Source organism: Populus trichocarpa, chromosome 18 (assembly GCF_000002775.5).
Source record: "Populus trichocarpa isolate Nisqually-1 chromosome 18, P.trichocarpa_v4.1, whole genome shotgun sequence".
Taxonomy (NCBI): domain Eukaryota; kingdom Viridiplantae; phylum Streptophyta; class Magnoliopsida; order Malpighiales; family Salicaceae; genus Populus; species Populus trichocarpa.
Window position 1 is genome coordinate 10,334,415 of NC_037302.2, and position 143,270 is coordinate 10,477,684.

Genomic DNA, 143,270 nt, shown 5'->3' on the forward strand with positions numbered 1-143,270 from the left:
TTTTTTTTTTTGTCTTTGTTAAATTTAGCTTTTTTTAAAAGGATTATGTTTTAAAATTAAATTAAATTAATTGACTTCATCCTCCAACTTTTGATACTTTGGGTGTTGAGATTTTGGGTTGAGCCTGGGTCGAGAATTTAACAGATTGCAAATTTGAGAGTTTAGCTCGGGTTTACAAGGTTCAATCGGGCTTGCTTGATTTTTTCTTTTTTCTACGGTTTTTTTTTTTTTTTGCAATTTCATTCTCCAACATTCTTTTTATTTACTTTCTATGAGATTTATCTTTCTTTTTGAAATAACAAGGGTTGTCTCAATTTTTCTTTTCTAGTCTTTATTAAATTTAGCTTTTCTTTAAAAAAAAAATTTTAATTAAATTTATTAATTTTATCCTCGAGCATTTAATTTGGTCCAAACAACTTTAAAACTCGTGTACTTGAAAAAAAAATGCTAAATATTCTATTTATTTGGGAAAAAAAAAAGCAATTTTAAAAGTGATAGCAAATTCATGTATTGGAATTTGAGTGAAAGTCAATGAGTTTCTTCATCAAAGCACAGCAATAATAAAATTCTAATTTTAATGAATGCATGTATCAAGTTAGGAAATGCAATAGCTACATTTTAGCAAATATTTTAAAAAATAAAACTCCTTAAATGAATGTGATTTTAGAAATTTCATGTTAATGATTTTATTTATGATGATGAATTCTTTAATTTAAACAGTATTGATAGTTGAAAAACTCTTACAAAACCCTTTGTCGAGATAGGTATGAACATGAAATACCAATTAATAATATTTCATAAAATTTTTTTTATTTCATGTTATGTTTGTTTCTCGGAATTTACTTTTCGGGAAACTACTTTTTAAACTTTCCTGTGTTTGTTTGCCATTAGAAAAGTTGGTCAACGGAAAACATTTTCCAGTCAAAGGAAAATTTGGCTTAGTTTCCAGGAAAGTGTTTTCCTATAAAATTTGGACGGAAAACACTTTCCGAAAGTTGTGAAAAATTTAAAAATATCATATTATTTGCTGATTATATCAAATTTGGTCCTCAAACTTTTGATTGCTACATATATTTTGTTTTGAATATTTATTTTTCAATATCATCTCTTAAAATTTAATTTTTATATTAACTTTGGTCCTCATTTTTATAATTATTATTTGCTTTTTCCTTATCATTTTTTTATTGAAATTTTTTATCTATCAAATTTGGTCCTCATTCTTTTGATTGTTACTTATTTTATTTGAAATAATTTATGAAATGTTAATTATTATTATTTTAATTTCTTCATCTTTTTTTTTTTAAATTTGATCTCTATTATTTTGATTATTATTTATTTTATTTGAGATAATTTATGAAATTATATTTTTTTTTCAATTTCATTCTCATTCAACTTTTTAATTTGTAAGATTTGTTCCTCATTATTTTAATAAACTTGAGAAAAATAAAATATCAGTAATTTTTTTTCCAGCTCATTTTCCATGAGATAACCAAACACTAGAAAATATTTTTCAATTTATTTTCCATTACACTACCAACACATCAAAAAATAATTAACTTTTCTGGAATTTACTTTTTCAAAATTCACTTTTTTAAAAAAAATACTTTTCAGCAAATAAATAGATCTGAATCTTAAATGATTTGGTATGGCAGGAAGACAATATATTAGCCTAAGTTCTTCAATACAATACGCAATGGTAGCGCAAAAAAAAAAAAAAACATGAAATACCATTTGGTTAATACAAGAGATTAAATGATTTGGTATGGTAGGAAGACAATAATATACTAGCACTGATACTTGATGCTTGAGCGTCTTTTCTATTTTTTTTATTTAATTATATAATAATAAATATTTATTAAAAGGATAATAAATAAAATTATGAAGAAATTTTTTTTTTCAACGGATGAATGATATGCTATATGCCTCCTAGTTTTTTTTAATATATAACAAATGAAATATCATCTGTTTTAGATGGATGATGTGTTGTTTTCTGGTTAATTTTTGAAAATAATTAGAAATTTAGGGTTTATATTTTCTTACTCCAAAAACCTAATTTTGACTTATATTTCATCTAAAAACATTCAAAAAAATATTCTAGTAACCTCAACAAATCCATTTGAACAATGACTCTACAAAACCAAAATGCAACTAAATAATAATAAAAAAAAATACAAATCCTAATCTAAGTTTTATGACATCTTCATAAGGAAACACCATCTTTGTTAAATCATTCTCTCCAAGACAAACTTATTAACATTAAAATTAGTTTTTTTGATAGCTAAAATATTGTTCATCGACCACTTTTCCTCTTTTATTTTTAGCGACCTTGTTTTCTCTCAGATTCTAAGAATTAAAATGTAAAACAAATAAAATTTAGTATTGAAACATGAAACCTTAAAACAATATGATTAAAAATAAAAAGATAGAGATTTTAGATACGAAACAATAGTTTTTCACACCCCATGAATCGTAAAAATAAAAGTAAAAAATGTATTTTTTTGTTTCTATGTTAAATCCAATCTCCTTTTTTCAATTTCTTAACTAATAAAATAAAAAAAATCAAATTTTGCAAAAGTAAGTATTAATTTAATACCGAGATATTTTTTGAAAGCATGTAATTTAAAAAAAAAATATTAGATTTTAAACCATGGGAGGATGAATTTAAAGAAAATAAAAGGGCAATATCAAAAGAAAAAAGAGGAGGGGGATAGAAAAAAAAATGGTTGAATTAAAAACTGTACACAGCCTCACATTCCCAAGTTTTGTAGTATAGTATGACAATATAATATAGTATATATAGTATAGTATAAAGGGTCCTTTTTTTTCTTCTTCTCTTTTTTCTTTTGAACATCATGTACATCAGTGTATGAGGAACGGAGGAAGAGGTCACTTGGCTCAGTATTAATATTGACCCACACTAAACTATAGTTTTCCCAGTTTGGCCATGGCATATTGTATTATTGGCACTAGATGTGACAGGTTATATATACTCTAGGCCAAAAAAAAAAAACAAATAAATTCTCCAGCTACACATGCTTCTTACCCCAAGAAAAAGAATCAAAGAAAATAATTTTCTGAACCAATTAGATATTTTTTTTTTCCACTTGATAATACAAGTCTATTCTATTGTTTGTTAGATGGGATTCCTGTGACAATTGCCTTCCAACCACCATATTTGTATGGGTCATGGTGTCCTTGTTACGTGGATCATTTACGCTTAAAATTCTCTGCGTGTATGTTTCAATTTTCATCAATTATTTTATCCATTTAATTTAATGAGAAATTGTGGATTTCAGCTCGACAGACGACTATGTATAACTGGAAATCTTCTACAATAATAGAATCTTAAGAGTCGTCGTGGTTGTTAGTATTTCATTCGTCACTGTGTGGTAGGCCTCCATTGATGTTCTTATAACGAGCACTGTTTCTGACCTTAAAGGCTTGCGAAAAAAATTTAAATAATTACGGCACTATACATTTGATTTGTTTACGGACATTTTCTATGGCGAATCAAGACATTTTATGAACTTTTATTTGTTTATTTATCGAAAAGTATTAATTTGGAGCCTTGGGAAATAAAGGCAGAGGCGGCAGCCCCTCTTCCTTGACATAAATAAACTCAGGCTCGAATCTAGCACTTCACTGAAGACACTTTCCAAATTCATAATCGCTAAACTCTCTCTACTTATGTATATGGAGTTTATAATTAAGTTGGGTTCTAATGTCGTAAAAAACCATTTGTTTGTTCTTGCTTGTTTTCGAAAAAATATTAAAAGTGTTTTCATATACCGCGTGATATTTTAGATTAAAAAATAATAAAAATTATATCGTCGGAATTTAACTAATAATTTAAGTTATTGGATTAAGATAATTATTTAAAATTTTAAAAATAAAAAATATTATTTTAATATATTTTCAATAAAAAAAACCCTGAAAAATGTTAATTCAACTTAAAATCCAGCTGGAATTTTTGGCAATAATCCTGGGCAAGAATCAGAGGGATTCCTTACAAGAAGTAGATGTAGCTTTGGACAAGACGTAACAATCGCCAATAATTGAGCAGTTATCGGTTCATCTGGTCGGTTAATTGTGTTTCTTTTTCAGTTCCAAATGTTGATGAATGGAACTGAACCATTTCCTAACACAGGTTAGTAATTTGTTACCTTCATGGTAGCTTCTTGTGCAAAAAGGAGCTGCCATCTTCATTTCAAACTACCATGACATCATTTTTGTTGAGCCATTTCCGGAGATCTGGTTGGCCTGTCAAACCATTTCTGGAAAGCTTGTTGAAAGTTCCGGGCAATATATATATATATATATATATTGAGTGAAAACACGCTCACGCACACTATAGTTATAAATATTACAGTACACTCACAAAATGAACTAGAGGACATGGAATTAAAAGAACTAACGTGTTGTGTCCTCTTATCGGGGGGGGGGGGGGGGGGGGGGGGAATTGTGCACCGTGGATTGTTTCTCTAGCCCTAGATCCATTATTCACTGCAGTGCAATCTCATCCTTTGAACTTATACTAGCATGGTTTTATGTGTCGAAATCCTTGCATATCGTTCTGTGTACTCTTGCATATATGAAATTTTGCAAAATAAAATCTTGGGATGTGGTTAAAAAAAATTAAAATAACAACAACCAATCTTAATAAAAAAACAAAATAGATCCCATATTAATTTTGACTTGGTCTCTCAGTTTTAATTTTGTTGTTTTAGCATTTAACTGCTCGGTTTTAAACTTTATTTCTTCTTACATCTCAATTCCTCAATGTTGAGAGAGAGAGAGAGGAGAGGAAAAATAACTAAATAATATTGAAAAGAAAAAAAGTGTTCGAATGATCATATTTCGACACCAAAAATATAAATTTTAGTGTTAATAAGTTTGTTTTTTCAAGAAAAGTTTAATTAAAATATCATTGTTTTTTAACCAGATTGGAAAAGGAGATCATGGTTTATAAAGTGTTTGTTGTTTTATTTTTTTAATTTTTATTTTTAGAGTGATTAGAAAGTGTTTTTGACTTAACAATAGGTTTATAAATATTCCTATTATATTTATATTTTTGAGGTGAAAACAAGTTAAAATATTTTTTTTTTTAGTACTAAAATTTTAACCACAGGAGAAAAGACTTAGAATAAAAAATGTTGGATGGTTGAATTCTCATCTATCTTCCGTTCCTTTTATTATTTTATAACTTTTTATCGGAATGAATAAAAAAATAAAACCCCACAGCAATTCTTGTACTTATAACATAATTAAAGCATCCCTACATGCTCAAAATCTAGCTCACAAAATCTTGATGGGGTTGATGACTTTTGTTTCTTTCTCAGTTCCGACCCAAGATTATGTGGAAACTGACCTAGGGTTTGGTAGGCAATAGTTCGATAGAACAAACACAAAAACCCTAAACTTAACATTAGGATTGCAATGTTTGATTTCCCAAAACCCATTGGCTTCGTCATCTTCTCGATTCGATTCGAGTCCTGTGATTGTTAATATAATAGTTAATGGAGATTTATATGATCGTTAATTTTATAATTTTAGAATCTATGAGATTAGTCGAGATGCGCGTAAGCTAACTCAAACACTCATATTAATAATAATTAAAAAAATATTATATATATAATACTTGAAATTTTTTTTTTTTTTTTGAAATGGAAGTCAAACAATGGTGACCCATTGCACAGCTGTGTAAGGATGTGGAACATAGAAAACCGAGGGACCCCGTTTCTGTGCTTACCTCATTTGTATTCTTATTTAGATACTTTAATATATAAAAAAATATTTGTATTCCTATATAATACTAGCTATTTATGTGGTTGGAAATTGGGATACCTTGAATCAAGCAATAATTTTTATTTTTATTTTTATTTCTGAGATTAAGTAGGAAAAAAAAAAGGTCTGTCATCTAGAAATTTAATCACTCACACGTGCACCTTTAATTAGAAAGTCGACCCTTAATTGTAAATAGAATTTACTCGAAAATTACAGCTTAAGCGTTTGGCATCTATCTGCTTTCCTGAGTTTGCCACTTTCTCCGAGTAGTAATGTCGAGATGGTATGTCACGCGCTACTGTAAATTTTCGAAATAAATATGTTTGATGTTGTTATAATTATAAATTAATATCAGATAAATAATAAAAATTAAAGATGTAATAAAACTAATATATATTTTATGAGAAAAAACAATTATATGTATAAAGTTGATTGTATTTAATATTAAATAAATTTTCAAGTACCTGAGCATGAATTTGTATTTTGTTTTTGTTTGTTTAGTCAAATGATGTGAATGGAAGAAATGAATATTTTGCTTCGTAAAGTAATTTTGTATCCAAAAACATGTATATATCTAAGTTAAATATGAATGATATATCTAATGCAGTTTTTTTAAAGCATGTCTATAATTATATTGTACTCCTTTTTAGATTTACTTTTACTTAAAATGAACTTGTGTCTTGATTTATGTTGTAATTAATTTAATTGTCTTATTATTCAATTTATTTGAGTGAATATTGAAGAAAAAGAATAAGTTGTTCTTATGGTTGGGTTTAAATGTTTAATATAAATAAAGAAGTCTCGGATGGTGAGACGATGTTGAATTTATTTTTTGTAAGTTGTAAAAATTATTGAGTTTATAACTTAGTAATGAAAATTTAGAGAAAATTCTGCCGGATTTCTTTGTAAAATATACACACACATGTATATATCGGATTTGCATCTTATTAGCCCAATAGTACAAGTATTGAAAAAAAGAGTAAGTTCTCTTTCAAGTATTAGGGTTAGCATTTGAGAAAAAATATTATTTTTTTCTTAAATACATTAAACAGATTTAAATAATGAGTCTTTAATAATATCATTTGGAGGAAGAATTAAGTCTTGATTAACATGAGATTAATATTAATTATTTAATAATACCTCTTTACTTTAGAATAAAAATATAATATTAGTTGTCATGATATACAGCTTTCGGATCAAAGGTTGTTGGGATATGATTATAATTTCCAGACCCCAGCGGCCTCGGCACCATATCTTTCAAGAGAGGGCAATGGTTGATTCTCTGAGCCGAAAGAGATGAGAACCTCCATGCCCTTTAGGGCACGTACAGCTTATATTGCAAAAACCCTACATCATCTTGGGCCATGACTGACAAAATGCTCACAATAACAGTTACTTCTCCCTTCCCCTCCAGGCTCCAGCATCAAAACGGTGCATATAATTGATTTAATTTTCTAGAGAAAAAGACGATAACAGGAACAGTTTTCGTATTGTATTAAATGGATCTAAGGGAAGAAACGACAGTTGTAAGAATATTTTCGCGGAATTGCATTTATAGGTCGATTTTCTTTGAAACAAGGAGCATGTTAGAAGTAATTGAGCTACAAAGCTCATTTGACTTTGCGATAAGTACTTAGAGGTGGGCTCGTGATGATAGTAAATTGAACACTTTAGAAACGAAAAAGCAATCACGATAACTTAGGAAAAATAATCTTTTTTCAAAAAGAGTAAAAATAATACAGCTTAATTTTTAATCAATTAAAATGAAAGGATAAAATTGAGCAAAAACAAATAAAAAAAAATATGATCCAAATCAAATCAAGTTAGCATGATAAACTTATAACACGAGCAATAAGAAGAAATCATACTTGATTTAACCCTCCAAACCCGCAACCCAGGTCATGAGATTTAAATATCCCGATAAAAAAAAATAAAGGATCTCTTTTCTAAAATAAAAAAAATATTTAATGATGAAATAAAAAAAAATGTTATATTTAAAAAAAAGATGTCAATCATGGTCAACCCTTGACTAGAGTTATTAGGTTAGAAGCATCATACCTTGAAAAACTACGAAGTTCCATCCCTAACTAAACAAATGTGAAGGATGAAATTGAAAAAAAAATAATTATACAAAAGAATCCAAAACAAAAAATAAGGATAAAAAAATAAGAATAAAAAATAAAATAAAAAAATAAATTAGAGCATAACTACAAATTTTTTATTGAACGGTGAAAATGAAAAAAAGAATCAATTTAACAAAAGGAAAAAAAAACAATCAGAAGAGTAAGGACTAAATTGAAAAAATAATAAATCACAAATTCAGAATTGGAGATAAATAAAAATTTTACAAAAGAGCAAAGAAAAAAAATTATAAATAAAAAGAGTAAGGATCAAATTGAAAAAAAAAAGTATACAATTAATTTGGATTGAATGATGAAATTGAAGACAAATAAATTTTTTATAAAAGAGCAAATAAAAAAATTATAAATAAGAAAAATAAGGATCAAATTGAAAAATAAATATACCATTAATTTGGATTGAATGATGAAATTGAAGACAAATAAAAATTGCTTAAAGGGTAAAAAAAAACAAAAAAAAAATCAAAAGAATAAGAACCAAATCAAAAAAAATAATGCATAACATATTGTATGAGAATGGAATAGCTCGATAGAAAAGAAAACAAAGGAAATCACACATCCTATTTTTTAAAAAAAGAAAATAATGTTGACTAATGAAATTAAAAAAATAAAATAAGTTTTTTTAAAAATAAAAAATACAATTCGCGTCAACTTTTCAAATCCATAACCTGGATTATTAGATTAAAAGCACCAAACTTGAAAAACTATAAAGTATAATTTCTACCAAATCAAATATTAAATAATTAAAATTAAAATATCAATATGACAACTCTAAAATTTAAAATTGACAATGTAAATTTCAAAGGAAGCGGAGAGAAAAGATAGATAGGAAGCGATACCAGCAACAAATTGTATCACCTTCCCTGCCAAACTTCACCCCAAACAGGAAAAGAATGCTATGAAGATTCCAATAACATAACTAAAGAGAGTTTATTTGTTCACACTAGCAAAAGTTTCTATTTTAATTTAAAACTTAAGAAAAATATTAATTTTTTTTTGTTACAAACTAATTAACAAATAGTATAGTGATTATTTGGATCTTGTAAATCTAAAGATAGTGCAATAATAATGAAGGGGGAAATTATGTATTTATAGATGAAATGTATTTAATGGAGTAAATGTTTATTATTTATATATGCATGGATTTTTAATTTAATATTTCGTAAAAGTTTTGATGAATGCATAGAATATTAGCAACCACAGCATAAGTGAATAAAACATTAACAGCAACTTTTTAATCATTTTTTGGCTTTGTAAAATAAAGTAATAAAGATTTAAATGTAAATAAAAAAATGAGAAAATATTTTCCAAATCAAGATATATATATATATATATATATATATATATAAGAAACAGAAAATTGAGTTCATAATTTATTTTATATTATTTTAATTATTATTCTAATTTTCAATCAATTTTTCTTTTTTCTGAAATTGAAACTAAGAAAAAATCTATCACATATTCTTCTATGTTTTTTAAAGTAAAAATTAACAAAAACTTAGGTTGACTATGATGCGACTTATGAGATCTAAATGATCAACTCTAGTAACAAAATTATTCAATTTAAAATCACAATGATGTTTTTATTAAAAACGGATTCCACGATGACCCATGAAGTTATAAACATGGAGAAGTGTGAGACTGTGGTGGTCGATAGATCCAGCAAAGCCGGTGATGTCACTGGAAACACTGACCAGTGAGCAGAGCTGCTGGTATACTCGGGTCACTGCACGTGCAGTTGAACCGCCATTTACCAGAGTCAACGCTTCTTCGCAATACATGCTAGGAGTTCTTTGGGATTCCATCCTAGGAAAAAAAAATTGATAAAATAATAAAGTATAAAAAATATTTAGAGAGTTAGATTATAAGATTATTGTACACAGTATTCAAAAAAAAAAAAACAATCATGTAAACATATCAAAGGAAAAGAAAAAGAAAACGATGTTGTAATTATATCAAAAAATCATTAACGATGATCGGAGTGAGCTACACGAGTGACACAAACGCAAGTGAGTCCAAACATTTTTGGACGGCTCATGTGATCCCCTCCATTAAGCGTTTGTGATATTTTTTGGTGTCGTTAAATTCGTCTTGTCGATATCTTTTCAACAGTATTGACAGTATCATCATCGAAACTTTGATGTGCCTCCGAGTTTATTTTATTTTATTTTTATTTTTTCCTCTCTTCTATCTCTTCACAAATTACAAGAAGAGAGAAGATAGAAAAAACAAAGAAAAAAAGAAAAAATGACATTGGAGGCACACCGAAGTTCTGATGATGACACCTTCGATATTGTTAGAAAGATCTGAACAAGATGAATTCAACGACATCAAAAAATATCACAAACAAGGAATGGAGTGGGCCACATGAGTCGTCCAAAACTATCGAGGCTCACTTACCTTGAGCCGTTCATGTGACGTCTTCCGATCATCGATGATGACTTTACTTAGTATCTTTGGACTTGTCTATTTGAAATTTTTCCAATAATATCAATGGTATAGTCATTGGAGTTTTAATGTGTCTTCATTTTTTTTTTTTTTTTTTTTTAAAATTTTGTGTCAAATAATTTTATAATTTGAGAAAGTCAATTATGACACTTGTGCACCTTTCAAAACTATTCTATTTTTCCTAACTATTTTTTATACTCTATTATTTTATTAATTTGTTACCATGTTGGAATCCCTAAACTCTAAATAGTTGTCTATGGCCCAAAGCCAGAAAGCGGGAATCAAAAAGACTTTTGGGTTAGTTTACGCTTTTCATTTTTCAAGGTTTGCGGCTGTCAATGAATTATTTTTTATTCGGAAATCAAATGCCTTTGGAGTGGAGCTTAAGCCATTTGACTAATTTTGACCCCTTTTTTCTGTCGATTTTGATTTTAACTTTTTGCGATTATAGTGTCTCCTCATCATTTAGATTAAATAATTAAACAGATTATCTGAAAGTAATGGAGAACGAAAAGGATGTAATTATATATGCTATTATGATGTAATAATTAAACAGATCAAAACTTGACCAAAAGCAAGCACACACTCGCTTTATTTTATATTAAATAATAAATATATTGATGTAATAAAAATTTAAATGAATATTAAAACCGATAGATCATAGTTTTAACTTGATAATCAATAAATATGATATAAATATTGATTTTCAATATAAACCTGAATATGAATATACTAGAAACTTAATCTATCCACTAGGGTAAATTTCAATTTATCCTATGAGATTTGGGGAGAATCTATTTTATTTCCTTGAGTTTTGAAGTTTCAATAGTGTCGATATCCCCTCCAACTTACTAAATTTTTAGTACCTCAACTTTTGAAATCTGATCAAATAAAAATTTTTAAAATAATTTGATGTGATCAAATCTTTTATTCGAATTAAGAAGTTCAAGTAATATCATATACATTATTTTTAGTTTATAATATAAAATATAAATTAAAATTTATTGATTTCTTAATAAGTTTTATATTGAAGAAAAATAAAAAATTATAAAAAAATTTAAAATTTGTAAAAATAATATTGAATGAGAAAGATTGAAAAAAACTAAAACCTTAAAATTGAAAAGTATAATATCCTAAATAAAATAACTTTAAATCTTTTGTATTGTTATGTGAAAGTGTTATGATCTATGAGCTAATATATAGTAGTTTTTGGGTGTAAACATGATACAATTACTTGATAAAATTACAAAGATATTTTTTTATCTTTTAAGTTTATTTTAATTACATTATGTACTCTATTATTTGATAAAAGTCTATGTAATGAAACCTATATGATATGTGATATGAGATACATCTCATATACCATGAAGAACATATTAAATATCCCTTATCATAAGTTTGTTGATGCACTAGATCTTTATCATATGATGATAATGGAGATTCTTATTTTTTTAGTATGATTATACTAAGAATAATATGTAGATATTTGTTACAATCTAATTCATTGAAAGTGGTTTGTATAAAAACCCATTTGGTTTTTATCTAATGTCCATGAGAATCTCATAAAGATAGGTGTAATTAATCTTTTAATTTGAAATACTTTGAAAAGTAACCGCAATCACACTACCAAACAGGCCCTTAATCATAGCTTGAATTAATTTTTAAATTAATATATATACATTCTACAATTTTTTATAATTTTTGTATTTATATTTCTAAATATAAGTGATGTATTTGACATTATTTAGACGCTTTGATTGAAAGTACATGATTTTATTTCTTCAAATTATTTATAAAAAAATATTATTTGATCAAATTTAAAAAGTGTCAAGACTGAAAATAGTTTTTATTAGTTGATTCAGGAGACTTTGACACAATCGAATTAAACTTTAAAAAGAAAAACTAAATTCACTTCAGGCGATAAATTAAAATTAACTTTATCCATATTATCATCCCCATTTCATACTCGTTAGCTATAATCATAAACCATAGCTTTAATTTTCAAAATATTATTAAATGACTTCAGACTAAACATATCAAAGGTAGTTCGTTTGTAGTAACATGAATATTCCTACTATATTAATAGGAAACAAAGTTTATTCAATTTCCTTCTGGCTCAGCAGATGCATGCGTGATTTTATTTCAATTTCTGTAGTTATATATTTATATATTTAGATTTCCAAACATAGCTACGCGGTGTTATCAAATAAACACAAGTGCGTGTGTGTGTCTATACATATATCTTGAATTTTTTTATTTTATTTTATTTTAGGAAGACCTGTGGAGCATTAGACAATCCGGGTGAAAAGTGTAGTTTTTGTCCGATAGGAGGAGGAAAAAACAAAAAAATTTCATGACCGTTAATAATCTTTGATATTTTTAGAGCATGTTTGTTTTTACGTTTTAAAAATATTTTTTTAATAAAATAAAAAATTTTTATTTCAAATTAATAAATTTTAGTGTTTTTAGATTGTTCGTTTTGATATGTCGATATCAAAAATAAAATTTAAAAAATAAAATAAAATATTTTAATTATTTCCAAACAAAAAGAAATGTTTAGCTTTTAGCTTTAGTCGTCGGCTAATCGACGAGGAATGCTTTTCAATGTTTACAACACAGCTTTTGTCTCTCTATAAATGTATGTCTTAACTGAGGAGAAATGAAATGATGTGGCGTGTGGACCTTAAGAGATTACATGCAGGTCTCGAAGGAAGATTCTGATTGTCGAGTGCCGACTCGTGTAATAATGTTTCTTCAATGAGATAATTGCATGGTGTGGTCGTCATTGTGTGGATCAGATTGCTCTCTGTTTTTCCAAGCTTTTCTTTCTACTGCTTTCAGAGTGCTAGCTGCTGCTGCTGCTGTTGTTATTGATGTTGTTTTCCTTGGAATTACGTTGCAACCATGTGTTTGATCCTTGGAATTCCTGCTTTTATGTTCTGAAAAAAGGTCTTTCTCTTGGTACAACAGTACTTCCAAGACTTTTTCTATATATCACGTGCCAGTTGAAGAATTCTACTGTTGATCTCACATGTAATAATAGTTATCTTTTAATTTTTTATTTAAAAATATATTAAAATAATATTTTTTTTATTTTATTTTTAATACTATCACATCAAAATAATCTAAATATATATATAAAAAAAATAAATGTTAACCGCCCTCTGTTTTGGCATTACTGTCAAATGAGGGCTTACATTCTCGTACAAATGAAAACTACGTAAATCTTGATCAATCTATTTTCACCTTCTTAATATAACGATCTATTAATTTTTCTAGATATAATGATCTGATGCGAGGAATGTATTTTTAAAATTAATTTTTTAAAAATCAAATCTCAATCCGACACAATGGGTTGATCCTAAATATTTTATTACAATTCTTATAAATTAATAACTCCTTCATTGAAAGTCTTTGGGTAAAATAAATGGACCAAAGTAAAATTCTCTAGAAATTTTAGGGACCAAAATATAAATCAACAAAAAAATCTTATGATATGAATACGTGACAAATCTCAGTTTTTTAACCTTGAGTGTAATGTGAGAATATCTTAAAGGGCCATGTTGAGGAAAATATTTAAATCTTACTCAGTTTTAGCCCTAAAATTTTAAATTATTTAAGGAGGAGTCAACAAGATTTATTTATTTTTTTTTTGTTTCAAGAGCTCGAGCCCCTCGTAAACTCTTCTAGTGGTGAGTAAAAAAACCAAAAAACTAATTAAACCGAGAAAACCAAAACAAAAATAACCAAAAAAACTGAACCATAAAAAAAAACTGATTAAAATTTTAAAAAAACCGACCGGTTTGGTTCGGTTTCGGTTTTATAAGCCTGAAACCGAAAAAACCGAACCGAACCCAAACTGAAAAAAACCCAAAAAAACCGAGCCAAACCGGAAAAACTGAGTCAAACCGGTTTGAACCGGTTTTTGTTCTAAAAAACCGAACTGAAACCTGTCGGTTTGAACCGGTTTTAGTTTTTTTTTAAAAAAAATTCAGTTTGATTGTTTTTTTTTTAATAAAAACCGAATCGAATCGAAAATGATTACCTCTAGCCTCTCCTAGCTCTGCTTAATTTTATATAGAATGTTGGTATTAAAAAAAATAAATAATCTAAAGACTATATCGTGGTGTTTATGGTCACACAAATAATATATTTATTTTTGAATAAATAAGAAACAAGTGTTTCCTGATTTCCAAGTACAAATTATTCCAGTAATGAAAAACAAATAAAGGTATATTTCACGTGGAAATTTCGATAGCACAATGCTACCAACCAACCAAGGATGTCTATGGAATATTATGGACCCCATTCAATATTCCTTCTTCAATTTGGCACTGAAATTAACATCTTTGAAGATATGGAACAGACCTGTGTAGGTCCAAATAAAATTGCACCTATAGCAACGTGCCGCCCTCAATTATATGTGCAAATAAATAAAAATCATGCTATATTGTACATATTATATATAATGCATTTATTATATGTTTATTATTACTTTTTATGCATTATGAAGATGAGGAACAAGTATTCAAGGTGCATGAACCATCAGATCATCATGTCAAAGATGGTGGAAGAAACAGGGTGGCTCTGTAAAGGACGGTGCGACCCATGCAATGGCCTCCTCCACATCTATGCCCTCACTTGTAAAGCATAGTTGCTAAATTTGGTTTCACTAACACGAAAGATTTTTACTAGAAATTCACAGTTTTAAATTAAATAAAAAATAATTGATTTGGGTAGGTTTATTTTAGTCTTTTTAAAAATAATTAACCTAAGTTAACTCAACTACCTATTAATTAACTCAACGATTCAATAATATAGTGTTAAATTAATTTAGATTAAAACAAAAAAAATACGAACATAAAAAGAAAGGAGATTGAAATTTTTATTAATCTATTTATTATAAAGTGCTCAAATTAATATAAATATAAAAAGATTATATATATTTTAAATTAAAAATACTATTCTATCTTTCATAAATAAAATAAATATAAATATATTATACTTTTCGAGTTTTTTTCTGGTTAAAACAATGGTGCCGACTGCCGAGTACAAGCCGTGGACAACTTTTCTCTTTAGATTGCGGTGGGTTTTCCTGCAAGCACATGCATAGCATCACATAAACCACACGTGCGCTGAATATTTCACACTCCTTTTTCTTTTTTCCGGTTTCCTTCTTGGCTGGCTGGTGGTGGGAGACGCGTTGCGGCTTTGTCTGGTTTTTGTTGGTGGCAATGGAGAAGAGGAAGGTGATAGTGTAACATGAAATCTTAAGGTGGAGCCTGCCTGACTTCAAAAGGGAAATTATGTTCTTTCTCGAGGTTGCTACATATAATTTGATTTTGGATGCTCGTTGGTGTAAATGTAAATGATAAAAGTTTGATTTTTATGTTCCTTCATGTTGCAAGGATATATATATATTTGAAAATTTATTGTAGCACTAGAGAAAGTTTCTTCTGGATTGTAACGGTATATCGATATTTTTAGACTTATCAAATCAGCCAAGATCTATACTTAGATTAAGAGTAAAATGATTTTTTCCATGTAATTCATTTGTCATTTTTGTTTTGTTTCGGTACAAGGATCTTTTTCTCCTTTTCAGACTGCTCTTAAAAGCAAAAAAAATCATATTATTAGTTTTGATGGGCCTTTTTGAGATTTTATATTTTTTAGCACAATAAATTTACTAAAATAACCTTAGTTCACAATTAATTTAAGCTTCATTTGAGGGAATTTTTGTATTTTTCAAGTAGGTTTTTTTTTTTTTGTTATAATAAGGTTGGTTGAGGGGTAAATTAATCTTTTACAATAATTTAAAAAAAAAAAGTTAGGCGGGTTGGAGACACTGCGATGCTTCAGTGGCGCTTGCGCTATCGTACTGTGGCTAAGAATTTTCTCCCGTCATGTCATTGGATTTCTCACGGCGTCCTCTTCCTCCCCAAACAGCGCGTGTTGGATTTTGATTGACAAATTATCATTGAACCAATCTTCTTCTTCTTTTCTTTCTTTTCTCTCTCCTCCCTCAAGATTTGTGCCTGCCATTTAAAATTTTAGGACAATCCCCTTTGATTGGGTATATTTGAGTATCAATTCTCATTCTTTTGATTTTGTAATTTTTTCCCTGGACTCTTTTGTTAGTGTTTTTTTTTCTTACCTATTTTTTGTAAACTTTCAATTATTTTCAATTTTATCCTTTAATCAAAAATTTTAATTTGTGTATATTTTTTAGATTTGCTCCTCATTCTCTTGGTGGTTTTTTCTTTAATTCTTTTGTGAAATTGATTTTTTTTTTTTAATTTAGCCTTTAAATCCAAAATTATCCATCCTCTAATTTGTTTTTTTTTTAATTTGTTCCTTATTCTTTAATTTCCTTTTTTTTTTCTTTTGAACCCTTTTGTTTGTGATTGATTTTTTTTTTTAATTTCATCCTTTAACATTTGATTTATTAAAATTTGAGTTTCGTGCTTTTTTCAGTTTTGGTACTTGGATCACGCATTCCCATCATTTTTAAAAAAACTTATTTTCCTTTTCAATCAAATTACTCGACATTGAGTTTTTTTTTTTAAATAGGCTTCATGGTTTTCTTTGTTTTTCTTTTTATAGAATTATCCCGATCTCATGATCCGACTCATGGGTTTGACGGTTAACCTTGATGGACTCGCACCTTTTTTTTATCTTTTAATAATTGTTTTTTTTTTTTATCCTTTTATGTTGTTGATTTTTTTATTTTTTTATCTTTCAATATTTAATTTGTTGAGAATTGAGTTTTAAGGTTTTTCTAAAATGTTTTCTGATAAAATAACTCGAGTCATGAGCTTAATAGCTTAACATGGATTGATATATATTTTTTTTGTTTTTATTTTTTTCATCATTCGGCATTGGTTTTTCTCGTTCAACTTTAGGTTTTTTTTTTTATTTCTTTAAAACACACTTGAATCGATTGAATATAATATTTTTCTTAATTTTTTTATCCGATTCGGGACAAAGCACGAGTCATATAACTAAATATATATATAAATTTATTGCCCTGTTTTTTTTTTCTTTTTGATCGGCTATACCGTAGAAAACTATATTGAGTATAATCTTGATAACCACTTTCAAAGTTGCCAAGAGGGTTAATTTAACTTGATATATGCCCAAGTTAACTGCGAAGTTTGATATTGAATAATTTCTGGAATCATAAAATAAAGTGTTAGTATTTAAAAAAAAAAAAAAAAACAAGGATATACACTTTGGAACAGAAGTGGAGTTTTTCTAGCATACAACTACTTTTTATCTTGTATAATATGAACTATGAGTTAATGTCCTATGAATGGCTTTCTTGTTTAAAGCTTACTCTATGTCAGTTATTTTATTTTATTTTTTTTATAAGACAAGAATTAGAACTGAAGATGAGGAGTATTTAAGGTACATGTCTCTTTATAATTCTTCAACCTACCTTGATACATAATCTTAATACAATTTTCTTTCAAGCTTTTCAACAATTAATTATCTTTCTTGTAATTTACTTTGTCAGTTATCTACAACTTAATTTATGCTTTGTTTTTTTATACAATTTCTATTTTATTTATCTTTTTTTATTTATATATTATATTTACATACTTTTAATTTATTTATTACCCATACTTTCAAACTGATCTTAATACAATTATATTTCTACTTTTACTTTGTGAGTTAGCTGACAAATATGACCGATCCATCAATCGATAGTATTTAAAAAGGTATTATCCTTACATTTATGTCACCATTGATAATAAAGAATTTGAGGGATACACGAAAACATATAGAGGTTATAAGTGATTGTTTGTAAGAAGCTTAGTGACCATTATTGTATTTTAGTACTTCTCAAGGAGACTTTGTAACTATAATTGGTTTTTTTTTTTTTTGATAACCTGGGGTGTCTGGGCCAGCTTACGTGCACCACGACTAATTTCCGGATCCACTGAACACCCTGCAAGCCCAGTAGACAGGTAAGGCACCGCTGGGGTGACAGGCGTGCACAGAAAGAGTTAAACCTGGGTGCTGAGGAAGGAAACAAGTCCCTGCCATTACCGCAAGGCCACGAACTCAAGTTGGTTCTTTATGAGGACAAGCTTTATCGATGTGCACCTTGATCTTAATTTTAGAGTAAAGATGGTAAATCTTGACAAAAATAATTGTTTTAGAGTGTGTTTGGTATTGTGGTAGCTGTTGTGGTTGTGGTTTGAAAAAAGTTGTTTTATAAAAATTTCTTTTGGTAGAGGTTGATTTGGTATTTATATATGTTTGGTTAAAACTGTGGTTGAAATTGAGGTTGAATAAAAAGTAGTTTAATGTATTTGGTTAAATATGCTTTTCAAATTAAGGTTACAAAATAACTAAAAAAGATATATATTAATATTGATGGTTTTTTATTTAAATATTGTAAATTTAATTACCATTATTACATCATTAAATAAATAATATTTTATATCAAATACTTTTTATTATTCCATTAACTTATCTATAATTTCATCACATATGAAATTCATCTGATAAGGACTATAGGTTCCATGGTTTTTTGAGCGTGCAACAAAATCAGGTAAAATATCATCAGAAATAAAATTGGAATTGCGATCAAATTCTATAAATACTACGTCATCATGCGATATTCTTTTAATTTATGTAGTGTTATTAAATAATATTAAACATTAGTTTTTTGAATGAAACATAATTTTAAAAAAATTAATTTTTTTTTACCGGGTCGGACGCGGTTCAAAGAATTCTGCTCACGTGAATAGTGCAAAAAAAATTCACCTGGCACTGTTCACGTGAAGAGTGCCAGGTGAATGCTTCTCGCATTGCAGGTGAATTATAATTCACCTGGCATCACCTGGCATGGGCACTGTTATGAACAGTGCCTAGGTAAATAAAGAGAAGCAACTAGAGAGAAGCAGTTCCCAGCTACTTGTGCAAAACCCTGGTTTGATGGAAAAAATTATGGGGCCACCAAACAAAAAACTATTTTTTTTATGTTATCAAACGTTAGTTTACACGGTTTACTTTAAAAGCTAAAGTTAAAACAAACACCATCTTAATCTTTATGTTTTGGGGCTTGTAGTTCGTTGTTTGGACTTGTTGACAATTGATCATTAGTTTGGTCAATCAATACGTGCTGAAAAGGTAAAATAAAGAGGAAAGGTTTAAATTGGATGTTAATATCTTTTTACCATAATCAAGATCAAACATGGCTGTGTATCTTGGTCACAGACCATAAGCCTTCATAGATTAAATCATGACTAGGTGGAGACATGTTGGAATTTTCTTTTTAACTTTGACAGAAAGTAGAGTTTTTCAAGTGTTGGGTTACTTATTTCTTCGTATAAGATGGATTAATAGTTAATGCCCTAATGAATGATTAATTTCTTGTTTAAGGTTGACACTAGGTTGGTTGCTTTTCCTAATTCAGAGGACAAGAATTAGGGTTGAAGAGTATTATTTAAAGGAGACACCTCTTTGTAATTCTTTACAGTTTCATTTATATGTTTATATTCACAAGCTTTTTATTTATTTATTTCTCTTACTGTCAAAGCAATCTAATAATTTCTCTTAGTCTTAGATATCAACATGCTCGATATTAACTTATATAATTCCTCGTAATAAATCTTCATTACTATGTGAACTAATAAATATTTTCTAGCCAACATGTCCATTTGGCCTATAACTAGAAGAGTTGACATTAGTTTTATCATATGATCAATTTGCATGATATTCATCAAACCTCTTGGTTTCCTTATTAGTACTAAAGTAAACAATATTTGTTTCTAGATTGGAGTAACATTTAAAGGATTGTTGATTGATTGAAAATAATTGTTTAAGATTTAATGAAACCTTGTGATACAAAATTGGTATAGGGTTCATGACTATTTACTTGGTTAACATAATTATTTCATGCACGGTATGAATAATGCTTGTTTGAAATTATAATAATTGATAAATCCATACTTATTTGAAGGTTTGTGTTAAATCTACATCTTGTTTAGTTACTTTTTACTGGTTAAATCCTAAATATTGATTCTAACTTTTAATTGATAATATAAAAAGCATATAAAAAAATTCAAAGATGAAAATATGCTTTTCGTTGAATTTTCTAGTTTTCAGTGTGTGTGTGTAAAGCGCTTAAAACTTAAAAAAAAAAAAAAAGTAGAGATAAATTTTTGGAGACGTTAATAATTAAGCAGACCATCCATAGGGCCAATAATAGAGGCAAAGTGCATTTCGTTCGGCAACTCCATCACAATCCAAAGTAAAAGCCTATGGTTACTGTCTTAAGGTAGACAAGAAAGAAAAAGCATCCGGGTGAGTCTAGCCCGTGTTCAAGGGAAACTAGACTTGTGAGTTGTGACAGATCAACAATTACTCTCACTTGGATTCCATCGACATCAAATACACATGGGCGGTCTTCCATGCCATGTCTTCTCGAAATAACTCTAGAGAATGGCTACCTTATTTGTTTTTTCTCTGTTTTTTTTCTATTTTAAAGAAGAGGTACAGATACCATCTCTTTAATATATGTTTTCTCCTCCTGTTCATCCTCCAATCAGAGGTTTGCCGTTCCCAGTATGAGGTAGACGCATCCACAAATAAAAAGACGGGTGTTGATGTAAATGAGTGTGTGCTAGCTAATACCTAGGAGCGATATTTATGATTTTGGGTCCCTTTAGGTGTCGTCAATGCCCAACTCCAAAGATTTCTATGTAGCTGGAATGAACTTGTAGCAATCCAAACGCCAAAATATTTGGTTTTGTCAAAGTTTAGCAGTTGATTCTATTCTGATGGTAGAATGGCTTGAAAGGTAGACGAAATTGGCAAAATAAATTGTCCTCTTTGGAGTCAGCTCACGCAAAATCAAAAGTACTAAACTAGCAGAATTTAGAGCAAGGAAGTGGTCCACTTAGGAAACTGGATTTTTGGAGGAAACAACACACACAAAAAAATTTAATCATCTACTTAAAAGTTTAATATCTATAAGCTTATTTCTGTTGAGATTAATGAATTTGTAGACTCTACCCTCTACTCTATAGAATTCTGTCTTTTCTTTTTCGGTGAGATACCGGTGCATTGAAAAGATGCACCAAACTTTGGAAAGTGAATTTATTAGCTACCGTTATAGCTCCATTCATCTTGTTCATGGACACAATGTATGTTGTTCAAAACACTAATCTGCAATTAATAAGAGGCCCATGATTGAAGCGGGAAATGAAGACCCTGTGACAAACGCAACCATCTTCTGGTGATGAATACCATGGAGTCCAAAACGAAGACACAACAGCTATGGAGGCTTCTGAGTTTTGGGTTCTACTTCAGTAGGTTGTTAGAGGGTGTAAGCTCATATGGTCATGTTAATAAGAGGTCCATGAGTTTGATATCGAGGGGAGAATTTTATTTTGAACAAGCCCACTAAGTCATGAACCTAGGCATGCAGATTGCTGCGCTGGCTGAAAATAAAATTCTACACTCGACACATTCTGATATGAAAATGACACTGCAGTGTATATGCATGCATAAGCCCAGGAATTAGTGGGGTTTTCATGTTAACCACATTTCATAAGCAAAATACCTAAACGGAATATGGTTAAGACACCCTTTTCATTAGCATTAGCCCTGAGGATCATCATTATAATGCGTAGAGGGGCAATCAATCAAGAAGATTACCTAGCTAGCTCCAGAGGCCCGAAGACATCTACATTGCGGAACAATAGCTGAAAGTATTCCAGAGAAAATGTTGCTGTAGACCTTAGTTACTGCGGGAGTGAAAAATGACCTCTCACTGATCAATACTCAGTCGTGTAGGCTTGTATCACCTCACCATGCGAGTAGCATCTCGTATTTGTGATTGGTGGTGATTGTATGGACACTATCACGTTCAGAATTATTCAGCTCCTTACATACAAATTGCTACTGTAAAATCCCACTTTCAGCTCTTCACATTCCTTACATTGAGCCTTGTTCCATCAGCTTTCTAACTGTATCCCTGAGTAAAAGCGTTGTCCCTGTCACAGCACAAAAGCCCATCAAAAACCCTCTTCTGCCTTCAGCGTCCTAGAGGCTTTTCAGTTTTCACTGCATAACACTTAGAGGAAGAAAGCTCTCAAATATCCTAGTCTTCCCTTGATCTCCACTGGCAATCTTAGAAGAATTAACATTCAGGTCATTTCATCCATTACAAGACTTTACATTACCAGTAGTCCTTGCAGGAGCATTTCCCCTCGACAAAATGATGGAATCTGTTTGAATCTCTCAAGATGACAGGTCTTCTGGTGATGTTAGATACAAATTTCATAAATATATGGCAGTCTGCACAAGTGCGAATGTTCTTTATAATCCTTATAGGTGTTACTCCATGAGGCTTTTTGATTAAACCATATGCAAGAGCAAGTTTTTCACTGTGGTAATTGATGGATTCAAGTTTCTCATCCTCCCCAAAATCATGTAGAACCAAGTTTGTATTAGGACTAAAACCTGCTTCCTGCAGTTTCCTTATCAATCTGTTAAGTTGCACATGAATTATTTTTGCATCTGGATGAGTTCGATCATCTGCTACAAACTTATGGACTTCATTGTCAATCTCAATCCAACTGTAAGCAGAAAACTTTTTAACATGCTTGGACTTCATTAGAGATCTAATAGAAGCAACATCTTTCCATCTTCCACGAGCAGCATACATGTTAGACAACATGATGTAAGGCACAGCATTGAATGGATTCAATTCAATGAGGCACCTAGCCGCCATCTCCCCATGTTTAATGTCACCCTTCATTACACAAACTGATAAAACCGTAGTCCAAATTAAGGAATTTGGTTCCTGCGACATACTACTAATCAAGTCAACTGCTTTATCCATGTGCCCTGAACGTCCAAAGAGATTGACCATGCACGCATAATGATCCGGAGTAGGTTCTAACCCATGTTGATCACTCATTGAACAAAAATATTCCTTCCCTTCTTCAACCAAACCAGCATGGACACAAGCAGATAGAACACCCACAAACGTTACACTATCTGGTTTCAAATTTTCTTCCAACATATTCTCATAAAGGGACAAGGCCTCCAAATCCTGTCCATTTAATGCATAACCCCCAATCATGGAATTCCAAGAAACCACATTCCGAGTTTGCATCGTACTAAATATAGTCCAAGCATCCCTAGTGACTCCACATTTGCAATACATATCAACAAGAGCGCTAGCCACAAGCAAATCATCATTAACTCCCATAAGAAATGCTTTTCCATGAACAACCTGACCGTGATACAAAGAAGCTAATTTGGCACACGATCTAACCACACTCGAGATAGTATAACCATCTGGCCTGGCATTCTCTAACAACATCTCACTAAACAACAGCAACGCATCCTCTTCCTTTCCATTTTGCGCACAACCCACAATCATTATTGTCCAACAAACTTCATCCTTCTCTCTAATCTCACCAAACAAATTCCTTGCTTCATCAATATACCCACCTTGAATATATGCACCAAGAACACTTGAAACTGTAACCTGATCGGGCTTCAAATTTGACACCTGCATTTCATGAAACAAATCAATGCATTTCTCAGGCTGCCTGTTTTTCAAGTACCCAGAAATCATCAAATTCCATGTTACCACATTCCTAATCACCATTCTATCAAACAACCTCCTTGCCTGATCAATCTCCCCGCACCTCGCATACAAATCAGTTAAAGCATTACAAACAAACACATTGCCACCTAAATTACAAATAATAATCCTTCCATGAATCTGCTTTCCTCTCCTTAAATCCAACAATTGCGTACACGCATTTAAAACACTGACATGGGTATACTCTGTGGGCTTAAGCCCTTCCTTCTGCATCCTAAAAAAAACACCCAGTGCCGGGCCTCCACGCCCATTTCCTGCAAAACCTGAAATCACCGTATTATACGATACTGAGTCACGAGAAGGCATGTTATCAAAGATAACCCTTAAATCCTCGACTAACCCGGATTTCGCATACAAAGAAAGCATGGCATTCCACGAGAAATTATCTCTTTGGGTCATTTCATCAAACAGTTTCCGAGCATGAGAGATTTCTCCTGATTTTGCGTACAAGTTGAGAAGACGATTGTGAATGAAAGTGTCATTGGGTTTAAACAAATGAAGGTCCATGTGGGATTTCAATCTCTTGGCTTGATCAACATCACTGGCTCGAAAGCATTCGAGTGCAAGGCGAGTGTAGCATTCATGACTTGCTGGTCCGTTAGTGTACAGTGTGTCTATTGCTTGGCGAAGCTTGAGTTTGGAATTCATACTTTCCGGTGGGGCTTCGAATTTGAATTTCTGTTTCTTCTGTTACGTGGGTCATGTTCTACGTGCCTAGCTACTACATGGACGCTAGATGGGCAGCTCAAGTTCTAAAATTAGGGTGCAGTCCTACTTGATGTTATACTCACCTGTGTTCTTAAACCCAATTCGGTATGCTGGGTTGACCTAGAATCTCGCCAGTCAAAGCCCAAACAATAATCTTTGTTGCCATGATGTTGTTTAGGTATTGGCTCAAACAACAATACCCATGCTACTTGGCCCAAACCCAAATGATCATACCTGGTACCATAAAATATTCTCAACTCTTAGCACTTCACATTTTTTTTAGTCTCGAAAACTCAGGACACAGTGAATTTTTCTATGTTTTCAATGACAAATTCCTTACATATGCAAATTTAGGGTTGGCACCACAATTTTAATCAATGTTGATAGTGTACACAACGCAACACTTTTTATCCATGATTAGCAGTAATGCCCGCGCGTTGTTGCTGGCTTGTGGTATGTTTATACGTTGTCATGAACTTTTTTTAAAATATATATATATATATATATATATATATATATAATCATATGGTGAAAGACTGTTACAATCTACAATATTTTCAAGAAAAAAACTACAAAGATAATTTTAGAAAAAAAAACATAAAAAAAAAACATATAGGGAAACACTGTACCAATTTATAGTGTTTTGTGAGAAAATATACAGTTGTAATTCTCAAACAGCTCAATATTAAAACAATAAAAGTGACAAAGATAATTTTGAAAAAAATCATAATAAAAAACCATGTGGGGAATGACTGTAGCAATCCATAATGTTTTTTTTTTAAGTACAAAGTTAAATTCTCAACTAGCTTAATATTAAAAAAATAAAAGCAACAAAGATAATTTTGAAAAAAATCATATAAAAAAAAAATCATAAAACAAAACAAAAGAAAAAAGACCCATGTAGGAAAACACTATAGCAATTCACAATGTTTTGTGAGGAAAGCTACAGTTGTAATTCTCAACCAGCTCAATATTAAAAAAATAAAATCGACAAAGATAATTTTGGAAAAAAATCATAAAAAAAACATAAAAACCATGTGGGGAAACACTATAACAATTCACAATGTTTTAAAGAAAAACGCTACAAAGTTAAATTCTTAACCATCTCAATATTAAAAAAATAAATTCGACAAAGATAATTTTAGAAAAAAAAACATGTGAAAAAATATTGTAGCAAAACAAAAACCATATGGGAAAACACTATAGCAATCGACCATCTTTCAAAGAAAAAAACTATAAAGCTAAATTCTTAACCAGTTCAATAATAAAAAAAATGAAATCAACAAAGATAATTTTAAAAAACAAAAACAAAAAAAAAGAAGATAATTTTGGCAAAAAAACAAAAAAAAAAACGAAAGAAAAGGAAAATACATGTGGGGAATGGAAAAAAAATGAAAAAAAAAACATGTGGGGAATGGAAAAAAAAATGAAAAAACAAAAAAAAAAAGTAAGGAAAGCTACAATACTTTCCCCACGCATTTTAGAGTATAAGTTAATAGGCGCCTCTTTTTCTACCATTTGTTATTTCTAGCCAACATGTCACTAATGTTAATCAACCTTCCCACCGATGATAGTGCAAGGCATTACAACCAATAAGCATCAATATTTCCATCAATTAATTGTTGTGCAATTCCTCACGTATCAAGATGAGTTGATGTAACCTGAGTTTATAAATATTTTAGGTCACCAGATAAACAAAAAAAGGTCTTTAGACTTAAAATTCTCGCTACAACAATTCAATCTATATATTTTCTCTCAATATATTTACTGATTTAAGTATCAGAGAGTCTTTCGTCCCACGAGGGGCTTGTGTTTTCTATGTGAATTTTCACCATCAGTCAAGCCCAACAACGAAGCACATATATGTTTCAAACTCACTCCTAAGATCATGACCAATGAAAAGACCTAATTTTTATGTGATTTTTTTCCTGACTTCATCAATGGCACCGTTTGTGGTGACGTGGACAGAAGTTAATTCATTCTTATTTCACATATTTGCACCAAAAATGCTTTTTATGGTTGACAAAACACCAGGACAAGGGACAATAACTTATGTCCCTACTGTAGGAACTTCAACTCCCCCAAGTCTCCAAAAACTCTCCCATGAGGTGTAGATGCTCAATAATGTTATTGTGGCGATGCACATGCATCTTTGTGCTCTTTCTCCTGCACAACAAAAAGGTACCATTAAGGGTTCATTTGTTTTGTGTTAAATATTTTATAGGAAAATGTTTATATTTTCCTGTGTTTGTTTTTGAAAAATATCCTCCAAAAAATGTTTTCCTGTGTTTGTTTCCAATAAATATTTTACAAAAACAACTGGTGAATAAAAAATATTTTATAGTCAATCTTCAAACTTGATTCATTTATTAGAAAATATTTTCAACTCATGAACTAATGCTCTCACTCAAAAGGAGTTACACATATCGTTATCACACAAGATGCTCCAAACAATTCATTCTTCATCTATCTCCATTTTAGTCTCACTCATGCACCCAAAAAAATCTAGGTATGAGATAAGCTCAATAACTCTACGAGTTCACGATCAAGAACATAGCTCCCACTAAATGTAAGAATCACATAATATTGCACACTCAAGTCTTCAAAAGCTATGTCTCTACAAATGTTGGCCTAAACAAATATGAATGACTTACAAACTTATGAGAGCATATACAAAATATGATAAGCATCCTAGAGCTAATCATATAAGATAGTGATATTATGTGCAAAGTTCATCTAATAACACTTCGTGGATCTGTATAAGCATGATATCATATTCTGAAGCCTAAACATATTCTTAACTTTCATGATCTTAGCTTTAAACTCATATCTCACTTTAGCATAAGCATTCTAGCAATACAAAAAAGCACAATAAAGCTCTTTGTCGTCACATAACGAGAAGATAAAAGCATCAGGGCTTATCTTTAAAGGTTCAATGAAGAAATGCTCAATATGAAAACACTCATTTAGCCTATTTCCATAGAAACCTTGATTAATGAAGTTTATAAATATTCTTTATGGGAAAGTTGGTCCAACCAAAATAACATTTTTTGTTTGAACAATATAATGGATGATTATCTTTAGAAATATTTTTTAACATTTTATATATCTCAAATTCTTTGATTAAAAAAGATAAATTTCTCATGAACAATGTATCACGTGTGCAAAATTTTAATGTTAAGATTGGGTATAAATAATGAAAGTATGAAATTCAATTTTCAACCTTATACCTACAACAATTAAACAAGTTTTGTTTCCAATGTTTTTTATATGTTATTCAATTATTTTGTGATGTTGTTAGTTTTAATTTTTTTTAGGATATTCAATTTATTTATTTATTTGTTCAATTTCATCTATTTTCTGGACTTTTTAAGTTTCTGGAAATTAATTTTCACTTTCAAGTTTTTTTTTTGTTGTTTTTAAAGGTATTTTTATATATATAAAAATGACTAAAAGTCGTGTGGAAGAAAATAGAAGAATGCCATTATTATACAAGGATATTTTGATACATTATTTCTTTTATCTTTTCTCTAAACACATTGAAATCAGTTGCTAAAGTTAGTAAAAAGTTAAAGCGATTGTAGTAAAACCATTGCTAAGATGTTTGGGAGGATAGTAGCGATTGTTTTTTAAAGTGATTTTTACTCGGAAATATATTAAAATAATATATTTTTTATTTTTTTAAAATTATTTTTAGCATCAATATATCAAAACGGTAAAAAAAAAAAAAAAACATTAAAAACAAATAATTCAAATTTTAGCCCACCCCGTGTAAAATACATACCAAACAGGGCTTTAAACTTTCATGTACATGGTCAAAACCGCTAACTTAAAGTGGGACTTTCTAGCAAGTTCATTCTCCATTGAGACACACTTCTCTCTATATCATCATCTGTGTATGGCAATGAATAATCATCGATAATAGCAAGTAGCTACTGCTAATTTTTATTTTTATTTTTATTTTATTATTATTATTATAGTATTGAGTGTGACATTACTGATATTTTATCTGTAAAGTCAAATTTGTCATGGCTAGATTTGGAACTTGAGAGTTTTACTCACTCTCCGGGCTGTCCACACACACTTTGCTGATAATCTTGTGTTTGACATTTTCTTATTCCTCACTCGCTCTTCTGTCGATGATTATCTGCTTATGGTATAAAAAGAGACAAAGTCTTCTGCTAATTATTTGGCGGATAACATTTGGAATTGGAGCCAAATGTCAACGCCCGTGGTCGTCAACAACCTAACAATTTTGAATTATATTATAATATATAAACAACTAATTGGCATCAATCAAACAAGGCGGAGCAAGACTCATTCCGTTGTTAATGATGTTTTTGTTCACGACAATACAAGCCAATGAATTAAATTTAGGGAACTACATAGTCTTTTCAAGAGATTGAATTGGCATCACCGATTATTAAAAACACCAGAAGCCATCAGTAAAACATAATTATAAGACTTATTGCACTGTAAATTGTTTTACCCTCCAAAATACAAGCTAATAAAGCATAAATTAGATGGTAGAATAGTCTTTTCATGATGTTTAATTAGCATTACCAAATTGAATGAGATAAATATATTTCTTCACTTTTTGGTTATACGGTGAAATTATTAATTTATTTTTAAAATAAATAATAAAATTAAATAGAGGCAAATGGCTTTTTTTTTTTTCATAGTATAAGTACTTGACTACCCTTGAAAAATTATTTTCTTAAAACTTGTGTCCAGTTGTGTTTTAGTGATTTCATTATGGCTTTTTTATAATTATCAAATAGACTTAGAGGCAATTGGGTATTTTAACATATATAAAATATATTTTAAAGAAAAAAATGATTGGTATGTGCAACGCATACATCAACGAGTGGGAAGAGCTGGTACCTTTCAAACGGCACTTGCAAGCTCCTCTAGCAATCAAACACTATCTTCTACGGCACGGTTAGGATTGATACATCAAGATCTTACCTCTGGCAGGGCACGTGTTGGCGGCAGACCGATGGTGTCGCTTTGGTGGATTTTTTTCTTCTCCTCTTCTTTTTCTCTCACTTCTCTGTGATAAAAGACAAAAGTTTTCTTTTATTTATTTTTTATATCAAATTTAGTTATTATTTTTTTAATTACTATTTATTTTTATTTTTATCTTTTTTCTAATTGATTGTTTTTCAATGTCATCCCTTTCTTTTTTATCCTTTTTTTATTGAATTTTATTTTCAATTTCATCTCTCAATATTTAATTTCGATTTATTCTTACGCCAAATTTGGTCTTTTTTTTTATTGCTATTTGTTTTGTTTTAATTCTTTTTTTTATTACCTTTTTTTCCTAATATCATCTCTTATTATTTTATGATTGAGAATTTTACTTTGTTATTTTTTAGAGTTTATCTTCTATAAAATTTATCTCGAGTTCATATTTTCCAAAGATATCCTTAAAACTAAGGATGAAAGTTGGGGTCAGTTTTGCATATGCTTTCTTGGATCCAGTTGTAACTATTTAGGTTTATTTCTATAGAAATAAAGTCTTGGAAGAAGTCATAGTTTTTTGAGGCTATATAACTCTACGTCAAGGGTTTGGACCAGTATGGACTTAGCTTCCACCTTGTTCCCTTTTCTATTAGGATTGTGATGACTAGGGCGTCTACACTTTGTCTCTTTGTTCTTGTGGCCAACAAATCAAGTTCGACCACAGGGTTATATGTTCGGGTGTACAAGAATTCGTCAAGGACTTGTTGAGTTAGGGTTGTTGACATGTTCGGTTGCCAAAGCACCTTAAAACCCAAGCCAAGAATAGCAGATTAGAGCTGAGTAAAAAAAAAAAAAAAACCAATTAAATTAAGAAAACTAGAAAAAAATAATTAAAAAACAAAACCATAAAAAATTAAGTAAACCAATTAAAATATAAAATAATTAAACCGAACTTAATGAAAATTAATCAGTTAAAAACAATTTTGATTTGATTTTAATTTTATTTTTTATATTTTATAAAATTTAATTTAATTATTTTTATACATGAAAACTAAAAATATGTTTGGGAACGCCGTGCAAACCGTATTCTCAAAAAAATTTAAATTTTTTTTGCTAAAATTTAATATGGTTTGTACGTTTTAAATCATTTTGATGTGCTGATATCAAAAATATTTTTTAAAAAATAAAAAAAAAATCATTGGCATGCATTTCAATACAAAAAGTTATTTTAAAAACAACCGCTACCACACTACCGAGTAACCTCTAAATCTAATAAAAAAAATAATTACCCCTCAGCGTATCTTAAAGGTGTTGGGATTAAACATCCTAGAAGATTAAACATCCTAGAAATCAAACCCTTGAACTATAAACATCCTTAAAAAACTAATCTTTACACTCTTAAGATTTATTTTTGTAATAATTAAATCCAAGTTTGATAACCTCGTACCAAACGCCACAAAACATGGATCACGATCTACTCTGACTAGAAGAAGCCTGTAAATACAGTTCAGTCAATCTAACTCAATCCATGAGCAACAAGTGTTAAAAAGAAGTACCATTTTCTGTCCCTTCCTAAGCACAGTCGCGTGTCACTGCCAAAAACTAAAAAGTGAGATTCTCCGGCTCTGCCCCCCTCCTCCCTCTTGGTGATATTTACAACATCATTACTTCCTTTAAAGGCAAGCAAAGCAAGGGAGAATCAGAAGAAGAGGGCACTTGTCGAAAGTTGAGAGGTCAGTTAGCCCCACCACCACCTTTAGATTCTTCTTTTACCTTTTTCTTTTTTTTTTCCTCAACTTCATCAACACTCTAAACCATTTTTATTACTGTTACTGTTATTATTATTAAAGAGAAGCAAACAAGCAGAGTTTTGTGCTGCCACGAAAACAAGAGTCATGCCTCTTTCTTACCCTATTCAAGACTTTGATTCTCCTTTTGGGCATTTTGATTCTGAATTGTCGGATTCGGACCTCCGACATACTGCTTACGAGATCCTCATCGGAGCATGCCGGACATCTGGAACTAGGCCTTTGACTTATATTCCTCAGTCCGACAGGACTATTTCTCAATATAAGGTTTCGGCTGCTGCTGCTGCTGCTCCATCCCCGCCCCCGTCTTTGCAGAGGTCGCTCACGTCTTCAGCGGCGAGTAAGGTGAAAAAGTCGTTGGGGATGAGGTCTGGTTCTAAAAGGAGACTTGGTGGTGGTGAATCGGTGGGGAATCAAGGGAGAGCGACGGTTGGGGAATTGATTAGGGTTCAAATGAGGGTCACGGAGCAGACTGATTCAAGAACTAGGCGAGCTATTTTGAGGATTGCTGCTGGTCAGGTATGTTTGGTTACTCGGAAAATTGAGAGGAATGGGAATTTGATTTCTTTCTTTTTTCTTTTTTCTAAAAATAAAGATAGATAACTTGTTATGAATTTTTAATAGAGTAATTAGTGAGAGTTTGACCTTGGTTGGTGATTCTAAATGAAATTCAACATTTTTTTATAAAAAAAATTGAAATTGTTTGATTTAAGCTTTGTTTGATGGAATCTTTTATCTTCTCTTGGGAGAATCTAAAACAATTGTTTTTTTTATGTACCATGTTATAAGCTGACAAATGGAGTCTTTTGTGATTAATTATGGTTTTTTTTTTTTGTGGTGATTTCATCTGCAGGAGGGAGATGATTAGTAAATTAAATACTTTTATGAATTTCTGGATGCATTTTAGCTCTGTCTGCTTGCTTAAATAACAGAAAAAATGGAAAATCAATAAGTAGTTTCATTTTTGTTCTTTATTGCCAAAGGTTGCAGAAATCATCAGTTAAGAGTAGACAGTTTAATTGAAAATAAAAGAAAGGTTCCACTTGGATAATGCCATAATTTAATTCGTGTGAATGCTGGTGAAATTTCTGGTTTTTAAGCTGTGGTTTTCTGCTCGGTTAGATTTTCTAGTTCAGTGTGAAGCAATTATTAAACCTTCTGTTTCTTGTGCACTGTATCAGCTTGGAAGGCGTGTAGAGTCGATGGTTCTGCCACTTGAACTATTGCAGCAGCTCAAGCCTGCAGATTTTCCTAATCAGAAAGAATACGAAGCATGGAAGAGGAGAAATTTGAAGCTTCTAGAAGCGGGGCTGCTTTTGCATCCTCACCTGCCACTGAACAAGGCAGACGCTGCTCCACAGCGCCTCCACCAGATTATTCGTGGGGCATTAGATAAACCAATTGATTCCAGAAAGAACAGTGAATCGATGCAAGTTCTCCGCAGTGCTGTTATGTCTCTTGCATGTAGATCATTTGATGGGTCTGTTTCTGAAACTTGTCACTGGGCAGATGGGTTTCCGTTGAATCTCAGACTCTACCAATTGCTCTTAGATGCTTGCTTTGATGTTAATGATGAATCAATTGTTATTGAAGAGCTTGATGAGGTTTTAGAACTCATAAAGAAGACTTGGGGAATCCTTGGAATGAACCAAATGTTGCACAATCTCTGTTTCCTGTGGGTTTTATTTTACCATTATGTTGCGACTGGCCAAGTTGAGGATGACCTGTTGTTTGCTGCCAATAATCTGTTGATGGAAGTCGAAAAGGATGCAAAGGCAAGCAAGGATCCAGAGTATTCCAAGATTTTGAGTTCGACATTGAGTTCAATATTGGGATGGGCAGAGAAAAGGCTTCTTGCTTACCATGATAGTTTCCATAGTGACAATACTGAATCAATGCAAAGCATTGTTTCTTTGGCAGTTATAGCAGCAAAAATACTGGAAGAAGATATCTCTCATGAGAATCGTAGGAAAAGGAAAGAAGTCAATGTTGCTCATGATAGGATTGACACTTTCATCAGATCATCATTGCGCTCTGCTTTTGCTCAGGCAAGTTCATTCAAGCATGATTTCCCTATCTGTGATGATAGAATCTGCTAAATGAATATTCAATCTGACAATGGACTTAATAAGATGGAAGAACTTCCCACAAGCTTTACCAGTAAATATTTATCTCAAGTGTTTTTGGTATCCACTTTAGGACTTTACCTTTCTGATAAAAGAAGTTAAATCATCATGAATATTTCATGTATACTCAAAAGAAGCTTCTTATTTAAAACAACTTCTGCAAGACATGCATCTATCACAGGTTTTTTTTTTCATATAATTCATGATGCCTTCCTTGCTCATTCTCGATTTAACGGATATTTTCTATTTCATTTATACTTTTTCAGTTAATATATGTCTCAAATTTGGTGACTTACAGTCTGTATCTTCTTAGAACAGAAAATGGAGAAAGTTAAGGCTAGCAAACAGTTATCTAGTCAAAGGAAAAATCTCCCTCGCCTGTCTATTCTTGCACAAGAAATCAGTGAACTGGCTTTTAATGAGAAGGCAATTTTTAGTCCCATACTGAAGAGATGGCACCCCCTTGCAGCAGGCGTAGCTGTAGCCACGCTTCATTCTTGCTATTGGAATGAGCTGAGGAAATTCATTTCGAGTATCAGTGAATTGACACCTGATGCTATTGAGGTGCTGAGGGCTGCTGACAAATTGGAGAAAGATATTGTGCAGATCGCAGTTGAAGATGCAGTAGACAGTGATGATGGTGGGAAGTCAATAATCCAAGAGATGCCTCCTTATGAGGCTGAAGCTGTAATTGCCAACCTTGTGAAGTCATGGATAAAGACGAGAGCTGACAGACTGAATGAGTGGGTTGATAGAAATCTACAACAAGAGGTATGTAATACATGGAAACTAGCAGAGAAATTAATTTATGTTTTCTGATTAGCGGTAGTTATCCCTTTTGCATTATCCACGAAACGACCTGCCACCTTTCTGATGCAGGTATGGAATCCACGGGCAAATAAAGAGCAGTTTGCTCCTTCTGCTGTTGAAGTTCTACGCAGTGTAGATGAAACTTTGGAGGCATTCTTCTTGTTGCCAATACCTATGCATGCAGTCTTGCTTCCTGATTTGGTCACTGGCCTTGACAGATGTTTGCAGAATTACATATTGAAGGCAAAATCTGGCTGTGGTATGTGCAATGCATAACCTGCAAACATGCATTGATTTTTATATGCAAACCCCAAAATAACTGAAAGTTTCTTTTCTATAATGTTCAGGGACACGAGATACTTTCATTCCTACTATGCCTGCGTTAACTAGATGTACAACAGGATCCAAATTTCGTGTATTTAAGAAGGAGAAGTCACAAATAACCCAGAGGAGGAAATGTCAGGTTGGGACTGTGAATGGCGATAGCTCCCATGGGATACCACAGCTATGTGTACGTATGAATACTTTGCAGTATATTCGCACACAGTTGGAGGTTTTGGAGAAGAGGACTGTTATCCAGCTTAGGAATTCTAACGCTACCAATGCAAATCATTTTGCTGATGGAACAGGGAAAAAGTTTGAGTTGTCAAGATCTGCTTTTGTTGAATGTATCCAGCTTCTCTGTGAGGCAACAGCATACAAGGTTGTCTTTCATGAGCTGAGTCATGTTCTGTGGGATGGCCTTTATGTTGGAGAAGTTTCATCTTCTAGGATTGAGCCTTTCCTTCAGGAGCTTGAGCAATATTTGGAAATTATTTCATCTACAGTACATGACAGAGTGAGAACACGTGTCATCACAGATGTTATGAAAGCTTCTTTTGATGGATTCCTGATGGTGTTGCTTGCTGGAGGCCCTGCTCGCGCTTTCACTCTTCAAGATTCTGAGATAATCGAGGAAGATTTCAAATTTCTCACAGATATGTTCTGGTCCAACGGAGATGGTTTGCCAACAGATTTAATTGATAAGTATTCAACCACAGTTAAAGATGTACTCTCCTTGTTTCGTATAGATTCTGTGAGCCTTGTTGAGCAATTCAGAAGTCTGTCATTCGAGAGTCATGGCTCTTCTGCTAAATCCAGATTGCCAATGCCTCCAACTTCAGGTCAATGGAATTCTACTGAACCAAACACAGTCTTGCGAGTTTTGTGTTATCGGAGTGATGAGACAGCTGCGAAGTTCCTAAAGAAGGCTTACAACCTGCCTAAGAAACTATAACAGCCTTAGAATAGTGGGATGACAAGATGGTGCAATTCTTCGGCAAAAAATCTGCTGTGCGATGATTATTGTAGCTTCATCGGTATTTATGTCAACCAGACACCAAAAGCTCCGACAACATGGTTTTGACAGGAGCTTTTGCAGGAGGGGCTGTGACCACTGCATTAGAGAATAAAATCCTTGTATTTATCGGTTTGATTCTTTCAGTTTGTACACTTCACCAGTCAGCTACAGAGAACTTCACAGGACTACGGACCTACGCCTTTGCATGGAGAACTAACAACCTAGCAATTTATAAACCTCAAGCAAAGGGTGCAGGCATAGAATAACCAGCAAATTATTTTTTACTTCACGATGACAGCTATTGTATAATCAGAAACATTAATTCCGCCTTCGTTTTCTTTTTTCCTCTCTTTATTCCCCCATTTATCTTAAAACACAGGAAGTGCAAAAACATTTTGGGCTCTCCAAGGTATCTTTGTTTGTTGGTTAAGGAAGTGGGAAATGATTATAGGCAAGAGCATATCGAAGGCTTGAGAGTTTATTGTGAGAATTTGAGAGAAGCTGTTGAGCTTGTAAATTGAGAATTTCTATCATGTAGTTTGAAGTTTCAGAAAATTGAGTTAATCCCTTAGCATGGAGCCTAAGCTTTCAAACTAAGGAATACGATTGCTAAGTTTGCGTTTCTTGGTGGATTATATGCAGGATGCTTTTCTGATTTGCTACTGTAAATGAAGTTTCTCTTCGGAGATGCAGGCAGCTGGTAAACAGTGGTTTTCATTTCCAGATGGCATCTGTAATGACTCGAGTAGGAGTGTTGAGAAGGGAAGTTGAATTTCATAAATGCAGAGATTCAATCCACTGTAGAAGACCAAAAGCTCTGCTAGAAGCCTGAACCTTCAGGGTTGGTTGCAGTCTAGTGTTGATGGTGATTAAGTGGACGAAGGGAATGGCAATTAAATCTCAGGTAAAATATAAAGAGTATTACCAGAACGAAAGAAAAGTCTTGACTGAGACCTCTATAGCCGTGTGGCTTGGTTGGAGGATATAAGCAGAAGAATTGACTTCATGAATACCTCATATATCCTGTTCTCCATCTCGGGCTGCACTAAGCCAACCAGGCATGTTAACAAAAAAAACCCGCAAGCTGGAAAGTTTCGCTGATAAAGAAAACTGGTAAATGTATTATCTCACGTATATGAGAGATGCCATTCATCGTATAGCATCAACATGCTCAGTACAGATCTAATGGTATTAATTCAAAATTGATTGGTCCTGTTAAGACATCACAAGATCATACGTGGAGACTGCAAAATCCTTCTACTGGTTTGCCTTTTACTGGGGTAATGATCAAATATGCCTGCAAGATCCCTCTCAAAAGCTTCTTGATTATAATTATATGAATTACAGACATATGAGCACATTAGCCTATAATTTATTTCACTAGTGCCATGGGTTTCTCTTTCCTGCTGCGCTTCTTTTTGAGCTAGAAGTTGAGCTTGCTTTCTGCAGTGAGAACAAGTAAAACGCAGTTAGAGTAGGAACCTAGGTTTCAATCTCAAGAGACGTACTTGCAAACATCAACCCTTCATGCTCACCAATTTCGATTTTTTGGTCTTCCCTCGAATCCTGTTCTTTGGAGGTTTCAATTTGTAAATGCGAACCATCCAATGGTGAGTTGTGAATACCTAAATTGACAAGAACACAAATTCTGATCAAGAAAAACAGACAAAGTTTAAAGGAATACTTGTCATCATCTACTACTAGTCATTTTCCCAAAAATAACTTCAGCATTTTCTCGTGCAAAGCCTTAGGTAGCCGCACAGCATAGGAAATTGCGTTGTTCGCATGCATTATTTCACTCCAGTTTTAGGAGACCTGCCTAATGGTTGCCTAAGTTGTCCACATTTCTATCATGTGCAAATCAATATTACTGTACCTCCTCAAAATGGGTAAGTTTGAAGTACTTCTTCCCAATTTCTGTCTGCCTAACTCTGTCGAAGGCTTTACCATCAGTTTCCACAAACCTGTAACAAAACACAAATAAATGTCTTAACTTCAGAAACAAATATATACTTCACATTTAAATAGGTAGGGTGAGAGCAAAATCAGACCTGTAATATGATAGCTTGTACATGAGACAATTTAGCATGGTTGGAGTGGCCTGAGAATCGATCCGGTATTGACCATCTCTCTTTGGACAGAAGGAAAGGAAAGAAAAGTCATTAAGATTAAGCATCTACCAGTTTTAACCATGATGCACAAATATCTATTATTTATTAAACAAGTAACATTTTACTACTAGGAAGAATCCAAAGGAACAGAATGTCAGTCATATGCAACTGGTATAAGTACTCACTAAATAATCAGGTTCTTTGATATGAGGGAACACCCCCCCTCCTATACGAACCATCCACAGGAACTTATTAATGTCATCACTGGGGTAGCCAACAAGACCTGATCAGTTAAGCAATCCATCAGAACAATATATTTATTTCAAGTGAAGACTGATCTGGACACGTACAGATCTAAGCATGTAAAGAAGGAAGGAAACAAACCTCCAAAGACAACTAGAACATATTTTACATCCAAGGAGTTAAAGATTTCCCAGGCTGCCTTCTCAGGAGAAGACATAGCAGTACCAACGGTTGCAATGTGCGTGTTATTCCAGGTGTTATTGTCAACAATAACAGTGCGGTTAGCCATTGCAGTTGTTTGATAACCATAGTCCCACCATGATGCAACCTGCATAAATTAAAAGTCAATTCATCTTTCATTTGGTGAAAGCAACCAAATTAGGAGGTTAAAAGTAAACAAAAGGAAACAGCTCCTAAATAGGCTACAAACTGTTCAATAACATTTCATGCTACAAAAGTACAAGTACAAATGCAACTAATTAAGGGGAAATTGAGCCAATATATCACAGATAAAGCTTCTTCCACCAAGCAGCAGCACTATGACATGCTGTTGTATATTCATTTTCAAGCTTATTATGGTATCATCTCGATGAGATTTTATGCACCAGTTTAATTGTCAAGCAAATTATACTCATTTTCCTTTTTACATTTTTATGTTTTCTAAATAAAGGCATGATAGTTCTACTTGCTCAATCCAAACATTAACACAATACTGATCGTCAAATTCTGTAATCTGTTTGAGCCTTTCATGGTTAAACTTCTAGAGGTGGGTTTGGCACATAAAGTCAATACCACTGTACATAGAGCTTTGGTTTTACCTTTCCAGTTGACTAGAGGTCAAAGATTATAACATTACTATAACGAGGATACCTGAAGCCTGATTTCTAATAGACTGCTATCATTTTATAAGACCTGGAGAATATAAATAGTCAGTCTATCCACTTAACACAGTTAAGCCTCTATAAACTGATACCCTTGGGACCATGGAAATTTCTTATTTAATGCAGATATTATTTACACTTCAAATTTAAGTCAAGACTGAACAAAAATATTATTTTATCAAAGTTATTGATTTATTGAGGTTATCCTGTGGTTTCTCTTACAAGCCCATAAATATGATTTCCAGGGATTTCAAATAAAATATTTCAATATTTTGATATAAAACAAAAACATAATGCTAGGAAGCTTTTAGATGCCCTACCGCTTACCATAAACTTGGAACATGATTATTAAACATGTTGCAGAATCCATGATCATCAAATGGGCACAAGAAGATGGTAGCATGGTAAAAACTTACTTTATCATCCACCTCAGTATTGTGGCTTAGCCATGCATAAGCCTCTCTGAAATCATCAAAAACATGAAGACCGCCATCTCGTGAATAAGTTGTTAAAACAATAGAAGGTGCCGAATAAGCTTCAGCTGCTGCCCAGACACAATGAACCTACAAAGATGAAGGTAAGTTGTAATCAGATATAATCCTTCGAAATTTAAGCAATAATGGGTAATAAATAAGAGGAAACAAATTTGTCTCCACCAGTTAAAACAAAATGATAATTACAGGCATAACCTTTGAGTTGCAAATTCCTATGGAATGTCATTATGCTTAGTTCATATGATCAGATCAAAACCTCAGACTGTCACTTGAAGAGGAACGAGAACAGGGTTGGAGAGAGGATTCAGTTCATTATTTTGAGCATTAGGTTCCACTTTGTCTAAGTTATTTCCAAAATACAACTTCTAATTAATTCAAAACACATCCTCCTCCATCCAGAAAGGATTACAAAATAATTACTTACATTACAAGTTTCCACCTTCCTACTTGTGAACTTTTTTCCAAGGTGCTAGTAACCTAGTGGTTGCAAGCTAAGCATGAACATTAAGAGCAGCTTCCACCTTGCAAGCACTAACCTTCTTCACCATGAAAGTATGAAGTAGTTTATGGTGAAGTGAGTTCATTCTAAGCAACTTTATTTTGCTATAGCCAATGCAATTTCTCAAGGCAGCATTTACATTACTAAGCTCCAAATTAACTAACCAAATCCTATACCTGTGTGCCATGCTAAATGTGAATTTTTTTTTTTTCATTTGTATCAACATTTCAACCATGGCTGCCAGTTCAGTTTTAAGAGCCTGCAAGAAATGGTTGAAAAGGCTACTGCAGACAGTTTATTCAGCTACATCAGACCTTTGTCTTCCTCTCTATGGGTTTGTATAAGAGGAAATCTTGTGTTTATAACCATATCAGCTGCTCATCCCAAACAGCAACTGTTATGGTCAGAAGGACGTAGGGGGAAAAAAAAACTACAATGCACAACATAAATGGAGAAGTGGCATAGAAAATACCAAAACATGAGCAAGCATGTGAAATCTCACAATATAGGGAAAAAGAAAACGAGAGTCTATGTACCACATAGAAAGCGCCAAGCAACACGAGCAAGATAATAGCAATGACAGATGCCTCCAAAGGTAAAACAAGAAGTCTCCTTTCAATCCGGGACCTTATAGAGGCCTTCTCCACAGGCTCTTTTTCTTTCTTCCTGTTCTTTTTTGATGGTCGTTCTTTTACTGTCTCGTCCATTTTCTCAGTCTTGGCTATGTCATTGTGTTCTCCATCGGTATTCAGACTGGTATCCCTTGACTTAATCATCGAAAGAATCAACAAAACCTTAGTCAGGAAGTTGACTTCACAAATAATAGAGCGAGCATAAGCCAACAATAGAGGAAAGCAAGCATGCTTAAATCAACCTGGGAAGTCCCTGATGATCCAGGTAGCTGAAACTTGATTGATCGTGTTAAGACATTAAAAGCTTCAGAAAGGGCGATCCCAGACATGATGCATGCTGCTGGAGCAAGCACGAGCATAAGACGCACCTATGGTATGAGGAAAACACAATGAGCACGGGAACTAATGAGCAGAGGCAAAAAGAAAATCCAAGAAATTAATTGTCCCAAGATTCTTCTCACCATGACACCAGAAAAATATACAGATGTTACAATATAAAGCACAACAAAGGAGCTTGCATCTGATAAAGGCAAAAAGCATGCCTGCCAAAAAAGAAAGACCAAGATGAGACACATCTGTGAAGTGATAGGTTAAAGAAAAGCTAAGTTGCATTTAAAACATGTAACTTACAATAATCCCAGCTGGAACCAAGAAAGCCAAAACATTAATGTCCATGAAGTAAGATGGCCAAGTAGGGGGTTGATGTTCACTGACACTAGCAATGATTGGTATATACTTGCTTGCATAAGTTCTGTCATAATGCAATGGAAATAAAAATGGGTCAGAATGAGTGTCACAAAAAACTTTTGGGAATATCAGTCACTAAAACAAACAGCTGAATAAATGTCTTCATGTAAGGGCATGAACATGGACTAATTAATAAATACAACTGAGATAGCATGTCAAAGGGATTGCTTATGTGTCACAGGAAGAGGATGACCGGGGGAGATATGGAGGTCTGTTCATTTGAAACAGGCTACATGAAGCCCACTAAAAGACCAAAGAACTCAAACCTAAAAGTTCAGGTAGGTTCAGATCAGATTGCACCAACCCAAGTTCTATCTTTGAATAAAACCTTTAGATTCCATAGGATTGCATCGATTCAGAGGTACTACAGTAAAGGCTTATATGAATTACAAAACTAGATACTTACGGATCAAGCAAGCTCAAACTTCGTCCGCTCCATCCCTTTGTTGGGCTAGAAGCTACCAGTGCTATTAGAACAGCTATCATAGCACAGCACACTACCCTGTTGAATACACGATATTGAAGTATGGAAATTAGTCTCATGTTCAATCATAACACATACAATATTAGGAAATATTGATTCAATATGTATCCAGACATCCATGAACTATATTCTTCTTCATTTTGGTACACCAACTTTCCAATCGAATACTGCTACAAAAAATCTATTAATTTTTCCTATTTATTTTTCAATCATATGATTTTCCATTTTTTTATTAAAATGATAAATATTTTAAATTGTATTAATAATTTATTTATTACTTCTGATTAATCATAAAATAGTTTTTAACCTTAGTGTAGAGCTTAGATAGATTACCATCAATCAAAAGTCTGTTCTTCTTAAAAGGATCTATTTAAATTCAAAATATTTCATTCATTAAACATAATATCAATTTGGAGGCTACTTTTACCGAGGAAAAAAAAACATATCAGAAAATGAGAAATTGACGAAAGTACATAAATGGCACAATCAAAAAAGTTTATGCACAAAAATGAAGAGGATTAAAGTCTATGTATTTGATTGAAATAAAGTGAATGTTTGTGTACCAAGATGGGCTGTGGTCAAAGAAAACATCATCAAATTGCAGAACAATGGACATTAGATAGACAAAAGTGCTTAATCAGAAGTTTTCAAAGAGTTGGAGTGCTCAAACCAAAAAACATTAAAGTCTATGCACTTGAATGAGAAAAGTTGTGAAGTTTTTGCACTACTAGTGTAATTATCCCCTGCATTCAATTAAAAATGATGATGAGGGAAGCTCACAGGCCCACAGATACAACAAGCGTAACAGCCACTTTAAACATTCTTGGAGAGAGATTCCCTTTGACATGGTACACAAGAGCCACCACATGGATGATAATGAAAACCTGGAGAAGTAAAATTAGTACCAAGACAATGAATCAAGAAAGAAACACAGATACAACTGCCCTATTGCTCATGTATAGGGACCTTTCTGGAAATCTAAAGTAGGCATCAATAAGGGCTCTATTGCTCATCTATAAAAATGACTCAATCTTAATACATTTATTTATTTCCTGTTCTTACTGATAAAACCCTAAAAGCATGCTAGACCTCTCCATACTAATAGCATATAATAAAATCTTGCACTATTACATAGTAGTCTCACACAGAAAAGTAACAGAACCCACTTGATCTCTAACTTGAAAGAGACAGCATGGCACAGCCATCCAGAAAGATTATTGCCTGCAACATTTTTTTCATTTTTCACAATAGATAACATTTCTAAGGCAAGTACAATGGCTGCTTTCCCCCTTCAAGATGAACAAATAACCAAATTCATGAACTTTAAAAAAACATTGTGTCTGAATGGATTATGTGTCAAAACAACTCACCAAAAATGAAGCAAAATGTTCTGATGTCATAACTGCATTAAAACCAACAACAGGCACCAAAGCTGCTAAAAGCGTTCCTAAAACCACCTGCATTGAAATGTCCAATTCAATTAAAACCAAGAAATTTCATTTGTGTAGAGATGACCATTGCAAGTCTTCAATGTCTAACCAAGGAAAATTTCTTTACAAAAATGCATCAGTTAAACTAGTCATCCGTTGATAGATAATAGACATCGAAAACAAATATGCATTCTTTGAATATTGTTCCCAAGCCCATGACTTGTAGCTAATACGTCAAAATAAGAAAAACAAGTGGAAAAAAGAAAAACTGCTCACCCATTGACAGGTACCAAACATAAAAAGAAAAGGTTTGTTTTTTAGGGTTATGTTTGGTTAGTGTCCTAGGAAAAAAGGGACATAAACATGTTTGGTTGGAGGGACAAAGACAGAGATATAAAATAAATTTGTCACTGAGACAATTTTGAAGTGAATTTATGTCCTTCCAAAATGAAGGTGCAAGTCCCCTCTATCTCCATTGTACATCTCTTCTATCTCGAGACAATAACCAAACACTCCTTAATTATTGTCTCTAAGCCCATGGCTTGTAACTAATACCTTAAAGCAAAAGCAAATTGCATGTGTTAACAATGTGCTTCAAAAGAGCTGAGAAAATTTCACATACATAGTGCCCTATGAGTAAAACAAGAGACAAGTATTGAAACGTGCCCCCACAAAAGCACACCCCAAGTTGCATGGGAAGAGGAAATCAATAAAATATGTCATTGCATTACAGTGATATATGTAAGTTAAAATAGTTATCATTTAATCATTGCTAATGAAAAGGTTCAGATTAGTTATCAAGAGTATGTAAACACCAAAAAGCAAGGTGAGGCTGACAGCCAACATCTACTCTCACCCATATGTATCCTAATATGCACCCTTGAGTCTTAACTCCATCGTAAGTATTCTTCATTAATGATCACAGAAAAAAAATGTAAACAGTTCCTTGTCTTGTCCAAAGACTAGCAATATTAGCATGCAATCTTCAATTATGGTGATAAAATATTAATTTTTTTTTATTTTTCCCTTCACGGTGATACAAACTTAATGAGCATTAAAGGTACTTACAAGAGGAGCATATGCAATGTACAGTCGGGAAGAATAGCGACCAGTCACAATGCACAATAGCACATGCATTGGAATTAGATTAATAATAAAGGTGTACCCTCCCCATGAGCAGACCTGAAAGACAATAATATAACAATGAACATAAATATCATAAGGAATAATAAGATGCCAAAAAACATTATCAGAAAGCCTACCATGTAAAAGTATGCCAAGGCATTTAAAGTAGCGTAAAAGAGGGATCCTGTATTCAATGTCTGCACATGATATAAAATCTATATCAGCAACAAATGAAATGTGAAAAGCAAAAAAACACAGAACCAACAAGCAATCTATGGGAAACACGTTAATGAAGTAAATCTATTAAAACCAGTGCATTAGATATCATTGCTCCTTAAAATAACAGTTTTGAGAAGAAGAATAAGGTGGAATTTTGCTTTCTCTAATTGACATCAAAGTTCTCACCTTTATATAAAGATAGAAAGTGAAGATAAGAGCAAATATGGCGACAGCTTCATTGTCATAGCTACCAGCCACAGATCGAGATATATATGATGGAACCTGTGAACAAGAGCAAATAATCTAGCAGATAAGATTTTGAGTTTCACATGTTTAAACATTCTGAAGGACAACAAAATGATACAGAAGTCTTACAAAGAGAATATCTCATAAAGAAGGCCACCCCAACTATACAGATTTTGAAATATATGTCTAGAGTTTGAACATTGTTCTTTCAAATTTGTCAAACATTGCATCATCCAAATAACAAATAATAACATCTATTTCACAGTAATCTTCATTCATCTACTAACCAGAATACTACCAAAAAAGACAAAAGAACACTGTTCAATTGAAAGACATACAGAATATTAGAAACTAGGGGAGATAGTTTTTTTAACATTGTGATGAAGAACTTGTGTTAACAAGTAATGCCTTATTGCTGCTGTTCAAAAAAATAAATACAATTACAAGGCAACACATAAGTTATGAATACCCGTTATATAATTTACCATGGCCAAAAGAACAGCTGCTGTCAGTCCAGCACCAGTACCCTTAACTTCCTATTGAACAACAAGACAATTTAATGTCATCAGCAAAACGAACTCCAATGTACATAAGAAGAGACGTGAATTGGGTTACAATATAAACCTTGGTCAAAAGGTAAGTTGCCCATGAGGCAAATGCAGAGAAAATTGGTGCAGTGAATACACAAACAGTCTCGACAGACAATGGAATGTTCAAAGAATTCAATAACCTGAAACCACATAGTAATGACTCAAAAAAATTAGAATATATAGGACTCAGTAATACATGACATTTCAAATGTTTACAATTCAAGGAAACTGCATCCAGCAACAAGCACAGAAAACTAACTTGGCAAATTTATGCCAGAAACTAATGAATACGTTTCTTATGGTTACCTAAGAGGTACTCACCACCATAGTGTGCCTGCTGTCAAGGTCAACCCAGGGTAAACAGTTCCACCAATCACACGGCCGAGAGGATACCTTAATGAAATATACAAAAAACAATCAATTTAAGTTCTCATATAAGAACCTAGCAAAACGAACAGCTAACCAACAACAACTTTTCACCATGAGAATTATCTGCGCTTACCAGGTTCGATCATCAAACCAATTCCAAAAGTCATAAATCCCATTCTTTGTCAAAAACTGAAGCCAACAAAAATTAAATTTCTCATTCTCTATACATATTCGTGTGTGTGTGTGTGTAAAGAAAGAACATTAAGCATTATATTTATGAAAGAAATCAAACCTGAGTAACTCTGTAATTGAAATAAGGATCGAATTCGTGAATAACACTCTCATACTTTATTACCTGAAAATCAATCCACAAGTTTACAAAAATGCAACTACTAACAAAACACACGAATCAAACCTGATTCCAATAGTAACAGATTCGGATGCTTAAAAATCACAAACATTTACCTGCCTAAGCCAAGCCAACCTTCTCAGTTTAGTTCCAGGAAAAAAAAAATTAAGGCAAACAAAAAACTCTTATTTTTTTTCCTTCGCTTTTCATCTGCTTTCTCATTAATCAAATGGAAAAGACAGAATTTGCATCCATTCAAAACAATTCCAATTTTAAAATTTAAAACAATAACAATCAATTTTATTTTATTTTATTTTATTATATCCCCATTTACGCAGCAACGAAACGGCTAAAACACATAATAAACAGAAATCATAAAAAGAGAAGACAATTACAAAGATCAGATCTAGAGAGAGGTTTTTAGGGAGAGAGTGAACTGACAGAGAAAAGGCGGATCGAGAAGGCGAGAACTCCAATCAAGAGGAGGATGAAGAAAGAGAGCACATTGCCAAACGCGTTCCGCAGCGTTCTTGCAGTTGCCTCTTTCGAGCTCTCTCCGTCCGCCATTGATAATATTCGTGTGTCTTCGTAACAGAGGGGTTTTTTGGTTTTGTAGGTCGTCCAGTAGAAAGAGAAGACGACTTTGAGAGGAGCAGGGTAGTGAGTGAGGAAAGACTCGAGTGAGAAGGGTTTTTTTTGACGTTTTAAAAATGTTTTAAAAAACAATTAATTTTTTTCAAATTAATTTTTTTTATTTTCACATCGTTCTAGCATATTAAAATTAAAAATATTTTTTAATAATAAAAAAATATTATTAAAATATATTTTCAAATAAATAATAATTATCAAACAAGCTCCAACCGAGCAGCTGCTTTGCGCCTACTACACGAAACGGTCCCTCTACAAAATTCTTAAATTACAAATACAAGTCCAATCTGTTCATCCAATTGACATGTTTGTCCTCGTAATAAATAAGTGGTAAGTCCTTATTGGTCAGCCATTCTCATTGGTCACGAGCTACGTGTTCTTCCACGTGGTTTTTATTGATTAGCCGGCTTTCAGAATCCGAGTCCTCACTATTCTGGAGCCCTGACCCGAGAAATATAGTACCGCCCAGCCCAATAACAACGACCCATTAGATTTCTGATTTTTCCCCGTCAGACATCAATTATCAGATGGTGTTTTTATCACCAGCCGCCTCTCTCTCTCTCGTCCAGATCGCAGAAACTTTGTTGTCGAATCCCCAAATCCTCTTTTCTTTTTCGATTTAGGGTTAGGGTTTAAATCTACGGCTCCAATTATCATGGCGGCTTTAAAGGAATTACTGCCTCCGGCGAAATCAACCAGCGCAACTTATTATGATCATTCAAATGATCCGTGGTTCAAGCAGAGGTTTAGTTCATCTGAGGTTGAACAATCTGCTGGTGGTGGTGGGATCAATTATAAACCTGTACCTCTTTACTTGCAGCGGAAGGGTTTTGTTCCCAGGAAAGTTGAAGATTTTGGAGATGGGGGTGCGTTTCCAGAGATTCATGTTGCGCAGTACCCTCTTGATATGGGTAGGAATAAGTCTGCGAAACCTGGGTCCAAGATTTTGGCTTTGACTGTTGATGCTCATGGGAATGTTGCGTATGACGCTATTGTGAGACAGAATGAGAATGCTAAGAAGATTGTGTATTCTCAGCATAAGGATTTGATTCCGAAGATTTTGAGGAGTGAGGAAGAGGGAGATGAGGATGGGGATGGGGATGGGGATGAGGAATTGCAGAAAGAGATCGAGGACACTACGCTGGAAACTAAAGCTGCGCTTGAAAAGATTGTGAATGTCAGATTGAGTGCAGCGCAGCCGAAGAATGTGCCCAAACAGTCTTCGGATTCCAAGTATATAAAGTACAAGCCTTCGCAACAGTCGGCAGCGTTTAACTCGGGTGCAAAAGAGAGGATTATTAGAATGGTGGAGATGCCGGTGGACCCGCTTGAGCCACCTAAGTTCAAGCATAAGAGGGTTCCAAAGGCATCGGGATCACCACCTGTGCCAGTTATGCACTCGCCACCTCGACCTGTGACCGTGAAGGATCAGCAGGATTGGAAAATCCCACCTTGTATCTCAAATTGGAAGAACCCTAAGGGCTACACGATTCCTCTTGATAAGCGTCTGGCTGCTGATGGAAGAGGTTTGCAGGATGTTCAAATTAATGATAATTTTGCTAAGCTGTCAGAAGCCCTTTATGTTGCTGAGCAAAAGGCTAGAGAAGCTGTTGCTATGAGATCCAAGGTTCAAAAGGAGATGATGATGAAGGAGAAGGAAAGGAAAGAGCAGGAGTTGCGGGCATTAGCTCAGAAAGCTCGTTCTGAGAGAACTGGTGCTGCACCCCCACCGTCTGCTCCAGTCCCATCAGAGAGGGGTGCAATGGATGATGTTGACATGAGAGGGGATTATGAGCATGTGAAGGACAGGGAGAGGGATGCCCCAAAGGAGACAAGGGAAGAGAGGGAAGAGAGGCTGCGGCGCGAGAAAATTCGAGAGGAGCGCCGTCGAGAAAGGGAGAGAGAAAGAAGATTGGAAGCAAAAGATGCTGCAATGGGTAAGAAGAGCAAGATCACTAGAGATAGAGATCGTGACATCAGCGAGAAGGTTGCTCTTGGTATGGCCTCTACTGGAGCTGGAAAAGGGGGAGAAGTTGCATATGATCAAAGGTTGTTCAACCAAGAGAAAGGAATGGATTCTGGTTTTGCTGCTGATGATCAATACAGTGTGTATGATAAAGGCCTTTTCACGGCTCAGCCCACACTTTCAACTCTATACCGGCCGAAGAAAGATGTTGATGCTGAAATGTATGGAGGCGCAGATGAGCAATTAGATAAGATAATGAAGACAGAACGATTCAAACCTGACAAGGAATTTGCTGGTACTTCACAGAGGACCGGTCCACGTGACAGGCCAGTTGAGTTTGAGAAGGATGAAGAAGAAGCTGATCCATTTGGTCTGGATCAGTTCTTGACTGAAGTAAAGAAGGGTAAGAAACCGACAGACAAAGTTGGTACTGGTGGCACAATGAGAGCTAGTGCAGGATCTTCAATGCGAGATGGCCATGATGGAGGCTCTGGTAGAACTCGTATTGGATTTGAGAGAGGGCGTTAGGTATCCTGCTTTAAAAGTTTTATTTATGGCAAACTTGTGTAGTATGAACAAATGGTTTGTCGCGCCACCCTCCACCCCTGGCTTTTTTGTTTTCCGCTGCTGTAATGTTTTAACTTGAAGCTTGATTTTGGTTGATGCTAAACTACAAACCCCTGAGCTTGATTATTCATTTATTTAGCTGGGATTGAACTGTCAGGGTGTTGATTAATCAACAGCAATTGACAAGGTGATAGCCAGAACAGGCGCATATCTCTTGTGAAACTGCTTGATATTCTGATGGAGAGTATGGTTCATAACATCTTCCTGGATATAAACTTTGCTGGTCTAGTTTCATATTTGAATTTTCGAAACCACGCAACTGTTGAAACAACAAAGTTTTATATGATGCTCCATGCTTATCTCTCCTGCATTTGGATTTGCGATGTACTGAAAGAGAAGTAGTATTATCCATCACTTTAAACAGGCTTTGTGTAAGCATCCCTTAGGCCTTTACCTTGTGGCTGGATATGAGAAGCAGTGTATGGTAGTTATGGTAGTTTAAGATTTTGTTGTTTTTCATCTAGTGTTTAGAGTTTGTAGCCAAGTGCACCGTTTTATTTTATGTTGGTGGTAGATTCTGTGCTACCAGCTTCGTGTTTAAATTGAGAATTATTCTCTCTAGTTAACCAGTAGTTTTTTCTTCATCGTGTTAGCATTTTTTCCTAATGTTCAAGGTGCTGGTGAAGCGGCTGGTCTTTGCATTCAAATCAGGACGTGAATCATGCACTGGATCCCAGAACTTGCACGTCAGTACAAGGAGGATCCTAATATAGTTTTCAGAATTTTGCCTTGGCAGATAGATGAGAGTGAATTTCTATTTGTGTTCAAAAAGTATTTTTAAAATTTTTTGAATTTTTTTAAATTAATTTTTTTATAATTTTGTATTATTTTAATTTGCTATGTTAAAAATAAATTTTTAAAAACCAAAAAAATATTTGCCTTATTATTTTTACCTGGCACCCGGCCTTTCAAATGGGAGCCCAAACTTGTGGCTTTATTGTTGTTACTGTTTAATGCTGAGAACTTACGGGTTAGCTGATTCTTTATTTGCCTTTTCCAATTCAATAAAGTACCATATTGGGGTGTATTCAGTAATGGTGTGTTATTATTCCACAAAAATGAACATGGAAAATGAAGTCTCTGTTTAAATGCAATATTTTTACAAATTAAAAAAGAAAAGGGTGTTTTTCAGTTTTCCATGGACAAAGCTAAAGTTGAAAACACGTAAAAAAATGCTCTCCAAATTTTTCCACCCATTGAAGTGTGTGATTGGTATGGTATTTTAGTGTGAGGTGTTTTTTAAAATAAATTTTCATTGGAAAATATATTAAAATAAATTTTTTAAAATTTTTTTTATTTTTAATATCAGTATATTAAAATTATCAAAAAATACTAAAATAATATTAATTTAATATTTTGTATGCAAACATATTTTTAAAAACAATTTCAAAAGTACAATACCATAAAAGACCGAAGGTGTTTATTTAGGCGGTAGTTTCTGCTTTTAAAGCCCACCACGTAAACATCATGTTTAGTAACATTAAAATGTAATGGATCGTTTGTGTGGGACCCATATATTTTTTTATTGAAACGCTAGTTCCTACAAAGCAGCTGAGAGCTGCTTCTCATGTCTGCCAGGTGAATTTCACCCGACACTGTTCACGTGAACAGTGCTATGATTATAACTACTTGGCACTGTTCACGTGAACAGTGTCTCCACTGTTCATTGGACCGCGTTCGATCTGATAAAAAAAATTATTTTTTAAAATTATATTTTACTCGAAAAACTAATGTTTAATATTATTTAATAACACTATATAAATTAGAAGAACATCGCATGATGATGTAGCATTTGTGGAATTTGATCGCAATTCCAATTTTGTTTCTGATGATATTTTACATGATTTTGTTGCACGCTCAAAAAACCATGGAAACTATAGTCTTTATCAAATGAATTTCATACATGATGAAATTGTTGATAAGTTAATGAAATAATAAAAAATATTTGATATAAAGTATTATTTATTTAATAATATAATAATGGTAGTTAAAACTACAATATTTAAATTAAAAACCATCAATATTAATATATATCTTTTTTAATTATTTTATAACCTCAATTTGAAAAGCATGTTTAACCAAACACATTAAACTACTTTTTATTCAACCTCAATTTTAATCACAGTTTTAACCAAATATATATAAATATCAAACCAACCTCAACCAAAAGTACTTTTTATAAAATAACTTTTTTCAAACCACAACTACAAAAGCTACCACAGTACCAAACACACTAAGGTGTTTCTCCCCTTTTCTTTCAACTAATAAGCTTTTTTTAGACAAAATTGACCTTGTTCTTTTCTTCCGATGACAATTGTACCTCTGGTCCTTTTTCTTTGCCCTAATTATAGTTGCCCCTTCTATTTTTTCTTCTTCTTTTTTACCATAATTCTCTTGTTATTGGTATTAGAATATCAAGGAAAGGGATAAGATATGATCTTGCCCTTTTTTAAAAAAAAAGAAAAATATCCAACCTTTTGGATGCTAATATGGCCTGCTTCCAAAATTAAATGCAAATTACTTTTTTATTATTGTTGAAATGAACAAAAGCATTTAGTTGTATGAATTAGATAATACAAGAAGATATTCAAAACATGAATTTTTTTCTTGCTTTCCTAACAATCCCATAAAATGATTCATGAAATATTCCACATTTTGTTGTATTTAGTTTTATGTACAAATCCTCAGGAACCTCGCATGGTTGTGTTGGAAAAAAATATCAATTATGTATGATTCTATATCTTATAAATCAACTATACTAACATTCTCTACATAAAGTATAGTACCTTCAACATAAACTTTTTGATGGTATTCATGAATTTTGAGTACAAATAATAATTTGAAATTACAGGAATGAATTGCAGTGAAGGTTGTTTGATGCTAAGTTGTTGATGCAATATAATGTCTGGTGATTTTCGTGGCTATATTGAAGCCATTATTATTTATTTTTTATTAACATGGGTGTCCGCACCAGTTTACGTGTGCCTTGACTAATCTCACGGGCCCCGAAGTTAACGACCATGTAAGCCTTCAGTGGCCCTGAGGTTTGTGAGACTCGAATTGATAATTTTTAGAGAGCAAACTCAGAGCCTGACCAATTGAGCTGCACCAATTAAAATTATATTGAAGCCATTATGTAGATGCTTGAAAGCTTACTCTTCTGACAAGCTTGCTTTAAAGCACTATTATTAGGTTGAGAAATTATCTCAAAACAATGATAAACAAATTAAAAATGGACAATTTAATTAGTGATTTTTAATCCAGATTGTTCCCTTTTTTTTTAGTGATTTTTAAAAATATTTTTTATCAATTTTTGTTTTATTTTTGGGTGTTTTTTTAATAATCTTAATAAGATGAAAAGTATTTAAAAAATAATAATTTGATAATTCTTTAAATAAAAAAAGAAAATACATTACATTGTAAACACGATATATTAAGAGAGAGAGAGAGAAACAATAATTGATGGAAAAGGAAGGGGAAACTACAAGCAAACCACGGTAACAATACTACCTCGGTAAAGGAGAAGATATTCTTTATTCTTTTCGAAATATTCGTTCAAACTATAATTATCATATTATAATTATAAAAAATAAAAATAAAAGACGTGGAGATTTTACTATCTCTCCCGATACAGAATCATTGGAGCGTTTTAGTGTTTTCATGTTATCTTTTCTATTTTTTATTCGAAAATCTGTTAACGTATTTGTCACACGCGCCAACAAGTGGGCGATGCCCGTGCCATTAAGGAGGCATGTGAGACATCTTCCGGCGGCTAAATCAGGTCATACATCGTCTAGATAGATGCGCAGACGTGCTCTCTTCCACATGATGCGGTATGTGTAGACAGATCATGGTTGGATTGCCACCGATGATCGGTTGTTTGTATTTTTTCTTTCTTTTCTCTCTCATGACAACTAAAGTACACAATTATTCTCTATTTGTTTTATTGTTTGCATGGGTCTAGCAAGGGTTGTTGGACCCAAGTATCTTGGGTTTGGTAAACATGTCAGACCCAATCTACTTGAGTTTGGGTACCATGCTAGATCTAAGGTCCTTGGGTCTGACAACAATATACTAATCCGGTTCAAAACTTGAAAGAAGACAAGTTAAGATTAATGTTGTTAAAAGATGGAATTCTATTATTTTTATATTAATAAAAGCTAATTAGAGAGATAAAACATTGTTTATCATTGGAGGATTCATTGTTTATTATAATAATATGATGATTATTTTACTATTTATATATAAAAAAAATTGACTATTAAAAGTAATATGATTTTTTTTGCAGGATCCATTATTCATTACTAGATTGATCGAGAATAACTTAGTCTTTTCATATTTATAAAACACAGTGAAAACTAAATTACTCTTAAAAATAAAAACTTATTTAACTAGTATCTATGGTTTTTGTTTTATATATATATTTCCACTTGGTTTTTCAGTTATATTCAAATTGACTTATACGCAATTTTATATTTTAATAAATATAAAATATAATTTAAAACTAAAATTGGTTGCGTGTGTAATGAGAGTTGTCCGCGGTCTTTTAGTGGCGTGTGTGGTGTTTCCTAGCATCCAAATGACAACTTCCACAATGACGTTGAAAGTGTCGAGACATCTTATTTTGAGTGGAGTGGTGGTGTGTCACCCGTGATCTCTTCTTTCTTATTTTTGTCTTTTTGCTCTCCTCCTTTTGAAATTTGCTTTAACAATTCAAAATTTTAGAATTGTCCTCTCATTTACTGATATTTCAGTTTTGATCTTTATTTTTTTTTAATTTTTGTTCTTGGTTCTTTTATCAAATTTTAATTTATCTTCAATTTGATCATTGAATCCATAATTATGATTTGTTATTTTTTTTCAATTTTGATCTTGGTTTTTTGTTTTGGTTCCTTGTGTGAATTTAACTTTTCTTTTCAGTTTTCCCCTCCAATTCAAAATTTTAAGTTGATTCGGATAATCCGCAACTGTGTAAAAGATATTATCAAATAATCTTTTCTCAATATGCATGACATCGAGATTATGACGAATTAAATTTGTATGCCAATATGAAAGCTCCCAAAAAATGCTCTTCTTTACCTAATTATGTTTAACACCAATGCTAGAAATTTTATCATTATGTGAGGAACTTCCAATATATCCCTAAGTAAACTTATATACTTTGTATAACATTTCCAAACCAAATCGATGAGGTAAATGAGGGAGCCTTTCAATTACTCATTTAAAAATCTTATTTGATTGATATCTATATAGGTGATTCAAAGGTAGGAATCGTCGATGACAAAAAAAATTCCTTCTATGTTTTAATTTAAAGGTCTTGTTATGCTCCATACAATAAGAACAAGACAACTTGTTATGAATACTCAAACCCGATAACATGCCATATGTTGAAAAATCACTAATAGTTAATATCAAAGTTGGCTTTAATTGAACATTTTCCTTCCTATATACACCATAGGTTTTAACACCAATGGACCACAACTTATTCAACTCATCAATAAAAAGTCTTAGAAAAATATCAAGCTTTTTCCTCATATTCTTTGGCCCAAGAATCATCATTACCGAAAACATGAATGATCTAGTCATGCACTTTCAATGAGGCAAGTTATAGACAATCACAATTATTGGCCAACAAGAGTATAAATTTGAAGACATGTCAAATGGACTAAACCTATAAGTGCATAATCCTAACCGAATATTTTTCGGATTTGAAGCAAAGTTTGAGTGGACATGATTAAACTCCTTTCATGCCTCCTTATCAGATTGATGCACTATATCCCTATCATCTAACTTAAGAAAATGATGTCATGTTATATCTTTGGCATGATGTGAAGACATGAGTAGTCTCTAAAGTTTTAGTGTCAAGAAAAAGCATTAGAATTGCTTTTTCACCTTATTAGAACATTTATTAGTGGGATTTCTAGGTTTGTATCATGAACTTCCATAAAAATCATAATTTATTTTCATTGCATCTACCCTATTGTATAAAATACAATAATTAGGACACATATCATATTTCTCATAACCAAGTCCAAATGGTTGCATAAATTTCTTGGCATCATAAAAACTTGATACCAAATTTTTATCATGAGACATGTAATTTTTTGTAAAATCAATAAATTTGTTGAAGATAATTTATGTCACATTTAAAGTTGATTTTATATTAAGCAAATGTATACAAACAAATAATTTGGATTGTTTGTCACACTTATCCCACAAAGGCTCATACAACTTTCAACAATTTATAAAAATTTGTTGCTTCCGGATTTGGAAGCTCATATGCTACCACGAGACTAGAAACCCTATCATTAGAGTTTTCATCACCAACCCTCATTGCATCAAGAACCAAATTCCTATATGGATTTTCTAGTCAAACATCATTAACAACATGACTGATCCCAACCAATGAAGGTCCAACCAACATTGGTTCTATGACACAAGGCTCCCAGTGTACAATCCAATTTTCATAACAAAGTAAAAAAGCTTATTTCAATTGGTGCTTACAGATATCATCTTCCTTTAAGAACTTTTTATTTTTGCACCTCATATAAGAACATTTATTTTTCCCCTGATACATTTTTTATCAATTAGAAATGCAAAATTGATAAATCTTCTAACATCCACTATCAGGATGAAAACGATCATCCATAAGACGACGATACATCCATCATAAATCGTCCATATTAATCTAATTAACATGACAACACTAGTAATCATTTTAGAATGTTATGTAATTTAATATTTTTCTTAATCTAAATTTAAGATGTTATATAATAAATCATCAAAACAACTTTGTTAATTACTAGTTCATATTTTTTAAAAAAGTTATTACACACTTATATTAACCCCAACTATATATCATATATACATAAGTCTTTTTTCCATCAACAATACACAATACTCCATAGTAACCAGGTAGATTTAATAGCAAAAACTCATGAATTAACAATACTCCAAAGCTTAGTTCCAAACTTACCTAGAAAAGAATTGTATTGAATAGAACAAATAGTCATGCTAGGAAATGCTAAATGAATTCAGAAGCTTGGAAATGAAAAAAAATAATAACAATTCAATTTACTCAAGGAAGTTTTAGTGGGATCTGCTTCAAATAAGACAAGTGGAAAAAAAACATGTTAAGTAAAAAAAAGATGGTTCTCAATCCCATATTCATTAGTTTGGTGATAGAGAGAAGACAAATTGCAATTATTCTTGTCCATCTTTGGTTGTTGGCATATTCAAAATCTCCAGCCAAGAAAATGCAATCGATGTCAAATAATCTATTGAAGTAAGAATGTGCAGTATTGACTACTTGAAAAAAATTGCTTGAAAATAACAGATAAACATCTTTTAAAATCACATTTGAGCATTCTTAATAAAATAATATTTCCAAAAGGCATGGAAATCTATTTCTCTATAATTCTTTTATATATTTAGTGCTAAATTAGTAAGCCTAATAACTCAGACAAAACCAACAACAACAAAAATAAGAAATCCTAACATTACTTGGATTATCGAAGAGAAAAATACAAAACCCAACCCATGTACAGTTTGATTATTTGGATAAAAAAAAGAGTTAACTTAGAACATCGAATTATGAAAAAAGATAAAAATAAGGAAAAAATAGTGAGAGAAATAAACCTTAAAGTTATAAAGAGTGGCAGCAAAAGTAGATCGATTGGTGGTGTAAAATTAGTCAGGTTTTGAACTTCTAAAATGATCTATATTAAGGAGAAGAGAAAGTGGACTGAGGATGTTCGATGGTGGTAATGATGGATCTAATGGGTTGTTGTTGTAGGTCTTTGGTGTTTGTGCTTTACAAAGAAATATTGAATATCAATGCTGACTGGATGAGGTTAAGATGAAGAAGAGGAAGATGAAGAGTTAGGTTAATTTCTTTTATTTAGGTAACTAAGAGAGAGCGTGTTTAGCTCACCCACGATTCAAATTCTTAGAATTCCAGAGCTATATCAACGATGTATAGCTTTAGTTTTAGGTTGAGACAACAAACTAAAAAAATATTTTTTTTTGGAATTAGCAATAAATAATCCATAGCAAATTTAGCAATGGAAAATCCATTGTTGTTTCCTTATATAATTTATTTATTTAGATAATTTAGTATTTTTTAGTAACAAATTTTTCATTGATAAATCTTTTACTGATATTAAAAAAAAAATTATATATACACAACCCGTTTCTAAATTAGTAACTGAATTATTTCATTGCTAAAATCTAATGATAATAGCCACACTTTTTTTTAGTAGTGTCCATTTTTTATGATGCTTTATAAGAATATTACATTGTGAAAAGACTACAGTGTTTGATTTTTCCAAGAGCCCATTACATGATGGAAAAACTAGAGCGTTTAATGTTTCCCTTACACAGCGAGAGAGGTTTGAAGTGTAAGAGTTATTGCCACACTCACTTCACTCTTCACAAAACTATAAACTTTATTTTGTTTGGTAGTACGATACAAAATGATATTACAAAAATATTTTTTGATTAAAAATATATTAAAATAATATTTTATTTATTTTATTTTTTACATTAATATATTAAAATCACCACACCTAAAAATATATCAATTTAATACCTTTCCATAGCAAAAGGTAATTTGACTTTTCAGAAATTATGTTTATTAGCTGATCAACATATAAAAAACATTACTAAACAAAGCTTACCTTAACATATAAAAAAACTTATATTTTTTAAATTTCATATTTTAAAAAGTGAGAGATTATGTTTATTAGCTTATTGATAGATTTCCTAGACTGGGTTAATGACATTAAAAGAGAGCTTAGAGTGTTATTATAAAAACGTGTGGTCTAACATATGAAAAAACCAAGTAGGTGAAATGAAAATACTCAAGCTTACAACCTGGAGAGTGAACTAGATGGTTAGGTCAAACAATTGCAAAAATTAAGGTATTTAATTTCTCTTTCATAGTCTCTTTTATATTCCTAAAAACTTAATTTATGGTTGTGTTTATGTTTGTTTGGTATTGTTGCCTAAAATAATTATGGCAATCTAGAATTGTGTAAAAAAATAAAATTTTTAAATGTTACCTAATTCATCATCCCTCACGTGTTAGGCTTTCATTTTTTTTTAGTTTAATGTGGGTGTCCGGATCAGCTTGCGCGCACCTCGACTAATCTCACGGGCCCTGAAGTTAACGACCATGTAAACCTCTAGTGGCCATCATATGGCTTTCATTACTTACTAAGGGCTTAGCTTTAATTTGTCTTTCAATCACAGCAAAACAATAAAAAAATTATATCAACTTACTTTTTAGATTTTTTTTTATTTTTAGGTAGGATTTAGATTGATATTTAATAAATTAATTGCTACAATCTGGATTAGTTCTCTTGCACAGGAAACTACTGTCATTTTTTTTTTTTGTAAAGGTGAGGCAAATCTGAATAGGAAATGTATTTAAAAGGAATTTTTAAACAAAAAAATCCTTCAATTGTCAGGGGGGGCTAAGGGGGAAATCGAACGTTTGATTCCTTCAGCTTTTTGTTCATTTTTTTTTATATTTTGTCAAATGTAATTAAATTTCAAAAGGAAATTTTTTTCTATTATTAAATGACAAATACAAAATTAAATTTGAATGAAAATCATAAATGTGTACCTTCTACTTTTTTCAGAGATTAGATGTTTAAAGTTCAGCATTTAATTTCAAGTGCCTTTTCATTTTTTTTTATAAGACAATATGCGCTGTATTGAACCAGTGTGAATCTCTGGTTGAACCAGCGAATTCATAATCTCGCTTTTCAATGATTCGCTGTCTGGTTCGGTTATAACACCACTGAATTTATCCATATCTTAAAAAAAATAAAAATTATACATATATTAAAAGAAAATGATCTTTTATAATAGAAGAAGCACAATTGAAATTTTCTCTTTTTTTATTTTTTTATAAAAAATAAGTTTTTCTTATATTTTTTTATATTTGATATTTTTATTATTTTTACTTGGCTTATTTATCATATTTTTTCCTTTTTTTAATATTTTTTTATTTTTCCTTTCATTTTTTTTAAAATATTATTATTTATTTTTTAGACTTAAAATATTTATTACTTCACACTAAACCTATTTATACCATTTTTTTTATTCTCATCATCATTCTTTTATAATTTGTTTTATTTTTATTTTTATTTTTTTCTCTTTACACTTTTTTTTAAAAAATTATTATATAAATACTAAGAAAATTGTATTTCAATATAGCAATTGCATCATTGTTCCATTTTTCTATTACGTTAAAAATGAGCTTCAGATCTTACATGTCTTTATTAACATATATAATTTTCATTATATTTTATTATATATAAATATTGACTTTTTTATTTACAATTATATTTTTTATTCATTGTGAAAAAAAAACACGTTAATAAAAACTATATATTAATTCTTTTTCATTAGAAAAAAATATTCAACATGTAGCAAGATGAGTTGAATAGACACGTGAATAATTTTTTTTTATTATTATCATAGATAATTTTTAATTTATTTAATTAAAATTTTATTATAAAAAATATATTAAAAAACCTGCATATTTATTTCTTATAAAAAAAACTTGCATTACCCACCCACAAAAAAAAAAAAAAAAAAAAAAAACCTGAAACAAGAAAGAGTGGGATTCTTTTCAGCGCTCCAATCAAGAAAGCATCCGAAACAAATGGACGGCGCGCAACCACCAAACGGCTCAAACCCGGAGGCGGACGATCAAACGGTCGAAATCGATCCATCAAGCACCATCCTGGACCTAACCAGCTTTCAGCTTCATGATCTCAGCTCAGTGGATTTATCTTCGAGTCTCGCCGAGTTAGACCTGACCGCTAATCGGCTATCGAGCTTGGACCCTAGAATCGCTCATCTCTCGAACCTGAAAAAGCTCTCTCTCCGTCAAAACCTCATCGACGATGCTGCTGTTGAGCCTTTCTCTCGCTGGGACTCGTTATCCGCTCTCCAGGTAACTCATTTTTCAATTTTATTTATCTATTTTTGGCTCTCTAATTATTATAAAATAAAAAAGGTTAGTTCAAGATAACTGAGTGATTATTATGTTTTAATCATTATTTTTTTAATTGTTATTATGTATTCGCAGGAGCTGGTGTTAAGGGATAATAAGCTAAAGAAAATACCGGATAGCGGCATATTCAAGAATCTTTTGGTTTTTGATGTTTCTTTCAATGAAATTACTTCGTTGCATGGATTGTCTAAAGTCTCAAATACCCTCAAGGAACTTTATGTATCTAAAAATGAAGTTACTAAGATAGAGGAGATTGATCACCTTTATCAGTTGCAAATTCTCGAACTTGGTTCCAACAGATTACGGGTTAGTTCTCCTTTTCTTTTGAACCATATTATAATTTATCCAAGCTTAAGAATTGTTGAGTTTACGATACACAATGTATCGATGTGAAAGGAAAACTTTTAGAGATGTAATGGGAAGATTGTGGATGTTATGTTTTAGGAGTTTCTGGAGCGTGGGATGTTCTAAATCTTGAGCTACTTGCTTTGGTTGTTTGCAGGTGATGGAGAGCATGCAAAATTTTACAAGTTTACAGGAGCTGTGGCTGGGAAGAAATCGTATCAAAGTAGTTAATCTATGTGGGCTGAAATGCATCAAGAAGCTTAGCTTGCAAAGCAACCGTGTAACTTCTATGAAAGGGTTTGAGGTACTTTATAGAAACTGCATTTTTAATAGCGAGACGAACTCATGGCATTCTTCTTTATATGTACGCGCGCGCGCACATATATAAAACTCATGGTATTCTGTCACATTGAAATTGCTGTCTAAATGTGGTCCCCTTTATATTATTTCTTTCCATTTTGTCGTTATTTTAGGAATGTGTTGCTTTAGAAGAACTGTACTTGAGCCATAATGGTATTGCCAAAATGGAAGGCTTGTCAACCTTGGTCAACCTCCGTGTACTCGATGTATCATCTAACAAGCTAACTTCAGTGAATGATATTCAGAACCTTACCCAGTATGTGTAGTCTTCCTTGCTCAGGATTATGTTGTCTCTTATCCGGTTCATTTCACTGCTTGACTCACGCCATGCTTACAGGTTAGAGGATCTGTGGCTCAATGACAACCAAATAGAATCACTTGAAGGCGTTTCTGAGGCAGTCGTCAGTTCAAGAGAGAAACTAACAACTATCTACCTTGAAAACAATCCATGTGTAAGATATTCTTTAACTTGGAAAACCTGACATTTTCAGGACCCACTGCCTGCATTCTAATCTATAGCTGATTGGATGACATTGCTGATGATTCAATGCGTAGAGATATTTCTATCTTGCTTTTTGTCTAGTTTTACTGGTGGTCACAAGTACATAGAGAAAGCATTAGATCCGGACCTTTCCTGCTCACAAAGGTATATCCAGAATCATAGGTCTGCCCCCTCATTCGTAGCTTTGTATCAGTAGTTCTCCTCCCACGCCTTCACCTTTTATTGGATCAACTAGATTTCCCACGTCACCTTAAAAGCATGTTGTTAGATTTCCGACACTTTTATCCCACTTTTTTTTTTCCAGATCCTTGACTCTTTGCAACAAGTTTCAAATAGTTGTTGCAAGAAAGGCTTGTACTTGTGAAGATAGAGAACTCACATACTAAAATTTTTAGTGATAGTGGGCATCTCTTTCCCTGGATATTTTTTATGGAAAGTTTAAACCCTTTTTTTCTGATATACTATAACATGTCAATCATATGGATTCTTGATATGCTGGTTGATCACTGTTAATAGATTTTTTTTGAAAGCTCTCTAGGAGCGCTAATTGCTGTGTGCTCACAGGTTTTATTGTTCCACGACCATGGACATGTTTGAGGAATAAAAATGTTGATACTTTTTTTAGCAGTTAATCACTCATATTTTCTCATATCCTTAAAAGCAATTAGAATATGTCAACATTATTTATCACCATTCTATGATCATATTGAAGTTTAATCCATAAATAGTGCTTTGCTATTCACACAGACAATTTTATTTAGCATGTTCATTAGATAGAAAATTTTATCATTGTTTATCTTTCTTATATTTGAACCTATTCCTCACAAAGATGTTTTGAGACCAATGAGGTACCACAATCATGTCTCTTCAGTCAAATTGTATCCATGAATTTATGTGTTACAAGTTCTGGAGCCATAAAAAGAAAAGAATAGAAAACACTGAAATTGAATCCTCTTTGTAGCTTTGTTTCCAGACAGGACCCGGTTTTGCTTGGGTATCTCCTTTTCCCTCCTTGCTGTTTCCTTTGTTATTGTGGAGCTTTTTCACGTATAGTTTTGCTTCTTCTATTGCAGGCAAAGTCTACAAGCTACTCTGCCTTTTTGAGACAGATTTTTCCAAATATTCAGCAAATTGACTCCAGTGTGTTTGCTTAGAAGTTTGCTGAGTCCTGAGTTTTTCTTGGTTGGACAGCTCTCTCTTCAAGGTCAAATCCTCTTTGGGTAACACTCCTTAATCACATAGCATTCCTATTTTTAGCTGCACTCATTGGGCATTGCTTTTAACAAGTTATCATGAATTTGAATTGCAGGTGCCATTATGCTACAAGTTTTTCTTTCAGGAGAGAGAACTGCTTTTGCAAGGACATTACGGATGCAAATTTTAGGCATTACTCTGGTATCATATTATCACAAATACCAGAAATTTTCAAAGGAGTCGTATTTTGTTGTTTGTTTTGATTTCTCAGGCATGCTTATTTACCTTTTTTTTCTCCTCCAACATCACATTTAAAGTGACTATATTGTTGTTTCCCATTTAATCTTCTGTTAGTTTTATGTATTGTAAAAGTTTTGCTTATTTTTGGGAATGTAGGAAGAACTCTTCTTACAACGAATATCGTAATGGGAAATGAATTGTGGAAGTTTGTTCATTTTGTGTGTGTTTGGTATTGTGGTAGTTTCTGTGGTTGTGGTTTGAAAAATATTGTTTTATAAAAAACACTTTTGGTTGAGGTTGATTGGTATTTATATATGTTTGGTTAAAACTATGTTTGAAATTGAGGTTGAACAAAAAGTAGTTTACTAGTTTAATGTGTTTGGTTAAGAATGTTTTTCAAATTGAGGTTATAAAATAACTAAAAAAGATATATATTAATATTGATGGTTTTTAATTTAAATATTGTAAATTTAACTACTGTTATTACATCATTAAATAAATAATACTTTGTATAAAATATTTTTTATTGTTCCATTAAACTATCTGTAATTTCATCACGTACGAAACCTATTTGACAAGGACTATAGTTTTTATGGTTTCATGAGCGTGCAACATCAAGTAAAATATCATCAGGAACAAAATTAGAATTGCTATAAAATTTTGAAAATGCTATGTCATCATGCGATCTTTTTTTAATTTATGCAGTGACTTTGAATAATATTAAACATTAGTTTTTTTAAATAAAACACAATTAAAAAAAATTAAATTTTTATTTTATTTTACTGGGTTGGATCTGGTCTAATGCATTTAGGTCTGGGCCAGATCCGGCCCAGCCATGAACAGTAAAGAATAAATTAATTCACTTTTCACTGATTAAATGGAGACGGTAGAGGTAGAAGAAAGAGAAGCAGCTTGAAGTTGTACAAGATTTTCCACCTTGCTTTTTGATATAAAAAATTAATAATCATAGACCGAAATACTTATACATACATCTAATTAAATAAATTGTTATTTAATCAAGAGATAACTAAGATTAAAATATTTGATCTAGCAACATGGATCTTGGATCCAACTATCAAATAATCTAATATTAAATGACGAAACTGAAAAAAAAATAAAAATAAACAATGAAAAAACAAAGATTTGTGTTAACTTGGGTTATCTCGCTAACACAAATACCATGGGCAAAAAACTAAGATAGATCCCTAGAGAGGAAAGTGAAAGAAAAAAGCACGAAGATCAATTCTCAAAAAAATTATATGCTGAATGATGAAATTAAAAAAAAAATCAATTTTAAAAAAGAACCCAAAAAGATTCTAAAGTCAACCTGTGTAAACTTTTAAAACTCATGACCATAGTCATGAGATTAAGACTGACCGCATAGAAGGCAAACCTGAAAAACAAACAAGTAAAATTATCAATAAAAAAATGCTTAGTGATGAAACAAAAAAATAATTTAAAAAAAACAATGAAATTTTTTTTGAGCCAACCCGAGATTGGGATAACCCTACATAAAAGGAAAGTAAAAATAGAAAAGTGTAGAGACCAATTTTAAAACAAAAATATTGAAGGATAAAACTGAAAATTAATTAATTTTATAAAATAATCTAAAACATATCAAAATTAACCTGTGTTAACTTTTGAAAATCGTGACCTTGGCAACGAGGTTAAGATTAACTCTATAGAAGAGGAAAAAATAATAAAGAAAAATTCTAAATTAAAAAAAATATTAAGGAATTAAATTGAAAAATAATATAATAAAAAACTAAACAAAAACAATGAAAAGAATGGAATTAAATTGGATATAAAAAATTAAAATTAAATATTTATGATTTAAATAGATACTAAGTAACTATCTAGTAAGAACTAGGTAAGTGGATTTGAAGATAGTTCACAAAGGGTGGTCGTGGTTTGATGGTGGCAAAAGTGGTGTCTTTAATGATGTAGGGTGCTGTGGGAGTGGCTTTTATAATGGTAGAGATGGTGCATTTAACATTAGTGGCGATGAAAATCATGGGTTTGATGGTGGCAAAGAGTAGTGGGCTTGAAAGTGATTCATTTGAATAGTTTTTAGGATTAAAATGGTTGAAATTGTATTTTTTTTTAAAAAATTAAATTTATTTATTTTATATTTTCAGATTATTTTGATGTGCTGATATTAAAAATAATTTTTTTAAAATAAAAAATATTATTTAAATATATTTTTAAACAAAAAACAATTTTAACCGCAATTGCTACCACATTCACAAATATCCCTTTCATTACTAGAAATCAATGGTGTCGATGGTACATTTAAAAACAAAAACAAAATCTTGAAAAAACAAACAATAGTTATGTGATACATCTAGCATAAAAAAAATTTGAGTTATTTTTTAAAGTATTTTTTTGGAAGTATATTAAAATAATTTTTTTTTATTTTTTTAAATTTATTTTTAATATCAGCACATTAAAATAATTTAAAAAGATAAAAAAATTAATTTTAAATAAAAAAATAAATTTCAAATTTTCGCCAAACCACAGTCCGCGTTCCCAGACGCCAGCACACAAAAGAAATGGAAAAATAATTTGTGCTACTCTAATGCTTCTTGACTGTTTGAAGATGATATTTCTTGTCAATTTTTGCTATAAAGATTAATGAGATGCCAAATGATTTGTGCTTCTATTACCATTGTTGTTTATAAGTATTATAAAACGCAGTGTTTCGAGAGAAATTCTGCAACGTGGTTATTAAAATCAATTCAATTAGGGAGTTTAAAAAATGATTTGTGCTTATATTTTGAATGAAACAATAGTTGCTTTTCATCAATTTATTACATGTTTCAAATAATATATTTTTTTATTTTTTAAAATTTATTTTTAATATAAGTACATCAAAACAATGTAAAAATATATATATAAAAAATTAATTTAAAAAAAAAATCATTTTTTTTAAATGTGATGCTTCCACAAAAGCAAACACTCCCAATGGGATGTGGAAAAACACTATTTCCTCACACCTACGAACATTGTTGATTTATTGTAATCTATAATGTTTTGTAATTTTTTTTTGTATTTTGATCCTTTTTTTTTGCCCAGGTTATTAAATCTTCATTATTATTAATTTTAGTCCATATATTAAGTGTTTAAAGAGATTTTGAGTTAATAATTTATTTTAATTTACCTTTTAAATATTTATTGTGGTATTGAAAAAATATTATAGCATTGGGTTGATACTCGATTTTGTAATATTATTCAATTATATATATTTATAATAAATATTTGATTTAAGTTAAAAAGTTATCTTCAATTATATACATTTATGGTTTTTCTACGAGTCAAGAATTAAAAAATAACTTAAATAAAATTTTAAAATCCACACCAAACAAAATCAAAGTAAAAATAAAATAAAATGAAAGTTAATAACATTATAGGGTTGGAGGATGAACACCAAAAAATAAAAAAAAGAATAGGGATCACATTAAGAAATATCAAAAGAAGGGTGACAAAATAGACGACTAACCCAGACAGAGAGAATCAACTATGAATTATATGGACAATCTCTCGTACGTGAGGCATTATTTGAAACAAAAGCTAACACGTGCCATCCCATTTTGAACCTCAAGAAACCCCCAAAAACCAGAAAACCCCTCTTTTTTATTTTCTCGTTTTTTCTCTCTTTCAATCGAAGAAGAAGAAGAGATGGAAGCGATACTAGTAGACTGTGTAAACCACAGTCTTCGCCATTTCATGCATCGAAACGCCATATTCATGTGCGAACGGCTCTGCGCCGAGTTCCCTTCCGAGGTATCCCAAAAAGCGCCGATTTTTTTTTAACTTCGACCCATTTTGTTTGGTCTCTGAGAAATCGCAAGAAAATTGAAGGGATAATCTTTTACAGGTTGCAAACACAGTGTCTGTAATTTTTATTGGTTTCTCAAGAACAGTTAGGGGTCTTACTATTTACTGGCAAGATCGGTTATTTTTCTTTTTGATAATTTTATGGCGATTCGGGACTGATTGGAGCTCCACGTGGCTTTAGTTTTTCCTATTATTTTTCTGGGAAACACTGGGACAAAAACGTCCGAAATTCTGATGTGTTATGTGAATTTGACATTTTAAAATAACTAAATATGTAGAATTTATCTAAAAAAGGGCTAAGGTTTTGATACCTGTCAGTTATGGAATTTTGGGCTAATCGAAGGAGGATTTTTATTGGATTTGTTTATTCACTGCTTGCTTCAATGCTGCTGTAGAATCAAACTACGAAGATAGCTAGATGAAACCTGGAGTCTTTGTTTACGAAATATCTTAACTAGTTGCATGTTCATTTTGACAATGTTTCCTCAAAATTTGAGGATATGCTTTCTCACTCATCCCTTAACAGTTCCTCTATCTTCATAATCTATTTTGATACAAATGTTATATGTTTATTTATTTTTCTTTTTGTTGTACTAAATTTTACCTGACTTCAAAATAATTGCATTTGTTTATGCAGACAAATTTGCAATTGTTAGCAGGATGTTATCTGCAAAATAATCAAGCATACTCTGCGTATCATATTCTAAAAGGTAGTATGCTTCTTCTTGTTTTCAGCTTTCAGATAGTTGTTAACTTAGGATGATCTTAATTTTTTTAGTCATTGTTTTCTTTCTTGTCGTGGATTTTTTTCCCTCTCCCATTGATCCATTAAAAGCATTGTGTATTCATGTATCTTTCAGCTTTTTTCTTTTCGTTATTATCTGTAGGAACACAAATGGCTCAATCCCGCTACTTGTTTGCGATATCATGCTTTCAAATGGATCTTCTAAATGAAGCTGAAGCTGCATTATGTCCTACAAATGAGCCTGGTTTAGAGGTGCCTATTGAAACTCTTAACTAAAAATTGTTTGCCTTTTCTATAGTACCTTTCATCCATGAAACAGACTGTTTTTATCAGCATTTTCTGCAGTAGTAGATATGAGATTGAAGTCCTAAAATTCATCATTGTTGAATGCTGGGTGTAGTTGTGTACTTTTTGACTCACATTTCTTGGCATTGATGATTTGCTCATGTTGTTTCTCCCCTATCAGGTTCCAAATGGTGCACCTGGGCACTACCTTCTTGGGCTTATCTACAGGTTGCGTACCTCTTTCCCAAATATTTAATGATTAACTATCACAAGAACTTTGTTTTCATTTGCTTTAGTTATGTGTAAAGTGCAAGTTACAGACAAACTTTGGCTGTTTTCCTTGTTAGAATTAAGAGAATAGTTTATGAAAAGATCCTTAAACTTTTGTTTCAAGTGCAAGCCTATATTCTCATTTATTACTGTAAAATAGCAAGAAAGGAAGAATAATTGATATAAAAGTATTTTTTTCTTGACTTTCTAGATTCTTTCTACTGTCTGTGTTCTCTGCAAAATGCTAACAGAAGAGAGAATGATGACCTCTATTTAATTTTTCCATCGATTCTTTGAAAATCTGAAATTCTTAATTTCATAAAATTTTATAAAGCCAGTGATTCGAATCATAAAGTTTTTATGAAATGATTTTAAAATATTAATTTCCCTTTCAAAAGGCTGTAGAACTGCACATGTATCATGCAAAGCTTCTTGATATTCTAAAAGCATTCTCCTTAGTTGTTTATAGCACCTTACTATAAAGAAGTATCCTGGTTTTAGTTCCATATTTGAATTTCTGAACCTGCATAATTATTAAATTTTGTTTGGCGATATTTATTCGCTTCTCTGTTTACATCCTGGTTTAATATATCAATTTCTTATTCTTTTAAGTTTATTTGGATTCAGGTATACTGATAGAAGGAAAAGTGCCATCCATCACTTTAAGCAAGCTTTATCTATAGATCCTTTATTCTGGGCTGCCTACGAGGAGCTTTGTATATTAGGTATGGCCATTGAACATCTGTGCAAATCTGTGTCATTGGCAATTCTGGCCCACCAGCCTCTGGTTCAAATCAAAAGATGGTCATCTACTTGAGCATTAATGTTTTCCCTGATGGTATGCTGGCCTTTTTTTATCAATGTTTTAGGTGCTGCTGAAGAAGCAGCTGCAGTTTTTGATGAAGCAGCTGCTCTTTGTATTCAAAAGCAGCACATGAATCATGCATCAGCATCCCAGAACTTGAGCATATCCAATGAGGATCGTAATTTAGTTTCTGCTCGAAACTTTGGCTTGGAAGATGGAAGTCCAAGGCAGTCAAAACACCCACAAGGGAATAACCTAAGAGATATTCCTGGAAATTATCATGGAGCCACTACGTTAGGAGGATCTGCTAGTCAGCCTTCAAATGGTGGCCTTCCAAACCTGTCATTTTATAACACTCCTTCACCAATGGCCACACAGGTATGATGACCTAAATTATGCTTAGGTACGAGTATACAGAAAGTCTAGCTCGATACCTCAAACTCTAACACTAGTGAATCTCTTTTTTTTTTTGAAATAATGACTAACTTCTGATTTTGTATTTTTGTTTTGTTTGGGGCAAACTTTCTACCTATTGTCAATCAGATTTCTGGGTAACAATATGTGATTTTCTTTATTGATTCGACTTACACGGTCTTATCTACTCCTCTTTGTTTTATGCACTCAAAGATATGCTCAATTATTGTTACTGTTTAATTTTAGGAATGTCTATCTTGCTGATTCTTCATTTGCCTTACCAATTTGAGGGTCTGTCATATTTTGAATTCTGTGTTTTCTCTCTATGGATTCATGTTTTCTCCACCTAATTGGAAGCTAGCCTTTTGTGTTTAGGGCTTGTGAAGCAGAATTGATTCTTTAATTAATCTGTCCCCTGTTCCAACATTTGTTTTGTAGAGTTTCTGAGAATGACACGTAGCTTGTTCTTCTTTATTGCTCTTGGGTTGTTACACAGATGGTAAGGGTGGGGTAGGTCTTAGGTTCAATCTTAGTACCATGTCTTGCTAATTTTTCCTATTGAAGGGTCATTTTTGTTTTATCTCCTCAAATGTTCAATCTTTGAATTTTATCCTCATTTTTCTGCTTACCAAGCATGGTTTATTCTGTGACTTGAACTGCATTTCTGCATTTTTTCATCCTATTCCTTCGATTTCTTTGTTAAATTTTGTTCCCTAGACATTTGATCTTTATCTCGAAATAACGTTTTCTCGCAAAGCAAAGTTCTCTGCTCACCAACTTTTATCTTATTCCTGTCAGTTCTTTCTCTTTCTTTACTATGCTGGTCAAAATACTTTGATGTGCTCTTATGTCTATGTATAGAAACATGCACCTATTCTTTCATTTCATGTTCACATGTAACTTCATCTCACACTTTTCTGCTTCATCTGACTTCTTTCTGGTGTATTCTTTGTTACTCATCCTGGTGACCCTGCAAATATGCTATTATCTCTTCCCATATGAACTATAGAATATATTACACGGATAGAATGTAATTAATAATAGTAGTTTATAACTCTAAAAACCAACACTACTAGTATTTCTTTCTTTCTTTTATTTTTTATTTTTAAGTTACACTGCTTTACCAATTTTTTTTTTAAATACAATTTGAAATATTGCACTCACAGTAAGGTTAGGATGTAGTTTACTTCCAAACATTGTTTACCTAAATTTGGTGTTCTTTTCCATAGCATGTTTCTTTGTTTTGTATTTTTTGCTCATGAGACTATATTTTGCAGTTGTCGAGTGTTGCCCCACCACCACTGTGTAGAAACATGCAGCCAAATGGTTCCAATCCTAGCATGCCTGGTTTTGATAACAGTGCAAGGTCAACTTTGAATTCTAATATGCAGGCCCCTCGAAGAAAGTTTGTTGATGAAGGGAAATTGCGGAAGGTTAAGAGCTCTAATACAGCCTTTCTTTTCTTAATTGTGTCTCCAATATCTCTTTCAAGCTAAACTTTGAAACTCTATGCCTTTTGTTTTAAAAGAAATGATCTAGTATTTCAGGTCTCAGTTGTGAAGCACTTATTATACTGCACTTGAAATAAGGAAGATCTGTGGGTTTGTTTTCCTTGTATGAGGAGACATTTCATAATGCAAATTTCTATATTTGGAGCTGAGTATAGCACCTTTGAGATCTTTTGTTTCTGTTTTTCCCTGTGCTTTATCCAATTAAGTTTATCTGTGCCGTGATTTTCCGTCGTTCCTTGTCTTCATGGTCCAGACTTAGTTTATCCTGTAAGCATTTCTTGTGGGTGATTTTTTAACCTTCCTGTTCACTAACTTAATTGTTTTATGGAATTTAAGTTTGTTAATTGACCTTGTTGACACGTCTTCAAGTATTTTCATCTTGATTACACCATGGGGCATGCATGATTGATTTTTATCTGTGTATGGAAGGCTTCCTTTCCATTTTGCTAGTTGTTTGGGCATGTTATATTGACATTAACTCTTATTAAGGTTTTTATATCTTGTGTGACGTTGTCAACATGCCTTGGTCGAACCTGCTATTGCTCTGTCCATCTTTTCTTTGCTTAATGAATCGTTCAGTAGTTTCCAGAACATCAATGCCCCTCATTTCTTTTCAGATTTCTGGGAGGTTATTTTCTGATTCTGGCCCTCGGCGAAGTACAAGGCTTGCCGCAGAAGCAGGATCCAACCAAAATACTAGTTCTACACTGGTTGCAGGGAATGGAACTAACAACTCTCCTAAATATCTTGGGGGTTCCAAGTTTAGTTCCATGGCAATACGTTCAGTGACAGTTCGCAAGGGACAGTCATGGGTCAATGAAAATTATGATGAAGGTGATTGTTCTTCTTGTGTTTGACTAATTTGTAGACATGTACATCCGTATTAACATTGGAGTTGGCTGAAATGTTGCTTGTGTTAGTGCGGTGGACTTAAGTTGAAATATCAAGTTATCTTCTTTTTGTTGCTATTTTTTATTGTTTTGCAGTACGAATTCTTTTGGTCTTCTGTCTGCTTATTGACTATCTAACCAGTTGCTTGAAAATTTTGATTTTAATCTTATTAAGGGATACGGAATGAGGCTTTTGATGATTCACGTGCAAATAATACATCATCAAATTGTAGTCTATCACTCACCGGGGATTCTAGATCTCTTGAAACAGAAGTAGCAACCATGCCCGTTGGTGGGGTTATCGCAAGTCCTTCATGTATCTTAAGTGGTGCTTTAGAAATATTAGGCCTCCTGAGAACTCTTGGGGAAGGTTATAGACTTTCTTGCATGTACAGATGTCAGGTATTAACTGGTGTTTGCTAAAAGATCAAAGTTACTAATATTTTCAGGAATGTTTTTCACCGTCTAGTTTCTTGGTAGTACAGGATGCACTGGATGTCTACATGAAACTACCACACAAGCATTATAATACAGGCTGGGTGCTTTGCCAGGTAAAAATCGGTAGTTGAATATGAAACACCTTGTTTTCTTGATTTCTTTTCTTGCTGCTTAGGATGCACTTGTCTCACTGATAGATACACAGAAAACTAGTGATGAGATTGATGATGAATATTTTAGATACTATTGCATATTTACTTAATTAATTATTGATAGTTATTGAAATTTCAGAACTGAGTGTGTGCTATTTTGAGTTGAAATGTAACAACTGTCATGGAAATACAATTTTCATAAAAAATTTCCTTCTTGAGTTTTCATGCTTGTAATCTAATTCTATGCATTCCGGAACTGTTTAAAACTTACCTTTTGAAACTCTGCCATCATCAGTTTTTGATAATATCAGTGATAATTTTTTTTAATACTGGCTTAAAGTTAGAAGCAGTCAATTTTATTAACTTTGTGTATTTAAAGAGATTCCACTTTATTTTTCCCTCCCGTTAATTTTGGTTTGTTTAGAACTGGAATGTATCCATTGTGGATCCCATGCTTCTTTTTTTTTTTTTGCTTTCTCATGCGTGCTTCTCTCAAAATGACTGTTTGCTCTGATTTTATACCATCTGCATGCTATGCATTACTGGACATGCTTGTATTTTGAATGCAGGTTGGAAAAGCATATGTTGAATTAGTGGATTATTTGGAAGCTGATAGAGCCTTCAGTCTTGCCCGGCGAGCATCACCTTACAGTTTAGAAGGATTGGATGTATATTCTACGGTTCTTTATGTGAGTCTATCTATATAGGAGGTTCTGGTAACACATTCCATGCTTCTGGTTTATTCTGCTTAGCTTATAGTCCATACTCCTAAAATGTAAAGGATACTTGACTTCTGGTCTCTGCCTTTGGAAATCAGGATAATATAGGGTTTTATTCCTAGAAACTAGTCATTATATTCCAATTGTAATGCTTGATGCACTCATGCATTTCTGGTATATCTATTTACTTTAGATGAAGTTTTATTCTTGCATTTGTTGCAGCATTTGAAGGAAGACATGAAGTTAAGTTACCTGGCTCAAGAACTGATATCAACTGATCGTTTAGCTCCTCAATCTTGGTAGTGCTCTTATACCTTTTAACATATAGTGCTTTCATTGCCTTTTGTTTTTCATTTACCTGTTCACAATCTAGCTTTCACTTGTTACATGGTGGTTATCACCTTAAATTGTCTATGCTGTTATACATATTTTTCCTCTGAAATTGTGAATGAATACAAAAGGACCCTTCCCTCATAAACATCCACAAAGCTATAAACAGGTATCCAGATTTCAAGATATCAGCTTCATTATGGAACAATTTTAGTAATTATTCAACAAAGCATTCCTGCATCTGAGGGTATACGCTTTACTCTTTGAGGCCCACAAGGACGAGAGAAAAACAAAGGCCAAAAAATAATGAGCAGCATAGACAACTTTACTGCTGCTTTTGTGAAGAAAAATATGTATAACAGCTCAGAGGAACAGTAACAAGTGGTTGCTTTTAGGATGGTTGACAGGTGATGTTCGATGTTATAGAGACATTATGATCCTTCTTTGAATGTGCTTGAAATAAGTTTGGGCATAGCACAAGGCTGGGTGATTTCAGTTTGTTAAAACATCAAGTGTGCTTAATTTACTTTTCTGCAGCTGTATTCATTATTACCTGTTCTTATCATCATCATCATCCTCATTTGTCACTCATTCAGGTTAAATGGGCATGCAGGTGTGCTATTGGAAATTGCTATAGTCTGCAGAAAGACCATGAAACTGCCTTGAAAAATTTTCAGCGAGCCGTACAGCTTGATTCAAGATTTGCATATGCACACACCTTGTGCGGTCATGAGTAGGTCCCTTGGTTCCTTTTTTTTTCTTTTCTCTTGATAACTGACATATTTGTATTTTCAAATGATAGAATTCCATATTAAATGTTGGATTCAGGTTTCATATAATTTTCTTGCAATTACTTTGTTACCTGCAGATATGTTGCCTTGGAGGATTTTGAGAATGGAATTAAGAGTTACCAGAGTGCCCTAAGGATAGATGCTAGACATTACAATTCCTGGCATGGGCTTGGGATGGTCTATCTTCGGCAAGAGAAAAACGAGTTTTCTGAGCATCACTTCCGAATGGCTTTCCAAATAAATCCGTGTTCTTCGGTGATAATGTCTTATCTTGGGACTGCTTTACATGCCTTAAAGGTTGCACCATATGCAAATTGATTGTTAAATTTTGGATTCCAAAATTGATAATGTTCCTGTGACTTTCTTCTCATTTCCCCCTCTTTTATTATTATTTAAAAAAAAAACAGAGAAATGAGGAAGCTCTGGAGATGATGGAGAGGGCAATTTTAGCTGATAAGAAGAACCCTCTTCCCATGTATCAAAAGGCTAATATACTTGTGAGCTTGGAAAGCTTTGATGAAGCTTTAGAAGTCCTAGAGGAGCTGAAAGAGTATGCTCCTCGTGAAAGCAGTGTTTATGCTTTGATGGGTAAAATTTATAAGAGGCGTAACATGCATGAGAAGGCAATGTTTCACTTTGGTCTTGCTTTGGATTTGAAACCATCAGCGACTGACGTGGCTACAATAAAGGTGATTGGTTTATTTCGCAATCTCTTGCTTTCTAACATTGGGAATTAAATGTGAAAGCAAATTTATTTGCTGAGAAAAATGGATTCTGAAATTTACCTTGTATACTCAACAATTCATAGCATTGGTCAGAGCTTGAACTTCAGAGAGGAAACGTTTTTTTTTTTTTCCACAGATTGATTTTAACTGGACTCAATGCCTAATTCACCTGAACGGTGGAATCTAGCTTTTAGCCTCCCATGTTTTTTCTTCGTTAGGGTGGAGTTACTTTCTGTTGACATCTTTTTTCTTAATATTTGACAGGCTGCCATTGAGAAGCTGCATGTACCAGATGAATTAGAAGACAGCTTGTAGGTCTTTTAACATTGGAGACACTTAGGCAGAAGGGAACACAACGCAAATTGTGCAGCTTAGAGCTGCTGGCCCCAAGGAGGATGGCCTGCTCGTGCTTTCGATGAATAACGAATACAAGAGCTTGATCCCGGGCGTTTATTTGGCATGTGGCGGCTCTTTCAGGTGGCAGCTCTTGCAGAAGTGACCTCAGTTTTGAAGGTGATTAACATGCTGACAGAAGACTTGAGGTGACAAAGGCCCTAGAAACTGCCATACTTGTACCAATAGTTGTATAATCATATGTCAAGATGAAATGGTTGTATTATTCATATGTATTTTTTTTTATAGATCAAATTTATTCTCTTGGCCCATCTACTGTCATTTGAACTCTCTTCTTTTTGATAATGTCCACAACTATGATTTCAATGGGCATCATGACTTGATTTGGCAAAGACACGAGAAACGAGGTCTCAAATACATAAAAAGAAAAAAAAAAGGTGGTATAGGTCATGTCCATAATCCTTTCTCTCGTCACACACTATTTCGAAACTGGATAAGCCTTTTCGTCTCAGCTCATCTCATCTCATGCTACAAAACTGAAGTTACAAGGCAGATTTCCTACCATTTCATGATTTTCATCCATAGATTAGATTAGATTAGACTCGATCATTCTCCCTCACAGGAAATCAAAGAAAGAAATGCTATCCACACTGCAGCAGCCCCCTCGCTCCCTTTCTCGAATCCCTCTTCACCTTAAACCCCTCCGCTCTTTCTTCACCGTTGCGTCTGCTTCAGCTTCACAGGACCAATCCTCCCCGCCTTCATCTCAAATCCTCACCCTCCGCCGCGCCCTCCTCTCTCGCCAAACCACTGCCACCCAACTAGCTGAGTCCTACATTTCCCGCCTCTCCCTCACCGAGCCCCACCTCCACTCCTTCCTCCACATCTCCGACACCCTTTTAAGAGATGCCCAGCTAATCGACCGCAAGATTGAAAAAGGAGAGGATGTCGGCCCCCTTGCTGGGGTCCTTGTTGGGGTCAAGGACAATATCTGTACTGCTGACATGCCTTCAACAGGTGGCTCCCGCATCCTGGAGAACTACAAGGCTCCGTTCGACGCAACAGCGGTTAGGAGAGTGAAGGAGAAAGATGGGATTTTGATTGGAAAGACTAATTTGGATGAGTTTGGCATGGGAAGTACCACTGAAGCTTCTTCTTTCCAGGTCTTCTTCTTTCTTCTTGATTTTTGACTCATGGGAACAATCAATCAAACAAACAAACACTTGACAGGCATTGGCAGTTTCTGCTGTTCATTTTCTAACAGGTGACTGCTAATCCATGGGACTTGTCTCGGGTGCCTGGTGGATCGTCAGGCGGATCGGCTGCAGCTGTTTCTGCTCGGCAATGTATGGTGTCACTTGGTAGTGATACTGGTGGAAGTGTAAGGCAACCAGCATCATTTTGTGGCGTTGTTGGATTGAAGCCAACATACGGGCGTGTCTCCAGATTTGGGCTCATGGCGTATGCATCATCACTTGATGTTATCGGATGCTTTGGTACTTCAGTTGCTGATACTGGCATCCTCCTTCACGTAATTTCTGGTCATGATAGATTTGATGCCACTAGTAGTAACCGAGTAAGAATTCTTCTATTTTATCCACTAAGGTCAATCAATTCTCTTTGATTTCTTGCTTTGAGAAACTGTGAGTTTGTCTCATAAATTTACTAGCTGACAAAACTTCAGATTCTGATGCTTGCTTAAGAGGAAGCAACTGAAATGTTCATGCATTAAGGGAAACGTGGACTTTTCTGGTCATTGACGGGACTGTTAGAGTTAATGTAGTTACCTGTAGCTGAAAGTGTCACCATCACTCGTATAAGCAAGCATGTTGATCAATGCAACATGCATTCTGTACTTGTTGCTAAAAGAACCAACATGAAATTGAGTTCTCCTGGATTGCAATGGCCATGGTGTTGTTGTGTTTCTGCTCAGAGCTTTTTCGTTGAATTTGAATATGCATATCTTTCAGTTTGGATCTACGATAAAATAGTTTGATTTTGTGGTCAGAATAGTCATACTCCACCAATCAAAGAGTGGGCGGTGTGGATGCTGCGAGGTGATCTTTTTCATATCTTCCTTTATGGTCTGATTTAATGTAAAATAAGCTCTTCTATTCTCCTGGAATGCTAATAACTCATCTAAAAAAAAATAAAAAATAGGTAATGTTAGTAGCTATCCTGAAGCAATTGAATTTAGAAAAACATCATATTTCTGAAACCCATACAGTCCAGCTAGAGCAGCAACAAAAGTCTTCAACAATTAGGAGGGACCCTACTCTAATTAAGCATTTTGGATTGATTTCCTATATTTTCTGGTTTATCATTCTATAGGGTTTCAAAGCCCTGTTTAGTTTTATTTTCTTTCTTGTATTCTCTTTTTGGAGGATGTGTTATTCTTCTTCTTGTATTCTTCTTTATTCTTTGTTTCAAAAAAGAAAAAGTCTGTTCCTTACCATAATAGTTTCACTTTTCAGGAGGTTCCTGATTTTTCGTCGCAATTCACTTCTATAAATCTTGTGGAATCGAAACCATTGAAGGGGTTGAAGGTTGGTCTTATCCGTGAAACTCTTGAAGATGGTGTGGACAATGGAGTAAAATCTGCAATTAGTGGTGCCGCTTCACATCTTGAAGAACTAGGATGTACTGTGACGGAGGTCTAACTTATAACCTGTACTCAGCAGACATGTGTTTTTTGGTTAACAGATTTGGCTGATACTTTTTGTTTCCTATTTGGTGAAATGATTTACAGGTCTCATTGCCATCTTTCTCCCTTGGTTTACCAGCCTATTATATTCTTGCTTCATCAGAATCATCTTCCAACTTATCACGTTATGATGGTGTCAGGTAATTCTCTGACAATTAGTTCTCATTTGATATTTTTGTTGCTTTCAACAGAACTATATATGTTGTCTGGTTCTATGTAATTCAGCACTTCCAGTTTAGACAGAAGATGACATGGTAAACATTTTAAATTAAGTTAAGGCGTATAGAGCTATGAGTGTTTACAGATTTCACATTGTGGAGTTTGTTTCATATGTTTGAGTCATATTCCATTTCTCTGCCAGTACAATGTAGTATAAATAAGACCACAGTTGGGCTATAGACAAGTTATCTTGGTTTATTTCAAACTTTTGCACTGAGGTGCTGTTTTGTAGCTGCTTATAATATTAAGCACCCCATAAAAATTAAAAAAAATTAGAAAAAATTGTTTTTGTTGGTGTCCAGTTTTTGCCTCTTCTTGCATATCTATATTGTCTAGATATATAGACAAGCAATCATTCTTCAACATTGGCATGTAGGTATGGGAACCAAGTTTTTGCTGAAGAGTTAAATGCTCTTTATAATGATTCCCGAGCAAAAGGATTTGGTCCTGAGGTATGTATCATCCTGGCAGTCATTGTAAAGAAGTTGTTCTGTTCTTTTTTCCTTGGAAAATAAAATGGTATAGTCAAATATTATTTGAGATGTTGCAAGGTATTATCACCAGCTCCCATTATAATAGACTGCTTATGGCTATTATCACTTCAGCTGAAAGTACAGATTAGCCATGCACAGACAAGACCCTTGAGTAGTATTCATTGCATATTTTCAGGTCCAAATGAGAATCTTGATGGGAACATATGCGCTCTCAGCTGGTTATTATGACGCATACTACAAGCGTGCCCAACAGGTAAATATTTCCTTTAATTAGAGTATCTAAACTTTACTGTTTGAAGATGGATACTTAAATTCTTGTTCTTAATGGTTACAGTTTCATGATTTTTAGAGAATCTGAATTCTGACAAAAAAAATTCCTATTAAACCCAGTTATTTTAAGAACTTTAGGTCTTCAAGAAGAAATTCATGATTATAATAGTGTTTTAGGTGAGGACCTTAATTCGGAAAAGCTTCAAGGATGCATTAGATGATAATGACATCCTAATTTCTCCTGTGGCGCCGTCTGCTGCATATAAAATTGGTATGGTGCCCACAACTTTTTGGCTTTGACGGACATATTATCCATACCTTTTCTTTGATAACGATTCAATTTAATAGGTAATGACATAATTGCTGTCAATATTTACAGGTGAAAAGAAAAACGATCCTTTGGCAATGTATGCAGGCGACATTATGACTGTGAGAATTTCTCTGCTGCTTTATGTTTAACTTGCCCGTTCATGTCATTCCCCTGTCCCTCTTTCCTGTTTTGAAATGGTGGGAGAGAGAGGGAGAGATGGAGGGAGATAATGCCTTAGGTTAAAAATTGAAAGGCATGGTTTGTGCAGGCTGCAGTTCTAGAGTTAACAATTGGTATACTTTTGTTGTTTGAGAGAATGATAAAGATTAAATAGATTTGGGTCGGTACTTGACCTTTAAGTGCACTAAAATGGCATCAGAAGATATATGGTGTTGGATCTTTATATGTGGAATTTGGGTATTGTTTTGAAGTGAACATGGGTTGGAAACTGTGAAGCAGCTCCTTAGCAGATGAATGGATTGCAAGGACGTTTTGTATATAAATAACACCGTAAGTAGGAAATGCAATTGATAGAGGCCTTGGGAGGAACATGCAATCCCAGCATAAGTGAGTTTATGGGAGGTGATTATCAGTACTCCAAGGATAGTTTCAGTATTTAGGAAAAGAGTGCTCTCGAAGCAATTACCAGAGATGTTCTTGATCTGGATATTCTTTTAAAGGAAATGTTTAGCTATATATAATAAACAATCTAGAGAGAGACAGTGTGGAACTTAGAGAGAGAGAAGAAAAGAGTGCTCTCGAAGCAATTACCAGAGATGTTCTTAGAGAGAGAACTTAGAGAGGGAAGCTATGAAGCCCAAAAATGTTCGGCAATCCCTCAAATGACATAAACAAGGGATATTTATAGGCAAGAGGTGTGACAACATGGCTGTTACCAGGTGTCAAATACACCAATGGCTATGCAGGTGCCGCATGTCCAGAGTGTCACATGGTTACACTCACAAATTTCAACAGAAATGGTTAGGGCCAGCTTTGATTGGCCTTAAGGAGCCCTATTTCAAATGTATCATGCCACATTTCACATTACTTCTCACGGTTCCAAGTAGTAGTCATAGATCCTGCCTTATCCTCCTGAACCTTTGGCTCCTTTTGCGTATAGCATTTCAGTCCTTTGTTGAATATGGCGCCTCAAATCGTATGGTTTCTCCAATTGTCCATACTCTATAGTTACAAATTGGACCTTGTTTAGTATATAATTCCAGAATTGCAAATATGGTATAAATACTGTATTAGTTGAAATTCAGCCCCTAAAGTAATTATTATTGGAATAATTTCATGTGGCTACAGAATGTTCACCAATCATGTTTTTACTTCAAAGGGTAGAGGACCATGATGGACTTGTAGAATGGCCTGGACCAATATTTCGTAGCTTTATTCTTGTTTGCTTTGCTATAAGCGAACTATGCAGATGTTGGAAAAATTTCTACAAGTTGATTTAGCTAATTTTCTCTTGTTTGTTCGCCAGAAATGCATCTTCACTATGAGAGTGATATTATTGTTTTGAGAAATAAACTGCAGTGAAGTAAAAAAATGCTGGACAGTGTTTATACGGCAAGTCTTATGTTTTTCTACCATCTGTTTTACCATGTAAACACAAAAAGAGGTAAATAATAGACTAATAGTGCTGTTATAAGAAAAAAGTTGAAATCCTCATCCTCCAACACAGATTCATTACTTTTCCAAGAAACTGTGCTTTATAGATTTCTGAAAATTTGAGTTGTGGTTTATTTTGGTTAAAATAGTTTGAAGCCTTAGAATTGTTATGAAATATCCTGCCTTCTGAATTCATCTGTTTTTTTTTTTTTTTTTGCTCCAGAATTTTTTCTTTCAATGGTTACAGTCATACCATTTATTTCCTGCAGCCAAGATTACTCTTATGTTTGTTTCTCACATTAGGCAACTATATCCTCGCTTGCAGGTCAATGTTAACTTGGCAGGGCTACCTGCATTGGTTTTGCCATGTGGATTTGTTGAAGGGGGGCCTGTAGGACTTCCTGTTGGTCTTCAAATGATTGGTGCAGCATTTGATGAGGTATTGAAAACTTGTATTTTTTACAAATTCTATTATGGTGTAGAGATACGAAGTTCACCTTTTTTTCCTTTGAAAAACTTAACTAAGAGAAATGGATGGTTATTTAGTATAGGAAGATACAAGAATAAGGAGCAATTAGGGGGGGAACGGATTCCAAGGAGGTTTTAGCTCTAGGCGAGGACCAAATTTGGGATAGTTACATCTGTATTTTTTCTTAGGTAGGTGTACCTTTGGTTTTGGAAGTAGGATCAGCTTCAGTTGAGCCAGGTTTTTGCCTGCCCATCCCCAGCACTAAAGCAGGTCTGATTCTGGTCAGGTTTCAATCTAATCCATGTTGGATTTGGGTTGTAAATAGTTGATATGAAGAAGATTAAGTAATTTATTATTGGAAAAAACAATGAAAGATAGACAATATATCATGTTATTCATGGTTAGATGAAATATAAGAGATAACTTAGTCTCTCATTTTATGATGATGGTGGTTTTTTTAACGTTAATTTAATTGTCGTGCCATGTTGTCAAGCATGCTTTGAGACCTTCATTCTCCTTGGTTTTTATATATAGTTATAATGTAAAAAGTTAAGCAATAAACTAATAAATTAACAATATATACGAAATAAATATTATTTAGATGTGGGTCAGGGCTGCAAAAACCTGCTCTGTCCTGTGCCCCTCCGGTTACGTGAAATCTGGGTTTTTTCCAACTGGATTGGGTTGGGTATCTGTTAGGTCATACTGAAATTGCTCTCCCTAATTGGTACATGTTAGTGCTATTATTCAATCATTTGTGCTTTGCTTTCACTAATCCTTTCCTTGAAGCATGCTCGAAACACCATTTGTTCATGTTGTGCATTGGTCAGGCCTTTTTTCTGTAAACCTTACGACCCTAGTCATCACTCACCAGAAGTAAACATATGATTATAGACTAGTTTAGCTTGATGAATGTGTGAGATGGTCGTGGCATTTTGCTATGAAGCACGTAGAGAAATGGCAAATGCTTGTTTAAGGAGAGCTACATCAAACCTTTGCTATCTTTTGTCGTGAATGGTTAGTTTTATTTCAAATGTTGAGCAAGCAAGAAAGTTATTGATTTCTTGTTCATGTTACTGTAAATGCAGGCTAAGTTGCTCAAAGTTGGTCATATATTTGAGCAGACTCTTCAAGGTTGCAGATTTGTTCCTCCCATAGTAGCAGATGATCTTGCATATTCCCAACAGTAATGCTGTCTTTGCCTTTTAGGTTATAGAAGTCAAGTTCAGATAGAATGCCTGAATAACTCTCGAGTAGAACACTGTTTGGTGAACCTTATGGTTTGACGTGAAGCAGCCTATACAGATCTTTCCAACCCACACAATTGTGTTGGAGTTCGGTTGAAGCTCTTGTTAGTCATTGTAATTGGACTGTTCAAATTGAAATGAAATTTTGGTTGTCCCCATAACTCTTTGTTATATAACCTCTCACAATCAGTCCAAAATATCTTTGTTGAACTGGAGTTTTGTAGATAAAAGAAAAACAGAGCATCCTTTTAGTCCCTCGACATGTGCATCAACTTGTTCCAGTACCGTCGCCTACTCGGGCTTCGGAAACCTCAAGCATGCAAACACCTCCATTACAGTCTTGCTCCAAGTAACCACACATTTTGACTCTCAGCTCCCAACAAAGCCACCACCTGCACAACATTCAAGCCAAGACCCGGATAAAACCATAGCAACCCAATTATCAAACTGCAGGGCATACGAGAATTAAACCAAAGTTATGCCCATGTTATTAACACCTACTTTCTTGACTTTTATAGTGTCCCATTCTTGACTTTTATACTAGACTAGATACTCCTAATAAAGCACTACAAATCTATGTATCCATGTCCCATGCTGGCATCACCCCTGATTATTATACGCTTCCGATTGTCTTGAAAGCCCCATGCCAAATTACTGGGTACTGAGTGCATGCGTGCATGGTGGAAAGGTTCAAGAGGGAAGACATTATTCTGATACGATGAGGGATGTTTATGGAATAATGCCCCGATTGCAGCCTTACAGGTGCCTGGTGGATCTGCTTGGCCGAGCAGGGTTGCTGAAAGAGGTAAATGTTTTGGCTGTTTTAAAGTTTAGAAATATATTAAAATAATATTTTTTTTTATTTTTTAAAAATAAATTTTCACATCAATAAATTAAAAAAATTCACAAATATAAAATAAATAATTTTAAGCAAAACAAAGTTTAATTTTTTGAGAAATAGGGCGTGTTCCAAACAAGGAAATATTTAAAATCGCGGTGATGGTTGCTTTTTAAAGTACTTTTCATTTTAAAATATATTAAAATAATATTTTTTATAAAATTTATTTTTAATATTAGTATATTAAAACAATTTAAAATTATAAAAAAATAATTCAAAGCAAAAACGTGCCTTTGAAGGCAAAAACAAAGTCAATCAAACTAGTCAGTAATTTGGAAAAAACGACATTAAATTGCAATGATGTGAAAAATTACTAGATGATGCTAGCATGTATATTTTTTCTTGCTCCTCACCTAAAACCGGGAATACCTAAAAATCCCTTTTGACACATGTAGAGCCATGTTAAATCCATCCTTTTATGAACATTATAACTGTTTTAATCTCTTAATCTCGGAATTAATTTTTAAGGATGTAATTTAATTGGTCAGATCTTAAATTTATTTTTTAAAAGTCACTAGTTCGAGTTCTATAAACTTTAGAGCTACTAGAGATTTACATGATCATTAACTTCAGGACCCATAAGATTAGTCGAGATGTACACAAGCTGATCCGAATACTCATATTAATAATAATAAAAAAAAATCAAAATCCATGAAATATAGAATGAGTCAATGCTTGCTTGTCACGCTAATTTCATATGACCCTCAAATTTACATCAAAGTTTGTAACCACTTAAATATTTTTTCTTATGACTTAAAAATTAATTTTTTTATTTTATAAAATTACAAGAAATTATTTTTATTAAAATCATACCTAGTTGTTAACAATCATATAGAAATTAATGAACATAATAATAATTAACAACTCAATATATAAAAGTATTTAGTAATTAAAAAAAAGAAGGTTTGGATAAACAGGCCTGACTTTGAAATCAAGGAATCCTGATCCTCGCAGCCCAGCCCAGCCCAGCCTAAATGTTAAATACAGTAAACTTTTTACTATATCTGCAAGTTTGCAATTCTCTCTCACAACCATTTGCATCAAACACCTGGACTGCACCAACACAAGCTTCAACTGTAAGCCAATTTCCAACAGATCCTTTGATTTTTCCGCCTCTTTATTATTTCTCTGATCTCCTTTTCTTTGCTGGTATATTTAGCTTGCATCATGTTTAATCTCGTGGGTGAGTAGGTAGATGTCTTTTTTTAGAAAGAAAGAGTCTAGGTGGGATCAAATTTGTTTAATAATGTAAGTGTAATTCAGAGATTGAAGATTTCATTCAACACGAATTTAACCCAAAAAAGTAGAATGGAATTGCATTACGTAGATCCGTACCAAGTCTTACCAGGGAACCAGAATCTTGGGTCACCATTGCTTGTTTATTAGCTGTTGACTGGAAGTAACAAGTAAGGTTTCTTTTTGGGAATTCAAGGTAATGACAGTAAAAAACTTGATGTTCTTTCTTCTATAAGAATTAGGGCGAAAAGGAAATAGTTTTTATATGCAGTGCTTAAACAGGAAGGGAAGCTAATTGAAAGACTGATTTGTGGAAGCACTTGTCAGAATTGAAAGTGTAACTTTTGGGACAGTTGAATTGATGTTGCATTCCACTCGCGGAGAAGTATAATACCATAATAGCTGTCTTAGGGTTTTTTTGTTTTTTTTGTGATGTTATTATCTTGTTTGTGAAAAAAATCATCCTCCAAAGTATAATCAAATAGCATCATTCTAATCTGAGTTTTCTTTTAATTTTTTTTTCTTAAAGCTATGAATTTCTCCAATGTTGTTATTATGATGACTTTCACTTGAGCTTCAAGGATGATGATTGCCTAGATCTTATAAACTTGAACTTCTGTAAACAAGCAATTATAAGCTAAATGTTGTAGTTATGGCATTTTTTCTTAGTGCTGTAGTTCGGGGTGCTAGATTATGCTATGCATTTGATTAGAAAGTCATGATATTCTAGTCATATGAAAGAGGATACTAAGTTTTCTATAAATTTTTGGAATTTAGAAACTTAAAAGATAGGGTCTAAATAAAGAAACAGGACTTTGTTTCTTGTTCATCTCTAATTAGTCTGTATAATCTGGGAGTTTTGATTTTCTCATGCTCTGTAGTTTCAGCTGGTCTAATGTTTTCATCATTGAACTATAGTTGCACCACAGCTCAATGGATGCTGAGCACAAGTTTGGAGTCCGGAAACTAGAGATATTAGATAAAAGCAAAGGTTTCATAGAGCTATTGCAACAATTAACCATTTGTGATTCTGTTTCGTATAAGGAGTTTGAAGAGCGTTTTCAAGAGATCAGCTCATATGGTGATGACCATCTTATTTGTGTGATCGAAGATGTTCGTTCTGGGAAGATTATTGCAACTGGGAGTGTTTTTATTGAAAAGAAGTTCTTGAGGAATTGTGGTAAAGTTGGACATATCGAAGATGTTGTGGTTGATTCTGCCGCCCGAGGGATGCAATTAGGAAAGAAAATTATTGAGTTTCTTACAGATCATGCTCATTCAATGGGGTGCTATAAGGTGATTCTTGATTGCAGTCTTGAGAACAAAGCATTTTACGAGAAATGTGGTTACAAGCAGAAAGAAGTTCAAATGGTGAAGTATTTTATTTAAGAAATAAAATTTGTGTCGTCTTTCTTGTCAATATTTGTTGAACTTCTGATTCTCCTTGCCATCCCTTGCAAACTTGAGCCGATAAAAAAAATCCAAATCCTTTACGTTCCACCCCTTTTATTGGCTCCACTTCATAATTCCACTCATTTCTGCAACCATGTTCTTGGAATAAACTTGAAGTTGTATGCAGTACAGATCGAACTACACTCAATTATTCACAAGTAAAAAGTATAAATCTTAACAATGGATTTGATCTACATTTCTAGCCTTTATTTGTGAGCTTTAAAAAGAAAACTGAAACTTGAATATCAAATCGTATTTTGAAATCGGAAATTCACAATGCTGAGGATTCAACTACCATGGGGCCATACCTTCTCTGCCTTGCAGCCTGTTGCTTTGTGTTTGTTCTTGCTTGTTTGGTTGGGTTTATGTCCGAATTCGTGGGGCATACGTTACTCTAATGATAATATAGCTGCATTTTGAGATGGAGCATCGTTGGTGTTGATGTTGGATTTTGCAATGGTTTACACATGTTTTCTATTGCATTAGCTATTTCACCATGTTTTGCATATGGTTGGATTTTTTAAAAAACAAAATTACATATGCATACATTTAACTAAATAAATCAAGAATAGCATTTGCATTAATAAATTAAAAAAAAATCATTAGTGAAAAATAAAAACAAAACTGAAAAAATTAAAAGATACATGTAAATTAAGATATTTGACCTCACAATAGTGTCCATATGCCTTATTGTGCTAAATGATTTTGTTTATTAAAATTATTTTTTTGTTTAATCAAATGATAATAGAAATAAATACATACATGAAATTAATTAAATAAAATTGAAGGGGAAATAATATTATATAAGGTTGCATGTATTAGAAATATTATCTAAAAATAAATATTTTTTATTTTTAAAAATAAATTTTATTTATATAAAACATAAAAAAAACAATATAGATGAATTAGAATAATCTCTTTAAAATTTAAATACATACAAAATAATTAAAAACTAACAACTATTTTAAAAAGGCTAAATAAAAAATGAGAGAGAAGGGATATTCATTTGAATATAAATTAAAAAATTGTTTTAAAAATTCATGTTAAAAAAACAAATTAAAAAAAAGAAGTCAAGTGTTGTTGGGCTTGACAAGTCAGGCTAGCACACCTAGCCCATTTGAAAAGGGTTCGCGAGCATGAGCTCTTATGTAAAAAAAACATATTGATGGGTTGGATAACCTGTTGTCTGCTACAATTTGTTCTGAAAGAAAATAAACTCAGAAATAGCCTTAAAAAACCACATTAAAACCCAAAACCAAAACTCTTTCTTAGATTAGATTAGTTTTTCAGACAGTTTGAAGGTAAAAAAACACCTAAAGAAACTTCTCTCATCAAATGAAACTCGTTGGCATCAAGATCGATCATTTTGGTGATCATAATCAATGTCAACGCTGCTTTTCTTTCTACCTCAAGAAATCGACGACACTCTCTCTCTTCTCTCTCAAAACATAAACTTAAAATAAAAATAGTGATTAATCTTTTAGACTGTTTTTATAATTTCATAATACTTTTATCTTTAATTTTTTTTAATTAAATTTCAGATAGATATTGTATTTCCATATTGTATTGATAAGAATGAAAATACATGTACTTAGAAATAACAATTAACCACCAAGATAAATAATAAAAACATATAAAAAAAATATTTTTTTCTATTTTGCTTTAAATTAATATGTTTTTGATGTTTTCAAATCATTTTAATGTGTTGATATCAAAAATAATTTTTAAAAAATAAAATAATTATTATTTTAATGTGTTTTGGAATGAAAAACACTTTGAAAAACAACCACAACCACATTCTCAAACATGCTCTAAATTAATAATGTGATATTTGAAAGTGTGATATTAATTATTTTTATTTAAAAATATATTGAAATAATATTTTTTAAAAATTATTTTTGATAGTAATCTATTAAAACGATCTAAAAATATATAAAAAAATTATTTAAAAAAATTTAAAATTTATCAGATCTCCGTTAGAAATACAATACCTAACAGGCTGGAGAGCGGAAAAGTGGTCCTAATATATATACAATTACAAGTTGTTGGACGACAATGAGAAGGCTGTGGCCATGTTAAGCATGCTAAAGTATAAACCCAAAGAAAATGAAATGAACAACTACAGCTTTCAAGTAAATGTCTTCTGTCGGACCACCAATGATTTAGGCCTCAAATATCATCAGGTAGGTGGGAGGACACACGAATTAGTGGTTCCTTCTATTCTCATGATCTTATTTTCAAAAAATCTCAAGAAAATTGAAATACTTGCGATTTCATTTTCTTAATTTCCGTTTATACAGCCTGCTTTTTATTAAAAAAAAAAAAAAAAAAAAGAAGAAGAAGCTGGGGAGCTTAATAAATGATATGTTTTCTTTCTCATTGATTTTTACTGTGTTAATAACTTATTTGTGTTAATATTGATAATTTAATACACAAAATAAATATTTCAAGAAAATAACATGTTTTTATCGAACATGATTGATGTTGGTGGTATCTACGTGGTTGATTTTGAGAAACTAAGTGAATTTGAGAAATTTTACATAGGAGTTTTTCCTATTTAGTCTGTATTAGATTTTTGATTTGTTCGTGTGGATCGGATAAAGTTTCTTTAAACATAAAACAAATTTTCATTTAGATATTGATAATATGTTTTTTAATAAAAAAAGATTTTTAAAATCATATAAATGTTGATTTAATATGACCCTATTGAATTGATGAATTCAAAAAGAACTAAGATGATAGGTAAAAACATAATTTAGTTTAAAAAAAATCATATAAAAAGCAAAACAAAAATATCTAATTGTTGATGATATAAATGTTGAATGATAGAATTAAAAAATATAAGTTTTAAAAAATAATAATAATAGACTAAGCAATTAATATTACTTTAAACTACTCTAAAAAAAAGAAAAATTCAACTGGTAACGTTCATTAACTTATTTCAGTACATGTTACTGCCTCTTAAAAGGATGATAATTAATTATATTATTATTTCATTGGGTAAAAACATGAACACATGGAGTCTAAAAATACGATTGGTAATTATACTAAGTTTATAAAAATTTTGAATTTACTAATTTTTTTTTTTAGATTTGAGAGTGCAAAATTAATAAAAACTCTCAATCCTTTTTACAATAATCATCCTGATATAATTCTTGGGGTGAATTTTAATTAGAAAACCTATATAGAATATTGTTGACAACATTTATTAATAATATAACAATCAATTCAAAATTCAACTTTGATAATTAAAAATAAATTCACAATCTAATAAATCAATTATCATTTGTATAAAAAATTAAAGTTGTGTAAACATGTGAGCTAAATAAATCCAAGTAATAACAAGTAATCAGTACCCAACTAATTATCTATTATTTGTTCAATTCAAACTTATTCAATCTAATTCAATTATCAGTACCACAAAAAAATATTTTTTCCCAAAATTCCTGATTTAATAATAAAATTGACAACATGTGATTGATACTCATTAAATAATCTATCATTTCTTTTACAAATTTAATTTTCTCTAAATCTCAAACAAATTCTAACATACAAATTATACTTTAATACAACAAATTAAATTCTCTATGAGAAGATTGTAAAACACTTAAATATACAAGCAAACTACAAATAATATATAAGAATATCAATAAATCAACCTAAAATATAAATGGATAGGTTTGCTTACTTGGTGTGTGAGATATTTATAATAAACTAAAGCAAGACAATGATTATGATATTACTGAGCGTTGTGGTAACTGAATTTGTGATGATAGAGTCTAGATTTGTGAAAAAATAGAGATTCACTACTATTTTGATATATAGTCAAAGAAAAAAAAAAGAAAAAAAAGGAAAAAGAACTGAGATTAACAGGGGTTATTGTTTGTATAACACTTTTAAATTTGCCAACAAAAGTTTTAATGGATGCTAGAGATGAAATATTTTCATCGGTAAGTCTGTTAACAAATTATAATATGTCATTGTTACTAAAAGAATCACTGAAAGAATATTTTTTTTTTATTGTCAGAAAATTCATCAATAATTAGTGATAGAATATTTTCCTTTAGAAATTTTCAACGGATATTTTCCATCACTGTTATGATTGGAAATTACAAACGAAATATGTTACCTCACTAATTCTGTTGATATTTAACAATTTTGTGATCAATTTTAATCTAATTCATCATTTTTTTTTTGTTTTGATTATATAGTTAGATTGTGAAGTAGTTGGCATCAAATCATAAATTAAGTTCTAAATGTTTCTTCTAACTCCTCGAAAAGAAGGAAAATTAACTGGCAACCCTCTCACGTAATTAAGAACTGCTCTTACTATACCAACTGAAGAAGAAAAAAATCTTAAAAACTAACTATTAATTAAGATGGGATGTTGCTGAGGCTGTGACACAGTCCCACGTTACCTCTTGTCACCTATCTAGGATCCTCCTCCGTCTGTTTAAACATGGCCCCACAAAAATAGTTCCATGCTGGAACGAGACAAACTTCGTTAAAGCAAAACCTAAAAAGCGAGCACTCCATATATATGATTTATCAAAAGAAGTTAACTTACAGTGCTCCATTGATGCTGATGGGGCCTCACCTCGCCCTTTACTTGCAAAAAATGGATTCAAATATATGCTATTTATCTCCTTTTTCACAATGTTTATTGTCTTGACGACTGATAAAAGTTACTCCATTAAGCATTCTTCCGAGTGAAATAAAACAAGGATATTGAAAGTGACGACAGGCAAACTCTCATTCTGTGATTCAATGCCCTCAATCAATAAATTATTTTTATTTTTTAAAATATTTTAGCTTGAAAATACTTGAAAGATAAAGCATGAAAAAGCGAATGGTTGGATAATCAAAATTTAAGATTCAACCTTGATATCTGCGCAAATGGTTTTCTTTTCTGCTTACTTTTGGGGCATCTGGTAGCTAAAGCAGCACACCAGCAAGAACAGCTACAGGATTTGCAGAGAGATTTTGACCAAGCTAGGGCTGGACCATTAATATATTGCTTCACCTTCTTCATTTTGCGATCTCCTTACCGTCCTCTATATTTCTTCTTCATTAAGCAACTCTTGGTTTATTATTTTTGGGCAAATTAACGAATGATGAATCGCATTACTTATAATTCTACATTATAATAACGTGAAATGTTATTTGTGGAATGGACCTCGAGGAAAGAGTGGCAACAGCTTCCTCTCTGTTTCAGTCACCATTGTTGATTGACAATTTTCTTTTAGGTTGGCTGCCTCTATTAACTGCTTATCAAGTTACCTCCCTCCAAACTTATTTTCCAAAATTATTCAGTATTTTTTTCCTCCTAATTTACATAAACTGGGAGAATTATTGAAGATCTCATTGATTTGAACCTTATAGATTTCTATGTTACATCATGTCAAATATACGCGAACTTAAATTTCTCTGAATTACATCGATCAAAATCATACGCTGCCAAATTTATATTTGTCAATCAAATCGACCCATTACAGTACAGCAATTATAAAAACCCTAATCTTGACAGGTGGCGCTGGATCCCTTCGGCCTAGGACTCCTAAATGACAGCACTTGCATGCAAATTTTCCTTTGCTTTTTAGGCTAAATGGCCCATCAAAAAGCCTCTTTAACACACCATTTCAGAAGAAAAAAATGGTGCGCAACTTAATTTAGCCGAGAGGAAGGAACTTCTAGAAGCAATTGACACCACACAGTTTTTCCTTTTCCTTTCATTTTTTTCTGGGTCCTTGTTTGCAGACATCAATTGGCCCGACAAACAGGGTGGCTTCCGCTATCATTGTCATAAATAATGAGCTGAAGGAGAAGGTGAGAAAAGAGAAGGATGCATGTTCATTTGCACCACCAGACCTTCAAGTTTCAAAGCACCAGCACTCGGCATGTCCGTTCCTGTATTAATGAAGTTAGAACATTGTTACGAACTTATGAGTGCCTGCACTGTTTTGGTATGAATACAAAAGATGATTTGCTACTGTTCTGCTTATAAAAGCTCATATTCCCCGTACTAAAGAGATATGGCTGTTCATATCAATATGTATATATTTTTTTTGCAAATAAGTTTTAAGCACACTATCTAGCTATGTATTTACAAAAAAATAAAAATAAAAACAAATAATCTTAAATATCATTTTAGAATATTCCCATTTCATGTATTTAATTACTCATGATTCACATGAAAGTTTTTTTTTTTTTTTTTTTTTGAATGGGAACCGTCTCTTGCTATTTATATATAACTTGATCAGGAAGACTTCACACCGATTCGGATGTTAACTTGACATATGCTAGTTTCCTACATTGATTGTAACATGAGCTAAATATCTTGTCGTCTTTTACTGATTTGGGTCGGCCTCCTTCCATTTTATAATAAAGGTAATCTTTAAATATTGTCAATGAACTGAAATTCTCTTAATCTAAATCTAGGTTATGGGATTAACATTGAGAAAAAAAAAATTACTTTCAAGGTTTGTATATATCTTCATTAACTCTCCAAAAGGTTAATTTATTAATTATATAGTCTGGTCTTTACAGCAAGCATTTATAATCTAGTCAATTAATTGTATTTTAATTTAGTAAAGTTAAGCTTAAGTAAGAGGTTTTAATTAAATAGATAATAATTAGCATTCACTTGTCTCCATGATAATACATAATTAATTAAGAGACCCTTTGAATGTTCATGAACATTTACTCCTTCGATACCGGCACCTTAATAATATCTCCTCGAACTTGTTACCAAATTAAACTCTTGAGAAAAAGCCCTCACACACATTCATTTCATTGCCACATGCAATCCTTTGGTGCAATATTTTTTTCATACATATATTTAGGCTATTCCAGATCAGTTTGAATGCACCGAACTAGATTCTACGCTTTAAATAAATCTTGTAAAACAAGATTTATACACATATCTTATGATTTATAGTTAGAGAGAGTTGAATTGAAAACCACATAGAAAACATCCCTCTTGATTTTTATTCACATTATCAACTCCAATATTCACCTATGATTTTTGGTGCAATATAAAAGTCTTGTGCATTTTTTAAAAAATTTAATTTTTTTTTATTTTTTTTATTTTAAATTAATTTTTTTGTGTTTTTAGATTATTTTGATGGGTTGATATTAAAAATTATTTTTTAAAAATAAAAATATATTATTTTAATATATTTTTAAATAAAAAATATTTTAAAAACAATTATAAATATTTATTCGTTATCACATGTAGCCATAGAAGTGGATGAAGGGATATGATTGTGTGGTGACGATTGAAATTGAATAGATTGGCACGCCCAAAGTTATATATATATAGTAAAGGAGCTAAGACTACTGGAGCTAAGACTAGAGGGCCTACGTAATTTACCAATTATTTTCACTTGGCAACGGGCTTGCCTTTGCTCAGTGATAAGAAGGATCCCCTGATCGTCCTTTTCAATCAACCAATGGCCAAGATGGGTTCACACAAAGGCGCACCCAGTCGTACACGGCAAGAGATTCATTTGGACCTCATCTTGAGTGCCACGTGTCCAGAGTAGGTGCTATTATTTCATTCCTGTCAACCTTGTCAGGCTGGCTCGTCTCCATGGAACATAGACCTATCACCCACTCGCATAATGGTAGAGTGAGCTGCGCTTGCTGGTCAAGTTCCATCCTGTGGGCTCATATATATTGACTCCACAAGAGGACCCGTAGATGCTCAATGTTCTTCCCTTTTTTATCTTTTCTGTTGACGGTATCAAGATTAAAGTAGACCATCCGTATATACAAATGTATACATCCATCATTTATATCTTATACGTAATAAAATGATAAAATTATCATTTCAAAATTAGAACTAATCATGATATTTAACTCTGTTGTTCAACAAAGAACACATTTTTTTTTATTGAACGTGTTATAAGCAATTTCAAGAGGTGTATTTTAATTAGTCAGGTTTTAGATTTATTTTTTAAAAATTACTAATTCAAATCTTATAAATTTCAGAATCATCGAAAAGTTACATGATCATTAACTTCAGGATCCATAAAATTAATCAAGGTAAATAATAAAGCCAGTTAATTATAAATCACCAACACTTTTAAGAATTTTACTAGTGGTTAATGATGCTGGTTAATTACAAAAATCACAAGATTTTTAACAAATAAGTGCATTGATTTCGTAAACTCATGGAAAGAAAGCGTGGATTTGCTGAAGAAAAATCAATCTATAATCTTGGGTCCAATTATGATTTTCTAACACACTCGTAATCAAAAGTTTCAATGTTGATTCTCCTAACTCTCGCACAACTGGTATTATTTAAGTTAAGATGAATAAATAAAGCTTAAGTGGTATCAAATCAGCAACAAAGTCAACAGCCAAACTTGACCAATCCAAGGATATTTGGTGAGCTCTAACCCTAACTTTCACATATAATTTTGAGCCTTTACTGGTTAGTCTTGTAGTCTTGTGGTGGTTGTAGCTGCGGGTTTGTCATTATATCCTATACTTTCTCAGTCTCATGAATAATATTTTAATGCCTCTTGCACTAATTATTAGAAATATAGAAAAAATAATCAAGGATGTTTGTTTTAAAACGTTTTAACCTAATTATATTTTGATTTTTAGATTTTTAAAAAATAAAAAACACAACATTAATTTAACATTGGCCTGAGAGAACATATTATTAGGGATCCGTTGGCCATTTAATTAATGAACAGGGACTGTAATATGGAGCCATGGTTGAGAAATATCACCCCAGTTATAATGATCTCCGGTGAGCCCGGTCGACGCATCTCCGGTCATCAGCTCTTGTGGCGTGCTTGTGTAATTTGGTTCTATGGGAGGGGCCTTCTAGCAATCTCGAAGGAGACTTCCGGGTGTTATATATAAGAGACAAATATATTAAACTAAATGTAATTTTGGACCACAAACATGTATTATCCTTCCTTGCCACGTCTCTTTAATTGCCGCGCATGAATTGTAAACCCAGTGTTTAAAAATAACGTAGTCTTTATTTTTTAAAATATTTTTTATTTAAAAATATATTAAAAGAATATTTTTAATATTAATATATCAAAATTATTTAAAAATTTAAAATTAAATTTTTTCCAACTACCCTTTAAAACGCAATATAAATGGGTTAAACTTTAAAGGGCAACTTTTATTTGGCTATTTTATTGCTTTTTGCCCCAACATTTCGCTTTATTGTATGGTGGTGGAGTGGACTAGTGCATGCTATTTTGCTCCAAGCGTAGTTTTAACCTTAATTAAATAGTAATTTCTAGCCCTTTAAATACCTCTCATTCCTTCCTCATAGACGAACCAGAATCCACTCTTCTCTCTAATCATCTCTCCCTCTCTCTCTCCCCCTCCCTCTCTTAAGAAAAAACCATTCCGCCTAAAGAAAAGAAAAAAAAAAGAAAAAACTCGTCACTCTCTACATTCACATGGAGATGGAGCCAGCAAGCACACCGGAAATGGGCAAGAAACTATGGCACATAGTACGAGTTATATTCTACATGGTCAGAAAAAGCATATCAAAGAGCAGAATAATGGTTGATCTCCATTTGATGCTAAAACGAGGTAATAAACTAGCAGAAAAAGCCATATGCAACCTCATGTTCCACAACTACCACCACTCTTCTTTCAGTTGCCGCTCCAACGACGCACTTTCCTTCATATCCCCGCGAGAATACGAGTTTAGCTGCAGCAACAGCCCGGCTAATTTCAACCCTTTCTACACCCACAAACGCAAGCACCAACTCAACCTTTTTGCCAAGTCTTACAAGTATGACGATGTCACCACAGCTGCTGCTGTGCAAAAGATGCTTGAAATGTTAAACAATCCTGAGGTAGCCAGCGCCGTTGAAGCATCACCATTGTCGCTGCCAGGATTTGGAAAGAGTCCCATGGTGAGGCAGTTGAGAATAACTGACTCGCCTTTCCCACTAAAAGATGAAGGAGACAGTCAAGTGGACAAGGCAGCTGAGGAATTTATCAAGAAGTTCTACAAGGACTTGAAGCTGCAAAAAACCGCTGCTGCCGCCCTTGAATCACCGTACAATGGCATGTGGGGCAGATAACAATGTGCTTTTAGTTGATAATGTTTTCATGGCTCTTTCTTGATTTCTCGTTAAGGTTGCATCTTCCATAGGAAAGCGTTAGTGCATATCCTCCTTCTTCACATACTTGTTCAGTTCTTCAATTTGTCACTCATCATAAAAGAATCTCACGATCATTCTCCATCGATCTTAACAGTTATGGAACGTGTGATCAGTACAATGATTTTCTTGTGTGACAAAATAATAGCATCGATCTGGGATTACTTAATTGAGATGGGATTTGGATGAAGGCTTGACAGTACTTGTACTCTCATGAAAAATATTTTCCAGCAATAATTAATCAAAATTTTGGTTCTCATCTTAGTTGTATTTTTTCCTTTATTCCCTTTCTCTTATGAATTTCTCTGCTTCTGTTATCTATTTTATTTCTTCCATATTGTCTCAAATAATCTTAATTGTCAATGAAATACTTTAGGAGAAAACTAGTTCACTAGCTACACTACGCTACGCTACAATTGGATAAAAAAGAAATTGAATGTGAAAAAACACAAAATGTTATTTCATATTATTACTAAACTCGTAGCTAGTTAATTTTAAAATTTCTCGATATAAATCTTTATTTAGTCTGGAATTAAAATTAATTCATGTAAAAATTATTTTAATATGACCTAAATAATTTGATGGATCCAAAAACAATTTAGATGAAATATAAAAAGCGTGGTTTGATTTTTTTAAAAAAATCAAGATAATATATTTTTTTAACATTGGGTCGCCAATATATTGGATTGATATTAGCATCGCGCTTAACTCACAAGACTCACGATCTAGATCATGAACTACGTTGACTTTCAAAAGAATTTCAAGATAATATTTTTTTTTTAATATTGATATAATAACATTTTGGATTGATTTAGGCGTCACAACGTAATCTGTCAAACTCATGATCCGTATAACAGACTACAGTACTGAGTTTAACAAGTTTGTTGTTTTTTTAACTGTTTATTTACTTGATAATATAACAATAAAAATAAATAATCGTAAAATTGAATATCAATCAAATATCAGGATATTTATTTAAAATTATACAATTTCATAGAAAATAAATCATAAAAACAAATTCAAAATCAATGAATAATAATCGATGAAATTTTAATTAAAAAAGAATTAGAAGACAAAAAAAAAAAAAAAGAGAGAGTAGCTTCTTCAGTACTATTCATATCAACAGCGAAGTAGCTGAGGTTTTATCCTAATTCTTTTACAGGACATGAGATAATAAAGAAAAAGAAACTCCATGATTAATTTCCGTCCTTTTCATGAAAGCGCGTGTTTTCTTCCCACTCGTTACATGGTGAGGTGCCACGTCAGGGCAGAGTATAGAGTTTTTAATGTATTTGCTTTCGCGGTTGGTGAGTGAGTGCTTTCGATTTATTAATTCATTTAATTGGCCTTTTAGGGCTCTTGCATCTGTGTTAGTTAACTTTCGATGTTCGGACAGTGGGGAGTCTAGTGGTTCTGTTTTATTCATGTAGCTGAGGGTCACCTTCGATGCACGAGGGAGCACAATTTTTTTACAATTCTTTTTCTTTTTAATTTCCTCACAAATATATGGAAAAAGTATTTAGCCATCAATTTTTAATTCTCTTCGCTGGACTCCAGCTTGTGTAGGATCTATATATGTCGCTGTTCACCTAATTATTAAGTTTGCTGGCATCTTGAATTGTTCAACATTTGCTCATGGGTTTTCATTTCCGTACTTGTTTACATTTGAATAAGATTTCTTCTTGTAGTTTAAATTTTTATTTGGTGGAGAATTTCTTGTGTCGAGAGATTATTTAATGTGAAATTTCTAATTAAATATTCCTGATATTTCTCTCTCTGTAAATATAGGATTGAATGCTAAAAGAAGACATTTTTAAAACAGAAAAAAAATAAACTTTTGTACTATGCATGTTTTTATAAAAGAAGATTAATTAAATGATTTTTAGTCAAACTGTCACAACCACAACGATATTACATAATATCAACGGATTATTTCGTTGATATTTAAATATTGATTTTATTAGGAAAAAATTTATTGGTAGAATTATTAGCAATACTAACTGATTATTGAAAAATATATCGTCAGTAATATCTTTTTTATTAGTTATTTTAGTAATTATTTCATTAGTAATACCATCATCATCGATGAATATCTATAGTCACTACAAGATTTAACAGTTTTACCGACGGAATTTTTCCGTCGGTGTAAGACACATATTCCATCGGTAATTATATTACCGACGGAATCAAAGACGGAAATGATCCGTCGGTGAATCGTTCGTCGGTAATGTTTTGTCCGTCGGTAAATCCGTTGGTAATAGAATTACCGACGGATTTACTGACGGAACAGACGCGTCGGTAATAATTTTTTTATTACCAACGGAATTACCGAGGGATTTACCGACGTAATTATTGAAAAACATTTTAAAAAAATTCATTTTATAAAATTATAAAATAATTAAATTAACATAAATTAACACTGTATAATATATACTCAAAATGCTTGGAAAAAAGAATAAGAAAATCAATTCAAACAAATTTGCAACAAATAAATAAAATAAAAAAATTAATTCAACTAAAAAATTAATTCATATGAAAAAAATGAAGTTGCAATTGCTAAATATTTAAAAATCCTATAAATAAATCTACTAAAAATTGATCTCATATGAAAAAAAAATCTCACAACAACATTTATACAATTATTAAGAACAAAAACAATTAAAAATAAAATAAAAAACAAATATAGTGAAAAAAATCACGAAAAAAGAAGAAAAAAAAATCTTACCTTAATGTAGTTGCAAGTGAAGCTAAGGAGAGAAAAAAAAAAAAAGAAGAAAAAAAAATCTTACCTTAATGTAGTTGCAAGTGAAGCTAAGGAGAGAAAAAAAATTTCATTAAGCATATTAATTAAAAAAAAAACTAAGAGGATAAAAGAAGAAAGAAGAAGAAGACATACCCAAGCATGGAGAAAAAGAAAAGGAGATGAGGAGAGAAAAGAAGAGAAAGAAATAGATAAGAAATGATGTTTTTTACATAAAGTGAAGAAGAAGAAGAAGACATACCTTAATGATGTTTTTTACATATAGTGAAGAAGAAGAAGAAGAAGAAGAAGAAGTAGAAGAAGAATAAGAAACAGGTCTGTCTCTTGTGAAATAAGGGCATTCAGGCTTTTTATTGGGACGCTTTATCGACAGATTTACCGACGGATAATTAAATATTAATATTTTTTAATTATTCCGTCGGTAATTCCATCGGTAATATTTAATTTAAATTTTCAATTTCGTAAAATTTTTTCAGAAACCGCCAAAAAATTACCGACGACTTTTCAATCTGTCTGTAATATTGAAATGAAAATTTTAAATTAATTGAATTTTTTCAGAAAACCGCCAAATAACACTGACGACTTTTCAATCCGTCGGTGATTTACTCTATGGAAAATACCGACGGAATTTTGCGTCGGTGATTCCCTTTGTAATTAACATGATGAACAATGTTCACAATTTACCAACAAATTTACCGACGGAATCACCGACGAAATTTGTTCCGTCGGTAATTCCGTTGGTAAAAATGACACGTCATCATTTTTTTTTTGCTTTGTTTTAATTTTTTTTCCCACGGTAATTCCATCGGTATATACCGAGGGAATATTTCCGTCGGTAAAATCCCTCGGAAATTTACTGACGGAAATATTCCCTCGGTATTTCCGTTTGTATTTATCAATTTTCTGATAGTGAGTTTTATTACAACTTAATTTTTTAGGTCTTCAAGATGAGAGGAGAAATCTATAATTTTCTCTTTTTTTTCGGACAAAGATGAGACAATGGTTCAGGAAATTCAGGAATTAAAATGGTCTATATGATGAGAGGAAATTCTCTCTCAAACACTTAAGAGGGCTTTTCAAGTCTATTAATGGACTTGATTATACTTAATATTCAAAAAAACCAAACAACCATATGATTTCAATATTTTCCAAACAAATTGATGTAATTTGTCATAATCAAACTTGCATATCACTTTTATATGGGTGTGACTTTATAAAGGTGTGTTTGAGAGTGAGTGATGTTGTTTATGTTCTTAGATATTTTTTAAAAGAGTTTTTCTTTAAAAAAACATCAAAATAATATATTTTTATTGTTTTTTATTATTTTAATGTTGATTTTAAAAAACTTTTAAAAAAATTATTTTAATATATTTTCAAACAAAAAACATTTTAAAAAAATACTTTACACCACAATACAAAAATACCAAAATATAAAATAAATCGAGACACACATGCCATTCATAAGCATAGTAAATTCAGTTGGATTGTGACTAATGCCGTGTGAATGTGCCCAAAATGTTTGAACTGTTTAATCTCTGACAAATTTATTTTTTTCTTCTGGTTACAATTGATAAGACTTTGCATGTCCCTTGTCTAATGTTCATACCAACATTCAGCTGCAAGCATTATCTGCTGTTCCTGGTTAAAGGAATTCCATAATTTATGTCTGTGGGGTATCTTGCTTTAACTAACACTTTTTTTTTTTGTTTTATCATATACTTTAACTACCAAGTTCAAAGACGAAAACAAGAAAAAGAGAGATGATCCAGGAACAAAATCTAGCCCTTTACTTTAGCTGAAATCGTATGCGTGAAGCTTTCCGGGCTGTCCCCGGCGTTATACTTTAAGGGATAGCCGAGAGAGAGGCTTTCAGGTGCGTGGGCCTTGATATTTCAAACTATTGCAGTGGCTCTTGTGCATATCTATGATCTCCCCCAGAAAAGCAGCGTCGCTGTGAAGTGGAGCCGATCCAAAGGTTTTTGTCCTTTCGAGCTCACTAGCAGGCCAATATCAGCTAAACACAAGGACCCTCTCCTTTTCTTTTTCTTTCGACAGCAGAGATGATTGTCTAAAATTTACTGGTGCATACCTAAATTCTGGATCCCTTGTGATTTGTGCTGGTTGTCCTCCCATCTCCCACGTAAGACATTAGCTTTGATGGCCTGTTAATCTTTACTGTAAATGAAAATTTCATTAAAAGGAAGAAGGAGAAGAAGGAGGAGGAGGAGGAGGAGGAGAAGACATCAATCGTGTAGTATATACATAACCTGGCACTAGTAGTTGCTCATGAAATTGCTAAGCATGTTATTACAGTTTATAAGCACAATTGATTGGACTGTTGAATACAATCTATTACAATATGAGAAATTTTTATTAACCTTCTTGTTGGATCAGCAATGCGGTGATGAATGCAATTTCTGAAAGGTTTTGATTTATTTTTTTTAAGTTAATACGAAAAAATACATGTAAGATAATATGGTTTGGTCCCATTGCAATTGATTGGGAGTACTGCTTTACTTGGAAACCCAGTTACCTCTTTGTGGCTCGAGGGATGATCAATGGAATTCATGTATTAATAAGTGTTAATGGATTAACTCATTGACCTGCTGGTCTAGAACTTAGAATCAAATGAAAGTTAAAAAATTAATTAATCTAATTATTACTCGGGTGAAACTCTATTTAACTTTTTTCTTAATCTAATTTTTTAATAACAACATCATCTTAATTTTTTTTTAAAGATAAATATTGAAATCATGTTGTTTTAGGTTTGACCCGAGTTAATATAAATTGACTTACTCAGCCTGCTATCAAAACCTTGGACCAGGTCAAAAGTCGACCCAAGTTTTATAACTATAATATTAATAATTTGTCCTCCAAGAAAAATGAAATTAACATATACTAAAAAAGGTTCTTCTTTTATTGTAGCGCGATTACCGTTCACCATCTCACAAACATTATGAATTTGGGTAGTACTTTAAAAAAAAATTAATTTGGTCCTTGAACTTTTATTTTGCATGATTTAGCTTTTTTTTAAAACCAAATTAGCACTCAATAACATATTTTTCTCGGGAGGGAGGGTTGAATTGAAAGATAGAAGGTTGGAGTGAAAAAAACGGGTGAAATAGATGACAACTTTGAAATTTATCTTAAAAGTTGATTTTCATCCCCAATATTTTTTGGCTCTTAGGTTAAATGGTTCCTTTAATTTTAAAAAAATTAAATTTGACACCAAACTTTATTTCCCTCATTTTCAGTTCTTTTTTGGTGGGAAGAGATATAGGGTCACGCTGGATTCCAACGTAAAGAGAGAAAATTATTGTTGGCGTCGATTTAGACCACTAAAACGATCAATTTTTATGTCTAATGATTCCATATGACGAGAGGAGTTTGAATTAAGTGCTTTTTTCTACCTTGAAAGTGTATAAAAAAACAAATATGAGCTCAAGAAGATTTTTGGTTTCAGGTTTTGAGGTGTTTTTTGTGTATTTTTTAGGCTATGGATTGGTTTAACAAGGTTCCTAGGTTGTTTTCTAGGTGTTTTAAGTCAAAATAGGTTGAAAATAGTTTTTTAGGTAAAAAAACACGAACCATGTTTTCTCGGCCACCACAGTGCCCGAAATCTTGAATTCCAGATGACACATCGTCTATTTTTTTCAAAAGAAATTGGGACATACAACACGTTATCTACCCCATTAACTTAAAAAAAAAAAAGGCTCGCATGCTTGGGCTTGACCTTACAAGCCCATGTGCTAGCCGTTTCTTGATGGGCTAGGCTATTGACCTGACTTTCCAGGCCCAGCAGCGCATGGCCTCATTTGTTTCTTTCTTTCTTTTTTATTTTGATTTTTTAATTAATATATTTTTTTACATAATTTTTGAGTTTGTGTTTTAATTAATATTCTTTCTCTGATTTTTTTTGCTTATTTAATATTTTTTAAATGATGATAATTTTTTAATTATATTTTATTTAATTTTTGAAGATGTTGGTATGATTTATCAATAATTTTTCTTACATTTTATACAGATTAAATTTATTTTTAAAAATTAAAGATATTTTTTTATAATATTTGTAATACGTGTAGCCTTGCATATTATTTTTTACTTTTATTTTATTTAATAAATTTTATGTGTGTTTCGATTTCTGTTACAAATTGATTTAAATAAACAAACTCATTAAATATAATTATGTAAATAATTTGTGTTGTGATATTAAATATCTTAATCAGCATTTGTCTCTTAATTTTTTCAGTTTTGATTTTATTTATCATCAATATCTTTTTCTATTGAATTATCCAAACCTCACGATCTAGGACACATGATATATATGTAATTTGAACATATCTCATATCCAGATCACGAGTTTCATATGTTAACTCAGCTTTACCCAAAACAATATTTTGTTTAATTTGTTGTTATTGCCTTATTTTTTTATTGTATCATTAAATTAATCAATTTTTATACCAATTATCAACTTTTTTTAAAAAAAAATATGATCATCTTCTAATTTTTATTTTTATTTTTTTTTGTCTGGCCATACAACATTGCAGAAGCAACCTATCTAGTGACAGAACCATTTGTGATGGCTAGATGAATATGGAGCAGCAGTCTTACTCTATCAGTTGTGTATTCGGTAACTTTTATAAGAAAACAAGATCTGAATCCAACTAACTATATTTTTTTTTAATTAAAGTAATGTAATGGGAGAATCCCATTATATATCACAAGGATTGTAGAACCTCCCAATCACTACTTTAAAAAGAAAGAAAAACTGTATAGAAAATGAAATGTTGAATGAATAAGACTAGATATTTGACCTGGATTTCGTTACGGGTTAGATAATTTTCTTTTCAACCAAAAAAGTGAACATACAAGCTTTTTTGACAATTTTTTTTAATAAAAATATTAAGTGTAAATTAAAAAACTTATACACGCATCCAGTTAAACAAATCAAGAATAATCTATGTTATTAAAAAAATCATTAACGATAACTAAATATATATCTAGAAAAGTGAAGAGGCGAATATATATTAAAATATTTGATATCGTAACATGAGTCATTTACCCGATTGTGTTCAATGACTCTGTTTTTAATATAATTTTTTTATTTAATCAAATAATATTAGAAATAGACAAACACATAAAATTAATTGAATAAAATCAAAAGAAAAAAATATGTCCTCAAAATAAAAAATCTTCTCAAGTTTGGATCTAGGTTTTAGGCAATTTCAAGTTGAAAAAAACATCCAATTAGAACCCTCCACCAAATGGAAGCTTTTGACACCAAAATTGATTATGTTGGTGGCCAAAATTGATATTAACTCTAATTTTCTCTTTATATCATCGAAATCCAACTTTATATCTATCTCTCATCTCTTAAATTAGAAACTAAAAAATAACAAAAATAAATTTTTGTATCAAAATTGAATTGCAAAACTATTAAGAGATCAAAGATGTATAATTTGTAAAGTCCGAGGATTAAAGTGAACCTTTTGTGATAACTTTGAAACCATCATTTATTTGTGATATTTTTTTCATTTCGGTCCTCTGTCTTTCAATTTTGTCTGTAGTCAACAAATTTGACTTAATTGTCTTTTAATTTGGCATGAAAAAGATGTAATCATGCAAAAATAAAGTTTGAGGACTAAAATAAAAATAATTATAAATAGTAAATCCACCCTAAAATATAAAAGGGTGAATAGTATATGTGTACACAATATTTTAAATTTTTTTTGTAGTTAATAAATTTGATTTAATTGTCCTTTCATTTGGTCTGAAAAAGATGTAATAATGTCAAAACAAAGTTTGAAACTAAAATAAAAAAATTCTGAATAATAAATTCACAATAAAATATAAAAAGGTGAATAGTATACGTGTACGTAATATTTTGGCCACACTGTTTTGTCTAATAATAATAATAATAATAATAATAATAATAATGTATAGTTCTTGTTCACTTAATTTCCTTTGGATCATCTTACATGGGCCATGCTGGACTTGGGCCTCCAATCCAAACAATCATGCAAGTCAACTGGGCCCAAGCCTACTTCACTGATTGACTAAGAGCACCCAGTGCAAAAATACTAAAATAGTCCAGCCACTCATCTGATCTGGGAAACTTTTATATTCCCAGGGACCCAACCACACCAAAACATACCTCATTTTCTTACATTCTACTTCAACGGTGCAACCTACAGGCGAGGTGACATACTATACAGACGATGAGACAGGCTTTAACTAACTAACTAACTTGACAAACACATTTTCTCTTGGTTCTCGATCATTCAGCGATCAACCTAATATTTCCGTTTCAAACCAGAAAACGCTCATTTGTGCTTAGAATCAGAGAAGTTAGGGCTTTGATTTAACTGATCGGAGATTCTGAAAAATGGCGTCGTGGCTCAAGGTCGCAGAAGGTATGGATCTCTCTCGTTCTTTTTGGAATTTCAATAATGTGGTTCGTTTGTTAATTATTGAAACAAATAAAAAAGTGTATCCTCTTTTTTCTTTTTCTCTTTTTCCTGTTGAGATTATATAGAGCAATAAACCCTAGAAATCTCATGATTTTAGCCACCAATTTAAATTAAGGTTAATTTCAATCAAATAAAGACCTCTTGTGATAGAAATTCCAAGTAATTTAGGATGTTGGGCGTTTTGGGATTTGTTTTGAAAATAAATAAATAAATTGGTTTCTAGCGCGTGCACTAAAATACCTCCGTTGCTTATGTTGCATTTGTGTTATACTTTGATTTGAGAGATGTTTTAAGTTGGCTACTGTTGTGGTTAGATTTGTTCGAAAATATGGATCGAAAAGCAAAACTGGTTGCGACTGAATTGTCGGATGAGTCTTCTGATCTTCAACCACAAGGTATAGATCTTGTATTCTCTGTGCATCTCTTACGTTCTTAGTTCTGATGTGGTTAACTGGACTTTGAGGCAATGTAGTTGGAAGATAGATGCTTTTGTTTTAGTTCTATGGATAAAAAAAAGTTTCTTTCTTGCAATATATAAAACAATCTCCTAGTGCATTTATGATGTGTTTTCCTTAGATATACGAGATCATTTGTTTCTTTTGACGGAGATAATGCAATCATGAGCTTTCTCACAAACTCTTGCAGATATTATTAGTGACCCGGTATTTAAGGATTAGGGAGGGAATCTGAAAGCTTAAAATTTTAACATAATTATTATCTAATCAATTACTTTTTGCATAGAGTGATTTTCCTGGCTTCCTTATTCTGTTTGGTATCTTGAGCATCCCAAGGGCTTTCCTAAGCTGATATTCCATGTACAATTGTTACAGTTAGTTTTGGCTTAATTTGCAGAATGCATCGTCATGCATTTCTTGTGCTCCTTATTGTTCTTTCTCAATAAAATTTCTTCCTTTATCCAAAATTATATATATCTTGCCATGACAACTTGGCATTTGCGCGGAATGTTTCTTCACAATGAGCAAAAGTGGAAGCTAAATATGAGAATTACTTTTAAAATCAATTCTAGTAAAGCTTTATGAAATTATTCTCACCAGCTTGGATTCTAAGGCAGAGAGCAAACCTACAGTTAGAAATCCAACTTAAACTACTGACATGCTAGGCATTAGTCTTTGGAAAAGATATTGGTGTTGTAATAAACCTAGGTATGTTATTCTAACTATTTTATGATGTCTACCTTTTTCTGTTGTTGAAATTTTAAGCTTCTAATGGGCAAGGATCCGAACCGAAGAAGATGAAGTCAAGGATCGAGGTATTTGCCAGTGTACCTCTAGACTCAAGATAGTACTTGGATGGTTATTTTGAATGGAATATTTTCATGTCAGACAATGTTGTCAGATGATTTAACATACATGTCAGCTGTTTTCAGGGTGGAAAGAAGCTCTCAAACAAAGAATCTCCCCAAGCAAGTAATGCTTCACAGGAGCTAACTTATATACAAATGCCACAACTAGACATCGCATCTGATAATGATAGGGCTACACTTTCTGTGGAAAATGAAGAGACCCTTTCTAGCAAGACCATAGCCCAAACAAGCACTGAGAACCTACAGGATGCTGGAAGGGATGTTACTGTTGCTGGTGTGGACTCTGCAACATCAACTTCTAATGGTGAGCTTCTCAATGAAAAGGATTCAGATGTTCCTGTAGAGCATCCCCCACCATTAGCTGTGAAAGAGACACAGGTTGTCAAAGAAGACCATCCTATTGATGATGGTAAAAATATCAAGTCAGGGGAGGCTGATGTTCCTGTAAAGACTGATCAAGAGAAATCGCAATCAACACTTACCAGCTCTCCTGCGCGTAAGGAAAGCTCATTGAAAGGTGCCGACCTTGAAGTCGAACCTCTTGTCAATCAAAAGAAGCAACTGGAGAACAAAGCTGACACTTCTCCTATGACAGTGCAGGACCAACTCGATGAGGTAAATTGTTTACCATAGGGAAGAAATTGGTGTAATTGAAGCATCCTGGAGTTTTGGTTTTTCTCATGTGCCTGTCATCTAAAGTTTTACTGATTAGTCCCTTTAGTTGGTCTACAGGCTCAAGGACTGCTGAAGATTGCAGTTTCCTCTGGTCAGTCAAAAGAAGCGAGGTTAGCTCGGGTAAGCTTCAGCTATGATTTCCTCTCTTTATCATTGCCAAAGTAGACTTCGGATAGGATTCAGTGGTCAAATCCATTATCTAGTATTGGCTGCAGCATTTTTGCATGGAACAGTCTCTATCCATAAAACAATTGTAAGGTATTCTAGTAGATCATTCACTTTCCTGCAATAAGATTGTTTATGGAACCTTATTCAGAAGAATAGCAGGAGCTGGTTTACTGTATCATGTGTACAAGCAGGAAAACTACCATTCTGTGTACAAGCAGGAAAACTACCATTCTTCCTCCTATATAGTTTCCTATCAATCATTTCCTATATGGATGCTGTGTAACCTTTCTTTATAAAATTTCAGGCTTGTGCTGGACTTCAAAGCCGCCTTCAAGAATATAAATCTGAAAATGCACAGCTGGAAGAACTTCTCACTGCTGAGGTGAAATGACATTCCAATTTTATTTACTGAAGTTTCATAGGTACACTTAAATGTATATGATATGCTATCAAAAGAGGCTTGGTTACATTGAAGATGCTGCCTTGACAGAGAGAGCTGACCAAATCATACGAGGGTCACATAAAGCAGCTACAGAAGGACTTGTCAATATCTAAAAACGAAGTAGCTAGGATAGAGTCAAATATGGCTGAAGCTTTGGCAGTGAAGAACTCTGAAATCGAGGCACTTGTCAGTTCTATGGAGACAAGCAAGAAACAGCTTGCTTTATCTGAAGGAAATCTAGCTTCAATGCAGGTTAATTACACTTTACATTTCAGATAAAGTGCACATGCATAGAAATGTTCTATCTGTTTAAGTGACTTTCTCCACCAAAACTATCAACCCTCGTCTTCCTAAAATTTGGATTCTGAGTCCTTTGGTCATATAGATTTTTTCAAGTCTCATATGTCTTCTTTATTCTTTCGTTTGTCTCCTTTATTTGAATGGTATGCGCTCTTTTAAAATATACCTGTCAAAGGAAGAATTTTTCATATCTTTCTGTAGTACCTTCGCAAGTATTGGAGCTATCCCATGCACTGAGCATGTGATGACTTTTATTCAATCATAGATTCAGAACAAAATATAAGTGATTTGAAGCCTGAAGGAACCATGGGATTGTGCATGGATTGGGAAAGTACACTAATTGAGATTATAGGAACATGAATCATATCCGTCTCTCATTGTGCATTCCAACTTGATTGTTTTTCTAAAATTTGTTATCTTTGGGGGCTTGATTAATAATATCCTATCAAAGCTTTTTGCAGTGTAATGTTAAGTTATAGTCTAAACGGGAAAAAAAATGAACAAAACATTTCTTTATGTATCTAGTTATGTGCGAAAGTTATATGATGTTGTGCTTTTGTTGGTAGGTACCAAATCACTTGTTGGCTTGTTCTGGTTTTGGAACTTTAATTACTTTGCTAGGTTGATGTAGGACATTTGTTGTCTTCCCTGGAAGTGCACTGAATTGAGTTGTGATTTGAAAAAATGGAAGTTCTAGGATTTAATCTTAGTAAAGAGAATGAAGTTTCTGGATGAATTGAATGACTTGCAATATTAAGGAGAACTCAAAGGAAATTGAGTTAATTATCTATATACTATATGAAGATTGGTTAACTTTAGTTATTTTTAATTTTCTTTTATTTTTGGTTGGATCTTTTGTGGCTATATGAAGCTCATTTGCTTGACATTCAGGATATGTATGATTATTGATTGATCAAATAAATTGAAGCTTTCAAAGATAATCTCTCTTGAAGTTGTTTCCTTTATCACTTGGTTCTCTATATTATGTAGTAGCTGTAATAGTGATAAGATTAGTACTTCATGCGGTTGTTCATCAACTTGGCCTATGTGCCTAACCTGCTTACTTGAGACAGTCTGCTCTTGTGTTTAGGAGGAGGTGACATTAGGCAGTTAGTGAGTTTAGAATTATAACATTCTCAGATAATTGAACCTTTGTTTAACAAGAGCAACACTGTTTTATAATTCTTCTTATTTTTTGAATTTTTGGCTTGTTCTCTTTTTTCAAACTGTTCAACCACCTAACCAACCCAGTATGCAGAAGGTAATTTGTCCAATCCTTTCAACATTAAACAAACTTGACCCAGCCCCACCCTACTTGTTTTGGGACTGGTAAGGGTCACTTATTTCAATGTACAGGGACATGATCCAATCCAACCTGAGAACACCTCTCTCATTTGCATCCCCAGCCTCTATACTTCACCATCCCCCTTCAATGGTAATGAAAATGCAACAACAACAACTACTACTACTGATCATTTTCTTTTTAGATTTCTATTTCCTAATGACCAAAGAAGACCTATTACCAAGACAGCATGATGCCTTTTCACTACATGGTGCAACTTGCTACTAATATCATAGCATTGTGCATGAACTATTGTTTCATGCACTTACATGAGTTACAATAATAATGTTACAGGCAAACATGGAGTCTATTATGAGAAACAGGGAACTGACAGAGACAAGGATGATGCAGGTAAACTGGTTAGCTATCCTTGTTTCTGTCATTTGTTATTTCTTGTTCTTATTATATCCTTGCAGTGTTATTTTATCATGAGATTCTAGATCATTGGTATACTGCTTTATTAGGCTGTTCGAGAGGAGCTGGCTTCGGCTGAACGGAGGGCGGAAGAAGAACGTACAGCACATAATGCTACAAAAATGGTTTGTACTGTGACTAATTCAACCATTTAAACAGTCATGTCTCCCCCCTGTTGCTCGCACTTTGATAACCTCTGTTTGGTAAAACAGGCAGCTATGGAAAGGGAAGTGGAATTAGAACATAGAGCAGTTGAGACATCCACTGCCCTTGCTAAGATGCAGGTAATGTAAGGGTATGCCCTTCATGTTATTTACTGAAAAAGTAATCTGTTCTTCTTCCTTAAAATATTATATAACATAGAACTCATTGCATTCAAGACATGCTGGTGGTATATTGCAGTTGAATACAGTACAATGTTCATGAATTTGAGCCCTTCTTTTTCCGTTGTTGGTTCGAGATGTCTGTAATGATAATACAATGGTTTCTTTTACTCAGTCAAAAAATAAAACAACGAACAACGAACACCATAAGTATATGAGTATTGCCTAGCCTAGGAATTCAAGATCGTAGTGTTTTAAATGTTTTTATGATGAAAATGGTGGGCATCTATTTTTCATGTTAATTTCAATTATTTTGATTGAATGTCATTATTTCTTCCCTTTTAGAGAATTGCAGATGAAAGGACAACGAAGGCAGCTGAACTTGAGCAGAAGGTGGCACTACTTGAGGTACTCAAAACAATGTTAACTTTCTTTTTGGTGAATTTGAATTTTTTTTTTGTTTATGCTCAAAATGCAGTTCAAAGTCACTAATACTTAGCACTTCAGGTTGAATGTGCATCTCTTAATCAAGAGCTGCAAGATATGGAAGCTCGTGCTCGCCGTGGACAAAAGAAGTCCCCAGAAGAGGCAAATCAAATGATTCAGGTACCATCACAAGGCTGTACATCTCATTTTTTAACTCATTTTTTTGAGGTATACTTTATGCATTGCATGGTAGGCATACTTGTAATGAAATTTTGTTTTGGATAGCTAAAATATTTTAGTAAAAAAAAATGAAATACCTAAAATAATAATCTGTTGAACTATTTAACTATCATTTTATCATTCACACTAATGTGCTATGCTATGTAAGAAAGATGTAGTTTTTGTTATTCTTATTATAGGGGTGAAACTATTTACCTATCAAGAGATTTTATAGAATTTTCTTTTTCAGTTATGAACATCCCTCTCATGTCAAGTTCTATCTTCTTTTTTTCATTTGCATTTTTATGCTGTTTGCAGTACTACTTTGCACGAAATGCTAGCTTAATAACATCATGGTTTCTTTTTCTTTATATCTGACAATAACATCATTATTTATGAGGGTTCTTACTTTTATTGCTACAGATAATTCTTTTATTTACTCTGGAATAGTGAAAGGTTGTTGAGATTTTATATGATTAGTTATTGTTAGTTCCATTTAACCAGAATCTACTGATAGCACTGATCCTTGACTTGCATAATTTTTATGCACTTATAAACTTCTATGGTTAGAGACTGTACCGGTAGGAGTTGTCTGTTCTAAAAATAAAGCATTTCATATCCTTCTGCTTACTTGAAGAGAACAACTTATAGCACAGCAGTGATCGGTAGTGTACCAGGTCTATTTGATGACTGAATTTTCAACTGTTAAGATGCAGGCGTGGCAGGAAGAAGTGGAACGTGCACGCCAAGGTCAGAGAGATGCTGAGAGCAAGCTTTCTTATACAGAGGCAAGATTTGTTTGATTTTTGCTGTGAATGTTGCTATTGTAGTCTCCAATTTAATACAAAATTGCCATCAAGATCATATACTGATCTCAAGAGATTTCGATGAAGAAGTTTGTCTTATTATTGTACAAAATACTATGTTGAAAACTTGCATGGTAATTTAAGCAGTGTTTGCTATGATTTAACCATTTGTTTGACTGCAGACTGAAGCGCAGAAAATGAGAGTTGAAATGGCCGCCATGAAGAGGGATGCTGAGCACTATTCACGTCAGGTATCCTATGCTAATGATCTGAAGGAGTTTTATGAAGTGGAAATGTTTCTTTGTCTGAAGAAGATTTTACTGCTGATATGATGTCAAGTTTTTCACTTTACCCACGTGTGACAGATGATTACTTTATTATGACACAAAACTGAATTGATTTGCATCATCAGTCATAGAAAACCACGTTGATTTTGTGTGTGCATTTTGTTAAAGAAATGCATGGTATGATAACTTTTCAATGTGGCTTTTACTCAAGCATCACCTTATATAGCGCATTTCACAGGAACATGTGGAGCTAGAGAAGCGCTACCGTGAGCTAACTGACCTATTGGTAATGCAGATGCCACATATCTATCCTTTTACTCAATTTTACTACTATTTTAGATTTATGTCATGGCTTTTTATGTCTGTATCTGTTTATGATTCAGTACTACAAGCAAACTCAGTTAGAAGCCATGGCTAGTGAAAAAGCAGCTGCAGAGTTTCAGTTGGAGAAGGAAGTAAAACGTCTTCAAGAAGCACAGGTGTGTCATTATGTACTTACTGCTGCCTGATTAATTGCAATTATTCACTCTTAACTCACTTTTCATGTAGCTGACAGCTCCATCTTTGTTTTGCACATTGAACAGGTTGAGGCAGAAAGAAGTAGAGTTTCTCGCCGCACGTCGTCATCTTGGGAAGAAGACAATGAAATGAAGGAACTAGAGTACGCTATTTGGTTTTTTATTGAATAGACATTTTTGCATGCTTCTCCTAATCCTTTTGGCATTTTATTGGGCACATTTAGAAATGTCTCATTACCCAGTTTTTATGAACTAAGAATTTAACTGAGCTTTTCTTTGGTAGACCAAGCTCCATTTTATGAATATAGGAGCTCAGTTATGTTTGACAAATGATCATCTAAATACTGCACTGAATCTTTTTTATGCTGTGGCAATGGAATTACTGCAGCTCAGTTAGATATTGAGGAAGATGGTTAAAAGTCTAAAAGGACAAATATAGTTGATGCACATTATTGATTGATTTAATATGGAAACTATGCCCTGGGGGGGGGGGGGAGAAAAAAAATGTGCATGTTAAATAACAATATTTGGTCATTTGTTGGATACTAGATAAAAGTTTACTCAATGATGCCAGTGCTTTATGTTGCGGAGTGCAGTATAGTAGGTCAAATATGAGTAAGCTAAAGGGTTTTATCCCAAAAAATTTAAGTTTTTTTTTTTTTGCAAAAAAATTAATTTTTTTTGTATGTTTTGGATCGTTTTGATGTGCTGATCTCAAAAATGATTTTTAAAAAATAAAAAAACATAATTTTGATGCATTTCGGCACGAAAAGTACTTTGAAAAGCAACCGTAACCACACTCCCAAATAGGCTCAAAATGAATGGATGTAGAAAGTAGCCTATATGAACTTTCAAACACTCTTGTTCAGGTCCTGCTGATCTCACCTTTCTATCAGTTTCAGAACTATCTCGCCATATAATTCACTAGAAAACAAAAGTGAACTCCTTGGTTGATGGTCTTGCATCTTCGGGTCTGTTTGGCCCTACTCTGTTTAAAGGCAAAGTAGCTTTTGGCCCAGTTTTTAAGAACATAGGTGTTTTGATAGCAGTTTTCTTCTCTAAATAAAGAAAAGAAAAGGCATTTTATCTCAGTCCCACTGCTTATTTCACAATCAGTAAAAACCAATCCTTTGCTTTTGCTCTTATGCATGGCAGGACCAAATACAACTTAAAGGAAAATTCTTAGGAAGAATGATTCTTCACTCACTAAAAATTAGATTTCAAGACTAGTCTGGACATATTATATGTCTCATAGCAGCATAATATGAGAGAACGATGCCTTGTATATATTGTTTTCTAGGAATCAGCTTCCGAACTGTTTTAATGGATCAGGGTGGAAGATATGATAAAACAAATATAAATAAATTGAGTTCAGAGATTTTGAATTATTTTATGAGTCATTTTGAAAGAAGTAAAGCATCTATGATGGAACTAGTGATTCATTGAATGCTGGAATGTTGATTTTTTTTTTCTGTTCTTTTCATATACCCCTGTTTTTCTAATCCTGCCTCAGCTTTCATTTTCTTGATACCTCTATTAGTGCTCCCTCTGATGCTTTATGAAGTTCATGTGTTGTAGTTCTGATTGGAATGCCTATAAACAATTGATCAATTGAGCATGGAAGACAAAATATCAGCACTCATTTGTCCCTCGTACTCTTTAATCTAGATATATGTGCTATTGTTTAATTCTCTGATGCTTTACAAAGTTCTTTTTTCTTACAAAGTAATAATTGCAGGCCACTTCCCTTGTATCACCGTCACATGGTTGGGGCAAGTATGCAGGTAAATTTTTCACCTGTAGTAACCTACTTTCAGTACCTCTCTTTGTTTGATTGCATGTGCTTCAACCTGCATCATGCAGTTGCAAAAGGCAGCAAAAATATTGGATTCAGGGGCTGCCAGAGTCACTAGATTTTTATGGCGGTATCCAACTGCTAGACTTATTTTGCTTTTCTATTTGGTAAGAAGAGTATTTTATGCTTAAAATGTTTAATTAAAGATACATGTTATGTAGAAGCATCTAAGTTTTTTGATGGCCATTAAAATCATTTGCAGGTATTTGTCCATCTTTTCTTGATGTATTTACTGCATCGCCTTCAGGTATGGATACTTGGTCGTGTGATCAGTTGTTTATGTTATTGAGACATTCAAATGCAAGATACTTGTTTCTAGCTGTAAACTAGGTGTGCTTTGGACAACTAAGCATCGGTTTCTATTCAGTAAAATTTTATTTCTCAATATGCAGGAACAAGCAGATAGTTTTTCTGCTAGAGAAGTTGCTGAATCTATGGGTCTCGCTAACCATACCTTACCATAATTGGGTAGCTGTTCCAGATCAAAGGTCAATGTCATGAAGTTGTCTAATATACCTGCGTTTTCATTTCTGCAAAGGTGCGCCTTGCTCACCGACCTCGCCATCCGCCGTGCATTTTAGGTAATTATTGATCTTGGAAAACAGGGTATAGGTTAGAATAGCAAATTAGTCTAGATGAAGCCACAATTTCAAATGTGCAGCAAATATAGATAAATCATTATCTCCGTGTGTCCCCTGTCAATACAAGCGTGCCTTGTGGGAACTGCTGTCATAATATTCAGTGAGAGCCACCATGTTGTGGAATCCATACTTTGCTTCATGGATTTAATATTCTTTCATTTATTATAGGCAATTGAAAATTTGCAACCATTCTCAGAATGGACCAGCGGTTTTCATTTTGGATTTGTCAAAAACATACCCCAACTTAGTTTCTGATTGTGAGCAAATTTGAGACAGATGTTCCATTTTCGGTGAGAATAAATGTCATGACCCGTTTGGTGTTTTGGTGCAACTGAGGCTCACATGGGTTTCACATCGAAAATCATAGAGCCGAAAGCTCCACAGTTTCATTTTGAAACTTTTGATCTTAATGTACCTCACTGAGTGTGCTTGCATCCTTAAATTTGGATGAGAAGCCTGACAAAAACCTGATTCAAAATAAAGATGGTCAACGGAGATCGGACTCTAATCACTTAAGTTTGCAGGACAGTAACGACCATTTAGCAACATTAAAATCATTAGAAAATCAAATCTGAGACTTGGTTTATGTTTGGTTTTGAATTAAAAGAGGTTAAGAATTAACCTCTTCAACTTGTGTTTGATAATATATTTGAGAAAGGAGAAAAAAATACAAGGGGTTAACATTTAACCCAAAAAGAGATTAAATGCAAACATGGGCTTTCTTTTGGCAAATGGATTTATAATATTTTTCTTTAATCTTTAATCTTGTGAAAGTAATTCTATTCAAAAATATTATATTTTTAATATATATATCTAAACTTATCATTATATATGTAATTTTATGACCTAATTGTTGACTAACTATCGTATGGGTACAAATCATTGGCTTTGTTTTTTGCTAACATAGAATATCTCTTCTCAATGATGCAAACCTGGATTAATCGTAAATCTATTAGCTTGCTAACTGAGTATGTGATATTTGGTTTTATGCAATTTATTACATACATCAAGCTTACAATAATTCAAGAATATTTCTATTTGAGTATTCTTTCATTTCTATTTTTTAACAAATATAAACTTATATTCATTGGTGTTTCGATAATGCTATTATCACATTTAAAAAATTAGTCAAGATTTTTGTCAACATAATAAGATTAAGATAATATCAGACCATCAAATGTCTAAGAAATTATAATTCCTAGAGTCACATCTACAATATCCAAGTCTTTCATATAAAAAAATATTAGTTAATATTTTCTTGATATCATTTGATTATGTATTAGTTGTTGTCTAATATTAACAAGTCATCTATATAAAGACATACAATAACATAACATTTATCCATGTTTTTACACAAACACATTTATCAATCTCATTGATTTTAAACTCATTTGACAACATAACATTGTCAAACCTTTTATATCATTATTTAGAAGCTTATTTCAAACCATATAATAATTTGACAAGTTTAAAAACTTTTTTTTTTTTTACAACAAACCCCTCAAGTTAATCCATGTAGGCCTCTTTGTTAAGGTTACAATTTAAAAACATTATTTTTACATCTATTATTATATTTGGATGAAAATAATCAATAACTTATTTGTGTACAAGAAATAAGTATGCACTAATATTGTATGCATGCCTAATGAATACACAATCCACTATTTTAAGTCTTATCTTAATATTTTTAAGATCAAGTAATGTGAATTTGACGATGCCATTACATTTTAAGGTATTTATATAAAAGTCTCTTTTCTTTTCAAAACTCAAATGATATATTTTTTAACTTCTTGTAAGGCATTTTGTTAAATATATAATGGGAGGTCAAAATTGCCTCCCCTCACAAGTTTTAGGACGCTCTTGAACTTATCAACATAAAATTCATCATTTGTTTTAGAGTTTGGTTCTTACTTTCAATAATTTTATTTTGTCGGGGTGAATAAGAAATATTAGATTGGTGTATAATATCATTTTGAGAATAAAATTCGCTAAAAGAGCCTTATATTCTCCATTTTTATTTTTTTTATTGCATTAATTTTTTTATTAAATTGATTTTCAACTTTATTTTTGTACTAAAACATTTCAATAGTCTCATCTTTGTTTTTTTTTTTTCTTTGTGGAACTTTGTCACTTGTTTAACCATGTTTGCCCTTAAGTCCGTTGAGGGGGAGCTTTCTTATTTTAGAAAACTTATTAATAGTCTTTTAGTAAAAAGTTATATTGGTATATCGATATAATCCAAAACAGCACAACAATCTCTTCAAAAATGACTTTTTGACATGTAAGGGATTTTGAAAAAGATTTGTCACTGTCACACCTGATGTATTTAGAAATTTGATCAATTAACTAGTAGCTATATATTCTCTCACTTGTCTAATAAAGACAAATTAAAAAAGACAACCTTTCATAAGTCATTATCCAAAGTGTAAGAGAGAGAAAGAGTAACTTTTATACTTTCTCAACTGCCACTCTCTTTTTATATAAATTAACATGATAAGCTAAAAACATAGGGAAAAGATGGTATATTCTTGAGAAATGTGAAAAGCCAAACAAATAACTGTACACGTTTAAGCAAGGGTCCTAGGAATTTATGCATATTTAATTTTTAATAAATACTTATTTATCTTTAATATTCATCAAATATTCGATTAATGAATATAGAGTAAAGATAAAGTCTTTAGGATAAAAATACTTTGCAAATAAAATTATAAAGTTATAATAATTATAGGATTCGTATTGCATCAAAACATTGTTTTTAAATGTTCATGGTCAATGCTATATTAAAACTAAATATTAATTAGAGTTGTTGATACTGATACATATCATTATTTTTATATATATATATAAAAAAGCAATTGTTCTTATAAGTTGAGGTATGAGGGATACTTAGAACTAATACACAGGTGATTGTGATATGGTATGTATATTGATCTGACCCGCATGAGAATTTTATATGGAGAGATCATATGTGTCTATGAAAAGGCTCACATGATGGTTATGTAAGTAATCATTAGACTTGATATCACTAAGTTATCTTATATAGAGAATATTATGCTTTGATCTTGCTACATGTTTTCCTAATCAAAGGTAAAAAAACAAGTAGATTGGGTATAACATGAACTATATGAAAGTATTTGAGTAATCAAGAGAGTATTAACCACCCTAAGTGAATTAGAAAAAATATTTTATTTGTTCTTAAATAGTATTGATTGTAAATCCTTATGTAAGGTGAAATGTTATTTGAAAAGAGTTTCAAATATTATTTAAATAATCAATGACTATAGTGTTAAGAACAAACATAATTTGACAGAATAGACACACTTCATGTTTTAATATCTAAATCAAAACATTGTTGATGAATGAATAATAATAATATTGAGAAACTCATCATTGAAAGGTTAAATCAAATTAATTATGACTTTCCTAATATTTGGGGGGTCATGATAGGTTGCTAGACATTGTACTTGATTTTTAAATATAAATCAATCAATTATTGAATTGATAATAAATTAATTTATTTAACCCTATTTCTTTTAGAATTGTAATTTATATTTGGTCCAACTTATTAGGGAAACTAATGGCGCACATAAGAATCATTGGTAAAAAATTAAACTGGGATGATTAATCAAGTGTGACTTGATTGTAAATAAGTTTTATAAATTAAGGACTATGATGTAATTTATACAGGGAATTACAATTTTAAACCTAAAAAAATCAAGTTGAGAATTGATTGAATAAATTTTTAAATCTTCATGAAATAATATATGTGATATTATTCAGGGAGCAAATTGATGTTTTACTATTTATAGGGTTTTTAGATTTTATTATAAATAGAATGTTATGCCTCTTATTTTATATACAATAAACAAAACAATACAAAACACCTAGAAATAATAAAAGAAAAAAGTTAGCACTTAAAGACATAACAATCACTTTCTTCTAAAAGGGTTTTAGGAGATTTCTCACTAGTGATTCAAATGGGTTACCGTTAGAGGCCAAACATTTGGATAACTTATGATTTGCGACAACTCAGTCTTAAAGCAATACTCAAAGCTGAAAAGAACATATGATCTTTAGGTAATCTTCGTATAAATTCTAAACAATTCTAGATCTATCTAACGAGAACTTTGAGATTTCGGGGGAAAAAAACTAAATTTATTGTTTTCACTGCATAAATGTGTTTTGAAACCCAACAATTATATCAATATAAGCCATTTTATTTGCCATTATGTCAAATACCACCGATCCAAATAAACTTAGGATCATGGATAAATGTAATATGCTTGTATATTTTAAAAAATTAATCAAAGCAAAGATAACTAAAAGATTTTTCATTTATTATACCTAAGTTTCTTTGTCATGAAGACTTGATTGCCATGATTATCTATCATTTTTATATCAATCTTAAGCCCTTGTTACCACTCTGTATAAAAGATCTTTAATCTTGAATCTCCCGAGCTTTTATTTAACACTTTGAAATTGAATTTGTATTTTTTAATTAAGTTCTTCTAGTCCATCTTTTATATCTTAGATAAGAATGTCTTCAATACATGCTTAATCCAATTCTTATGCTTGTTTAATGCACATAAAACTTATAAATGCTCAAGCACAAGTTAGTAATGTCAAATATTTTATTATGACACCCAAGGATTAGTAGTCATGTCAAATATTTTATGATGACCATTGTCATAACCATAAAAGCTATAAACCTTAACAATGATGAAAACAAGTTTATAGATAAGTTTGTTGGTTTATATCAAGATGAGCTTGCTTCTTGACTGACACAATATGACTTCTAACACCCTAACAATAAATTTATATCTCTTTCGAATATCAATATGTAGATGAGTTGCATTAACAAATGCTAGAGGATAAGGATTGAATTCACAAGGCATAACCATCCGGAGGATAGTTAGAGCAACCTTGATTGATTTAATAATATATGCTTCATTAAATGCATTTGTTTAACAACTTAAACAAGGATATACTTTGTTTTTTGCATCTACACCATTTGCTTTAAGCCAAGAAAGGTTGAATTGCAACCTATCATGGCTTTCTAAATCACCTCAACTTGGCATTTAGAGTTACAAGTCCTCCAATAATGTGCGGTTCTTGCATCATTTTTGGATTCATGATTTTAGAGTCCTCAATTATAAAAAGAAACTTTCAGTTTGAATGCATTATATCACCATATCACTTCAAATATAAATAAAACATTAATATGGGTGTATTATTTTAGAAAATTTTAATATTATTTTCTCGTTTCAACCCATGTGTTTATTGGGTTTGGTTTCTCCTTTTTTGGGCCATAAATCGTACAAACTAAAAAAAGGACAAAATCTTAAAGCCTTTTAGGTCAAATAGGTGACTAGGTATAAAAACCTAATTTTGGCTTATTTTCAATGTGATGGCTAATATATACAAAGAGAAAAGGAGAGAAGATTGTAGCTTGAACAGTCTATGTTCAAACTTTGATACAAAACTTATTCATCGTTGGATCGAGCTAAATTCCCAACAGCAAGTTCCATACATATAGATCTTTATTAGGTAAGGTTGGTTTGAAGATTTGAGATGTCTAAGATGGTTTGTTCTTCATTGCAGTATGGTTGTCATTTTTGTGAGATTTTTCTCAACTCTTTCTCTGTAATGTTGATGTATTCTAATAATATGTTGTTCTTGATGATTTATGTTATATCAATTAGTTTTAACCAAGGAATAATACGTATGTACCCATTATTATTATTGATGGTGGAAGTTTTTAGATGGACTATGATCTTGTGGTTTTTCCCTACATCGGGGTTTTTTTTATATAAAATCTCTTGGTGTTGATTTATTGTGATTGTTTGCTTTCACCGTATTTTTAAATGCATAAAGAAGGAAAAGAATTGGGACTTGTGGATTGTGAATTTGATTATATTGGCACCTTTTCCTAACTAAGTAATATTATAGCTTGGTTGTGTAGGTTGATTTTATTGTGGAGATAAGATGGAAAATGAAGATTGGAGCATGATAAAGCTCACTTCCTTTAATTACTTTCTATGAAAAACATTGATGGAGAATCACCTTTATTATAATGATTTGTCTTTGTCACTAGAATGTAAAAGAAAAAAGCATGTCAATATAAAGGAGGCAAAATAGAATATGCTTAACAAAAAAATAATTGCTAATGTTAAAAAAAAAGGTACCTTCTACGTCTATCAACCATATTTCTTATTAACATGATTGCTACAAAGTTTAAAAGATGCTGGAAGAAACCTTTAATAAGGAGAGTGTATAAAATAAGGTTTTTACGAGCAAAGATCTTATGGATTTAAAGTACAAAGATGGTGAAGATGCTTCAATATACATAAATAACTTCCAATGGTTCCTGAATCAATTATTGTTAATAAATCTTGAGTTAGTCAATGAGATACAAACATTGATCATATTGATTTTATTATCAGATAGCTGAGAGACTTTGGTGGTGTTACTTAATAATTCTACTTCGAATGGAAAACTTACTATGAAGACAATTAAAGACAATATTCTCAATGAAGACAAGAGGAGGAAAGGGGCAAGCACTTCTAAGTATCATGTATTTGTTATAAAAAGTTAAGGGCTAAACCAAATTAGATTTTCTCATGGCAAACAAAATAGAGAATGCAGTGATAAAAAAAGGCAAATGAAAGCCTAAAGAGAGGTTTCAGTCAAGAAAGGGAATTAAGTGTTATTACTAGCACACCTGACATCGCGGCTGTAAATCCCCGTAAATAGAAAATAAAAACATAGGATCGAAGTAATGAGGTCTCGATGAGTAATGGAGATTCGGTATGAAAGAAATGAATAAATAGTAGGAATGATGATAAATGTGTCATGTGAGAGAGATAATGATCCCCATAAATAAATTTAAAGGTATTGTTGAAGTCAAAATAGGAGTTATGATTTTTAGTTTAAAACTCATAACGTTGGCGAAACCAATGACGAGTTTCATTAGATAAAAGAATAAGAAAAACGAGAAGATATGTAAACCCCGATAAAAAAAAAATTCTTTTGAAAAATTAGTGATAAATGTGGTAATATTGAATTTATTGAGTATAAAGTAAGGGGAAATGTCATGAGAATCTAAGTAAATAAAGTAATGCGTGAAATTCAGATTTTAGCATAAAAGACACTGATTGTCTAGTTTTACGGTATCGATAATATATCTCAATCCGATTGTTGGATCGGGCTGAAATTTTATAAGGAATCTCCAGACTTATTGTTTTATCTTAGGTTAAAATTTCATGTCAATAGAATCTGGAAAGACTTTACAAGAGTACTCAAAATCGGTAAATTGAAGAAGATGGCACAAGACGCATTAGTAAAGGTATTTTGGTAATTTTATATAAAGCAATATTCCCCTCTCCTTTTTTAAAGACAGCCCACGTCCTCCTCTGCAAAAGGAGAAAATAGGAGGGAGACCATTTTTCTCCTATTTTCTTCCTCTCCTCTCCATTTCTTGAAGCTAAATCAAAGGGAGTGTTCTTGGGAGGATTATATCCAAGAAAACAAATCAAGTGACTATACTTAAAGAGTTATAAAGCTTGGGAAAAACAAAGAGTATGAGCTGGAACTTGAAAAAGGAGGACATGAGTTTTGTAGTTTTTTGCAAGAATTCATTCAAATAAGTTAAAGTAGCAAAGGTAAGCAACATACCCTTTAGTATTGTTTTTCTCTCTTGTTCTTGCATGAGGAGAAGAAAACCTCAAAGTTTAAAATTCTAGGGTTCATGTAAATATTTTAAGGGAATAATTGTTCTTGTGAATTTCAAGATTAATTGCATGATAATGGCTTGATTTGCATAAAAATAGAAGGAATAAGTTGATTTGAAACTATGGGTTTTGGGATGGCAACAAGGCGGGAACTTCGGCAGCCATATCTTGGCTTTCCACCGTTGGATGAGGTTTCGATTTGGATGTGTTATTATGCTCAATGTCACCTACATTCTGACTGGAGGGATTGTCAATAGCAGACTTTGTTTGAGGGTTGTCACCGGAGGAACATTTATGGAAAATCACCCTTCAAGACAGCCTCATTCGTTGGCTGCTATGTCATCTTTTCACCGTTGGATTGGTCTAGATTTTGGATATGATGTTCATCCAGATGTTATATAAATTCTAAATGGTTAAGATTGAAAACAAACACTCCTACCAGAAATTGTACTTCCCGAACAGTAGGTCTCTAATTTTCAGGTCAGTATAGTATTGTTCTGATATAGGGAGATTTAACTGTTGGATGTATGTTAATTTAGGATATGTTATTCTAATGATGATGATGTATAATTCCACCATTTGGATTTATTGAATTATAAATTTACATAATGATGTTTTAAGTTTGGTTTGAGAAATATTAAATGAGAATATGATGTTTAGCATAAAAAGTATGTTTTGGGACTAAGGATAATTGTCATGTTTGATACTCAAACACATCACAAACAATTCTCAAACCCTGCCATCATCATTAAACCCATTACAATTATCCTTAGTCCCAAAACATACTTTTTATGCTAAACATCATATTCTCATTCAATATTTCTCAAACCAAACTTAAAATATCATTATTTAAATTTAGAATGCAATAAATCCAAATGGTGTAATTATACATCATCATCATTAGAATAACATATCCAAAATTAACATACATCCAACGGTTAAAACTTCCTATATCAGAACAATACCAAACTGACCTGAAAATTAAAGACCTACTGTTTGGGAAGTACAATTTCTGGTAGGAGTGTTGGTTTCTGATCTTAACCGTTTAGAATTTATATAACATCTAGATGAACATCATATCCAAAATCTAGATCAATCTAACGGTGAAAAGATGATATAACGACCGACGAATGAGGCTGTCTTGAAGGGTGATTTTCCAAAAATGTTCCTCCGGTGACAGCTCTCAAACAAAGTCTGCTATTGACAATCCATCCGGTCAGAATTTAGGTGATATTGAGCATAATAACATATCCAAAGAGAAACCTAATCCAACGGTGGAAAGCTAAGATATGGCTGCCAAAGTTTCTACCCTGTTGCCATCCCAAAACCCATAGTTTCAAATCAACTTATTCCTTCTATTTTTCTGCAAATCAAGCCATTATCATGCAATTAATCTTGAAATTCACAAGAACAATTATTCCCCCAAAAATATTTACATGAACCCTAGAATTTTAAACTTAGAGGTTTTCTTCTCCTCATGCAAGAACAAGAGAGAAAAACAAAATTACTAAAGGGTATATTGCTTACCTTTGCTACTTTAACTTATTTCAATGAATTCTTGCAAAAATCCTTGAAAATAAGGAATACCGAACTTGATCAACTATTCGGGTGAGAATAGTTAATGATATCAACTGGTGCTATCGATATTAGCAATCACACGAAACTTGATTAGTTATTCTTGAAGTGAAAGCTAATGATGTCAAGAATCTCGACATCAACATTTCTGGAAATATTCCAAGGCATTATGGAAAGAAAAATTTGACTGGCTATTTCGGGTTAAAAATAGTCAATGACATCAATCAGTGGCATTAGATTTTGGCATTTACAATAAACTTGATTAGTTGGTCCTGATATGGGTGACTAATGACACTAATGAAAATTCATTAGTGTCGGCATTCCTTTCCAAGTTTTGAGGGAGAGGTATTATAATGGTATTTCTAATAGGGAATAATTAAAAGTGTCAATACAATGAGGATTGACATCTTGATAGGATTATTCATTCGGCCTTGAAGAGGCAGATATTGATTATAAATTGTAAAATAAGATGGGCAGAGGAACTAGTTACCCGGTAATGGGCTAGTGGCATCAGTTTTTTTTCTAATGACTGGAATATGCAACTTGAGTTAAACTTACTTGTGTGGTGTTAATATTATCGAGATGACTGACTTGTCAGATTATAAATGGAATGTGGTGTTAAACAAAAATGGTAAATTGTGTTTATGTTATGGATTATTGAAGGAATAAAAAAAATGGATGAAGATCTAATCCTTGTGAAGGATGGAGGCAAATATCGTATCGCTTGGGACGTGAGAATGGAAGTTCATTAACCATGGTAGGTGTTATATCGATTTATATGAATTATGTGTGTTAATGGGTAAGAAACGAACATGCAAAATGCTATGCATGTATAATAAATGATGTGTTGTTGAGGTTCTACATGATTATGATATGATTGAGAAATGAGTATAACTGTACAAGATGATTGTCGATAACTTGGGATCTCTAGATATAAGGGAAACTCTGTCAAAATTTTGGTGGGAATTTCAGCAAGTCTCAGATAAGTTCGATGGAAGAAAAAAAACACCCATTTTTTTAAGTTAAGGCTCAAAGTTCTTTTACGACTGTATTAACTTACGGGGTGTTATAGCAGCGACCTGTCCTATCTTTCTAAAGGAAAATGTTTTTTTTTATTATTATTTTGAGATGGGAAAAAGATTTGAAACATGTTTGATAGCATTATAGTTACTAAAAATCCTAACGGGTCTTTGGAGTTCTAAGGTAAATAATTGGTTATGCTAGAAGAAAAATACTATCACTCTAAAACATCTTACTTGAGGTGAATTGCATTGCTACTTGTCTTATATTCTAAATGGTTTATTGTGCCTAATCTTCTAGTGGATGATAATAGGTCTATTACAATGAATTAGGCATTGAGTGAGTGTTTGAGCTTAAGCTTAACCATTCTAAAGTTCAAGTCATCTTTCCTATTTATATTTGTTATCATTCATTTTGATAACAATTGGTGAATTGATATACTACAACCAATTATTCCCGATCAAGACTTATGACTATTAGTCTATCAAGCCATGTTAATTAATATTGGATGGCCTATATGAGTTCATTACACTCAACCTAAATCCTAGGAGGAGTTGTCGCTAAATGTTTTGTTTATGTAATAACGACCTATGAATAATGTCCTATTAAGGTTCATTTATCCTATAGTACCAAGGCTTGCTCATAATTTTATTGATGAGATATTTTACCCTATTCCTGAATATCTAAGCAGTGACCATCATGGGATCATCTATTTAAAAATAGGATCTAGCAGCATAAATATTCATTTTTAGACTTGGTTTGGACAATGAACTTTATAGGTTCATTTGACCTAAGTTGTGTTGTCATGCTTAACAATCATGATGGAATTGAACTTTATAATATTGTCCTAAATAAGTTTTTATACTCATCGATCGGTAAGACTCGTGTATGTATAAAAACTATAAGTGGACAACTTAATTCTAATCTTTTATTGCCTTTTCCCTGATTATTAGCACACAGTTTTGAGACTTTCTAAAAAAGCTTGATACCCTCAATTGACACACGAGTGCCATTAATGAATATTAAACCTAAAAGCTTTAAAGTTTTAAAGATTTATTTTTTAGTTTGAAAGCAAAGAGAATGGAGTGTTACTGCTCATTAGTGTCTAAGTAATAGCTTGTTATAAGTCTATTTTCCCCAAACACTAAGAGTGAATAAAAAAAAAACTTAATTTTAAAAGGAAATGAGGTTTTTTTTTACATGGTTGGAATGTCAGCCTATATAGGATTTTTAATGTGGGTCAAAACCTAATAGACCTTGTAAACTTGTTTTAATACAAAAAAAAAATGCATGTACGGTTGGTTTTGAGTTTTTTTTTTTTTTTGAAAATCGAAAAGAGCAATATTTATTGCTTTAGCAGTTCATAACCAAAATTAAAACATGAGGCAATATAGTTATGAAAATACAAGAACATGTCAAACACAAGATGGAGACTTGGTGTAGGTTTTAGCTAAAATGCAATTTGAAAAAAAAAAGTTTTGAAAATAACTAGACTTGATAAAAGATAGGTCTTTCAAAAGACTTATTTTGGTTAGGTTTAGGGCTAACCTAACAACTAAACTGAATAATGATAAGACATTTTAGCAATACAACTACATCAACATGTCACTTTGAATACACAATAAACACAAGATTTAGTCTCAACAATACATAAGCCTTTTAGACATAAACACAGTGTCAAAAAAAATCATGTCTTAATATTCAAACCAATAATCTTAACAAAACAAGATAAAGGTCACATATTTAGGGTTAAACAAGCATCAAACCTCCATTGGTGCTCGCAAATAGTGGGCACTAAAACCAGCATGGTTTTGAGCAACCTCTTCAGTAGTTCAAAAGACTATATCACAAGTTTTAAACACATATAACATCAATGGTACCCCACAACAAAAAACTTTCAAAAGAAAAACCCACAACATTTCAACCTCTTACAGAAACTACACCAAGTCCCACATGGCCACATACAATCAACAATAAATCTATAACAGTTTAAACAAGAAAACTTTAAGCATCTTGTAGGTCAAAACATAAGGCAATAACAAAGGATTGCATTTGAAAGGATATTGACATCATTTCAAACATGCAAGACCATACATTTAAACATTTGAAAAATATCAAGCACATAGAAACTTAAAAAAGCAAAAGCATGAATAAAAAGGTAATACCTAGATGGTATTACAAGGATTCGGTTAGACTAACTGTAAGGTGGTCGTTTTAGATGGTAATGGTTTGGTCTGTATCACTTTTAAAAGCTCTCTTTCACTCTCTCCTTCCTTACCTAGAACTTGAAAAAAATAGAAAGACTTAAGCCAAAACCCTAATCTCCCTTTTGATTTCCTTTTTTCTATGTGTTACCACCTTTAATTACTATCTTTTTTCTCTATATTGCTCCATGTATTGCTATGGTATTGCCCTCATTATTAAAACCCTAGGTTGTTATTTATAGGGGAAAGGGTGCAAACCTAAACTCTAGGATTTAGAAATGTCTAATCTACACCGTTAAAATAAGTACAATCAAATATAAGATAACTAGGTTGTAGTATGAGAGTGTGAAATGCTGTCTCGTAGGATTCAACAGTAAAGTCATTGAGAAAAAAACAAAAGGACAGCATGAGACTCGTACCTCTCTAGGGAAAGGCAAACCACAATAAATGATGCTAAGATTATAAGAGGCCGATACTTGAAACTGGACAAAACAACACTAAGATCATAAAAAATGATAGTTGTTAGTGAGGATTTGGTCGAGAAAATGACAAAGGTGGCTAAGGTTTATTCAATTAAGCCCCGATTTAATTAATAGTACCTCTCAAACTATGTCAATTTGATATTTTGGTCATTGATTCTTTAATTCCTTTAATGGCACCTTTAGTGTGCTTTTAAAATAATAAAAAAATATGTGTTGTCCCATTAAAATATAGGATATATTCAAGTGACCTGATTTAAAAATATTTTTTGGATTTTCCTTTTTTTTTTGTTGCTATTTTTAAAAAATATTTTTGCTATCTTAGAAAAACTTATTGGCGGTAAAAATTAGTTATAACAATTACCCTTATTTTACAATTCTTACTGTACAAAGTCTTATGGAAAAAGCTTTATGTAGCAAGCTTGTAAATATAGTGTCTACGAAAAACTTTAAAAAGTGTCAAAGTCAAGAGGTGACTTTGTTGGGAAATTTTGATCAAATATAGAGACGACCAACGTCAACCTTTTTCGATCGTAGAGTTTGTTTAACTTTTCTAGCTATAGGATTTGGTCGAAGACATCTCAATTGCAGGAGTGAAGATTTCTAATAACAAAATTGGATTTTGGTTGAATTCTTCTAATGAAATATTAGATATCTTGGTACAAGTTGAATTCTTAAATCTTTGTTGACCTAGATTTATTAGAGCCATGTTGGACTCCACCTGAGATTTTTCATGTGAAATTTCTGCAAAACATTGCAACAATACCCAAACTTTTATGGGTAACACACAAATATTATAAAAAAATATTATGAAAAAATTCAAAAAATATATTTTCACGTAATTATATTGTTTTTGGTATTTTTAGTGTCTTTTCAAAAAAATTAAAATTTTAAAATTTTATTTAAAATCATTGATTAATTTTATTAAGTTGATGTTAATATTAATTAAAAAAATTAATATTGATGTTCAGTTGTTTTTTTTTAGTATATCAAAATATAAAAAAAAAAACTTAAAAACAAAAAATACAAATAAAGAAAAATGAGAAGAAAGTGATTTTTCTAGTTGCTCGGGACAAGCAATTGAAGAGAAAAATAACAAATTATTTTACTTATAAATAAATAAAATAACATTGGCCTCCCTCTTCTTTATGTCATCACTGCCTAATACCATTTTCCCTCATTCTTCTTCTTCTTCTTCATCAAGAACCCTCTCTTGACCATACGAATAAAGAAAACAAAGAAAGAAAAACAAACCAGTTTCTTCTTCCCAAACCAGCAGCCATTCACAATCTACCATAAAAAACTAGCCACGCACCGCCAGCTATCTCCACCTCAATGGCAGCTATGGAAAGCAGCAGCTGAAGTAAACTCAATCGACTCTCCCTAATTTTTATGTACAACCATCAGACCTTCCTTGACTTTCCACCAAGCTATAAACCGACTCAGCAAATAGCAATTCCTCTCTGCAACAGACTTTAAACGCCTCTCAGCTGTCGAAGGCCATCGCGAGCAGCAGCCAACCTCGTTTCTTTTGGGCTGTAATAGTTGATGTCATGGGCTGAGCCCTTCAAGGCTTAAAGCTCTGTTTAGATTTACCAAAATCTGACAAACGAAAAATACTACTTTGAGGTCTTAAGGGTTGTTTGGAAAATGCTCCCCAATTTTTTTTTTTCAAGTCATGTATTTCTGCCTTTTTAGTGTCTCGCCAAACATAACTTTTTTTATATATTATTATTTCAATTTTAGATTTGGCGCTTTGTTTAGTAATTAATTTTGGATCTTTGCATTATATTCTGGCACTTTAATATTTATTATTTAAAATTATAATTTATATGCTAGGCGTTTTACCAGTATTAAATAACCTAGTTTTTCTTTATAATATATATATATATATATATATATATATATATATATATATATAAAATAAAAATCTTTCTTCCAAAATAATACATTTAAATAAATTTTTATTACATACGATCAAGTCTCTCAAAAATAAATTATATTTGCATATTTTAGCATATTATAAAATCATAAAAAAAAAATAGTCTTTTTATTTTTACATGTATTTTTTGATTTAGTAACCAGTTTATTAAAGTCATGAGAACTTAGCCTATATTTTAAAAATACCAAAAAATTATTTTGTTTGTTCTAATATCAAGGATTATAAACTTATACGTAAGATGTATTTTCAATATTAAAACAAAAAAAAATATGTTTTGACTCTAGAATGACTAGGTTTTAATGTGATAAGATAAAGACCTCCTTACTGAGAAATATTTTTCTTAAATTTTAGACAAACTAACGGTTAGAAAACACAACAATACATTAGTTTATATCAAACAAACAAATAATACAGTTTATCTTAGGTAAAATATACTAGGGGTAATACATCATTTATATATACAACCATTCCCTTTATCCAGACTCCTAAAACTAGTTAGGGTGCTTGATGATCAAAATACCAGGAAGAGATTTCATTTCTTTTTACTCATAGAAAATAAAAATTCATCATTCCTTTTCTATTATAAAAAAAATCTTAATAAAAAAAAAATCATCACAGTACCACACACGCTCAATCCTCGTAATAATCTATAACGATAAAACCTGCGAAAGACATGATTATGCTTTCTCTATCAATTTTCTCCCTTCTTCTGTTTCCTTGCTTTTCTCTTAGCTTCAAATGCGCTTACGTCTAAGCTCCACATCGGCATTCATCTTCATGCTTTGTTTCTCAGATTTCGATCTTTGCCCATGATTGTTCAAGCTCAAAAACACTCTGCTCTTTTATGTGAGTTGATAACTGATGACAAAATTATTGTCCACAGCACATAGACGTGGCCTGGCAACATTTCTATTTGGCTGTCAGCTGTCAGCTGTCATGGCCACATTATGATTCCACTAAACATTTTCCAAAATAATGATTGAACTTTAAATCGGTGGGTTGTGGCTATGATATTGATGTAGAGTGTGTTTGGATTATGGCTAAAACATTGTTTGTCAAATATTTAAAAAAATGTTTTTATTTAGAATTAATTTTTTGATGTTTTTTAATTTTTTAATTTTCTGATATTAAAAATAAATTTTAAAAAAATAAAAAAAATAATATTTTAATATATTTTTAAATAAAAAATACTTTAAAAATTAACTATAAAGAGTGTATAGAACATAGAGATAATGTGGCAAGGTTAAAAGTTTTCTTTCCCTTTGATTATCCGTTTTATAATATAATTCAACTTATTTTGAAAAAGTATTTTTAGTTTTGTTTTTTTTAATATATTGATATTAAAAATATAAAATATATAAAAATATAAAAACATAATTTTAATATATTTTTAATTAAAAAATATTTTTGTAAAAGAACAACACCATGCACTACCTTACTAAATACACACTTATCATTAGATTTGAATGGTCTTGTTATCTTTGATATGAAGACAAATCATTCTTTGTCCCCGTTGTTTATAGTATAGTAGTTTTTTTTTTTTTTTTTGAAAAATTAATTCAATATGAAGTGAATTATTATTTTTATATTTTTCAATGTTAAGAAAAATAAGTCCAAAAACAAATTTTGATGTTTGGCTATGCTATTAAAAATTAGCTGGAAAATAAATTATTAATGTTTTATTTTTCAAGTTTATTAAAAAATAAAAACCCAATTTGACAAATAAAAAAAATTAAAGAATGATGAAATTAAAAATATTTTTAATTTCATAAATTATTTGAAAAAAAACAAATAATAAATAAATAAAAATAAGAATCAAATTCGATAGATAAAAAAAATCTTAATCAAGAAAAGTATATATAAAAAAATAAGGATCAAAGTTCATATAAAAATAAAATTAAGTTAAATTCTAAAAAACAAAATTAAAACAAAAGATTTGAAACAAAACATATAGTAATAAAAAAATTAAAAATTAAATTTTATAATTAACAAATAAAAAATTAATTTTTTTATCGAAAATGTTTTTTCTTGTTGATTTTAATTTATAAATAAAAAATTAATTTATCTCACCGTTATCGTACTTTCTAGTAACGCAATCAAGATTTTAATTGATTGCACTCTAACGAGTGTAAAATCTAAGAAAACATTAAAATATCTCCCAGTCACGCAACCCTTAAAATACAAAAAATATTCAAAAGTTACTTTATTCTTATCACAACATTTGAGATATTTTTAGTAGTCATTTGAAAATAACATAGCTAGCAAAAATAACTTTCAAACGAGTAAACTAAGAAATAGTTAGGGAAATATTTTAAACTAGTTCAGCTGATTGTGCTTCTGAGAATACTGCAAGTAGCGCAGCTAATAACACAAGCTACTAAAATTTTAAAATTTTAAATTTGTTGTAGTCTTACAAACTCCAGAACCATTAAAAATTTACATGATTATTAATTTTAGAGTCCATAAAATTAGTTAAGATATGTAGAAACTGGCTTAAAGATCCTTATTAATAAAAAATAAATAAATTCTGTAGTTGTGTAGCATATCAAATTAAATATCATGTATTTGATACACTATTAGAAGTATAGCAACTAGATGAATTGTGTTATTTTTTTTATTTTTTTTAAAATATATTAATTTACAAATTGTTTTTACTAACTATACTATTAAAAAAAATATCATGTACAGGCAGGGACGGATTCAGGATCCAATTTCAATAGGAGCAAATTAATATAAGTATATAACTAAATTAATTAAAACTAAAAAATTATAAGTTTTAAATATAAAGTTAAAAAATTTACATATATTATAAAAAGATACTCCACAAAATTTAATTTTTATCTTATAATTCACATTTGCTCCATACAAAACTTCATATGTTGAAAACGTTATAGGATTTTTTTATTAACAACACTTTTAAATATCTTTTTTTTTAATATAAATAACCAAACAATCATTCAACAAATCATCCCAATAACCAACTATAAATTATTTATTTCAATCAACCAACACATAACCATAAATTATTTATTTCATCAATTTCTCATAGTCTAAATTATTGGCTTTACTTTCATCATAAACACCTAATTTTTATTCTTCAGATATGCTTTATTTAGAGTCATTTACATCATATTTCATCATAAGAACATCACATTTTCACAATCTTGCTTTTTCCTAATTTCACATTTAAGAACCATGATTCAAAATTTAATAATTTTGCATAAACTTTGTTAATCTTTACTCAAACTTGTACAATCGAGTTTATAGTATCTTACCCAATAATGATATGAATTTCGAATGTTAACCAATCAAAGTTTTTTTGCTTATTTTTTTCCCTTTTAATGTCGTGGGTTTTCTCTCTCTACTTCCTTTCTCTCACTTGATTTTCCCCTTAATTTTTGAGTTGGATGTGTTCAATACTCACTCTCCCATCCATCTTGCCTTAAATCTTAGTTTCTCTCCAAAGTATTAGTGAGGAAGTTCTCCATTGTTTTTCTCTTCTATTTTTTTCAATACTGGCCGACATTTTAAAGGGTAAGAAGAAATTGAATTTCCAGTTTTCCTAGCTTATTTATGAAAATGTCATCAATGAGTCTACATGTTATTTTTGGTTCAACTGTTGATATACTCGCATGACCTTTCTAAACTTAAATTACCCTAAACTTTTAAATTATGATAGAGCAATGTGTCCAAAGGCTCCTCGTAAAGTTTCAATCCAATTCAATGGTCAAATTTAGAGTTATGCTCAATATCATAAAATTGATAAGTAGATGATTTTATATCAAAATCCAAATTTTTTTATTCAATCATTGCTAGAATCATATAAGTTATTTTACTAAGTCCTCAAGATCATTTTTTATTCTAAAATATATTTATTTTTCTATTTTATTATTTGTTTTAATTACAGACTTACTACAGTTTTACGATAATATTATCAATTTTTAACTAAGGTCTAAACCAATATTTTTTCGTGCAGTTCTTTTTTAATTTTTATTATAATTCATCAAAATTATTTTATCATTCTAAAAACACATTTATTTTAAAATTTTCCTAATTTTTTTGTCGTTCAAAACTCGTTACTAATTTTAGCATAATATATACTTTATTTTTTTTAGCAGCGTGGGCAAGCCCACATTGCACATATGCTGGATCCGTCCATGTGTACAGGCGTTGAAATGTCTTAGTAAACACACCATTTTTCACTTTTCAGCTCATGCATTATCTATTACTGAACAATATCTTTAACGAGGAAGAATTGTAATAAATATACCTATCATCTTCATTTGTTTTGTTTCTGGTTTCATATAAATCACATTGCCATTATCTATATCTAAATGTTTAATATTGAATAGGTTATTCCCCGCTTTATAATGTGGATTAAAAAAAAATGGATGTAAAAAAATGTCTAAGTTATGAGGATTTTTTTTAATATTATCATTAAATTTGATCCAACAAGTTAAATTAGAAAACTCCCAACTTGAATCCCTGCTTAATTCAAGTTTCAAATTAAATTATATAAAAGTTGTCTTGCTGTGATTTTATCAATTTAACAGGTCCAAAATTTTAAAAAAAAGAGAGAAGAAAATGATAAAAAAAAAAAAACCAAAGACTAGGCACACATGTCCAAAAATAACCTGGATGACCGATAAAAAAAATAGTTGATTTTTTTAAAAAAAATTCTAGATGACATCTTTTTTTTAAAAACAATGAGAGGATAATGTATTGAATCGATCCAAGTCAACTTGAGTTAACTCGTCAAACCCATGATCTGAGTTATGGATTTCAACGTGTGCAATAATATTTTTTTATTTAATTATATGATAAAAACATGAATATCAATCTAAAATCAATCAAATAGTAAAGATGAAAATGAAAAAGAAAAACTAGTAAAATAATTCAATAAAAACTTAATGTTAAAAGATAAAATTTAAAAAAAAAAACAAGACCAAGGCTGGGTGGCTTAACACACGAGGGCCTTACAAAAAGCATCGCCCATGCGCTTGGTATATTTAGTTATTTTTATCTTTTATGAGGGGTGTCAGAGATTGTTATTCGCCCTTTATTTTTTTTTTTAAAAAAATAGTTGACATGTCACCTTTAAAAGTAGACAACGTATTGTATATTGCTACCCAACCCAAAATTCAACCACTATTGTAGTGCTTGAAAAATCAAGGGGTAGATTTTTTTTGTTTGAAAATTCATTTTTCAATTCATAAACACCACATAAATTTTTTTAAATCGTCTACTAACCTCAAAACACCCAAAACAAACTAAAATCAACTAAATAAAAAAAATAAAATAAAATTCAATCCTTTTTAGGCATGTTTATAACCATTGAACTTTTTTTGTCAAATTGAACCTGTATACGTCAAGTTTGATTATTTTGGTTGTTGCAATCGTGACAATAAACTTTTGTTTTTTTATTATTTTTTGATGACTTTCTCTATCCTCTCTTAAACTCAGAGACTCAAAAATAAATAAAATGAACTTTTAAACCAAAATAAAAATTCTCATGATTTTGGTATGAGTCATGCCTTTTCTTCACATTTTACTTTTTAGTTTTTTTATCTTTTAACTTGGTAAACACACCCCCCCCCCCCCCCCCAAATAATTTCAAGCCTAATTCTATCCAGTTAGGCTATAGAAGGATTTAATTGCAAGAAAAGAAAGTTTGAAAATGAAAAGCAAATTTAAGGTGTTTCACTGTGAATTACCTAGGAAAAAACCCCAATTTTTTTAGTATATATGTTAATTATTTTTACCTTGAAAGTTTATTATAGTTGATTATTTTTACTCCCCGTATTATCATTTAATATTCAAGTATTAAAGTAAGGTGAAAGAAAAATAATTTACTAAAATTGTACCGATTTAATTGTGGATAACTTAAGTTTCATGATTCGGTTGAAGATAGTTTGACTATGTGAAAGCTGAAGAAAGAATATACTAGTGTTAAAAAAAATGGATTGCATTTTAATTTATTAAAATAATATCTCAAAATTATGTAATTGTGATTTTTCTTTTTGCGATTTAACCCACTTTTAAAATTAATTTTAACATAAAAAACTTAAAATCAATTCATTTTTAGATATTTTTTAATAACTTTAATGTGTTAATAAAAATAAAAAAAAATTATTTGAGTACATTTTAATTATAAAAGACTTCTATAAAGACACATTAGCACAAGGGAGCGTCCCAAGATACACCACCACCACCACCACCACGCCGCTTCACTTGTATTAGTATTTGGTAGCTAGTGACATACCATATATAGATATATTTTAAGGAAGGACATACACACACGGAGTCTCTATATATAATTGTATTATATCAAGATTTTTATTAAATTAATACAAGATAAACTCATTTTTTATTGATACAATATGAATCTTAGGCTAATATAGGATTTATGATTAGATATTTTGTTGAAGTGTCCCGCTCTGAATATAATGATATTATTCTTAGGCTAATATATATATATGATTTATGATTAGATATTTTGTTGTAGCCTCCCACTTTAAATATTTTTTTTTTTTAGTTTAACATGGGTATCCGGGCCAGCTTACGCGTACCTCGACTAATCTCATGAGCCCTGAAGTTAACGACCATGTAAGTCTCCAGTTGCCATCATATAATCATATTATTTTGATTATCCGTGTGTGTGGTCAATCGTTTTTTTATCTTGATTCTTGATCGCATGGTCGATTATCCCTCCAACTTTTTTTTATTCATAATTGATTTTACCCTTTTTTTTTATGTTATGAACAATTATTGTTCTTAGCTATCTATCGATATGATTATATTTATTTTAGATGTAAATATCTTTAAAAAATCAATAGCTAATTTGAAAAAAAAAGTGTTAATAAATGTTTTTTTTTTGGGATAAAGAGATAAAATAGGGGTAAAAAAGAGCATAGGAGAGGACATTAATCTCTGAATAAATTTGTTTAAGGGTTTGTTTGAGATTGTGATAATAATTATGGTTTAAAGTGTTTTTCGTTTAGAAATGTATTAGAATAATATTTTTTTTATTTTTTAAAAATTATTTTTGAAATTAATATATCAAAACAATCTGAAAATATAAAAATATATTTTTTAATAAAAATAAAAATAAAATTAAAATTTGAAGGAACGTAAATAGTGGGAAGGGAAGTGAAGTATAAACTCGTTCTCGGGCTCTAAATAATAGAAAGTGAAAAGCGAAATGAATTAGTGGGAGGGAAGTGGAGGCAAAGAACATTGTTGATATCGACATATACACGCACAGTGGACCAGGGCACCGCCACCAGCGGAGGAGCGCTTGGAAGTGTAATGATAATTGTCTTTTAAAATTTTGTTTTATTTAAAAATATATTAAAATAATATATATTTTTATTTTTTAAAAATTTATTTTTGATATTGCACTTTAAAACGATATAAAATAATTAAAAAAATTTAAAATTTAAAATTAAAATTTTTTTTTTTAAAAAATAAAAATAAACCCATTATCAGTTTATTTGTCCTGTCAAAGTTTAATCGTGACATTTGTGGGGGGAATGGATGTGCACATTACCCCCAAATAATTGACAGACAGAACCCCACGTGGCGGGTCCTTTCCTTCAACCCAGCTATTATTTAATTAAATTAAAAAAATTAGAAATAAACGTTTTATCCATTTTCGTGGACAGGAAAATGGACAAAAAGGAATCCTTCCTTATCGATCACCTCCTCCTCCACCGCCGGACACGGACAAATCTGTCCCTCCCCCCCTCTTTGTTGTCCCCTGTTTTTCAACGGAGTCAAGTCTCTCTCTCTCTCACTAATTTATATAATGCTCTTCCATCATTGCAGTGACAGTATGAAAATTATTAATTTAATATTTTTTATGTTTTTTTATTCGTTTTTTTAATATATTTCAAAATAAAAAAAAACTTTTAAAAAATATCTTACATGAAAATATCAACCACGCTGAACTTAAGAATTTATTATATTTTTTTTTGTCTGTTGATCAAAGAGCAAACAATCTTGAGTTAGAGTTTTTAGTGTGTGTATGTGTCACATGTGAACAAAACCCTGATTGATGATGAAAAATCTGAACTTACCGTTTGGAAAGCGAAGTGCGTGATTAGTGGCCGAATCATTATAAAAGTTCACCATATTTCTTTTCCTTTTATCTTTTTACTTTTATTAAAACTTGGATAATGATTGTGAGATAATTTTGAAAGGGTGGTATTCTTTAAGCTTGTGTTTGGTTGAAAATAAATAAAAATTAAAATAATTGAACTTGGTTTTTATGGAATATTTAGGAGTGTAGTAATTTTTTTTATTTTTGGATGTTTTTTAAAAATATATTTAATATCAAAAAAAATATTAAATTGATTTTTTTAATGTTTCACGGTGATCTTGATATGCTGATATAAAAATATAAAAAAAACCTGAAAAAAATTATTTTAATACTTTTTAAATGAAAAATACTTTGTAACACAATTCTAAACACATATTAAGAAGGTGTTTGTTTTTGCGGTCACACAACGCTTTTGAAAAGGAATAATTTTTTTCTTGCTTTAAATTATTTTTTGTGTTTTTTGATCGTTTTAGTGTGCAAAATTTAAAAAAATAAAAAATATATTATTTTAATATATTTTCAAACAAAAAATATTTTAAAAAAAACCACTATCTCAATAACAAACACTACTTAAAAATACTTAATTCTCTCTCTTTTTTAAGTGTTATGGAATAACATAATCATTGAAAACTCATTCATAATCTATTGGCTTCCGATCAAATTACCCATATTAAAATATTCAAATATGAAATTAAGGAATAAAAGATAAATTAATTATTCAGTGGATGAACGAGGATATACTAGATTAGCGCTGCTGCTGCTAATAATATTACTTTTATAACGATTATTATAAGAATTACGAGTGCCTACCAAGTAATTGTACCGTGTAGAACAACAAGGGTTTGACTTTGCCTGCTACTAATAAGTATTTTTTTAACGTTGTGTTTTTGTCGAGCAGAAACAGAGCAAACCACTACTCTAGAACTTGTTATTTAATCTCTATATATTTTGCTGTTTCTCCCTTTGATTTGTAAAGAAAGAAAGTTCAGGTTTAGGTTTCGGTTCGGTTTAGTTTGATATTCGAAGATCAGCAGAGAGAGATTAAGTCAACTCAGAATGGAGAGCACGCTGAAGGAGATGAGAGACGGAGCTTCGGTGCTCGACATGGACCCCAAATCCACTGTCGGTGGTGGTGTTGAGGACGTTTATGGCGAGGATCGTGCCACTGAGGACCAGCTTGTTACTCCCTGGACCATCTCCGTTGCCAGGTTTGGTTTTTAATTTGTAATAGTTTTCATTTTGATCGTCAACTTTTGTTGTTGTTGGTAATAATAATACTGGGTTGTAGTGGATTTACTTTGTTGAGGGATCCACAGCACAACAAAGGGCTTGCTTTCACTGAGAAAGAAAGAGATGCACACTACCTGCGTGGTCTTCTTCCTCCAGCAACTATCTCTCAACAGCTTCAGGAAAAGAAATTGATGAACACCATTAGACAATATCAACTTCCTCTTCAAAAATATACGGCCATGATGGAACTTGAGGTATTATTATATATGATCTCAAATGGGATCTATTTTTATTTATTTATTATGGTGGGTCCAATTTTTTCACATTTCTCTAAATATGACATGTTCTACTACTACTACAATAATAGTAATAATAATAATGATGATTTTTACTGTGGGGGTTAACAGGAAAGGAATGAAAGGTTGTTTTATAAGCTTTTGATCGATAATGTTGAGGAATTGCTTCCGGTTGTTTATACACCGACGGTTGGGGAAGCTTGCCAGAAGTATGGAAGTATTTTCAAGCGTCCTCAGGGTTTATATATAAGTTTAAAAGAGAAGTATGGATATTTCTTTCCTTTGTTTTTACTTAAATCCTGCCAATATTTATAATTTATGAGCTCATTTTAGGAAGTGGTTGGTTTTCTAGGGGGAAAGTTCTTGATGTGCTGAAAAACTGGCCTCAGAAGAGTATTCAAGTTATTGTTGTTACTGATGGTGAAAGAATTTTGGGACTTGGGGATCTTGGCTGTCAGGTATAAGGATATTTACTGGAAAGGGGAAAAGAAGTTTCATTTTTCTTTGTGGTTTATAAAATATATACGTATGATTATGCTGAAAATGTTGCAGGGAATGGGCATTCCTGTTGGGAAGTTGTCTCTTTACACTGCACTTGGAGGAGTTCGTCCTTCAGCTGTAAGCATTTTCAGAACATTTTAAGTCTCTTCTCTACTTGACTGATTTTCATTAGGTTTAAGATGTTGCTCGCATCAAGTGCTTCATATGCCCTTAAAGATCTATGTGTGTATATGTAGAATAGTGTATAATGGCTATGGAGTTTCTTAACTGTTTATCTTTAAAATAAGATCATGGATTGAGACGCATCATATGGTTTGATATCTTGTCTGATGGGAATATTTCATGTGTTCTTTTTATAGTGTTTGCCAGTAACCATTGATGTGGGTACGAACAACGAGCAATTGCTGAAGGATGAATTCTACATTGGACTGAGACAAAAGAGGGCAACTGGCCAGGTTTTATAATTGAGAATACCTTCATTATGGTCAGGCATGTAAAATATAATTCGCAATCAAATAAAATTTGGTGTTTTCTCTTACTTCCAGGAATACTCTGAACTTCTCCATGAGTTCATGACTGCTGTAAAACAAAATTATGGGGAGAAAGTTCTGATTCAGGTCAGATGCATAGTTGACTTATACGATCCCAAAGTTTCATGTTCCTAACTCACTTCTGATGTTATCTTCATTTTTCCTTACCAAATTTTGCAGTTCGAAGATTTTGCTAACCACAATGCTTTTGATCTGCTTGCAAAGTATGGCACAACTCATTTAGTCTTCAATGATGATATACAGGCATGAGGCTCCTAATCGTGAATCATTACTTAAGATACTGTTTCCCTACTTCTTTAATATGTTTCTCTGTCTATTGCAGGGAACGGCTGCTGTTGTTCTTGCAGGGCTTATTTCAGCACTGAAGTTGCTAGGTGGTTCCCTGGCTGATCACACTTTCTTGTTCCTTGGTGCTGGGGAAGTGAGATTCTGTCTTTGCCATATGATTTTGTTCTTTCTTTTCCTTCTGCAGCATTGGAAAAAAATAAAAGAAAAGAAAGAATTAGTCGATTATAAAAGACTTTGAGAAGTAGACTATGGAATGAGTGATGACATTCTTGAGTGTTTAGTGTGAAAACATGAGTTTCTTTTCCTTTTTTTCCCCTTTGATTTAATGATTTCTTCGTTCAAGTTTTTCAGGTAATGATAGGACTTACAAGATTATTGCTCATCCACATCCAATTCTATCCAGCATTAAAAATCTAGTGGTTAAGTTATATATGTATTGTTTGAGCTGTTAATTTGAAGTGTAGCTTTATTATTTTGCAGGCTGGAACTGGTATAGCAGAGCTTATAGCTCTTGAGATGTCAAGACGGGTATCGTTTTGCTCTTACAATATTCATGTCATCTTTAGTGATTCGTATCTTTTTACTGGGATTTGGAGTAACGCCATATATCACTCCAATTTATCTTCCATATATTTTTTCATTTACATGTTTCTGACTTTTTTTTTCTCCTCTTTTTTTTCCAGTCAAAAACTCCTTTGGAAGAGACTCGCAAGAAGATTTGGCTGACAGATTCAAAGGTAATACCGAAGCAGAATTTTTTATGACCTTGCTAAACAATTTATAGCTACGAACAAGCTCTGGAATTATTTGATTGCCTTTCATCCCCCATCTCTTAACACGACATAATTTTTCTGACAGGGTTTGATTGTTAGTTCTCGCAAGGAGTCATTACAACACTTCAAGAAACCATGGGCTCATGAACATGAACCCGTTAAAGGACTCCTAGAAGTTGTCAAGGTGTGGAAATCTGTTCAATTTTCAATTACCTGCTCTCAGCTATTTGTTGGTTCCTCATTCATTTAGCCCACTTTCTCAGGCAATCAAACCAACAGTCTTGATTGGAACATCCGGAGTGGGAAAAACGTTTACTAAGGAAGTGATTGAGGCCATGGCTTCTTTCAATGAGGTTCAATATGTCCAAAGCGTTTTTCACGTATATTTGTGAATGATAATTGTATATCAACCAAAAAAAAGAGAGAACTTGATCATTTTCTATGAATGGCATTGCAGAAACCTCTAATTTTGGCTCTCTCCAACCCAACCTCACAATCTGAATGTACAGCTGAAGAAGCCTACACTTGGACTAAGGTAAAATCTACATTGTTTGTAATCATAATTCATCACCGGGTTGAGGAAGCAGCCTCTGAGGGATCTCTACAATCTTTCTTCTTCAGGACACTATCCAAGCAAGTGCGGTTAACTCTAAACTTATGTTCATTGCTTGATCTTGAATTGCAGGGCAAAGCAATTTTTGCTAGTGGAAGTCCATTTGATCCTGTTGAGTACGAGGGAAAAGTTTTTGTTCCTGGCCAGGTTAGACAACGCAATTGTCTAATAATTTAGTATTTGAGTTGAACATCAAGGACTTAATTTTGTGCTGTTCTTGTCCATCCAGTCCAACAATGCTTACATTTTCCCTGGCCTTGGCCTGGGTTTGGTCATCTCTGGAGCTATTCGTGTTCATGATGATATGCTTCTGGCAGCCGGTAAGTTCAAAGCATATCTCAAGGAGTACTTATTTTTCATTTAAATTTTTTCACAGTATTTAGAACACAATTAGTTGCTTGATTTCAACTCTTTGGTGATTCATGCTATCACGAGTCTCCTCATCAGAAGACTAATGTTTTTATCTGTTCTCCGTCTCTAATAACAGCGGAAGCCTTGGCTGGGCAAATTAAAGAGGAGTACTTAGCAAAGGGGCTGATTTACCCACCTCTCTCTAACATCAGAAAAATCTCAGTCC

General features: G+C 32.0%; 12 protein-coding genes across 21 annotated transcripts in view; 9 read left to right on the forward strand and 3 right to left on the reverse strand.

Moving 5' to 3' along the window:
- Window positions 1-21,768: 21,768 nt before the first annotated feature.
- Window positions 21,769-24,769, reverse strand: LOC7476042 (pentatricopeptide repeat-containing protein At2g27610). 2 transcript variants are annotated; one of them, XM_052448872.1, is made up of 2 exons: window positions 24,347-24,512; window positions 21,769-24,269 (listed from the first exon to the last, which is right to left on the reverse strand). In XM_052448872.1, exons 1-2 carry the CDS (start codon window positions 24,375-24,377, stop codon window positions 22,567-22,569), a joined length of 1,734 nt encoding a protein of 577 aa, XP_052304832.1. In that variant the 5' UTR covers window positions 24,378-24,512; the 3' UTR covers window positions 21,769-22,566. The 2 variants fall into 2 exon arrangements, with proteins under 2 accessions (XP_052304832.1, XP_002325018.4); XM_002324982.4 differs by having other exon boundaries at window positions 21,769-24,769.
- Window positions 24,770-31,165: 6,396 nt separating this feature from the next.
- Window positions 31,166-36,093, forward strand: LOC7488936 (protein unc-13 homolog). Its single transcript, XM_052449038.1, has 6 exons — window positions 31,166-31,412; window positions 31,530-32,006; window positions 32,669-33,535; window positions 33,932-34,384; window positions 34,493-34,682; window positions 34,771-36,093. Exons 2-6 carry the CDS (start codon window positions 31,575-31,577, stop codon window positions 35,697-35,699), a joined length of 2,871 nt encoding a protein of 956 aa, XP_052304998.1. The 5' UTR covers window positions 31,166-31,412; window positions 31,530-31,574; the 3' UTR covers window positions 35,700-36,093.
- Window positions 36,094-36,860: 767 nt separating this feature from the next.
- Window positions 36,861-46,868, reverse strand: LOC7461551 (dolichyl-diphosphooligosaccharide--protein glycosyltransferase subunit STT3A). Its single transcript, XM_002324983.4, has 23 exons — window positions 46,623-46,868; window positions 46,125-46,187; window positions 45,966-46,021; window positions 45,785-45,856; window positions 45,498-45,603; window positions 45,359-45,409; window positions 44,814-44,909; window positions 44,546-44,605; window positions 44,352-44,465; window positions 43,224-43,310; window positions 42,634-42,737; window positions 41,776-41,871; window positions 41,253-41,373; window positions 41,084-41,164; window positions 40,865-40,990; window positions 40,527-40,757; window positions 39,414-39,560; window positions 38,258-38,444; window positions 38,059-38,156; window positions 37,814-37,893; window positions 37,639-37,726; window positions 37,298-37,387; window positions 36,861-37,205 (listed from the first exon to the last, which is right to left on the reverse strand). Exons 1-23 carry the CDS (start codon window positions 46,746-46,748, stop codon window positions 37,143-37,145), a joined length of 2,343 nt encoding a protein of 780 aa, XP_002325019.2. The 5' UTR covers window positions 46,749-46,868; the 3' UTR covers window positions 36,861-37,142.
- Window positions 46,869-47,320: 452 nt separating this feature from the next.
- LOC7488937 (SNW/SKI-interacting protein) lies at window positions 47,321-50,006 on the forward strand. The gene has a single exon (XM_002324407.4). The coding sequence runs from the start codon at window positions 47,485-47,487 to the stop codon at window positions 49,321-49,323; it is 1,839 nt and encodes a 612-aa protein (XP_002324443.3). The 5' UTR covers window positions 47,321-47,484; the 3' UTR covers window positions 49,324-50,006.
- Window positions 50,007-60,019: 10,013 nt separating this feature from the next.
- LOC7461552 (protein phosphatase 1 regulatory inhibitor subunit PPP1R7 homolog) lies at window positions 60,020-63,306 on the forward strand. 2 transcript variants are annotated; one of them, XM_002324408.4, is made up of 7 exons: window positions 60,020-60,391; window positions 60,527-60,757; window positions 60,954-61,100; window positions 61,270-61,412; window positions 61,494-61,608; window positions 62,732-62,878; window positions 62,968-63,306. In XM_002324408.4, the coding sequence occupies exons 1-6, from the start codon at window positions 60,098-60,100 to the stop codon at window positions 62,810-62,812; spliced, it is 1,011 nt and encodes a 336-aa protein (XP_002324444.3). In that variant the 5' UTR covers window positions 60,020-60,097; the 3' UTR covers window positions 62,813-62,878; window positions 62,968-63,306. The 2 variants fall into 2 exon arrangements, with proteins under 2 accessions (XP_002324444.3, XP_024446390.2); XM_024590622.2 differs by having other exon boundaries at window positions 62,732-62,862.
- Window positions 63,307-66,648: 3,342 nt separating this feature from the next.
- Window positions 66,649-75,669, forward strand: LOC7461553 (cell division cycle protein 27 homolog B). Of its 2 annotated transcripts, none has more exons than XM_024590619.2 (16): window positions 66,649-66,875; window positions 67,567-67,639; window positions 67,790-67,926; window positions 68,141-68,187; window positions 68,857-68,954; window positions 69,099-69,412; window positions 70,726-70,881; window positions 71,577-71,793; window positions 72,025-72,251; window positions 72,335-72,400; window positions 73,009-73,128; window positions 73,381-73,457; window positions 74,102-74,221; window positions 74,357-74,576; window positions 74,687-74,968; window positions 75,269-75,669. In XM_024590619.2, exons 1-16 carry the CDS (start codon window positions 66,771-66,773, stop codon window positions 75,317-75,319), a joined length of 2,310 nt encoding a protein of 769 aa, XP_024446387.2. In that variant the 5' UTR covers window positions 66,649-66,770; the 3' UTR covers window positions 75,320-75,669. The 2 variants fall into 2 exon arrangements, with proteins under 2 accessions (XP_024446387.2, XP_002324445.2); XM_002324409.4 differs by having other exon boundaries at window positions 67,817-67,926.
- Window positions 75,670-75,799: 130 nt separating this feature from the next.
- On the forward strand, window positions 75,800-82,846 carry LOC18107748 (glutamyl-tRNA(Gln) amidotransferase subunit A, chloroplastic/mitochondrial). The gene is made up of 10 exons (XM_006372000.3): window positions 75,800-76,521; window positions 76,623-76,934; window positions 77,833-78,012; window positions 78,108-78,202; window positions 78,658-78,733; window positions 78,951-79,028; window positions 79,223-79,316; window positions 79,425-79,474; window positions 81,295-81,408; window positions 82,527-82,846. Exons 1-10 carry the CDS (start codon window positions 75,997-75,999, stop codon window positions 82,626-82,628), a joined length of 1,626 nt encoding a protein of 541 aa, XP_006372062.1. The 5' UTR covers window positions 75,800-75,996; the 3' UTR covers window positions 82,629-82,846.
- Window positions 82,847-84,542: 1,696 nt separating this feature from the next.
- LOC112324966 (glucosamine 6-phosphate N-acetyltransferase) lies at window positions 84,543-86,319 on the forward strand. 5 transcript variants are annotated; one of them, XM_024589929.2, is made up of 2 exons: window positions 84,543-84,659; window positions 85,738-86,319. In XM_024589929.2, exons 1-2 carry the CDS (start codon window positions 84,558-84,560, stop codon window positions 86,206-86,208), a joined length of 573 nt encoding a protein of 190 aa, XP_024445697.2. In that variant the 5' UTR covers window positions 84,543-84,557; the 3' UTR covers window positions 86,209-86,319. The 5 variants fall into 5 exon arrangements, with proteins under 5 accessions (XP_024445697.2, XP_002324446.2, XP_024445698.2 ...); XM_002324410.4 differs by having other exon boundaries at window positions 84,558-84,659; window positions 85,701-86,319; XM_024589930.2 differs by having other exon boundaries at window positions 84,565-84,659; window positions 85,707-86,319.
- A 9,246-nt stretch (window positions 86,320-95,565) lies between these two features.
- On the forward strand, window positions 95,566-96,678 carry LOC7461556 (uncharacterized). Its single transcript, XM_002324411.4, has one exon. The coding sequence runs from the start codon at window positions 95,706-95,708 to the stop codon at window positions 96,339-96,341; it is 636 nt and encodes a 211-aa protein (XP_002324447.2). The 5' UTR covers window positions 95,566-95,705; the 3' UTR covers window positions 96,342-96,678.
- An 8,610-nt stretch (window positions 96,679-105,288) lies between these two features.
- On the forward strand, window positions 105,289-115,623 carry LOC7461558 (golgin candidate 1). 3 transcript variants are annotated; one of them, XM_002324413.4, is made up of 21 exons: window positions 105,289-105,593; window positions 105,965-106,045; window positions 106,871-106,920; window positions 107,038-107,589; window positions 107,707-107,769; window positions 108,122-108,199; window positions 108,308-108,511; window positions 110,196-110,252; window positions 110,366-110,440; window positions 110,528-110,599; window positions 110,984-111,046; window positions 111,146-111,244; window positions 111,994-112,071; window positions 112,272-112,340; window positions 112,615-112,662; window positions 112,760-112,855; window positions 112,961-113,037; window positions 114,633-114,678; window positions 114,758-114,856; window positions 114,952-114,996; window positions 115,142-115,623. In XM_002324413.4, exons 1-21 carry the CDS (start codon window positions 105,566-105,568, stop codon window positions 115,211-115,213), a joined length of 2,052 nt encoding a protein of 683 aa, XP_002324449.3. In that variant the 5' UTR covers window positions 105,289-105,565; the 3' UTR covers window positions 115,214-115,623. The 3 variants fall into 3 exon arrangements, with proteins under 3 accessions (XP_002324449.3, XP_024446073.1, XP_052304965.1); XM_024590305.2 differs by having other exon boundaries at window positions 112,000-112,071; XM_052449005.1 differs by lacking the exon at window positions 106,871-106,920.
- A 23,638-nt stretch (window positions 115,624-139,261) lies between these two features.
- Window positions 139,262-143,270, forward strand: part of LOC7461559 (NADP-dependent malic enzyme-like) — a 4,423-nt gene continuing 414 nt past the window's right edge. Inside the window, exons 1-17 of the mRNA XM_002324414.4 lie at window positions 139,262-139,649; window positions 139,730-139,925; window positions 140,079-140,230; window positions 140,320-140,425; window positions 140,520-140,585; window positions 140,828-140,923; window positions 141,014-141,085; window positions 141,179-141,262; window positions 141,342-141,440; window positions 141,788-141,835; window positions 141,991-142,044; window positions 142,166-142,264; window positions 142,344-142,433; window positions 142,538-142,615; window positions 142,766-142,840; window positions 142,923-143,013; window positions 143,181-143,270. The exon at window positions 143,181-143,270 is cut by the window's right edge and continues 39 nt beyond it. Coding sequence (XP_002324450.1) covers window positions 139,498-139,649; window positions 139,730-139,925; window positions 140,079-140,230; window positions 140,320-140,425; window positions 140,520-140,585; window positions 140,828-140,923; window positions 141,014-141,085; window positions 141,179-141,262; window positions 141,342-141,440; window positions 141,788-141,835; window positions 141,991-142,044; window positions 142,166-142,264; window positions 142,344-142,433; window positions 142,538-142,615; window positions 142,766-142,840; window positions 142,923-143,013; window positions 143,181-143,270 — 1,648 coding nt within the window. The 5' untranslated portion in view covers window positions 139,262-139,497. The remainder of the gene's footprint in view (window positions 139,650-139,729; window positions 139,926-140,078; window positions 140,231-140,319; window positions 140,426-140,519; window positions 140,586-140,827; window positions 140,924-141,013; window positions 141,086-141,178; window positions 141,263-141,341; window positions 141,441-141,787; window positions 141,836-141,990; window positions 142,045-142,165; window positions 142,265-142,343; window positions 142,434-142,537; window positions 142,616-142,765; window positions 142,841-142,922; window positions 143,014-143,180) is intronic.
- LOC7461560 (2-oxoglutarate-Fe(II) type oxidoreductase hxnY) overlaps window positions 141,341-143,270 on the reverse strand; it is an 8,383-nt gene continuing 6,453 nt past the window's right edge. Inside the window, exon 11 of the mRNA XM_024590051.2 lies at window positions 141,341-141,485. Coding sequence (XP_024445819.1) covers window positions 141,410-141,485 — 76 coding nt within the window. The 3' untranslated portion in view covers window positions 141,341-141,409. The remainder of the gene's footprint in view (window positions 141,486-143,270) is intronic.

Bases quoted from the DNA above. Each gene is read 5' to 3' on its own strand.
- LOC7461551 (XM_002324983.4), bottom strand. From the start codon at position 46,748: ATGGCGGACGGAGAGAGCTCGAAAGAGGCAACTGCAAGAACGCTGCGG. The intron at 43,311-44,351 runs GTAAGTACCTTT...ATTTCAATGCAG, and splicing joins ACATTGCATATGCTCCTCTT to GTGGTTTTAGGAACGCTTTT. The intron at 37,206-37,297 runs GTGAGCATGAAG...TTCTCACTGCAG, and splicing joins AGACCAAAAAATCGAAATTG to AAAGCAAGCTCAACTTCTAG.
- LOC7461552 (XM_002324408.4), top strand. From the start codon at position 60,098: ATGGACGGCGCGCAACCACCAAACGGCTCAAACCCGGAGGCGGACGAT. The intron at 60,392-60,526 runs GTAACTCATTTT...ATGTATTCGCAG, and splicing joins ACTCGTTATCCGCTCTCCAG to GAGCTGGTGTTAAGGGATAA. The intron at 61,609-62,731 runs GTAAGATATTCT...CTTCTATTGCAG, and splicing joins ACCTTGAAAACAATCCATGT to GCAAAGTCTACAAGCTACTC.
- LOC112324966 (XM_024589929.2), top strand. From the start codon at position 84,558: ATGTTAAATACAGTAAACTTTTTACTATATCTGCAAGTTTGCAATTCT. The intron at 84,660-85,737 runs GTAAGCCAATTT...ATTGAACTATAG, and splicing joins CACCAACACAAGCTTCAACT to TTGCACCACAGCTCAATGGA.
- LOC7461556 (XM_002324411.4), top strand. From the start codon at position 95,706: ATGGAGATGGAGCCAGCAAGCACACCGGAAATGGGCAAGAAACTATGG.
- LOC7488936 (XM_052449038.1), top strand. From the start codon at position 31,575: ATGCCTCTTTCTTACCCTATTCAAGACTTTGATTCTCCTTTTGGGCAT. The intron at 33,536-33,931 runs GCAAGTTCATTC...TTCTTAGAACAG, and splicing joins TGCGCTCTGCTTTTGCTCAG to AAAATGGAGAAAGTTAAGGC. The intron at 34,683-34,770 runs GTATGTGCAATG...TATAATGTTCAG, and splicing joins GAAGGCAAAATCTGGCTGTG to GGACACGAGATACTTTCATT.
- LOC7461558 (XM_002324413.4), top strand. From the start codon at position 105,566: ATGGCGTCGTGGCTCAAGGTCGCAGAAG. The intron at 112,072-112,271 runs GCAAGATTTGTT...GTTTGACTGCAG, and splicing joins GCAAGCTTTCTTATACAGAG to ACTGAAGCGCAGAAAATGAG. The intron at 114,997-115,141 runs GTATGGATACTT...CTCAATATGCAG, and splicing joins ATTTACTGCATCGCCTTCAG to GAACAAGCAGATAGTTTTTC.
- LOC7488937 (XM_002324407.4), top strand. From the start codon at position 47,485: ATGGCGGCTTTAAAGGAATTACTGCCTCCGGCGAAATCAACCAGCGCA.
- LOC7461553 (XM_024590619.2), top strand. From the start codon at position 66,771: ATGGAAGCGATACTAGTAGACTGTGTAAACCACAGTCTTCGCCATTTC. The intron at 72,401-73,008 runs GTAAAAATCGGT...TTTTGAATGCAG, and splicing joins CAGGCTGGGTGCTTTGCCAG to GTTGGAAAAGCATATGTTGA. The intron at 74,222-74,356 runs GTAGGTCCCTTG...TGTTACCTGCAG, and splicing joins CACACCTTGTGCGGTCATGA to ATATGTTGCCTTGGAGGATT.
- LOC7476042 (XM_002324982.4), bottom strand. From the start codon at position 24,654: ATGAATTCCAAACTCAAGCTTCGCCAAGCAATAGACACACTGTACACT.
- LOC18107748 (XM_006372000.3), top strand. From the start codon at position 75,997: ATGCTATCCACACTGCAGCAGCCCCCTCGCTCCCTTTCTCGAATCCCT. The intron at 78,013-78,107 runs GTCTAACTTATA...AATGATTTACAG, and splicing joins TAGGATGTACTGTGACGGAG to GTCTCATTGCCATCTTTCTC. The intron at 79,317-79,424 runs GTATGGTGCCCA...CAATATTTACAG, and splicing joins GTCTGCTGCATATAAAATTG to GTGAAAAGAAAAACGATCCT.